Genomic DNA, 144,179 nt, shown 5'->3' with positions numbered 1-144,179 from the left:
TGAGTTTCTCTTCTCCCACAGCGTCTTGTGCCCTGGCTTGCCTTTCATCACATTCTCATGCAAAGGCTGTATTTGTCTACTTCTCTGTCTCCTCGACTAGACTCAGCTCTTCTAGGGTAACGTTGTGTCTCTTATTTCCAGTGCCTGGCACAGAGGCAGTACCCAGTAGCTGTACATTTGTGGAATCGATGAATTGGAGTTTACCATCCATATCTGTGCCCAGCCCTTCTGCCAGAGTCTGCTCCTTCGGTTGCCCTGGCTTGGGGGTCCTCAGCAGCCCCTCCCTTCCAGCTTCTCTGGCCACTGGCGCTGCTAAACAAGCCCCAGAAGGGCAAGGCTCGGAATGGAAAGGAATGGGTGGGGGAAGAGAGACGATTGGCCCATGTCCTGTCCAGAGAATGTGATTGGCTCTCTGTCTGAATGGGATCCTGTGATTGGCTTCTCGAGCAGTGTGGCTAATGAAGCTCTTCCCTTTAGGCGTTTCCTGGTAGCTTTCCGGCTGCGGCTGCGGGAGGGGGCTGGCTGTCTCTGAGCTGGCTCTGGTCTAGTACCTGTTTGCTGCAGCCTGAAGGTGCAAATGGTGCTCACAGACTCAGCAAACAGCTTTTTCCTAGGCCTTTGGGGGTGGGATTAGCTGTGGGTCAGCAGGGGTCTAACACAATCTCCTTTTGTTGGGCAAACAAAACAACTGTTGATATACCTCCTCTCTGGTCCTGACACCTTTAACTCAACACAGAAAATCAAATCACTTCCCTGCAATTGGATTCTAGCAACTTCCCTAGATCCTCTTTTCCTTTGGTTTCCCTCCTGGGGTTCGACCTGCATTTTCCTTTTTCTGCAAGTTGAAAATGTAGGTTATGGCTGGGCTGTCAAATCAGGAAGGACTGGCGGCTCTCCCATCCTCCACAGCCTAGAAATGTTCCTTATAGTTCCCGAAGCCCGAGTGATATTTGGAAGTCTACAGTGATAATAATAAGTATTATTGTTTACATGTTGCAGTTGCTAACAGTTTACACATTATAATTCCTCATACAGTTTTGATCTTACATGAATAGGCATTATTACATTTGTCCTCAAACCCCTGGTGCAATTTGCAATTTTTTGCTTCACAATTTACATTTTGAGGATAAAGTACATGTTGGCTGCAAGGTGAAGTGACTGGGTCTGACAGGGTGCTGCGTTGCAGCAGACCCATTAGGGGAAGAAGAGGTGTCACCGTGGGTGGGGGGATGATTTTGCCAGAGGAGGAGGCCGTTTTGCAAAATTTAAATCTGCATTGGAACATCACCCATCCTCCTTTTCTGGCCCCCTTTCTGAGAAATATCATCTCTACTCAGCCCCAGAGCAGGCTTGTCTCTGCTCCCTGAGTGGTTCCTGCCCTGGACAGGCCTTGGCAGGGTGACAACCTCAGTATGTGGTAGGTGTGGGCAATGGCTGGCAAGCTGGTGTTTCTCTCTCTTCTCCTGCCCCCACCTCCTCAGTCTCTTCTGCTCCATGTTCATGGAGACACAGAAGAAGGTGGGGATATGGGTTTGCCATTTATTCCCAAGGATTTCCTGTCCTACCTGCTCCTCCCCCTCCACTTGAGCAGGGGTCCCGAGAGAGGAGTCCTCAGATCACCTGTTTTTAATGGGATGTGAACGGTATCTTGTGTAACTTTCTAGTTCTTTCTGGACCTTCTCTCATCAAAGGTAGCTTTTCTGTTTGTTTCAAGCTGATGAAAGCAGCACCAACTTAAAAAATAGTAATAACTCAAAAACTACTTTGTAGAAAGTGGAAACTAGGGTGAGTCACTGGCTGTATGTGAAGGGAATGGTGGTGGGATAAGTTTTAATAACAGGGCACTGTGTGAAACTTTGAAAAGTAACCATCCCTCCCTCATTTTCCTCAATTTTGACAAACTGGGTTGGTGCAAAAGAAAGACATCTTCTTTTGTGAGCCCTCAGGAGCTGCAGAGCTAACTTCAGGGGCAGCCACGCATGAGAACATCCTTACATAGTTCATAACGCCTGGTGCATGGCAAATGCTCAGTACACGGTAAGTGTTACTATTATCATTAAAAATACAGATGAGACAATAGAAGAAAATGTTGGTTTCTTTTTCTCCAAACTCCTGAGATGGTCTCTCTCTTGTTCAGGGTTCACCTGGTCCTTCTCAGGACATACTGACTGTCCAAGTAGGCAGCGAGACATCCTGAGGGTTGGGGGACAGCAGGGGGCTGGCTCTTGAACCTTCCATGGTACAATTCCTTGCGTGCTCACTCTGAGACCTGCTTATTTTCTCCCAGGTATTTGATTTGAGATTTCATTCTCAGACTGAACTGAGGTCTTACTAGTCAGTGAGTCAGGGTGGCTGCTAAGAGCTATACGTTAGTTTCCTGGAGCTATTGTAACCAAGCACTACAAACTTGGTAACTTAAAATAGCAGAAATTTATTCTCTCAGAGTCCTGGAGGCCAGAATAAGGTGTTGGGAGGAGCATGCTTCCTCAAAAGTCTAGGGGAAGCTCCTTCCTTGCTTCCTGTGGCTTCTACCAAACCTAGGCATCCCTGGGCATGTGCAGCATCACAGCAGCGTCCGCCTCCACTGCCACAGGGTCATCTTTTCTGCGTCTCTTTTTTTTTTTTTTTTTTTTAAGTATGTCTATTTATTTTGGGCAGGGGGTGGGAGAGAGAGAGAGAGACAGGAAGAGAGAGAAAATCCCAAGCAGGCTCCGAGCCACCAATGTAGAGCCCCAATGAGGGGCTCAAACTCATGAGCTATGAGATCATGACCTGAGCCGAAATCAAGAGTTGGGTGCTTAATCGACTGAGCCACCCAGGCGCCCCTGTCTCCTCTTTTTCCAAGGACACCAATCATATCAGATTAAGGATCGACTCTACTTCAGTGTGACCTCGTCTTAACTGACTACATATGCAGTGACTTTATTTCCAAATAAGGTCACATCCCAAGGTACTGGGAGTTAGGACCCCAACATACCTTTTTGGAAGACAAAACTGAAACCACATCAGGGCTTTTCAATCATCCATCTCAACAGGCCTTGAAGGCAGCAGGGCTTTGGGGCAGAGCCCTGGGCCTTCACTTCCAGAAATGCTGCACCCGAACAAACAGGAACTGACTCTGATGGCTAGGTTTCCCTCTGTCCTGCCCAGCTTTGGGCCTCACCCTGCCAGGGCTGATTAAACACATATCCCCCTTCCACTGCATCCCACATGTCCTCTGCTCAGTGAGTGGAAGTCAGAGCTCAGCTGAAAGTTCTGACCCAGGGCCACTCCTCCAGGCCAGCCAGAGCATGTCTCGCCCGAGAAGGCTAGCCTGCTGGAATGGACGTGACTTGTGTGCTAGCCTGTCACCCCACTCCTGCTACCCTACCCCCCCCCCCCCCCCCACTCTGCTGCCAGTAAATGTTGTCAAGGCACAGACACTTTCTGAAATCCCACTGTCTGGAGGACGGAGAGGTTGACTCAGGCTGAGTGACAGTCACAGCTGAGCAGAAAAGGGCACAGAGAGAGAAAGAGACAGAGACAGAGACAGAGACCAACAGAAAAAGCAGGGTGACAGCCTGAGTTCAGAGAGACAGGGTGGGGGAGGGTAGCCCTGGCCCTGACTCCCCCAATGCCTACAGCAGCTGTTCTGCCTCCCTGGAGGGAGCCCTGGCCGTGCTTTCCAGAATCCTCCTCCAGTCTGGCCCCATTACCCAGCTACTCATAGAAATCATGGAGCCCTGAAGAAGGGACAGAGTAATCTGTAAACTCTTCTACACAGGGTTTTTTTACAATAAATACTCCTGGTTTGCCTCAGGAGACAGTCATTGGGTTTTATAATTTTTTTTCTAGAAAGATCTAAATGTTCTCTAATTAACCTATTAGTATTAATTATACACTTGTAGTCATTTATTTGCTAATCTGAAAAACGAACCTCCTGGATTCAAAGAAAAGGTTCCCCACCAACTCCCACCCTCTTTTGTCTTTTCTCCTGTGAAGTGTTTAAATCACTTGTCAACACAGAAGGAATAATAATAACAAAAAGAGTGACACCGGATCAGAGACCAGGGGCATGGTGGAGAGATACAAAGCCCCCCAGCAGTCAGCAGGAAGTGAAGATTCCTCCATATTCATCAGGGGCGAGGAGAGGACAGCCGCAGGGTCCTCAGACCTGCCCAAGGAGCAAGACCCCGAGGCTGGCCTGCTGGGGCACAGTTTCCTGCCCTGTGCTTTTAGGACCTTATGGCTCAGATTTTGCACAGGGATCCCCGGGATCATGTGGGTGCTGCTGTCGTCAGCTTCTGTCTGTCTGCCCCGACCTCCTTGACAGATGAGGCTCACACACCTGAGACACTCTCTCTCAATGTAGCCAAAAGGAGGAGGCAAAGACACATAAACACACACGCATTTATGTTTACTGTGTGGGGATACAAGGCATTATAATAACTTGTAACCACCACACAGATTATGAGCACATCAGTGATGATAACTCACTCACAGATGTGACAAAAAATAAGATAAGCTGCTATCACATACAACTGGTGGGTAGAGCCTCCAATGCCACTTTTTCCTCTCCCTGCTGCAGGAGAGCCTGTCAGAACACAAGAGAGGGAATAAGCCTCAAGAGCCTCAAGAAGGGTGAAACTGAATGCAAATTTTATAAGCTTGCACATTTAGGTCCCATCTCAGCAGCCCCGATTAGACTCCCACTGGATGGGACTATAAATGAAGAAGAAGCAGTGTCACAAAGTGTCCCCAGCAAAGGACAAATGTTTGGCTAGTGGGTATGCCATTGTCCTGGAGCCTGTGGAAGCCTGAATTTCTCCCTCTGTGCCCCACCAAGGCTAGGAGAAAGCTTTTGGGTTTCCCCGCCTTAGGCTACAAGGCTCCTGGGTGGTGCTGTGTTCAGGTATGTTGGCCCCAGTCTCCCAGCTCCTCGGGAAGTCTGAGAACACAATTGGACTTGAACGCCCTCAGCATTTCTCACAGATTGACCATTGTCCCGAAGCTCTTGCTCAGTGGGGATTTCACACCTGTGGATAAATGATATGCTGTGCTGCAACCATGTAAGACCTATGAAGAGAGAGTTTTCAAAAATAATTAAATGGGTAATTGGATGCTTGTTCCTTTCTTCCATCTCTGTTCACTGAAGGTACATAAAACCTAAGGAAGCGCACCTTGCTCTGGACCTAACCATCTGCCATTTCAAGCTTGAATGTCTTCCCTCCTCTCCTTCCCCCATGCTTGGTTCCAGTCCCTGGACTTTGCCGGAGGGCTTCACCAAGAAGCCTGGCATCTTCCCCTTGGACTGAGATCCATCAACAGTCTTGTCCCCATTCTCCCCCCTTGCTCAAAACAGACCCACAAGTCTAGGGACTGGGTTTCAGTAGGGTAATGCCTCATTGATCTGGGCACTGTTCGACCTTACACAAACTAGCCAGGTAACTGAAACCTATCCTATCAAGAGCCAAAATCATTTCTTAAAAAAATTAATCACCTTTAGTAGACATTTCTCAAAAATGCATTACACACCTTCTTTCCTCCTTTAACAGAGACTACTGATCATAATTTCCTGGAGCTGTAATCTGTGTCTGCACCTGCCTTCTAGTTGCTCTGATTCCTTTTTCAATGTCAGAAGATAGGCTTTCACTCTGGTCCCTGCAGGGTGTCCATCTCTAGCAGCCACACTGCCTTCCTTCTGCTCGGATCTTTCTATGCGTGCTGCCGCAGACTTTGGGGGGCCATCAGACCCACCTCCTCAGCTGGCTACTTCTTAGAGAAGAGTCAGGGAGGCCCTCAACAACACGCCCAAGAGGCAGGTTCTAGGCTTAGCAGAGACAGGGCTCTGGAATGGCTGTTTAGGGTGGTCAAGGACTCGTTGGCTTATTACACTGAATGTTCTACCTTATAGGACTAGAGATGCCAAAGAAACATGGTATCTTTAGGGGCAGCCACCCCACATTAAAACCCTAAGTCACTTTTGCTGTGATTAGACAGCAAGATGTCAAGGAGGAGACAAGGAAGAAAAGTGGAGTTTACTAAACATTTCCTGAACATTCTGTGACAAGAGCTCTGCTAGGAATTCTCACCTGCTATTTCACTCACTGCTCCCTAGATCCTAGAGATGTAGACACTATTGTCCCTATTTTACTGAGGGAAAAATGAAGGCTTAATGCCGCTAATTAGTAAGTGCAGAATCAAGATGCCAAACCATGCCTGTCTCACTTTGAAACCTGTTGTCTTTTGGGGCACATGGATGGCTCAGTTTGTTAAGCATCTTATTTCAGCTCAGGTCATGATCTCGTGGTTCATGAGTTCAAGTCCCACATCAGGCTCTGTGCTGATAGCTGAGAGCCTAGAGCCTGCTTCAGATTCTGTGCCTCCTTCTCCCTGCCCTCCCCCTCACTCACACTCTGTGTATGTGTGTCTCTCTCTCAAAAATAAATAAACATTAAAAAGAAATTTAAAAAAAGATCTGTCGTCTTTTATACTTTTTATCCTTTTAAAAAGCATAGAATTCCTTCTTTTTAACTCTTTTCTCATTTCTCTATTTTTAATCTTCTTTATTTTTCTTTTTTTTTTTTAGTTCATTTATTTTGAGAAAGAGAGAGAGAGATGGAGAGGGAGAGGGGGAAGAGGGAGAGGGGGGAGAGGGACAGGGGAAGAGAGAGAGGAGAACACACAGGGGAGGGGCAGAGATGGAGGGGGAGAGAGAATCCCAAGCAGGCTCCGCACTCTCAGTACAGAGCCCAACGTGGGGCTTGATCCCATGAAAGGTGAGATCATGACCTGAGCTGAAATCAAGAGTCAGAGGCTTAGCCAATGGAGAAACCCAGGCTCCCATTAATTTTTCATTTTTAATGAATGAATGAAATCCATGAAACCCCAACATAAGAGATAACAAGATGCTCCTGTGGACGGCTTGGGCTTTTCTAGGCGCCAAGACTCTATTGGAACCCTAGGGCCCCACAGAACCCAGACTGAAAACCATGATAACTAGGCTCAGAGATGTGCTAGGATAATATCTTATGGTTTAGGAATTCTCAAATAGGGCCTAAATACAATTTTCCCTAATCATGCCCAAGAAAGGGGAGGGATAGACAGACAGACTTCTGGAGAAATCTGTAAATGATATACCATCTCATTCCAAGTCCTCTGTCCTCACTGGGTTTGCATGCACTCAGAAGAAAGACTTCTTTGACATCTGATTACATTTGGTGGTGCTGATGCTGCAGACCTGGGCAGACTTCTCCCTGGGCAAAGCATTGCTGGTGGACTAGGGTTGAGACCCCCTGGGACCTCTACTGTCTCCTTGTAAATCCTCCACCCTTCTCTTCTGCACCATTTGTGCTTGATTTTTCAGGGAGCAAAAATTATGTTGTTGGACTGTGGGGCACCTATGATGCCTGAGACACATCCAGGAACTCCCATATGAAACTCCCAGGTGAAAGGCCATGGCAGGCCTAGAAGCAGAGGGATGAGTGACATCAACAAGAAGATTCTGGCACAAAGCTGTGGTATGAGTTAATGAGAAGAGGCAGTGAGCAACAGGAGTGAGAGTTTGGGCTCTGGAGTAAAGCAAACCAGGGTTTTTCATTCTGCCTCTGCTGTTGCTTTAATCTCCCTAAACCTGAGTGTTCTGAGCTGCAAAATGAGAATAAAAATATCTCTTTCACTGGTATGCTATCGTGTTAGATGGAGTGATGCATGAAAGGTGGTTGGCACAGTGCCTGGCACATAGTAAGAAATCAGTAACCATTAGTTGCTCTTATTATTATCCTCATTTATCATTATATACTCACACAAGTAATCCAAGGACTGAGAAGTCAATATAAAGAGCAGAAAGTTACTTAGGGTCTGGTCATAATGTTTAAAATCATCTAATTAGTACAGTGGTCTGTATTTTATTAGGAGACCCCAGGCCTGGGGTTTGCTTTCCAAGCAGAGATACTAAGTTGTTGGCATTTGAGTTTGGAGCACACTGGGGCACTGGGTAGCTCAGTTGGTTAAGTGTCTCACTCTTGATTTCAGCTCAGCTCACGATCTCACGGTTTTTTAGTTTGAGCCCTGCATTGGGCTATGTGCTGACAGTGCAGAACCTGCTTGGGATTCTCTCTCTCTCTGCCCCTCCCTTGCTTGTGCTCTTTCTCTCAAAATAAATAAATAGATGAATTTGGAGCACAGGTGAGGGACCCTCAGCATACAGACAGTATTAAGCTATGGGGCTAATAACTCACTTCATTAGAGAGTGGGACAGAGACGAGAAGGGATCTGGCATGGAGTGGGAGCCAGCAAAGGAGACCGAGAAGGAATAGCTACCAGGGGAGAAGGAAAGCCAGGTGTCCCACAAGCCATGAGAGAACAATTCAAGAAAGGGGAGGCCAGCTACAATGAATGGTAGGGAGGCTAGGAAGGGACACTGAATGTGGACCTTGAGGTTGTTGGGACCTTGGCAGGGGCAGTTTTATGGAGGAAGAGAGGCTGAAGGCTGATGTGGTGCTGGAGGGGACAAAGGGAGGTGAAGAAGTTGCAATTATGAGCACAGACAACTCTTTGGAGATGTTCCGCTAAGATTTCTCCCTGGGACGTGGAGCCATATGAGTTCTATCGGGAAATGTGGTGGTGTGAAGGAAGAAGGGGGAGCCACTCCTTGGATACATCAGCTGGTGGAGAATCCTCTGGGAAACTCATCACTGACACATTCTCTTCACAGAAAATGCATTTCAGTTGGAGGGGAGAAATGAAGTCAAAGTCGCCAAGGCTGTCGGAATGGCTTTCCCTCCAATTACTCGTGTGTGGATGGTGTACCAGAAAGGAGGCAGAGGGGACAGGCCCTGCTGAAGCAGACTATTCCTTCCTTCCCACCCATGACACTGCAGGATCCATGGCCAGACGTCAGATGGGGGATTGTCCCAGCCCCTGGGACATTCACTGCCCCTGGAGAGTTTGGGGCCACACCCAGTCTGGCCTCAATGCCAAGAGCCCTGGGACAGGTGGCCTGGGATGAATCAGAGGGCTAATTAGCACTCTCTCCCCATCTAAAAGGAGCCAGAGACATATAAATTGCTCCCAAGAGGGAGGGAAGGAGGCAGAGAAAAAGGAGGTGGAGAAACAGACAGGGGTTACATCAGAAAAACAACATCATCCAAACAGCCTCATGTCCCAAATGGGTGTTCCTTCTCTAGTAGGAGTGGCAGAGGCAGCTGGGACCCAGGGGACCCTTGATGTAAAGCACCCGTGTTGGCGTCTCATTATCTGCATGATGGATGCCACCTCCCTACCCCAGTGAGGCCCCAGGTGATGTCTACATGGCTAGCTGGTGTCTAATATCTCTGCTTCTTCCCATTACACAGCCCTGAAAATTCACTGCTGGGTGCCAGCATCTAGCTTGGCCCTTGGTAAACTGGGGTTTCTGCTGGGTAAAAGTCACATCAGGGCAGTGGCCAGGTCTGTGCTCATCCAGAGCATGGAAGAATCAGTGGGCTTGACCAGCATAATGTTTTAGGGAACAGTGCAAGTGAGAGGATTCTGGAGAGTTAGGGTCTAATCATGGCTGCGTGACCCTGAGGGCCTTGGAAACATGCAAGTTTGGGCCACATAATATCTCTAACATTTGGGAGTTCTGTGAATTCAGCATCCTCCCAGACAAATTACTTCTGGATTATTTATAGAGCCATGCCTCTTTATTATTATTATTTTTTTTATATTCTTTCCAGCCTAACTTTTGAGGGCCTAGCATTCCTGTTGATCTCAGTTCTGTGTGGGCAGAAATGGAGACAAAGAAACTGGAGGTGGGCAGAGGAGCAAAACCATTGTTCATTTGAGAGATAGGGAAGGAAGTCTTAAGTCTGTAATTAAAGACAATTGCCCACAATGAGCACATCTAATGGCCAGATCTTGGTTTTTAATACCATTCTCCAACAAAAGGAGTTAGGGCTCCTTGGAGAAATGGTTGTTTCCTGCTGGGGCAGGAAATGTATGAGATGAGGCTAGGGCATCTTGTAGCACCAGAAAGTAAGGAAGTGACACATACACACACACACACACACACACGCACATGCACAGGCGCACGCGCGTGGGGATACGTTAAGGTGACACAGGAGCCAATGAGAAGAGCTCCCAATGGCCAAAGCTGGAAGAATTTGAGCCAGGAAATAAATAAAGGAGTCTTGGATCATAATGCAAGGTGTAAAATGAAGATTCACGAACCTATGTTGATATAAATAAATGAATAAACTATAAAGAAATAAATAAGGAGAAGAGACAAATCCGTGGTGCACAGGAATTACAAATCATTTGGAAGATGCCTGTTTTCAAGGATGTGGAGCTTAACTCTCCACTCTGTAACTGTGGGCTGCACCTAGTGACTTCTTCCCCAAGAAAACAATATGAAAGGGGGAAAAAGCAAAACTTCAGAGTGGAATGCTGTCTTAGCCAAGTGATCAGGTCAACATCAGCAGTGATGAGTCATGGTGAGGTATGTACTTCTGACATGATGTGATAAGAAGGGCACTAGACCATGTGGTCTTCCCCCCAAAAGCTCATAATCCAAGTCTAAGCATTAAAACAAGTGTAAGACAAATCCCAGTTGGGAGCTACTCTATAAAATACCGGACCATTACTCCCCAAAACTTCAAAGTCGTCAAAAACAATTAAAGTCTAAGAAACTGTCACAGCAGAGAGGAGCCTAAGGAGACAACTAAATGTAATGCAGTGCCTTGGATGGGATCTTGGAACAGAAAAAGGACATCAGGTAAAAACTAAGGAGATCTGAATAAACTGCAGACTTTAGTTTAAAACAGTGTGCCAATATTGATTTTACGTTAATAAATGCACCATACTAATTTATTTTTATTTTTTGAAGAAAAAATTTTAAAGTTTTATTTATTTGCAGAGAGACAGAGACAGTGAAAGCAGGAAAGGGGCAGAGACAGAGGGAGAGAGAGAGAATCCAAAGTAGGCTGCATGCCAGCACAGAGCCAGATGCAGGGCTCAAATCTACAAACCGTGGGATCATCGCCTGAGCCGAAACCAAGTCAGACACTCAACCCACTGAGCCACCCAGGCTCTGGACCATACTAACTTAAAATGTTAATAATTGGGAAAACAAGGCACTGGGTAGATGAGAAAGTCTCTGTACCTTTTTTTGAAATTTTTCTGCAAATCTAGAAGTGTTCTAAAAAATAAAGTTTATAAAAAAAATAACCCAAACCCTGCCCAAATCATGTGTTTCTAATTAAATCATTTGAGTGGTTCAAACCTGAGTAGAGTTGCTTAGCAATTTTTAAACTGTATTTGTGTAAAGGATTGTGATGGTTACTGCTAATTCCTGATTTAATTTATATTTCCTTCTTCATGTACAAAAAAAAAAAAAAAAGGCAGTGTTTCCCCCAAAAAACAATGTGTCCAGCTAAACATATTCATTTCTCCTGATTCTCTTGCAGCAAGTGGTGGCCATGAACACAGTTCTGGTCAGTGAGATATAGGGGGATCTCTAGGAAGAGACTGGCTTCTTGAATAAAAGGAAAAATCACCATTAGCAGAAAGCCCTTTGCCCAATGATCTTCCCCTTCTTCCCACCTGTAGTTGAGATACGTGGCCTGAAGGCAGGACAGCTATGTTGTGATCATGAAGCAACCAGCATGATGATGAAACTCTACACATCATGGATGACAGAGCTGAAAGGTAAAGACACGGGTCCCTGGTGGCACTGCTCAGTGACTGTATAAGTCCTGGACTGCTCATCTCTAGATGTCTTACTTGGTGATTCAATTTTTTTAAAGGCTACATTGGTTGGGGTTTTAGTCATTTGCAACCAAATACAATCTTACCAATATAAGGACCAGTAGTAGAGAAGCTACAGAAGGTGAGGAATTTGGAGAGAGAAGACGGAGTTTTAGAACTAAGAGCAAGAGAAATTATATTAAATATTAAGGATCTATAGACTATTTATTACATACCTGAGGGTTTCAAAAATGAAGTAAGCTATTTAATCTACATGTCAAACTGGTATGAGTATGAATCCTTATCTTTGTTTGAGAGCCTGGACCATGCAGGCACACAAGTAAAGTAAAGTTGGTCAAGGTCACAAAATAAGTAAGAGGCAGAGCTAGGAATGGAATCAAGTCACCTCATGCCAAGGTGGACAGGTGTCCCTCTGTACCACTTTGGTCTCAAGGGAGCTCAGGTGCAAGCTATCTGAGGAAGGCAAGGGATGGAGAAGGCAGAGAGACCAGAGATTGAGGAGAAAAGCTAGCCCAGGTCTCAGCTCTGTCTGAGGGCTCTAGGAATGAGAGGAGCCTGGACATTCTACATGTGAACAAGTAATAACCTTGGGGTTCATGTAATCATGAAAAGAGGAGTGTAAGTGGAGGTTTCAGACAGAAAAGATATGTTAACCGCCTAAAGACCAGGGATTAGGAGATCAGCCAATACCCGCTGAGTGAAAAATTTTGGAATAGAAAGTCTAGAGTTTTTTAGATTTTTATGAAAAAAATTGAGCATAAGAATCTGTTGTTTAGAATTCAATAAGCACTTCTTAAACATATACTATGGGCAAAGCACCATATTAGGCAAGGTGAAGATCACAAAAGAAAAGAATGGTATGACCTGCTCTATAGTTAAGTGAGAGAATCCAAATGATGTGTCAAATAGCTGTGCATTTGGAATTGTGTTCAAATTAGGAGTCTTGCTTTTCTCCTGAAATAAGGGATGAATCCAGGTTGGTATGATGCCTCCAGACTGTCTTAAAAAACCCAGAATCTTTCTGTGCTTTTATTCTGGATGGGAGAAGCCTAGTAGATACAAGATGGCTAACAGACCTCAGTCTGCCACTTATGTCCCAGGGTGGTAAAAAGGCAAAGGACAAAGGGCAAAAAGTGCACCTGCTGGGTCAACCCCTCCTTTTTCAGGGAGTTTTCCTGAAGGTCTCACAGTAGAGCTTCCTCTTACATATCATTGGCATGAATCGAAATACATGGGTTTTTCTATTGTGATAGGCTGAATGTCTCTGTCTCCCCCAAATTAATACATTGAAGCCCTAAACTTCACTGTGATGGTGGTTGAAGATATGGCCTTCAGGAAGTAATTAGGGTTAGATTAGGTAACAACAGTGGGACCCTCATGAGATTAGCACCTGAAGAAGACGGGGGTGCTTGGGTGTCTCAGTTGGTTGGGCAGCCGACTTGGGCAACTCAGGTCATGATCTTGTGGTCCATGAGTTCCAGCCCCACGTCAGGCTCTTTGCTGACAACTCAGAGCCTGGAGACTGCTTCAGATTCTGTGTCTCCCCTCTCTCTGCCTGTCCCCCACTTGTGCTGTGTCTTGCTCTTTCTCTCAAAAATAAATGCTAAAAATTAAAAAGAAGAAGACAGATCTGTCTCTACACCCATGCACCAAGGAAAGGCCATGTGAGCACACAGTGAGAAGGAGGCAGTCTACAAGCTAGGAAGACAGTCCTCATGAGGAATCGAATGTTTTTGCACCTTGATCTTGGACTTTCCAGGCTCCAGAACTGTGAGAAAGAAATGTCTGTTGTTGTTTATGTCACCTAGTCTGTGGCATTTTGTTATAGCAGCCCAGGTTGACTAAGACACCTATCTATGAGGAAGCTGGGAAATGTGCTCGACTGACACCTGAAATAACGTCCATGTTTTATTAATACAACTGAGAGAAGAAGAACGGATTATGAAGCAGGTGGCTAGCACTTTCTGTCACAACCTCTATCATAAGGAGAGGCAGCCAATGTGCCTTACATCAGTGCATTTTTTTTTTTGGCAGGTTCATGTTTGACCAACTGAAGAGAGTAACAACAGGCTATATTAAGAACTATGATAAAGGTAATAAAAACTAACCAAAATATTATTGTGCCAAGTAGCCTTTCCCAACACCTTAAGTCAGTATTTACCACATATCCCTGTTTTATCCCTTCTCATCAGTAACTAAAATGATCTAATTGAATCAATTACATGCTTATTGTCAGTTCCTTGAGGGATGCTGCCTGTCTTATTCACACCTGGGCTGGAACAGAGTGTGGCATATGGTGAGCACTGAGTACAAATTTGTTGACTGACAAATTGTTATTCAACACGTATTATGTGCATGATGTTATTTTTTACAAAGATTATTTATTTAATCCTCACCATAATCCTGTGAGGAGGATATCATTATTCCTTCCATTTTACAGAGAAGGAAACACTGAGCCATTAAAGATTCAATTCCTTGTTTAAGGTCACAGAGCAAGTACATGGGTGAGCCGGGTCTAAATCCACAGCTGGGCTTTCAACCAGCACATGATGCACTAGGGAGTGTAACTCTCCTCCCAGAGTGCCCGAAATGCAGACGATCTCCTTTTCTGACTAGACCTTAAAAAATGGGTAGGAATTTTACAGGTGGCTGTAGCAGGAAGTGGGGGGTGAGTCTGGAGATAGAGAAAAGAACCCCATTCTAATTAGAGGAGCTTGAACCACAGAAACTAATAATGGTTTGGGAATAGAGAGTAGTCAGATGCCTCAGAAAATGTGTACTGTGGTACATAAAACTAGAAGTAAGAGGTGGGGTCCAGGTGTGAAAACCAAACCAAGGAATTTCACTGTTATCCTTTAATAGACACATTGGGGGAAACTTCAAAGGTTTCTAAGTGGCAGGGAACAAGATTACATCTGTGTTTGAGAAAGATCACTGGTAGCAGTAGGGAGCCCAGGTATGAAAGGGTAATGGCTGGAGGCAGGGAGAACAATTCAAAGTGTCAGAAAATATTCAGGAGAGAGTCAACCAAAGCCTGAACCTGGATAGGTGTAGCTGGAATGGGAAGAGAAGGGTGGATCCAAACATGTCATAGATATGGAATCACAAACCTCTGGGCACTGACAGAATGAGATGGAGTGAGCACAGATGAGGCCAGGCCTTGACAGGCAGACAGAAGAGGGGAGAGGGGGCAGGCTCTTGCAGACGCCAATGAGACAGGGTCCCGTGATTTACTTGTGTGATGTCTGCTGACCTGACAGGAGGCAAATTCAAGGAGACTCCGTTCTTAGAGAATGCTAGATCCCTCTTCTAACCTTTGAGTGGCAACCCCTGGTCCCCTGCCTGAAAGACCTGGGTCAAAAATCTGGAGAAATGAGCCACAACTCCAGACTTCAGAGTAGAGTAATGGTCAGGGGAACTGGTACCAAGCAGAGACTCCCTCTCTTCCACACGGGAGCCGGTGGTGGGGCATACTGCTCTCCATCACCCCCAGGACTGGAGGAAACTTCACTCTCCTGGCATTTTTTAGGGTCTATGCAAAGGCATGGGGTTGAAACTGTGTGGGCTCTCATGGCAGTAAAAGTGGACAGAACAGGAAGAAGCAGGCTTTACCCATCATAGAATATATTAGTTTTGACCCTGAAGAATGTCCTAAGAGGATTTAGAATGCACATGCCCGGAAATGCTTTGAAATCTCTATCCTTGCAGGTATAACAAACGAGAAGTGCAACAATTTCTTTCCATGGCCTGGGACCTCTACCTGTTCTCTGGCATTACTGACCACACTCCCTTTGCCCACTCTACTCCAGTCATGGTGGCTTCCTCCCTGTTCCCAGTCTCCAAGAGTATTGAAAGGCTTGTCCCTGCCTGGTTACTGCCTTCCCCCAAACCTATCCGTCCTGTTCTGCAGGTCTTGGCTCCAATATCATCCCTCAGAAAGGCCTTTCTGACCACGCAAGCTAACATTGCTCTCCACAAACCCCCAACCCCAGTCATGCTGAATGTGGTTCCCTAATGTATTTAATTTGACATTCATTTATTTCTTAAAGGTGTATCTCACTCAGGAGAGTAAGCTCTAGGAGCATGGGGACACTGCTGTTTAATTTGCAACATTTCTGCAGTACCAAGAACATTTCTTGGCCCATTGTAGGTGCTCAGTAAACATGGACTGAAGGACATGAACTGCCATATAAGGGAGCATCCACCACTCCTCCCCCGACCCTTTTCTTACCTTGCACCTGCCATCACACCCTCTTTCCAAACAGGGCCACAATTAGAACATACACTCTTCTGAGGATGGAGAAATATGAATTACCATCCCCTGGCCCACTCCTCCCTAGCAACACACTTCCCCTCTGCCTGGTGATCAAACAAGGAAGTACAGGTGAGTTCTGGAATCCAAGTACCCCTTAGAAAAAACGTGTTTGCAGGGGCCGCCTCAGCAGACAGGACGACATGGCCTGGCAAGTAGTGGGTGCCTTAGAGAATTAGAGTGAGCTAAGTCTGTGTGCATTTCAGCATGAACCCGTTGGCATGTAATCGCGTGCACATTAAGGGCCAACTCACATCGGTCCATGATCAGGCCACTGAGGCCCCAGAGCCTCTGTCTCCAGCCAAGACGACAGCCCTTCCTCACTCGGCTGCAGCAGAGCAGAGGTGGAGAGCTGGCATGGCAGGTGCATGCCGGGAGTCTGATCAGCATTCAGCCTAGGCAGCATTGGGGCCTCATTAGTTTTAATGAATTAGCACTTTGGAAAAGGAGGGGATGATGTTACAGCGAGTGAGTGCACATCAGCAGCCTTCATTTATGCCTGAGTGAAGAGCCATCTTCTTCCTTCATTTTTCTTGCTCCTCCCAGGTGTGGAAGCCTGAAACTTCTCTAAATGCTAGAATCAAAGACCTCTGCTTTTTCTGTACTAACTCATTCTCCAAGCTGTCTATAGACTGGAATCACAGCAATTTTTGAATCAATGAAAGATAGAATTACCACAGCTGGAAACCCTGATGTCTGTGTGGGACCCAGAGATGCTTAGTGACCCCAACACCCTGTGCGGTCCCTTCTGTCCTGCTTCCCCAAATCCTGCTCCTAAAAGCTGGAGAGCTGCCCCTGGGGTGGGGGTGGCTGTATCCCCACCCTCACCAGCGACGTGGACAAAGAAATTCCTTTGCGGCAGAACTGGCTGAGGGGGAGGAAACCAAGAATTGGTTAGGACAGGAAAGGATTTTTTGTCTGTAAACTCACATCCTTTTCAAAATGGGTGGTTCTAGCTGCAGGTGGGAAGTTGTCACTGCACTGTAAAGGCAATTTTGCTAAGGAAGAAAAGGAGAGTGACAGAAACAGACAGAGATGGTCAAAGGGAAGGCGAGCCAGAGACAGAGCCACAACAGACAGGAAGGAACAAAGAGGCCGAAAATACTCCCAGACAGGCAGCCAGTGGCTGCGTGAGACATTCATCCAGACAGTGGCACATCTCCACCAGGGAAATGTCCTGAGGATCCACTAATTCTGCCTGAGGGGACTGTTCTTCCTCGTTTCCTGGAGAACTGATGCTGCTTTTTGATGGAAACAGAGCCTGGGTAGAATCCACTGAAATGGAATGAAAATGTGATCTGATAGCTGTGAATAATCAGAGCTGCAAATAAAGAGGGTGAGACCCAGATCACTGACTGAGGAGGAGATTATTCTTCATTCTTTGGATTCCTTGTAGGTTAATTGCCTGGTCACACTGCCTGGTTCAAATCCTGGTTCTTCAGCTTAATAGCTGGGTGAACCCAGATGGGTTACTTAACTCTTCTGTAACTAATTTCCTCATCTGTAAAACAGAGATAATAGTAACTGCCTCATAAGGTCTTGTGAAGATTAAATAAGAGATCACATGTCAAGTGCATGGAACAGTGCCTGGCACATATTAGCTTTATTATTATCATAATCAATGATATTGTTGTTATCCCTATCCTTTTCCTGGTCTAGGGGTCTCATGTGCAGCAAGGCTATCAGCATTCATCCTTCTGAGAGTGTGTATAAGGTGCTGTCACCAGTGACTCTATTCCTCCAGCTACTGGAGTAACGGGGATGGGACTCATTCTCTACAACTGGGGAGGGATCTCTTAATATTTCTGTTTAAGAATATTACCATGTTTTGGGGCGCCTGGGTGGTGCAGTCGGTTAAGCATCCGACTTCAGCCAGGTCACGATCTCGCGGTCCGTGAGTTCGAGCCCCGCGTCGGGCTCTGGGCTGATGGCTCAGAGCCTGGAGCCTGTTTCCAATTCTGTGTCTCCCTCTCTCTCTGCCCCTCGCCCGTTCATGCTCTGTCTCTCTCTTCCCAAAAATAAATAAACGTTGAAAAAAAAATTAAAAAAAAAGAATATTACCATGTTCTGATGGATTGGAATTGTGACAAAAGGTGTTTGGATGAGAAGGAAATTGGTAAGTGAACTGGAAAATGGTAGCCTAAGTTTTAACCATGTTTAAATTAAATGTAACACAAGTTCTAGATTTAAGAAGGGAAAACAACCATTGAGAACCAGTTATGAGCCAGGCGTGATGCAAGGTTATTTTACTTATGACATTGGATTTAGTGCTCACATTAAAACCTGCAGGTAGTTATCATTACTCTCTTATAGATGAATTAGCTGAGGTTCAGAGGGGTCAAGCTGCTTGCCCAAGATTGCAAAGCATGGTGAAATGTATGTGATACACGAACGTGGCTAATGTTTTGGTCATCTGATCAGACAGTGTATAATGAGTACTGTAGTGTTGTGGTCATGGAACCCAGAGAGCGTAGATTATACTTCTGGACTTCCTTAAAGAGGTGTCTCTGTAAATCCAAGTTTTAGCACACCTCCTGGCCCAAAACGCAGAAATAACAAGACATGAGAAGAGAAAGCCAATGAGAAATCAGTTGGCTCAAAAATAAGATAGCATTTCTTGGAAACTGCAGGAGCCCTAGTTGAAACACGGATTGCTCACCCGTACCCCAGTGTCGGGTTCAGTAGGTCTGGGGTAAGGAACTGCATATCTTACTAGTTTCCAGAGATGCTGCTGCTGCTGCCCCCAGGAGCACACTTTAAGAACCACTGTCTAATATGAAGCTGTGGGCTAGGGAAGTTGTAAGCAGGGACTGTGTCAAGCCACCCACTGACTTCGTCTGGATCTGCAATATCCTTAGTATCACTACAGATCCAGCAATACCATTATACAACCCTGGTTCTATGCTTGGACTCTAGGGCATCCAGGGGAGGCAAACATTAAATTATTAGATAGGAAAGCAGAGAAGAAAAATACAAAATAAAACAACAAAAAAAAATCCCATTCAAAATGATCCCTACAAACCAAAATTTGAAGACACATGAAGAAATCTGATAGTGAGGAAAACTAGCTAACAAAATAAGCCATCAGAACATGAATTAAATCCAAATGAAATTAATTATACGATTCCAACAAAGTTTTTAAAAGAAGTGTGTTTATAATCTTCACAGAAATAAAAAGAAATATCCATTAAAATGAACAAAAATTATGGAAAAAAACCCGGCAGAAATAAAAAAGAATACAAGGCTATGAAACAGAAATAGTTAGAAAACCTTGCAAATGAGGAATGGAGTAAATGGCAGAGAAGCAATACTTAAAGAATAAATTAGCAAAACATCGAAAAAATAGATTTTCCCCCCTGAATTGAAGAAGGACATGAATCCTCCAGTTAAAAATACATCTGGAGTGGGGTGCCTGGGTGGCTCAGTCGGTTAAGTGTCTGACTTTGGCTCAGGTCATGATCTGATCAGGGTTCCTGGGTTCGAGCCCTGCATCAGGCTTTGCTGTGACAGCTGGGAGCCTGGAGTCTGCTTAGGATTCTGTGTCTCCCTCTCTTTCTGCCCCTCCCCTGCTCACACTCTGTCTCTGTCTCTCTCTCTCTCTCAAAAGTAAACAAACATTAAAAAAAAAAATACATCGGACTACTCAGCAGAAAAAGATAAACACATGCTTAGACTTGTAGCTGAACTACAGAAATGAAGGATAAAGAGAAGAAATAAAGCTATTATAGAGACAACATCCTGTTCTACAAGGAATAATGATTTCACTAACAGCTATTACTCTTTTAGCAGTAACAGAGGAAGTCAAACAGTGAAGAAATATCTTCAAAGTGCTAAGGAAAATTAATCATCAGCGTAAAATTTTATAGTCAGCTAAACTATCATTCTCAAAGCAAAAACAAAGAAAACGTACAACCACACAGAGAAATTATTCCAGAAGAAGTACGGGAATCCAGAGAGATCTGGAATACAAGGGATGGTGAGCACAGAAATGAATCAAACACAAATAAATTCAATTAACCATTTTAAAACAAAACACCTTGTTTTGAATGGAAAAAAAGGGCAAAATTAAAAATCTAGACCAGGGGTCTGCAAACACTTTCTATAAATGGCTAGATAGCCAATATGTTAGGCTTTGCAGGCTATACAAGTTTCTGTCACAACCACTGAATCCTGCCATTGTGGGGTCAGAGCATCCACTCACAATAAATAAATAAATGAATGTGGCTGTGTTTCAAAAAAAAACAACAACTTTTTTTTTACAAGAACAGGTGGTCAGCTAGATTTGGCCTGGGAATAGTACTGTGCCCATCCCCACTCTGGATGTCAAGAACAAGATGTAAAGAGGGGTACTGTTCAGTAGGTAGGTAGGCATTTTCCTATCCTTGACATACTTAGGAAGAGAATAGAAATATTAAATAATTTAGATATTTTTAAATATCATGCATAATTAAGCATGCCTGTTTACAAAAATTGAGGGTAGCCACTAAAAATTAAAAGTATGCAGCCTAAATTACCAAAAGGAAAAAAGGAATATAAATAAAGCAGATTCTGGTAAAGGTAAACAATATGAGGCCATACACATGATCACTGTGTCCTACCTGCCCCAGGTGATCTGAGGGTAAAATATACTAGGAGGAAGATCAGCTATATGGCACCCACCTCTGGCTTGCCAAGGAGCCTGGTGAGACCAAAAGAAGCAATCATTAATTGGTGAGTAGATCTCTTGAGAGTTTTTGTTTGTTTGTTTGTTTGTTTTTAATAAGAGGTATCCTAGCCCATAGTAAGAGACAGGATATTGTAGAGAGCAGCTCAGACCATGGGTCAGTCATTCAGTACTTATTCAGTACCTATATCACATAATACTAGATACTTATCATGCTAAGAACCAAGAATACAAAACTAAAAATCATAGTCCCTTCCCTTAAGAAGTTCACACATAGATAGTGGAAACAGTTCAAGGGAGTTAAGTGCTGCTAATTCCCAGGATATAAGCTACCAAGCCAGAGAGGCTCTTATGGACATAGGACCTTCACTCTGAGAATAAAACTCGGTAGCTGCTGGATAACATGGACCCTCTTCTTCCAAATCCTGGGTGTCCCACTCTTCTCCCATAGAGAATCTGTTCTTTTCCTTTTTTCCCCGGGGTTTTTTGGCCTACTGACCATAGCTTGGCTGTGAACATGGGGTAAGCAGAGCTAGAGAAACACCAGAGACTTGAATCAGAAGAGACCAGAAGAAAATAGGAAATACTGATACTCACAGAGTATCCGGGATGTTAAATACACAGTTTCCTTTGCTCAGAATGTGCTTCCTTGTCTTTGCTGGTTACTCACCCTTGACGTTTTGGCTGAGAAGGGACCTCCTGGGGAAACCTTCCCTAGTCATCCACTCCACCAAGCTAGGTTATACGGCTGTCCAGCCTGCCCACATCACATTGCCTGTGTTCTGGTCTGTCTCTTCTCCTGGACCAGACCATGAGTGCCTCAGGGTTGGGTCTCATTGCCCTGTTTCTCACCTTTCACCTGTACAGACCCACAGATGCTGTGGACCATAATGGCCCAGAATGAACCAACTTAAGGTGTTTTGAACACTAAACATTCTCCTTCCCATAGGACCCTCTACCCCTGTCCAGACCAGACATAATGACGTAGACAATTCCTATTCCACTTCCAGGAGTCACCTGGATGCCACTTCCTAGATGAAGCCCCCACCCAACCCATGTTGATGGAACAAACTGAAACGGGACTGGATGCTATTCCTCCATGCTCCTAGAGCACCTGGCATTTCCCTGCCTTGGTACCTAATACATTTTACTTAAAATAGCCTATTTCCTTGTCTATCCTTCACATTAAGCTCCCCAAGGGCAGGACTTTCTGGTTTGCTGTTGCATTTCTAGTACCCAGAATAGTTGATTGCTCAAAAAACATCAAATGAATGAGTTAGACAGAGAAGCATTAAGTCATAATGGGTGGGTGGGTGGGCGGCCGCTTAGCCTTTCAGAAGTTTAAATTGCTTTAAAGATTTAAGACTTAGGGAATTAAGGAGTCAGAAAACATCATGCAATTAGATGTACACATGTTTTAGCAGATTGGCAGGTAGAATTCATGTGAGCTAGACAGGAGTAATCATTGGAGGCTTCATGGAGGAGGCGGGCTCTAGAGGAGAGGCAGGATTGTGACAGAGAAAGTGGGATGAATAGGTCATAGCTATTATTTGGAAATGCCAGAGAAGGCAGAGCTGGGGCTAAGATGCAGCCAGCCCTCCAGAATTAGCATGGCAATACTCACTGCTCAGCAGGCATTTTGAATATAAGCTGTCATGGGAATTAAATATCAGTTCTGACAAATCCACGTGTATTTTTGCCTTTGCTTTTGTATCTGATTGGCTCTTGTGTGAGATAATTGTGGTAACTTCTGGGCAACAAGAAAAACCAATAAGAGAGAAGGTTTGTGTGGTAAGAGTACTTGGAAGCTAGGCATAGAGAGTTGCAGAGAGGGCTGGCGGTGGGGCCCAGTCTTCAGCATAACTATGGTGTGGGCTGCACTCACTGATTTATTTTTGGCAGCCTCTCTGCCTGCCATGGGTATTTCCTTATTATTAGCTGATTCATCCACTTCATACAATGTGTCTTCTGATATTTTAAGCAGCCAGTAATGATGATGGACCATTATTATATGGGCTGGTCCTATAAGGTAGATCTCAGGGAAAGAAAAGCCCCTCCCAGGTTCCAGATTCTGTCCAGGGGGAAGTTGAGTGCTCACTGGCCAGCTGCCCATGTAACTAGAAATAAGCCCTGGGGACCCCTGTGGGAGGAGGCTGAGCCCTAGATTATAAATCCTTAAACCAGACTGTAAAGCTGAGGAGAGTGTCTCATTTGCCACCTTCTCCCACCTTCTCTAAAAGTACCTAGTCCTGCAATGACACCCTGAGGAACTGGATAATCTTTGATGGATTGAACTGGCAGGTTGGGGGCCACAGGCATTTAGGCTGCTGACTCAGTGGCTTTCTGTTTTGGGGCTGAAAGGCTCTGCGAAGACCTTTGTTGTTAGAAGGGCAGAAGCTTTGACTCCCTCACTCCCATGCCCCTTCCCCACCAGTAGAGCTTACTTGGCGGTGAGGAAGAAGGGCCCATTGTCCCTGGAAAGTTGTAAATTTCTCGTGTTATTCGTAAATGGGCCTTTTGCACTTTTTCTTTTTGTCTGTGTCGCCAATTTCATGTAAGGATTTGGACCGATCTCTCGTAATCCTTAAGTCTTACTTCCTCGTTTCAGTTGATTTTCTACAGCCTTTGATTCTATTGCTAACATCAGTCTAATTATAAGCTAGTCCCCGCTGTGGCTTAGTAGACGCTTTAACTTATGTCTCAATGGCTCCCTAATGTGTCCCCCCTGGCACAGCGGCCAGCTTCAAGTCTTTCCCAGCTCTCTGCTACCCTACAACGAAGGTGACTTTAGTTCCTCTCCTGAGAAGGTTGGGGCCACCATGCCCTTCTCTTCCATTTCTACACACACCCATCACTATCTTCATGCTCTCACATCATCCAAAAAGAGCTGCTCTTCCACCCTTCAAGACGAAATCTCCTGAGTCATGTTATGATGCCTTCTTCTCCGTTCATCAGCTCTCACCCTTCCCACAGAATTTCCCCGCTCTACTTTCTCCTTCCGGTGTGTCTGTGAGATGTGGAGGTCAGGCCTACTGGAGAGTGAAGCAGAAGAAGCACTCAAACAAGCTCCCTGGACCCTAGTCCCCCCTTTGTCTCTCATTCTATTTTTTTCATGCTCTTCTATCTCAGAGTAACAGCTCATTAAGACTCTGTACACTTACCACTGGCAAACATTTTCCCCTTGCAATATGATTTCCGTTTCCACTACTCCAAAGTGTTCTCTGCAAAGCCATTGTGCTTTTATATTTATCCTTTCTCTTTTTTTAATGTTTATTTACTTTGAGAAGGGGCAGAGAGAGAGAGAGAGAGAGAGAGAGACACGGAGAGAGAGAGAGCAAGCGAGCACGTGGTGGAGGGCGGAGAGAGAATCCCAAGCAGGGTCTGCACTGTCAGCTCAGAGCCCGACTTGGGGCTCCATCCCACAAACCATGAGATCATGACTTGAGCCAAAATTAAGAGTCGGCAACTTAGCTGACTGAGCCACCCAGGTGCCCCTTATATTTACCATTTCTAAGTAACCACTTTCCACTCGGCTTCCTCTTGGGTGCTTGGACGTCATGGTCATAAATGTTAATGTGGGTGGTCATGTTCTTCCCTACACACTAAAGACCTCCACCAACTCCTTAATCCACTGTCCCCTGTTTTTCCCATCACTTATTCATGGATACTAGTCTCCATATGATTACCAGTGACATGGTAGTTGCCAAATCCAAAGAATAAACTTTACTTCTGACCTTACTGGGTTTTTCTGCTACCTCTGACCCTTGTTCTCTCCTGCCCTTGTGAAACTCTCTACTCTACCCCTTTTGTTTGCTGGTCTCTTATTCTCTGGTTATTCTGCCTTTGCCTCCTTTTGCTCCTTTCCCTCAACCTCCTCTTATGATGCTGGTGGTCTTCTTTGGAATTCAATTCTTGACGCTTTTCTCGAGCCTTGTTTCTTCTCACTTGATAGGCCCTCCAGGGGTGATCTCACCTGACAGGTAACTCCCAAATCTATATCTGTGAACCCAGCTCTGTCCTGATTCCTTCTAGGCATCTTCTTCTGCCTCATAAGCTCCTCGACACTCAGCATTTCCTCCCCTAAACATGCCCCTCCTCATATCCTCTCTTAGTGACTGCATGCCCGTTGAGGCAAGGCTCTGAGTCAGAATGTTCAGGATCCTACTTGTCGCCTCCTTTCCGTTGCTTCTATTCACTATCAATTACTGGTCCTGTTGATTTAACCTACAAAGTATTTCTCAAAGTTCTTCCCTCCATTCTCCCCAGAACTTGTGCCCCAGTTCAAGTCCTCATCATTTCTTGCCTGGATTCCCAATAGGTCCCATGCCCCTAGGCCTTCCTTCTCAAATCAGTCCTCAGAGCAGGATGATCTATTTTTAAAACATGAATCTGACCCTGTTATTCTCCTGCTTTAATCACTTGGATGAAGTCCAAGCTGCTTAACGTGGCGTTAAAGGCCCTTCATGATCTGCTGCTGCCAATTCCTCCACACTCGCCCCCCCCCCCACCGCAGCCTCCCCCAGTCTTTATTCTCAGTTAACACTGAACTTCTTGTGTCTATTGCTTCCCCAATTAACACATAGCCTTTGCTGCTGTTTTCGTCCAAGGGGTCCCCCCTTCCTGAACTGTGAAGCCCTCCCCGCCCCCACCATTGGCTGGATGAGTCCTAAGGGGTTAAATACCCTCAGGGTATTTTCTGCCATAATATCTACCATACATCTCAATTACATAGCGTTTGGTGGTTTTTGTTTTGTTTTGTTAATTATTACTGAAGTATAGTTAACATAAAATGTTACATTAGTTTCAGGTGTACAACATATTGATTGGACAATTCCATACATTACACAACACTCATCAGGGTAAGTGTAGTTACCCTCTGTCACCTTTTAAAGTTATTGCAATAATACGGACTATGTTCCGAGTTGTGCTTTTCATCCTGTGACCAGAAGTGTGTACCTCTTAACCTCCTTCATCTGTTTTGCCCATCCCCCCACCCTTCCATCCCCTTCCCCTCCGGCAACTACCAGTTTGTTCTCCAAAGTTATGAGTATGTTTCTGTTTTTCTTTCTTTATAGATTCCTCATATAAGTGAAATCATAGGGTATTTGTCTTTCTCTGGCCTATTTCATCTAGCGTATTACCCTTTGGCTCATCCATGTTGTTACAAATGGCAAGATTTCATTCTTTTTTTATTGCTGAGTAATATTCCTGTGTGTGTATGTGTGTGTGTGTGTGTGTGTGTGTGTGTGTGTGTGTGTATCACATCTTCTTTGATGGTTGTCCATTATTTTTCTGTTTCCCAACTATAATTTGAGCTTCTTCTTCAATAAAAACTTAAGATTCATAGATTGATTTTACCCAGCCCAGAAATCTATCTCTTGGTAACAGACACCTTAAGGGATATATTGTTAGAAGGCATTGTTATCCTCCCTGATACCTGTATTTTTTTCCCTCTCAATAAAAATTGACTATATGCTTACTACGTGCTTTGCTGGAAACTGGGAATCAATGGTAGAATTAAGAGCAAGGTCTTTGATCTTTGGTGTGTACAGATAGGCGGGTTCCCTTGGTAGTCCTAGCCCATTGGCTATTCTGTAAGTCCATGTCATCCTAATAGATTTCTATTTTGTGCCTCTGTCATCGTTCAAGATGACAAATTCCACAAAGTATTACCCATCACATGAAGTAAACAGCAGACTGGTATGGAAGTTAAGGGGTTTAGATTTGCAGATATTAGAATTCAAACCTGGCTCTCCCACATGCTGGATGCTTGACTTTGGTCTCATTAGTTATTTAATTTTACTAAGCATCAGTCTCCTTATAAGTTAAAGGAAAGAATAAGAATACATGACTCCTAAAACATATATGAATGTTACATGTGATAACATTGTTAAAAAGCAAAACAAGACACTCAGTGCCTAGCATGTGTAAGAACTCAGTAGGTGGACTGTAGTTATTGTTATTCAAATATCAAAGGGTGTGACATAGGAAACACCACAGGAATTAAGACCTTAGGCAAATCACTGAAGCTCCCTAAGTTTTTGTTAAGTAAGGGGGTGGTAGATGAGATCACCATTGCCTCCTCAACTATCACCCTTCTTAGAGAACCCAAGCCACCTCCCAACTCTTGGAGCAGACTTTTATGCTATGCCTGGCCACAGCTGACAAGAATAGAGGAGGACACTTGACTCCAGCTGGACCAATCAGATTGTCTTCCCAGGAATTTGAGATTTGGGTACTGAGACACTAATTCAAATGATAAGGGCAACATGAGGAGAGAGGCAGGTAGTTGTGACAAAAGTCAGAAAGCCAAAGTCATGAGCATAAATGTGGGTTATGGGAAAGCCCATGGAGTTACAGAGAGAGTGTGCAAACAGAGGACAGAGCAGAGGGGAAAAAAGCTGGGAGGGGGGTCATTCTGCCCTGAGGGATGGAGAAAGAAATGTCAACACCATAGATCCAGTTTCAGGTCTCTCATTTTGACGAAGGCTTGTTTCCTGTCTTTGTACATCAAGGAAATTGCCTGTAGCATCTTCATATGCTGTCCCTTTCCTGAAACTAGCTGGAATTGAACTCTGTTTCTAGCAATTAAATGATCCCTGATTTCGAAGATTGCTTTCCAATTCAGAAACCATGCACTATGGTTTTACACCTTCCTTTAAGTCTCCTGTCTCAAGATTTGGCAGAATAAGATTGTGGCAACATTGTTTAGGTTATTCTTAATTATATGGCCTTTGGTCATGGCTTTATATGCACAGAGTGAAGAATCTTGAATTTTTAAAGTTTTTCCTCAAATAGAAGCTTCTCTGTCCTCCTTCTGGGCCTCTTTTTGGTAGATGTCCCCTTCCATGTGTTTTTTTTCCCCCCAAAGGTGGGAAAAAAATCTGAATTCTCACAGAATTTTAAATTTAAGAGAAATTTAAATTTAAAAGAGGTTTAAGCTTAAAGGAAGACTAATGCTTGGTGTGATTTCAGATACCTAATATTTTGCTGATCTTTTGGGCTATAATAAGCAGACACTGAGCTCAGACATAATCTTTGATGAATCCAAGCTCCCTCCCCTGGATTTGGCTCTAAATCCTTCCATTTATTTAAATGTTCTAGAATTTTTATCCCTCAACATTGCCCCTATTAAAACAGATCTGTCACTTTTTTAAACACTGTGTCATCAGTTGGTTGCATTGGGAAGCATTAGCAACAGTGTGTAAGAATGCACAAAAGCTAAATACATGCAGCCCTGGGGTGTGCAGTGCTCTGGGTGTGTTTATTCTATACTATCCAAATGGTGGCCACATGTGGCTATTAAAATTTAAATTTATTTAAAAAATAAAATTAAACATTCAGTTGTTCATTTTCACATAACCACAAGGCTGATGGCTACTGTACTGGATAGCACAGATACATCACATTATCCCAATTCACCACTGCAGTAAGTTCTATTGGGCAATACTGCAAAGAGGGACATAGTATCCAGTTCAAAGAAACCCACAGTAGGAGGCATTCAGATTTAGAGAGTGAGTCCTGAATGAAAGAGAGGCAAGACACTGGCTCTTGTAGCAGGTGATACTTGAAGATAATGTCTATAGGTAGCAGTGGCCCAATCAGCCAGCTGGACTATAAGGAAAGGATTCTAGCTCCCAGGGAAAAATAATATGTTAGTTAGTATAGACTGGGCTTGGTTGTGGAAAAGACAACTCCCCATCCCAAACTCAGTAGCTTAACATACTGAAGTTTTATTTCTCTACCATGAAGTCCAATGAAGGCTGGATAGCCTTTTCTAAGGCTGCAAGAGAACTGAGAGATGAAGGATACTTTCCTGACTCAGAAGTGAAAGCTAATCACATGGCTCCAACTCATCTTTAAGAGAGGCTTGGAAATGGAGGGGATCACATGTGTATTGAGTTAGAACTATCTCTACTACAAATGGAAAGAGCAAGGTGGGTCCTCAGCCCCATCAGTAATGGTATTCTGGAAGGCAACAAAGGCAGGGACTTACATCTGTGAGCTCAATGGAAGTAGAGACTCTGCTGGCACTTTTTCGGTACCTAACAAACAGCAGATACTTAATAAACAATTTCTGGATTGCTTATTTACATATTAGAATGGGGCCCAGGATGGCCAAAGGGTCTTGGAAAGAGGGAAGACCTGATGTTGAGGCCCAGGAGGTTGGGCTAGACTCTTTAAAGACCCTCTGATTACAGATGGATGGGCCCCAAAGCGAGGCTTGAGCTTGAGGTTCAGGCCTCAGCTCTGAGGAGAGGGAGGCTGAAGGGATTGAGCAGCCAGTGTGATTGCTGTGTTTTGTCTGTCCACACAGGTTCCTAAAGTCTCTCTCCAATCTAATCTCTTCAGCTTGGTGCTTTACTTCTAGAAGTAATTTAATGCCAACCGCAAACATGAAGATCTTATTGGAAATATCCTTATCAAGATCATTGGTAAAGACCTAGTACTGATCCTTTATGCTTATCTTCCCAGCGAAGTGACCATCCATTTATCCTTAGCCTTTATTTTCTGTTTCTGAACCCATTCTTTGCTTCTAACAAAACCGCTTCCCTCAGGTACCCATCATGCCCGGATTTCTTATGGTCTCTGAAATGGAATCTTGCCAAAGGCTTATTGAAAGTCTGAGTAGATTACATCCACCAGCTCCCTTATCTACATGTCTATTTATTCACTTTTAGAACACCCATAAATAAACATTGGCTCTGTCCCAAGGTTCAATCCTTGGGGCTCTGTTCCTGTCTCTTTATTTTCTCACTGAGGGATGACATCTACTGTTAAAGCTTTAACTACCTCCTCTCCAGGGATGATTTCTACAACACTGCCCTTTTTCCAAGCTCCAGTTCCATATCTGCAACTGATGGCTCCCTCCCTATATGTCTAAAATGGAGTATAACACCTCCCCTCCAAAACTCACTCCTTGTCTTGGCTCTCCTATTTCTGTCAATGTATCCTCAGCCTCTAGTCACCCAGGCTGAGCTCCATGACTCAGCCCTCCCTCCCTACACTCCCATTTCATATTCAGTTAGTCATCATGTCCTGTGCTGCCTTTGTCATGCCTCTCAGATTCTTTCCCTTTTGCACTGTCACCGTTCAAATTTAGGCTGCTGTGGCTTTATTCTCGGAGAATTGCAAGAATCACTTTGCTATGCTGCCTCTTCTACCAACTCATCTTACATTCATTCATATTAAGCCACTGGATTTGGAGACATCTAGACCTTATCCAAATCCTAGGGCTATCATTTATAAGCTGCGCGACTTTGGGCAAGTTACTTTACCTCTTTGAATCCCAATTTTCTTATATACAAAATAAAATCCATAGTAATATGAAATCTGTAGGTTTTAGCTATTTTTCTGTGTTCTAGGCATCATCGCAGGTGTAGTGGATATTACCTTAATTAATATCCCACAATAAACTTATGAGGTAAGTATTATTATCCTTCTTTTACAAATGAGGAAGCCCAGAAAAGTGAAATAATTTGTCCAAGGTCACATAGCCAGTAAGTATCAGAGCTTTCGCTCAAACCTAAGCAGTTTAGAGGGGCCTGGGTGGCTCGGTCAATTGAGCCTCTCACTTTGGCTCAGGTCATGATCTCACAGTTCTTGCAGTTCATGGGTTCAAGGCCCCCATCAGGCTTGCTGCTGTCAGCATGGAGCCCACTTTGGATCCTCTGTCCACCCTCTCCCTCTGCCCCACCCCTGCTCATGCTCTCTCAAAAATAAAAAAGATATATATAAAACATTTAAAAAATTTTTTTTTCAACGTTTATTTATTTTGGGGACAGAGAGAGACAGAGCATGAACGGGGGAGGGGCAGAGAGAGAGGGAGACACAGAATCGGAAACAGGCTCCAGGCTCCGAGCCATCAGCCCAGAGCCCGACGCGGGGCTCGAACTCACGGACCGCGAGATCGTGACCTGGCTGAAGTCGGATGCTTAACCGACTGCGCCACCCAGGCGCCCCTAAAACATTTAAAAAAAAAACCCCAAAAACCTAGGCAGTTTGATTCTGTGATTAAAACCTAACAACTCTGCTACCTTGCCTCCTAACACAATAAGTACTCATTAAATGTTAGTTACATTAATAATCAATATCCAAAATGCATCGGTGATCCTCCTGCTACAAAGTCTCCAGTTGTCTGACTTTATAAAGTACAATAAGTTTAAAATGGTATGATGGTACCCACTACTTAAAACACATTAAGTGTGTTCTCATTGTGATCTTAAAAATCTATAACATACTGATGCTTCTGCTTATGATAGAGACTTAAGTATTAGAATAACACTCCCATTAAGAAGCACAAAATCTGGATGCAATTATATAATGGCTACTTGGAAGTATTAAGAGACCATCCAAGGTAGCCAGGACATGAAGAGTTAAAACCCTCAAAGACAAATGAGTATATTAGAAAAGAAAGGCTTAAAGTCAATTATCTAAGTATCCCTTCCAAAAAGTTCAAAAAAGAACAATGATTAATCTAAAGACAGTTAAAGGAAGAAGCAAATTAAAAAGCAGAAATCAATGTATAGAAAATAATTATACAATCAAGAAAATCAACAGTCAAACTTTGGTTATTTAAAAATTTGAATAACATGGATAAAGTTCTAGCAAAACTTATTGGGAAAATAGGAGAGAAGAAAGAAATAACCTATACAAGGAATAAAAAAAGAGTCAATACTACAAACCCTACAGATATTACAAAGATAATAAATCATGTTATGAATGACTTTAGGCCAATAAATTTAAAAATTTAGATGAAATGGACAAATTCCTAGATAAACAATTAATTTAACAAAGCCAACCTAAAAACAAAGAATCTAAACAGTTATATACTATTAAAGAAATTAATCTTTACTTGAAATGGTCCATAAAGAAAATTCTAGGCCCAAATGATTTCACTGGTAACTTTCAAAATTTTAGGAAATCAAATCTGCCAATTTGCCAAGCTCTTTCAGAAAAGAGAAAAGGAAGAGACACTTCTCAATTCATTTTCTGAGGACAGGATAACTTTGAGGGAAGGGAAGTGAAGAAGGGAAGAAAGGAAAGAAGGAAGAAAGGAAGAGACAGACACACTTCTTTCCCAATGGGCAAGAGCTTGAACATGCACTTCACAAAAGAGAATATCCAAATGGCCAATATGAAAAAGTGCTCAATTAATTGGTCATCAAGAATACATAAATTAAAACCACAATGAAACATCACTATATGTACAAGATTAGTTTAAAAAAAAAAAGACAGTATCAAATGTTGGCTTGGCATAGATAGGCAATAATCTCACATACTTCTGATGAGAGTATTATTGGTACAACCACTCTGTAAAACTTTTGAGCAGAATCAACTGTAGCTTACTATATACATGCCTGTGACTCAGGAATTCCAATTCTGGGTGTATAACCAAAATAAACAAGCAAATAAATAAAATGAAATTAAATTAAATTAAAAAAATTATTTCATATAGAAACAAAGACTACTATGGTGTTGCTAGAACCTAGCTATTTCCAAATTTTTTTATCATTCCAAAAAAGAAACCCTGCATCCGTTAAGCAATAACTTCCCTTCCTTCTCTTTCTAGCCTCTCTCATCTGCTTTCTGCCAAGGATAGGGACTCTTTCTATATCTGTGAATGTCCCTATTCTTGATATTTCATAGAAGTGGAATGTCACAACATTTGTCCTTTTTTGTCTGGCTGATTTAACTAAGCATAATGTTTTCAAGGCTCATCCATGTTGGTACATGGAGCTGTTGGTACATGGAGCTGGCCTTTCATGTTTTCACTGCTGTAGAGTATTCTAACATATGGATATACTACATTTTACTTATCCATTCTATTGCTGATGGACAGTTTTTCTCCCAATCTGGGACTATTACAAATAACGTTACTAGGAACATTCTTACAGTCTTTTGGTGTTTATGTGTGAGAGTGTGCTAACTTTGTGAATAATAATTGAATACTTAGGATTTGTGTCTTTTCCTCCAAGTTCTACCTCAATAAAAAGTTTATTTAAAAAAAAAAAAGCAGGGGGTAGGGTAAAGAGGAGAAAAGAAGACAAAAAGAAAATTCATGGCATGTCTGTAAAGCCTTGTGAAGTCTGACCTTAAACACGGTGGCGATCTTGGAGTGCTGGTTCAGCAAGGCCATTTTGGTTTCCTAGTTCTTGGACCAAGAGATCGTGGGGAAGACATAAAGTACCTTCCTCAGGACCCTCCTGAGCAAGAAGGTGAATGGTGGAGTTGGAGGAAGAAACTACCAGGCTAACCTGGTTCTCTGCACTAGGAGCCACCATGGTGTGGCTTCACCCCTACCTTGTTGCATCTCCCAAGAGAGTACTGGGAAACAAGACCAGCACAGCATACTTCTAGGGGACCTTTCAAAACTCCCTGGAGATGTTTGTCCAGGACTCTCAGTGCATCCCTGGAAACCCAGGAGGCTAGCAGGGTCTTATTGTTCTCAGTCAGTGGTTAGCTGCACTACACTGGCCTCATCTTGGGGTGCAGTATGTGGATGGGAACTGGGAGGGCTCCATTTGTTTCTGTCTTCCCAAGACTCTCCTGAGCCAGGAAGAGACCCAGCCTCATCATTACCCTCTTTCACTTTCTGTTTCACCCACACTGGCCTTTATTTCATTCCATCCCTTACATATTTCATGTCCCTTCCCAGCTTGGGTCTTTGCACATATTATTCTTGCTGCATAGAATATCATTTCTTCTCCTTTGTTCACCTAACACCCCTCTCCTCTTTCAGACATCAGTTCAATCCCCAAGTCTTCAGGAAAGCTTGCTCTGACTGGTTTCTCTCAAACACTCTCATCATGCTGTTCTTATCCTAGCCCTCCAATTAGTTTCCATTTGTGAATACTTGATTCATTTCTGAGTCTCCCTGTAGACTACAAGCTCCATGATGGCAGGACAGCGTGGCTTTGTTCACCATTTAAATCTGATGGCCACATAGGGCCTGGTAAGGAGTGGGTGCTCATATATACTGAGTGATCGCATGGATGGATGATGGATGGATGGATGGATGGATGGATGGATGGATGAATGGATGGGTGAATCAAAGGTTGTTTAAAAGCAGCCTACAGGCACATATCCAACTGTCTGATATAAGCCCTTATTCTTATCTGTTCCTTTAACTTACCTCTGTGTGGGCCACCCATCCCTCCCCTGTTCCACACAGGTGTGTGTACACACACATACACACACACACACACACAAGCACGCACAGATTTCAGGTAGGTCACTGTGCTCTCCTCCTGGCCACCTCCCCCATCCCTCATTTTCTGTGGTGGTTGTTGGCATGGGCTAATACCACAATTCTGTAGATGGGATCCCATGAAATTGTGAAGTCGTCCTTCCTGCATGTCCATCAGGATGAGCTGGGAAGGGCAAGGGCAGCTGATTTTGTTTCCCGGAGACTCGCTGCTTGATTGATCTCTTCTGAGCTCGCTGGCCTGGGTGGTTATTCCTGTCACCCTGGAAGAGGCAGGATGCACCGGAGACCTTTTCAAGCTGCTATTAGGACAGCTTAAGTGAACTTCAGTCCAGTCATGACTGATTGGTGCTTCCCTCAGCTCCGCCCTGCCATCAAGCTCCAGTCTTTCCAGGGAATGAGTTTGCTGTTCTGGGTCATGGTTTTAGCATTCCAGTCAATTTCCCACTCATCACATGGCCCAGTGGACCGGGACACAGAGCCCAGGATCCCAGCTCCTGATCCTGCCCGTCCCATCCCCCTAAAAAACTGACGGGGTTTCTGACAGCAGAAGGAATCAGATGTGCTAACCAAAGAGGCGATTTATTAACTGCTATGCAAGATGGGGGCGATGGGCGTGGGGTAACACCAGGGGCCCTTCTTCCTTGGGCGGGGGTGGGGAACCTTTCAGAAACATTTTGTGGCTTGAGGCTCCTGCTCCTCCTTCACCCCGAATGATAGATGTGTATGTGGTCACAGTGTTTACTCATCCCCTCCAGAGGTTCTCTAGAAAGTTCACCTCTTGTAGGTAAACTAAATTTCTTCTGCTTCATGCCAATGTTTACTGTGGTTCTTCCATCCCAGAGATGGAGAACAGCTTCTTTGGGGGCATTCATTCATTCACACTTTCATTCATTCCACACGTATGTGCCCTGTAGATGCTATGTGCCAGGCCCTGTGTGGAGCGGGCAGGGGCAACACAACACACATGATGCCTCCGGGAGGTTCAAATCAATTGACAATAAATGGGCAAATCATTACAAATTATAGTGTGTGAGAAGACAAGAAATCAGCTGTTTTCCTAAAGAGCAGTAGGTCGGGGTGGAGGAGGTGGTGGGGGGGGGGGGTTGCTGCTTTAGATTTGAGGGCCAAGAAGACCTCTCTGCAGAGGGCCACTGAAAGTGAGAAGGAGCCAGATGCCAAGGGTGAACCTCGTGGAGAAGCACATCTCTGGGGAAAGGAATAGCATGTGTGAAGCCATCAGGCTGCAGAGGCAGTGCCCAACCCAGGGCCTAGCCCTTCTGCAGAGGACACGGTGTACCCTGCGGCCTCTGGCTCTTTGACTCCTCACCACTGTGGGGTAGGAATCCCTCCTCCACACAAATGCCTCTTTCTCCTCCAGCAGACGCCTCATGCCAGCCCACCCAGCCCTGCCAGCAGCATCAGCTGATCGCTGCGCAGTCACAATCAACAAAGAGGGAGCGAATTAGGGGCAGGAAAAATTCCCACTGAAGTCATAGAGGTCATCTGGCTGGGAGGACAGGCAGTGGAGAGGGCATTCTTTCTGCTCCCATTTCTCCCCACCTCCCTTGGGACTAGGAGTGGTACCAACTGCTGCTCACACCACAACTGCTTACATTCCTGTGGCATTTTACTGTTTTAAATGCTTTTCCGTGCCTTCCCCCATGTGGTCCCCCAACACTTATATGAATAAGATACATAGGAACGGACACATCCTTTCTCTGATGAACATATTAATGACTGCACGGTGCTAGCATCTTCCCTTCGGACCCACTCTGCTGAAAGAAGGGCAAAGGGGGTTAGAGGCCCCGCAGTGGGTTATGGGATGGTTCGTACCTGACCATGTAACTGCTGTGGGTTGCCTGCTTTTAGGTCATCCCCCCCACCCCACTCTTTTTTTTTTTTTTTTTTTCTAATAGAGTTCTGGTATTTATTCAGGTGGAAATTTCCCCAGCCCCAGAGGGTGAATCATACTTGGTTTAAGCCAATCATGGAATTCTGATCTCCACTGATAGTAATTGGCCCAGGATGGGCATGACATTCTGAGATATAAATAAACATCTTGAAAATTCTGAGAAAGATTTCACTACCTGATGACAGGAGAGCTAAAGAAAATATATCATTTTACGCCTACACTCTTTCTTCTAGATTGGGACATTGATTGGTGAGGATGTGATACCTGGAGCTTTGGCAGCCATCTTGCAATGATGAGGGTTGTAGAGCAAAGGACTGGACAAAGCGTGGGGAAGATATCTGCAAGCAGAGAGTCAACCCTGAAGTCACCTATCTCTAGGCTTCTGATAAACAAACAATGCTTGTTGTTGCAATTTAAACTTATAAATCCTTCTTACTCAAAGTGTGAGTGCTAGACCAGGAATATCAGCATTATCTGGGAACTTGCTAGATGTGAAGAATCTCAGGTTTCACTCAGACCTATTGCATCAGAAAGTGCATTTCAGAAAGATCCCCCGGGTGACTTGTGGGCACACTTAAGTCTGAACAGCACTGGTTTAAGACAGTTTGAGTTAATCAGATTTTTCTGAAACCTGCAGTCCCAAGCATGCTGACTGTTAGCACACCCCATGCTCAGGCTGACTTAGGGTTCCAGGAGCATTCTTCTGATTCCCAGATTCCAGAAGGCAGATGCTCACCCCTATATCTCCATGGAGAGTCTGAGCTCCAGGATGTGCAGGTAAGAGAGCCCAGTACAACCCTTGCTGCTGCCCTGGGGATAACCAGGGATGTCCCAGGTGAGGGTGAGTGGTTGCAGATGAGAGGAAACCTGAGGTCTAAAAGGAAAGTTCCCAGGCTTACAGACAGGTCGCAGCTTAGAAGCCAGCATACAGACAGCTACACAAAAGGCAGTGGTCCAGGAGGTCTTAGGGGCACCTGAAGGAAGGTACTTAACTTGTGAGGATTGACGAAGGAGCCAAGGTTAAGAGGAGTGACTCTGGGGGGCCACCTTGCCCCAGTTTTGGAGATCCAGTTGGGAACCTGGTAACCTTTCCAGCCCTTGGGGATACATTTGCACCCCAATAGTTTTGCCTGTCTTTGTGGGAAGAGTAAAGGAAAGTCTACTGGCTATCAGGTGCCAGAAGGCTTTCTCATGCCCCAAGTGACAGCAGGGTCTGCCCTTGGGAGAAGGAAGTTGGTCCAGCTCCTAAGGGCAGGGGAGGCAGCCTCTAATAGTGTTTTTATGACTGGGTGTGTCAGTGTGACACTCAGGGCACTTTCCTTCCTGCAGAATGTACCATCCATTTGCCCTCTGCTGAGGGGATTGTGGGTCAGGTCCCATTCCCCTCTCCAACTGCTGTAGGCAGTAAGTAGTGATCAGTTTATCCATGAAATTAATATAAGCAGTTTAGAGCATGAAATTTGCTGTCAGACATAGCTGGCTGGAATCCTGGCTTTGTTGCTCATTAGCTGTAAAGCATCAAATTAAGCTTTCTGAATCCCAGTTTCTTCATCTGTGATATGGGAATAACAGTACCCACCTCCCAAGGTTGGCATTAAGATCAATTGAGAGTGTCTGTGTCTAGCTGCAAGGACACACACAATAAAGGGAAGCTACTGACGGTAATAACGACATGTGTCTTAGAAAGCAATCGTCTTGGTGAGCCCATGTACCCGGGGAGGCTGAGGCATGAGCTGGGAGCCAGGGTGCCTGAGGAGGTGCAGACTGTAGGTGTGGCCAGTGGAGCCTGGATTCTCAGGCTGGACTCATCCTGAGTGGATGAACCAGATAGAAAGACAGAGAAGTTGGAGCTTCTTTGCTGTCCCAGAAACTAACTCCCTGGGCATGGCCCCAACCCACCCAGCTGTGAAATTGAGATCATTACCTGCTTCCGCACAGCTCCCTTGACTGGCTCTCTCAGCATTCTTGAAGCAGGTGCATGGGGGTGGGGGAGGTGCATGGGGGAGCCCTGTGTCCTGCCTGGGACCTCTCTGGAATTGCCCTCTGTTTCCTGCAGTGAGCTCTCTCGGGGTGGGCCCCTCTCTCTCCCCTATGGCTCTCATTTTTTAGGCAGGGACTTCCACACCCTCCTCAACCCACATCCAACGGCTCTTCAGGAGCACAGCCTGCTCAGTGTTGCTCCATTCACTCAGTTTGTCATCATGTGCCATGTACCTGGTATGGGGCAAGTGCAGGGCTAGTTACTGGGGGCATAAGATGCAGCTCCTTTAACTATTCAGTAGTCTGACAGACCCTTGACATACTCAGACATACTCAGAGTATGACTGGGTCTGATGAACTACAGTCCCTTCCCTGATGGCAGCAAGCACACGGAGAAGAGAACGAAGGACCTTCTCAATTGTGATGGAGCCCATTATGGTGTCTGGGGGTCAGGAGCAGCTCTGAGAGCATGGGTCCTGAGCAGAGAGGCATGGAAGGCACTGGAAGGAGGGAGCTGCTCCCTTGTGAGGTCTGGAAGGCTGTGAGAGGCAGAATGGGAAGAGACTGTTTATGAGCACAGTTGGGGTTCATATCTCCCCCAGGCCTCACCTCCACGTACGGGTTAGGGCTTCAACACCTGAGTTCTGAGGGGACGCAAGCCTTCAGGGAAAATATGGGTTGCCCTGTAACAGAGATTCACCTTCCTCCTTCCATTTTCCCCATTCCAGACTGGTCACGTGTTGACGGCATAAGGGGCTTGAGGCCACCTGCCTCCCAGGAATACTCCCCCAGGGAGAAGTCTGCATACAATAGAACCCTGCTGCTCTCTAGGATGGGGACCCCAGTCTAGCTCACACCTGCACACGAGTTCAGGACGCAGCTCCTCAATTTCCTTCACGTGTGAACCCCCAGCCCCCTTGCCTCGACTCCGCACCCTGATCCCCTATTTGGGTGATTCTGTCCTGGCAAACAAAATATGTATCCTGAAAGGGCTGATGCTTTTGGAAGATCATTCTCCCAGGGCTCAGTGTTCCCCATCCCCATGCTTTTTCTGACTACCCGTTCTCCCTGCTGGTCTCATCCGGGCCAAGACCCCCTAATCCAACCGCTCACACTTGACATCTTCACTTGGATGTGAATGTGCATTTTATCCAGCTTCACAGAGTCTCCATTGCCCCTCCTGGGCTTCCCCAAAATGATCAGTACCCCCATCAACCCAGCAGCTCAAAACACGCACTTGGGATAAATCTGATCCCTCACCTCTCATCCCTCATGTCCAGTTAGCCAGAAAGTGTCACTGTCTCCACCTCCAAGATCCTTCCTGCATGTGGTACCTACTCTTCGCATCTGCTCTACCTCCCTACAAACCCACCATTCTCTTCCCCTGACCTCCGCAGGGACCTTCCAGCTCATCTCATTCCTTCCCTGCTCCTGTCCTGCCTCCATCCAGTCTCCAAATCGCATGCTGAGTGAGCTTCCTTAAGTGTGTTATCAGACCACCGTTGCTTTCAGTGGCTTCCAGTAACATCTAGACTAAAGCCCCAGGTCCTGGTGTGTCTCCTCCATTCCACCCACCTCTCTGTGCTGTTCCTCTCTGCGGTCCCTGTCAACCCTCCACATTCTCACTGCCCAGAAGGTCCTCCTTCCAGACTGCTGTGTGGCCAAGTCCTTTATGCCATTTGGGGTTCTACTCAGCTACCCTTGTTCACTACCCTCATTCTTTGGCCCATTTGTTATTATTTGTGATGGTTTTATTTGATTATAGGCTCTCCGACTCCTTGCGTGTACACCATCTCTCCAGCATTTACAATAGATGCAGAACAACTGATGGTCAATAAATATTTCCTAAGTGAATAAAAGAATGAAGGAATGAATCACACAAACACATTTTAGAAGTTGTTTCTGGTGGGAAGACGGGAGAAGAAGGTTCAGTGCCAGAAGGGAACTTTGTCTAGAGTTTTCACCTCTTAAGTGCTTTCTGCCAGTACCTCACATGCAGAGTCTCACTGAATCCTCGACGGTCCTGAGACATAGCCACTATTACGATTTCCATCATATATAAGAGAAAAGTGACATGTACAGAAGTTTAGGAACCAGCTGAGGCACACACAGCTAGTGAACAGTATAGATGGGACCCGTGCCTCTCCATCATCTGGCTCTCCAGGAACTCTCTGCTGTCCCACTCATACACCTCCTTTGACGCTGGGGGAGTCATGGTTGCCATAAAGCCAGTCCTGGAAGAGGCTGGCTTCTGACCCAGGAACAAAGAGGATGACAAGTCTTGCCTGTCTTGCGGGAGGTCCCAAGATCAGGGGAGCTCCACAGAGGCCACTCTGCTTTTCCTGACCTCTGTACAGAAGAGAACTGCTAAGGTGCTATTGTTTCCCTTTCCTACAGATGCGAGGCAGCCACACAGGTTTGAGGACAGCAGGAGCGAGAAGTGACAGTGATTCCTGAGGTTTAAGAGGGGATGAAATGACTTTTGCAAGGCCATGCCACTCAGCTAAGTATTGATCCTGTGAACATTAAGCATATACAAATCTGCACTGAGGCTCTAGAAACTTCTCCTGCCTGGCTGTAGAGAGACTGACCACCCGCACTTGGGCTGCTGCTAGGGGGTTTGGCTGGTGCCCGTGACCTTGGGAGGGGTCCCCTGGGTGCATTCAGGAAACACTACATTGAGTAATGGAAGCTTCCATCAGAGGCCATGATAGATCTGTTTTCAGCTGCTCCCTGTTGCGGTGTGATTGATTCCCGGGGAGCCTGTATCCCTTTTCTGACTTATTGAGTGTGGGTGATGGATTTTTGACAAGATTGATTTTGACCTGAATACTGCTGAGCTAAATGAATCAACACTGTCAATTTCTTTGCCTGGTTCTGAAGAATAGTTAGGTGGATAAGGACATTTTTCTTTCAATTGAAGTACTTTCAGCTACCCTGGCTGCTCAGCAAAGGTTTCCCTCTGCCAGCACCCACGAGCTGCCCCTGCCCCTGCCCCTTCTTGGAGGCACAGACGGACAGGTCGGTTCCCCCCTTCCTCTTTGTTCTGGCAAGGCTGGTTCCGAGATCAGGCCCACTGTCTGTGCCTGCCGGGCCCCATGTCTCTCATGGGGCTCCGGCCAGAAATACGAGCCATGGTTGGGGTTGGCTGTGTGATTAGGACAGAGATTTCTGTCTCACCTCTTGCTCTCATAGCTGCAATTCCCGAATCGGCACACTACTTACTTTTTCCCGAACCTATGATAAATACCCAATCTTTAAGGCATTGCTGATGTATGGCTACTCTCTTCCTGGGATGAGATCTTCACATTAATCTTTTTGCCCTCAGCATCTAAGCAGATACTCATGGGAATGGTCCTGACACATCCCTCTGCTCCTGCCTGTCTGCCTTCCCCTGATTCTCACTGCTGGCCTCACCTGTGGGTTCAGACTTCCTGGGTCCAGAAAGGAAGGGGTGAGGTATATGCACAGAGAGCTAGCCGGGCTTGGGGGTGCGGGAATTTGGGATTGGGATGGAGCATTGTTCTATGCCTCCTCTACATCTGCAGAATGGTGACCCTGAGAAGTGGGCACTGTTCTCATTACGTTATTCACAATATTTAGGATATTACATAAAATCTGTATAGTGATAATTTTTTTAATGTTTATCTCTGAGAGAGAGAGAGACAGAGACAGAGACAGAGCAGGAGCTGGGGAAGGGCAAAGAGAGAAAGAGACAAAGAATCTGAAGCAGCTTCAGGCTCAGAGCCATCAGCACAGAGCCCAGCGCGGGGCTCAAACCCACGAGCTGCGAGATATTGACCTGAGCCAAAGTCAGATGCTTAACCGACTGAGTCACCCAGGTGTCCCCCTTTTCTTTTTTTCTTTTTTTTAATGTTTATTTATTTTTGAAGGAGAAACAGAGTGTGAGTGGGGGGCAGGGGGCAGAGAGAGAGAGGGAGACAAGAATCTAAAGCAGGCTCCAGGCTCTGAGCGGTAAGCACAGAGCCCAACACAGGGCTCGAACCCACAAACTGTGAGATCATGACCTAGCCGAAGTCCAATGCTCAACCGACTGAGCCATCCAGGCGCCCCGTAGGTAGTCCCTTTTCTAATTCACTTAACTAATCTCTACATCCAACAATGGGCTCAGACACAACCTTGCATGCTCTACTGACTGAACCACCCGGGCGCCCCACTACAGTGATAATTTTTACAAGAGAACTACCATTTTGTGCTAAAGACTATTTGAGGACCACATCATCTGTTGCTCTGAGGATCAGAGGCCAAGTTCCATTAGAGATATTTTGCACAGAAGTCGGGTGAAGCTCAAGGAACTTTATCAACCTTCTCAAAAATGCCCAGCCATTCAGAGGATCCAGGGACCATTGTGCTCCTTCTGAGATGCCCCACTCCTCTGCCTCCCATGGAGCCTAGAGCTAAATCACACACTGAGGTCAGACAGCCCAGGCAGGATACAGCCAGACTCTACTGGGAGGAGCCTGAGCACCTGTTGGGCTCCCTGGTCTGTGACCTTGCTCTGGTTCATCAACTGCTGAGCTTTCTCCCAGGACCCACCACCTTCTTGCCAGACATCAGGGAAAGGGTGCTGGCTGAACCCCTTGAGCCTCTGGGCCTTGTGGGTGCACCACTGCTTCCTGGCCCACCTTATGGCTCTCTCATTCCCTAGCCCATTCTCACCTTGCCTTCTCAACCCATTATTCTTCAACAATTATTGGAAGGATGCCTCTTAGCTTCCAAGGGAGCTAATTCATCCTTTGAGACCTCAGCAGCCAGTGGCATAATCTGGCATTCACCTAGCGCAGGAGAAGTGTGCCTCTGGCCCAACATCCATACCTAGTTAATGATTCAAGAACCAGGACGCAAGGGCCAGAAGTGTAAGTCTGAAGCTTTTTTCATGACACCACATTTCCACCTAAGCCACTGTCCCTCTCCACACAAACAACTCATTGATATCTCCACAACTTTATTAGACTTCGCTCATGATGTCCCTGGACACTTGCTAAATCCATGTGGGGAGGTGGGGTTTCCTGAGTGCAGGCCCAGCCTGAGGACTATTACAGGGCAGAATATTCTAGAAAGACAGCTGAGGACTGGAATGAAATGGACATTTCTGTGTTTTTCTCACGGACAGGCCCCTCTGAGCGACTAACAGGTCATAAGCATGGCCCCAGGAAGGCTGCACTCAGGCCTGAAGAAGGAGTCAGACACTCCTGGGTGTGGCCGGGAAAGAGGGATTCGGAAGGGCAGTTCATGGGCTGCTATGAGGTGGGAGGGCAGGGTTAGGGCCTGCAGCTGAGGTCTATAAATCTGCAGGCCTTTCAAGAGCACAAAGCCTCAGGCAGCAGACCCTGTAGGGTGTTGGGGGAGGCTCACCGAGCAGGAGCTGGGGGCAGGGAGAGGAGACGCCAAGGCCAGCCAAGCGGGTCCTTCTGTGGGGTGGAGAGCCAGAAGGTCTCTGGCTCCTGCCAGACTCCACACCAGTATGTGTTCAGCATTTATTTTTTTATTTTTATTATTATTATTTTTTTTTTTTTATTATTTTTTTTTTTTGGTGCACTGTCAATCGTTACCTTCCTCCTAGCTAACTCATCTCCCCTGGGACAGCTAAGGTAACTAGGCTCCTCCTTGTCTTACTAAGCTTCTGAAAGCCAAGTTACAACTTTTCTGAAAAGGTAACAAATTCTCAAGGTAAAATTGCAGAGATTCTAGCCCAACTGGGGCCAGGTGGGTCAGAGCACTCTCTTCTACAGAACTCCTTAGTCTCAGGCCTCTGGGGTGGGGGGTTCTGCCCTGGGCTAGTCCCTGCCCAGCCTATGAAGGGTTGGAAGCTGGCTCCCCATCCCCCCCTCCGGACTCCTGCCTCAGCCCCACCCTCACTCGGAGTGATCTGATTTGTGCTAAGAGGAGTACAACCCCCCCTGGGATCAGAGTGGATAATTCTGGACTTCTTCCATTGGGGTCATCTTACTGACTGGTTATTCATCTGGGCCCAGGGGAAGGAGGGGGGGAGGGCTAACAGCGCACTCCGTCCATTAACTCCTTCATTGCTGGCCTGTCTGCCGCCAAGTTAATGCAGGAGCTACAAGGAGGCAGCTGTTCCCTAGAGTGGGGTACAGCCTTCCTGCAGCTGTTCTGGCATTTCTGATGGGTTGGCGTCTAAGATGTGGGTGGGTGCTTGCCCTGTCGTCCAGTCTACAAATCTAGCCTAACGCATCTGAGGAACTCTGGGGGTCTGGCCTCAGCTTCTTCCCTGTCCTGCATTCACCTGACATAGAATAGGCACATTATAAAAAAGACAAATTATTTGCAAAGAAAAATTTCCCCATGCCATGAGAAGAGGCAGACAGAGATAAATGAAGTGAGTTGCTTTCTGAGATTCTTAGTCCCTTCCTTTCCTTTCCAGAGGCCAGCAGGTCTATAGTCTGCTTTCTGTGGTGTCTCTCTCCAAAGAGGCAGGGGCATGAAAGGAAGACTACACGGGCTCTTCCAGGGAGATGAGGATGTGAGAAAAGCAGAGAAGGAGACCCAGGTCCTAGCTGGGAGGAAGGAAGATGGCACCTAGGACAATGCCCAGGGGGTGCTGGTTCTCAGGTGTGAAGGAGAAGGAGGGGAAGTGGTCCCCAGGCCTCTGACCTTGACCGGTAGCACCCCTGCAGGCCCCACAGCAGTCTTGCTGCCAGCTTTCACAGATGACAGTTCACACTGAAATAACTCGTTCCAAGGGTAGTTGGTGATCGATGACTCAAATTAAGCCTCAGAAAAGGTTTTTTCCCTCCCTGACACTATATAGGTTTCTCAGCTTATCTCCTCCCTGGATGGTTGTATAAGCCAGGTGGTGGCTACCTGAACTCTCTAGAAAAAAAGTGAGTTCACAGAGGATTTAAGGACTGAGTGAGCCCCAGGATGGATTGAAGGTCCAACACCCAAACACCAGCCATCATCTTTCCCAGGCAGCTGTCTACCACTTCTCTACCCATCACCCCCTTTCTCTGTTTGCTGCTCCTGCCTTCCTGCACCCCAGCCTCCCTCCACAGCTCAGAGGGTTTCAGCTTCTAAATCAGGTTATCTCTCCAGTCTGCATTCCTGGTAACTGAATTATCTCTGCAGGATGACACAGAGGTCTGGGCAGAGTGGGAGGGGCTGTCTGGGCTGGGGACTGTCTTCCTGACTGCTCCCCAAGCGTGGTCCTTGTGCCACCTCCCCCCAGCTGATGTCTCAGCCCCCTTCTCTCCCTCCTCATCACAGCCTCTCAGTCCTGGAGGAAAGAGGGCAAAGCGGTCTTCAAGGATGCTGCTGATTGCCCGGTAGGGCAGAGAGCCAGTGGGCCACAGAGGTCAGCTCTGTTCTTGGCAGGAAATGAGGGGCCGACATGGAAATGCCACCCAGGCTGCAACCAAGATCAGTGGAGTGGCAGCTCTGAGTGGGCAAGGCAGAGGGAAGTGAAGGGCAGGCCTGGCCCCCTCCCTGGCAGTCTCAGTCCCTGGGACCTGCAGGGGTCAGCATTCCAACATTCTGGGCTGGGCTGCCTGGGAACCCTGTTCTTTGTTAGTGTCTCTAGAATGTCAGGGAACCTGTGGACCACCTAAGACAGAAGTAGTGGAAAGGCTGAGCCCAAGAATTGTGAGCAGATGGCAGCTGTGGTGTGAGAATGAGTCTTTTAGCAAGGCATCCCAGGAAGGAGCGAACTTGGAGAAATAAGGATCTAGGGATTCATATAAGAGGGCTCAGCTTTGCGCAGTGGCGGTATCGTAGCCAATGAGGTTTATCCGAGGCGCGATTATTGCTAATTGAAAACTTTTCCCATATAAGAGGGCTCATGGGGTCATTGAGGCCTTTTTACAGACCACAGTGCAGTTAATGCACACTTCCTCAACCTTGAAAGCTAAGTTTCTCTAAATACGGTCTTAGATCACTCTCCCCCTTCACCCACCTCCCCCCCCCCCCCCCCCCCACACACAAAGGCACCTACTAAAAGTGTTGGCTGAAATGCAGGTTACTGGTTCTCAATAAGGATATACTGAATCAGATTCTCTAGGGACGGGGCCTGGAATATGCATTTATAATAGATACTCCAAAGGTAACAATAAGAGCCTAGGTTCATACAGCACTTACTCTGTACTGGTTTCTTTCACCTATATTAACTCCGAATTTGCATAACAATGTGTGAGGTAGGTTGTATTACCCTTTCCTGAGGCAGATGATGAAACCTAGGCCCTGAGAGGTTGTCTAATTCCTTAGTCATTGAACTGGGATTCAGACCTGGGTGGGCAGCTGCCAGAGCTGGGTTCCTAGCCATCACATGACACAGCACTGCTGCTGCCCACGGAGGCCAGTGTTTGAAACCCCTCTCATCAGTGTCCCAGCTTCTGCAGCAGAGGGAGGATTCTGAGCAGGAGCTGGTGCTGCCATTACTGGCGGTGTAGGGTGGGGCGCAGGTGATGGTCTAGGAAGACCACTGACCTAGGATTCAGGAGGTCAGGCCATGATGCTGACAACTGGACAACTTTAGGCAGGGTTATCCTCCTCTTGAGATCTCAGTTCTAGCCATCTGTCAGGAGAATGCTCAGCTAGATGGCTTTTAGATTCCTTCCTGGCTCTGACATTTGAAAAATATGTGCATTTCCTTTTTCTGAGCAGCTGGGGCATCTTCCTGGGAGGCCATGCATGCATGTGCGTGTGTGTGCATGTGTGGGGCAATTATATGTTGGAGAACCAACTGTCTCCAGATCAAGACTGGCCAGGCATACATGTTTGGCGGCCATAAGTCTGGATCTATAGCAGGCTGGGCCAGAGGGGATAGGTTGGGACTTATTGGGGAAGAATTTGCATTGGTGCTAAGGCTGTCTCTGTCTTGACTGTCTAGTTTTGTCCTGAAACAGGGCCCTCAGGCTCACCTGGGAGGGTGAATGAGAGAAGAGACAGAAAATTGTTGGAGTGACATGGGAGCAGCTTCAGTAAAGCAGAATCCCAGAAGCACCCCCAGCTTGGAGCTGGCCGCTTAGAAATCAGTTCAATGGGGCTGCCTGTTCTTCTGTACTCCAACTCAACTCTGCAGGCAAGCTCCGCCTTTGAACACTCTGTCAGAATGCTCCGCCAGGGACAAGCCAGCTCCCCTTCCCTCCCATCCTGTATGGTCCCTGCATAGATTCAGCTACACAGAGACACAGAAGCAGCAGCCAACTCTGAGTCCTTCCCTGATGCCATGGCTTATTCTGCAATCCTTTAGCCCCAAGAGAATAGACATCAGGGAGCCCATGCACAGGGCCTTGCTGGACAAGCCTTCCCACACAGCTGAAAGGTGCTCTTCTGTGAAGGGGCTAGTATGTGTGCATGTGTGTGTGTCGGGATGGGTGAGTAGCTGCTGAGGTCTGATAAGAGGCCACCTCCAAGCAAGAGGCCCTCTTCCAGTCTCAGCTCCTACCACCAAGTACACGCCATCCAGCCCTCCTGGGGGCAGGCAGTGGGCTCAGGCTCTCTCCTGGTGCTCTGCATGGACCACAGCTACCTTATGCTTGCACATGGCTGGTGGCAGGGCAGGGATGCCCATGCATTTAGGGGCTGGGCATTGGCCAAGTAATCATTTCGTGGAGTTGAAGGGTTTGTTTTGGGCCAGCATCTTGCCTTAGTTCAGGCTGCTAAAACAAAGTACCACAGACTGAGGGGCTTATAAACAACAGAAATGTATTTATCATAGTTGCAAACTGTAAATCTGAGGTCAGGGCACCAGGAGGGCTAGGTTCTGGTGAGGGCCCTTTTCTGGGTTGCAGGCTGTTACCTTCTCTTGCATCCTCACTCGGTTGGAAGAGGTTGGGGAGATCTCTGGGGTCCCTTTTATAAGGGCACTAATCCCACTCACTAGGGCTCCACCCTCATGACTTAACCACCTGCCAAAGGTCCAGTTTCCTAATAATATCACAGTGGAGATTGAGTTTCAACACGTGAATTGGCGAGGGGGGTGCAACATTCAGTCAGGGCACATCTCTTGGGGTTTGCTGAGAGGTCACTGGCCTGCAGTCATCTAAGCAGTTAGCATTCACTGTGGAACAAGGTGGCAAGTTGGGGGATAGCCCATGGTCTGTAAGGACAGCAGCCCTGGTCCCTGCTAACTGAGCCATTATGAACCTCCATCTCCAAAACATAGTGTCCAGGGGTAGCATCTCTGCCTGCATCACTTGCTACAGGACCAGGGCTCAGAACTGTGATGCTTCCTTGGATTCCAAGTCCATTGCTCCAGAGGAGAGGAAGAGGGTCTAAAAGAGCCTAACTTCTCTAGTGGAGATGGGTCTGTTGCTCAGGGTTCCTGGTGCTTGGACAGCTGGGTGATTCCTCCTCTGTGGAGCCCTTCTTGACTCCCTTGGTCCAGCCTGAGAGTTCCCTCCCTTACACTCAGCTCTGTGCTCCTCCATTATCATGGGGTGGCACAATGGCTGCAGGTTAGTGTCCTTGTTCATCTTTGTGCTGCCAGCACATAGCAGTTCTGGAGTGGACGCTTGGGGCTGACAGCTGCTTGCCTGAATCATGAAAATGGCGTCCTTGTGGGTGAGGATTCCAGCTGCTTAACGCTCCACCCAGGATTGGAATGAGAATCAGGAGCGCCCTTTTGACCCCCTGCCCAGGCCCCCGGATGGTGGCCCCCTCAGCTATCCTTCGGCCTGCACACAGAGGCAGAGATGAAGTGCTGTCTAGCATCTGGGCTTTTCCTGCCATGAGTCAGGTAAAGAAACAGCTTGCTTCCCAAGGAGAAACTGGAACTTTGTAGGCATACAAGGGTAAATATTGAGTGTGATGTGGTGCTAATTAGCTGCACAAAGGCCATTAGCATTAATGAGATCTGTCTCTGTGGCCGGTTCCCGCTGCAGTGAGCAGGCAGCAGCATTTCTCTGGTCCAGGCTCCCTGGCTCAGTGCTCTAGCTGCTGCTGCTGTGAGTCTTTGTGATGCTCTCCTCTTGCCACCCCCCCCCAAAAAAAAAAACAAAGAAGAAGAAGACAGCAAGAATCACAAAGAAGCCCCTTTTATTTTCATGTTTCCTTGGATCAAAAGCAAAAACTTCAGGTTAAAGATACGCTAAAAAGATTTAATTTGTTTCTCATTTCCTGCCTTAATCACATCCCCTCCTCTCAACTTGGGAATACCTTACAGTTAGCTGGAAGAGAAGAAAAGAAGGCTGAGGAAAGATCTAGGTTTTTTTTGTGGTTTTTGCTTTGTTGTTTTGAGCACTTACTATGTACCATGCACTGAGCTATATGTTATGTCACGTAAGCCTCACAGTAACCACGTGCAGGTAGGTTCTATCATGACCTTCATTTTGCAGATAAAGGACAGTGAGCCTCAGAGAGGTTAAATAACTTGCCCAAGTTCCCATACTTAATACACAGATCCTTCCTGAGCCAGATTCTTTCATTTCCTCCACTCCTCAGTCTAGACCCTGTGGGATGACATTGGTAAGATCCGCTGATGGCACATAACTCTAGAATTTCTCCTCCATGTCTCATGGCTTGGAAATAACATGGAATTGCTGGACCTGGGAGTGACACTGGAAGGCTGCCTCCTGACTTGCCTGTGTCCACCCTTGCTTGGTGTTTCAGTTTTTTCTCACTGGAACCAGGTCACTTCTTACTGGATCTGAGCTGTGGTGCAGGTTGAGTCCTGGAGAGGTTGCTCTCATGTGGGGAATCTTGCTGGTGAGTCTGGGTTAGGCACAGCCTGCCCTGGGCACTGAAGTCCACTTTCATGGTTCTTCCTGTTTCTACCACTAGCCCTTCTCTCCCATTCCACTAGATACCATCCATCTGGTCAAGAGCGGCCATGGCTGTCCCTCAGCCAGACTCACATTCCCTTTCATCAATGATGAAACTGCCTTTCCTCAAAACATCCCTGTCCTTTGTTTCATTTTCTTCTATCCCTTCTCCCTGCTTTCTAGACAGCTCCCTAATGTGACAAAAATCCTCACAATTATATCTGGTCCAGCAGTACCAGGCCAGGTGGAAGAGAAGAACAGCAGAAAGTTGTGGAGAGGTACTGAGGAAGCAGGTACAAAAGCAGTGCCATGAGGTTAAGTCTGAAAGTCAAGCTAAGGGCAGAAACAGAGAAGTGAATGGCAAGGTTAGTTTGGGAGAATCAACAGCAGGGTGGACCAGAGTTACAAAAAAAAAAAAAAAAAAAAAAAAAAAAAAGCGTGGTGACAAACTGAGACCAAGCCCTGCCTGCTTCTATCAGGAAAGAGATTTGAAGATTGGCAGAAATCAAATAGGACCTGGTTTCTGCCATCCCAGGTGGCTCAGGCATAGCCACTCAGGGGCTGAGGGGATGGCTCTTTTAAAGTAAGCCAGGCTAAGGAAGGGGTCAAAAGCTGCTTAGCACAGGAATTCACAGGTGATTTTTTTTTTTTTTTTTTTAGGAAACAAAGGCCAAGGCTCCTCCGGAGGGAAGGGTTTTCTTTTTTTAGGGGGGGGGCGAAGGGGGGGGGGGGGGGGGGGACGGGAATAGCACTCACTTTAGGGTGTTTCTAAGTAATTTCTAAGGAAATTAGTCTAGAACAATGAACTGAAATTAGAGCACTGTCTCCATTCCTCTTACAACTAGAGAAAAACCTTCATTAGCATTCTATTAAAGAAAAGGCTCTAAGTTTGCAAGACACAAGAAGCAAAGGGGGAGCAAGCAGGCTTCCTTCAGTGGGAAAGGGGTAGTTTTCACAGGGAGGGATTTGGCATACAGATTGCGGAATTTAAAAGAGGGGGATGAAAGGGATCATCCAAGTGGGGCCAACTTCTTCTGAAGACCTAAGCTTCCTTACTTTGGGTGATAAAAAAAGAAAAAGATAGGAAGAGTCATAGACTGGGGTCTTCCTACATCATGCTGGGTTGAGTTCTACCTGACCCATCAGCAAAATAATTGACGCTACATCAACTGGAGTCCTATATGTGTTCTATCTGGAAAGACTCGTAAGGCAGGAAGTATGTGGGGAAGAGAGATGTCTTCTGCACTGCACAACTCCAGGGGGAGCCATATACATGGAATTCAATGTGCATGATTGCTACTGGTGTTTGGTAACATGGCCATACTGAGTAGGGGAGAACACTTGCTTCCTATTAAGCTTGTGGGGTGACGTGGACACCTGATGGTTGTGTTTGCATCACAATCTTGTCTCTTATTTTGATGAAGGGCTCTCCCTCCCCATACTTCACCCTGTGACTCCTGATTCCAGGAAGTCTTCATGAGAATGTCTACCAGGGGCTCAAGCTAGCCAATCTCTCTCTAAATAAAATGTATTTGAGTAAACTTAAACTTAAGTTAACAATAGATTTTAATTAAAATTGTGATTATTATTTACTTGAAAAATGAAGTAAAAGTAGAGATGCTATGGATTTTTTGTTTTTGTTTTTGGGTATTCTCAACAATGTGTCTTGTGCACAGCCCAGAGGCATGTACTGGGCACCACTGGCCTCCAGTGTAGCTTCTACAAGAGGCTCTTCCAGTGCAGCACCTAGCCACTGACCCACTGGGGGACTGACTGCAGTTGCCTAGCAGCCTCTGAGAACATGCAGATCCCCGTCCCTCAGCACTTGCTTACTGTCTCCCCACGTTCCTTCTACACCCTCACCACCCTATTGCCCACCTTATGCCATCTGTTCACATTCTTTTTCCGTGAAGCCTCTGGACCCTGTGGTGGCACCAAATTGTTTTGAAAGGCAGACAAACCCACTGGTGTCCCAGAGCGTGGAAGTAGGCACTCTGTCAATGCTGGAAAGAAGGAAGGTAAAACTAGATGGAACCTGACCCTGGGCTTTTGCCACCAGCAGCCCCCTGGGATCCAGCCCTGCTAATGGCAAAGCCTGTATCCCACTGGCCCCAGAGGCTGCAGTGAGTTTGGGCACAACCAGGACCGCCACTGGGAACGAGTGGCCCTGGCAGCAACTACAGAAGACTTGGACACAGGGATGGAAGATAACCCGGCACAGATGAACCTCTCAGGGGCTACCCAATCTCTCAGAGTCTCCACTGTGAGTAGAATTATACAAGGTCAGAAATGGTTGGAGCTGATGTAATTCTGATGGCAGCAATCTGATTGTTACTTCCAGGGCCACCACTAGCCTTTGTGATACCTATAAAAGGAACACAACTAAAAGAATTGAGGTATCTTTGAGCAAAGAAAAAGTCACCTTTCTCTAGGTAGACAAAACCTAGAGAGGCGAGGCTTGAAGAGCAGAGAGCAGGTTAAATCCACTCTAATTTGCCTGCTCAGCTAGGTGCCCAACTTTTAACCTCTTCTATCCCTGGAGTGGTCTCGCTTTCTCTCATTCCAGAAGCCTACTTGCTCAGATTTTCTGTCTATTCTGTAACTACCCCAGACCCTTCAACTTAAGTTAGCCCAGAGGAGGTTTCTGTTGCTTGCAGTCAAAGAATCCTATGGAATGCAAGGGGGAGTGCGGCAGAGACAGGGTTGAAAGAGCGCCAGCTCCCACTGTGAATTACTCCACTAAGGCAGCACCAGGCACTAACCATACTGGGGATATTATGGGCAATTTGTGGCCAAGACAATTACAGAGACACAAAAGATTATAAAAGTCGATACCCTGATTTTTTTTTTCTTATAGATTAACACACACATACACACACACACACAGAGGCATCTCTTGGGTAATGCCACACCCAGGTAACACATGGCCTTTGGAATCCATTGAGGGGCGTGTAAGGGAAGGATGAAAAGGAACTGTGCCAGGTGGTTCATGTCAGTGCAGATGATCTGAAATCTCATGAGATCCCTTCTTGCTCTAGAATATAAGATGATTTCCATCATGACATAGTCATTTCCAATAGATTAATGGGTTTCCTCTTCTCCCATGACGTATTTGCACTGTGTCAGGGCATTTTGGAATCTCAATCCACATTACGTCAGCATGGTTTTTTCTGTCGTACACATTTCTCTGCTTCTGACACCTCTCCCTTCTCTCTTGAAACTCAGTGTAGGAGGAAGGAGGACGTGCAGCATGTGGCTTGGAGATAATCGACTCTAGATTTGAATACCAGCAGTTTACTAGCTATGTGACCCTAGGAAAATGATGTACTTTCTGAGTATTTTTCTTCCTCTGTAAAGGGGCATGGTATCTGCAGGGGATATTTATTGTTTTTGATACCCAGTGTCTACTCCTCTTTCTTCTGTAACAGAAGCCAAATTTTCTCATGAGAATTCCCTGCCTTCATACACAGGCCTGCCATTTTGAAAGGGTAGGGGGCACTGACTGATGCACCCCCTTCCCCACCCCGGTTCTCTCCAGACATGCATTTGTGATCCAGACTAATGGGCACTGTGTCTCCACTACAGTGATTGGTTCACGGGAGGTCATGTGACTCAACCTATGCCAATAAAAATCTGGCGTCGGCCCTGAATTCAAATCACTGAGAAAGAGACCTTTTTTCATTTCCTCCTTGACTTAAGTCCAGAGCTGCTGGGAGCTATCAAATTGAGGAACACTGCCTCAGAATGATTCCAGACCAGATGGGGAAAGCAGAGCTGAGAAACGGTCAGAGGCAAGTACAGATGATATCATTTGAGCTGTTCAATCTAGAAGGGTCTGACACCTAAAACCCTGAATGTGGATCTTTTCATTTACATAAATCAACATTCCCCACTCCACCCCTCCATTAGACTAAACTTTTCAGATACTTGCACTTGAAAGAGTCCCAACAATACAATACTGTTAATCTTTAAAGATTTTGATAAGTGTTGGAATTAAAATGGAAGGTCAATAAATGGTAGCTGTGATTATTTTTGTTATTCTTATTGTTGTGGTATCTTCACAGATGCTGCAGGGCCCTTAACTTCCTCCTTTCTCTCCCCTCAACCAAATCTTCCACAGAAATCAATGGCAGGCATTTCCAGCACTGTGACAGACCTGGGTGAAGGCCAGAGGCAGCTGCCTCAAAGGTGCCTCCCTGCCTCCTGCAAGCAGACAGCAGAGCTCAGGGGCTACTGCTGAGCACCCAAGCTCTCAAGACCACTGTCCTGAGGGACCACCTGTAGTATATACACTACTTGGGGAGGTTCCCATCCTCCCCCAAGGCAGACACCCTTACCACCTCCTGAGGACCTGGGACTATGGTGGGCCAGTTGCTAGAACTGAACTTTAAAAGAGCAACATGCTAATTCCATGCAAATGAGTATCTATTTTGAATCAACAGCTTGGACACTTTTCCTGAGAGGGCCAAGGCAGCAGGAATCCAAAAGGAAGACAGGAGGGGAGGGGTGTCTCTTGGAGGTGTCAGAGAGCACACTGGGGCTCCAAGCAGAGCAGAGCTGCCTCATGCCCACAGCCCCTGATGCTATTTGATCTGCTCACTAGCAAGCATGAAACATGGGGAGTCCAAAAAAGGAAAAAAAGAAAAAACAAAACAAAACAAAACAAAAATCGGCAATGAATAAACTAACAGATGGAGACTTAATTCAATCTGCATGCAATCCACCCTAGAACCAAGGACTTTGTTTGCCTAACAATGGAGACTGAGTAAGGGGAAGGGTCCCTGCTGCAGGGGCTAATAGGGAGAATCCCAGATCCCCACCCCCACTCCAAGCCTATCTCTTTATGGGGACCAGATGGGTATTCTTGTAAAGCTCCTCTCCCTCGGGCTGGTCCTGAATTCATCCTCTGGTCCAGAGAGAAGGTTCTTGGGAGAAGTGAGGCTGGCACTGCGGGAGGGGAGGGTCTGTGGGCAGCAGCAGAGGGAGATGAAAAGCCCAGTGGGGGCTGAGGGACAAGGTCAAGGTGACTCTCCCCACACCCCCTACATATGCACAGAGTGAATCAGAAGGCAGTGAAGCTGGGTAGCTGGTACTCAAAAGCAGTCTGCCTGACTCCAAAGTCTACATCCTTTCCAATGTATATCCTGCTTTTAGAGCCTGGACCCCAAGGCTTGCTCTGCCACTGACTAGCTGCTTTGGCCTCCATCAGTGGACTTTGAATCTTTTAGCATGGGATACCTCATTTGATAAATGTGAATAATAGCTAAATGGACCTGGGCGCAGGTGCTGGGTAGCACACATCAAGTGTGAGTGTGGAAGCTTTGTGTGATCTCTGCAGTTCTGCCCAGGTTCTCCTGTTAGTGATGATCATTGTTGGGGTCCAGGGTGTCACTCACCTCCTCCCCGCTAGGAAGCTGACTCATGGGGTATATGCACAAAGAACAATAGTCAATGAGAAGAGAAGTACCACTTAATTAAATAGCATCGTGGTGGCAAAAACCTATTGGAGACTGTGGCTTGAGCCAAATCCCCAAACCTAATCCCAGACACAAATCCCGCTTGCCCTGGCCTGCAGGGAAAAAGGAAGAGAGAGATACTGGGCTGGCCTCTATGTGGACACATGTGACCAGCTGTGGGACACAGGGTATATATCTGCCTCAGCCTCCTGGATGCAAAAAGGAAGAGGAAGCACTAGGGTGGTTAAGCCTGGTTCTAGAAGGATCCAGATGTGTGTGGAAGAAGAAATTCTTTCTCCAGTACTCTCCTAGGTTCTGTGGCTGGCCTGAGATTTAAGCTGACATAAGGCAGATTAATAGGAGAACAACATAGCACATTTCAATATTCTTACAATTTATAGGAAAAATTTAATATTTTGTAGGAAAAATGAAGACCCAGAGCTTATATGTCTTTTTAACAAAGAATCATACTTTTGTGGAGAAGTGACAAGGAATTTAAGTTTCTAGGGGTGGTAAGCTATGGGAGGGTGACGAGGAAATATGTGGAGAAGTTAATGGAAGATCAAGGTTATTTTGTAGGTCAGTTCGTGCAGACCCATTTCAGAATCAACTCCCAGTCTCTGGTGATAAGAATGTTCTTCCCTTCCTGGTGCAGGGAGGCATTTTCTCAGGGGAAATGTCATGTCTTTCTTTTAGGTAGAAGGAGGGAGATCAGAGCCGTTCCTGCACCTGCTGTTTCTCAAGCGCCTTCAGCTCGAAATAACCAACATGCTAGGGGCACCTGGGTGGCTCAGTCAGTTAAGCATCTAACTTCAGCTCAGGTCATGATCTTGGGGTTTGTGAGTTCAAGCCCTGCCTCAGGCTCTGTGCTGACAGCCCAGAATCTGGAGCCTGCTTCAGATTCTGTGTCTCCCTCTCTCTCTGACCCTCCCCACTCATGCTCTGTCTCTTTCTCTCAAAAATAAACATTACAAAAAATCAATTAAAATCAACGTGCTAAAGTGATGTATTTTGGGGTGTCAGGTTCTCAACCCCTTCCATGTGCTTTATCTGGGGATTAAAAGGAGAGCCTTCTCCCTCTGCACAAAAGAAATGAAAAGAGAAGGGAACTATGTGAAAAACAGAAGCGAAAATGGACCTTGTTTTGAAAGCCTGGGATTTGCATTAATACTGAACGTGTCTTGTGTCATGTGAGACTTGACCTGAGGTCAATAAGACCACCTGAGGTTCTTATTGAGGGTACGTTGGTTCTTCTGGCTTTTCTTTTGCTTGCTGTACGACAGAAGACCAGGGACAGGCATGAGACCTTGTTGCCTCAACCATATTTAACCCCGATCCTGAGAGTTTGGCCCTGGGTCCCAATCTGCCCTGAGAGTCAGAAATCTTAACTTAGCCTTGACTAAGGCCCAGGTGCTACTGGCAATATCTTCAGGAATAGCTCATAATTGCCTATGCCAAAAGTGTAGGGAATAAGAAGGACAAGGGAGGGCATGGGGGAGGAAGTCAGGCTTGGGAATTCAGGTCTACCTCCCAAATGTCCAATAAATCAGTGCTGTTCAAGTTGAAGGGTTGCCCTGTTGGACAACTTCCTTTGTCATTTCTTTTCAATAGAAAGAAAATGAATATTGATTCTGTTCTTGGCTCCATGCTGGGCCCCTTCAAATGAGTATGATTGGGTTTTCCCAATTTAGTGGGTGACATTCAGACATTTAGGGGCAATTATATCTTCTCAGAACTCAGCCTGTCAGTCAAAAATTTGGTGAGGTGTGTGTTGGGAGTATCCTGGGGTCACTGTAGGCAAGAAAAGAGGAGCTTCAGGTCTCAGGTGTTATCAGGGCCCTCTTCAGCATCCTGGACAGCAGGCTTTGAACCACAATTGTCCTAGAAGTGGCTCAAAATTAGGTATGCCAACATGCTGAAGAATGGTTCCAATGGATCCTTGGAAAAGGTTAACCTTAACACCAAAGGCCAGGCTCCATGACAGTAGGAACTGTTGGGTAGAACCCCTCAATGTTTTAATGAAATAGTCCTAGTGGAGAATGAAAGTGTATTTATCTGTTGTCTGAAGGTGACTGCTATAGGCACAAAATTCCTCTTAACCTCATGGAGTATTATAAAAATGCTTGGGAATTTTGTATTTTTCTCATAATATATATTTGAGTATAAAAATAATTTTCTGAATCAAGTACCATCCAGTAAAGCTGGTAAGAGAAGAAAATGTATCACATTTAATGCTGTAGCATGGGGACCCCATGCCCTATCCCCTGGAGTATGTTATTTTGAGAAGCATGACAATGTTCAGATGCATAGACTACCTGATTCTAAGCTTTGTGGAGGTCACTACTACAGCATAATTATTTCCTGTCTGGGTCATCCTCTCACTGGGGATGAGAAAGGAGTGTTTTTACTCCCACACCTCATACCTCCCTGAATTCTGGAAAGTCATCCCCTTGGGTTTTCCTGAGCCATTGTATCTGGTGCCCCACCAGCAGACAGAAACCTCCCTCTCTCAATCCAAACAGACATGGTCACATACCCCAAGATGGTGGGTTCGCAGTGGATTTCGATGATGTGGCCTCTTCTCTGCTAAGCCATGAATGCCACCCATGTACACTAGGAAGCCAGTGGCTAGGGAAAGGTATAAGAGAAAGCAGAGTATGGGGCTAATGAGAATTTACTGTATTTTGTTACCCAAATTGTCCTCCTTGTGTATCTAAATGGACATTCATTATGAATTTTCATAGTTACACATAAAAGGGGTCGGGGTAGGAATGAGTGGAAAGTAGTTGAGAACATCAAGTTTGCTATCAAAACTTAAATCTGGATATTCCCAACCCACCTCCCTCTACTACCCTCCCTCGACATCCATGCACACTTGAGGAGAAGCAGAGATCTCCACCTAGGGGGTCAGGATAAAAGTAAAGAAAGAGGTTAGCTTTGAAACTCCAATCTTTTCTGTCCACAGGTTACTAAAAATGCACCAAGTGTTTGTTCAGACCCTGTGGCAGTAAGATGACTGTGTCCTCCTGAGGATCTACTGTCCAGGAAGAAGTGGGGTGAATGTGCCATGTCTGGGGTCGCTCAGAGGCCCCCAAAAATCCAGGGAGGAAGGCTGAAGCCCCCCTGAGATGGAGAGGACAGGCTGTGTGCAAATTCTCAGAGTCCACTCGTTTTATCAAGTTGTCATCACAGGGAATAATTTCAACTCTCCCTGCATGGCCAGCTGGGAATGCAGTGCCTCTGCACTGCTCCTGGGCAGATAGCATTTAATTTGCGTTGCACAAGGCTGGGGAATCTGGCATAATGAAGTATAGATCTGTTTGGCCTGCACTGCAGGGAGCCACTGGCACAGGAGGGATTCTGGTTGGAGGCAGGCTGGTCACCTGGACAGTAGCCCTGCCCTAAAGCTCTGAAGCTAATTACTGATGCTGTGGGAGGCCTTCGTCTTCCTCCTCACGCTCTGACGTGACATCTTTTCCAGGTAAGATGGACAGTGTGATGTGGTGAGAAGAATGTAGGATTTGGTCTCAGAGGCCTGGCTATAACTCACACAGAGGCAAGTGGTGGCCCTGAACCTCAAATGGTGGTTGGGAAGAATAATTGTACACACCCTGGAGCTTTTATGGATGTGTTCAGGTAGTCTCTGGGCAAGGAATACAGTCTGGGGAGGAGCTAAGGAAAGGTGTTACATGTCCAGTTGTGTTTAAGCCTTTCTCCATATACCTGTTTCCACCAGAACCTTGACTAATCACATGTCCCCAGGAAAGCTGATCCTGTGAGGCTGAGGAGAGCATGGGCCCCTTGTCTTAGGACTCTCTGTGTTTCTCTCTTCTCAGAGAGAGTTAGGGGTTCCTCCACACCCCCCACCCCAGCATCCAGCACTTACTCCTATTTTTCTTTTATCACACTGCTTGCAAATACCTGTTTACTCATCTGTTCCCACTGAAACACTGAGCTCCATAGGGGCAAAGCCTATGTCATACTGAGTAACTGAAAATAGTAGAAAATCAATGACTGTTTGGTAAATGAAGGAATAAGCAAGGTTGAAGGAAGCAGGTTGTGCTGATCTCTGGACCTGATGTTTCATCTTTGGCTTTTGGGCACTTGATTCCCTCAACATTTTCACAACTTTCCTCCATAGGAAGAACATGAATCTGACAAGTCACTATATGCTGAGGGACAGGAAGTCCATTGCTATTTTTATAATGATTCTTATATTTCTATAAAGCTCTTTACATTTAATAATCACTTCACACTCATGGTTTCATTTGATTCCCATTAACAATTCAGCCAGAGAGAAAGAGAGAAAAAACAAAACAAAACCTGAGATTCAGGTAAAAGTCAACAGACTCGTCCAAGACCACATAGGTAACTAGGGATAGAGCCAGAATTAGAAATCTGATCTTTTGTTTTCTGTCCACATGCTCTTGAGGGGGAATCTGTGTCATTTACCAAAAACACCTTTAAGAGTCTGTGGGGACAACCCACCAGGTAGGCAGGGGCAGCTATTCTGCTCATTCATTTTTCATGAGTATCCTCTGCATGACTTCCTGGGCCATGCACTGTGACAAGTCTGAGAACAAAGAGAAGAATAGGACCCAGCCCTGACTTCAGAGAGCTTAGGGTCCAGTAAGGGAGGCAGATACAAAGGTTGGACTTGAAGGATTAGAGGCCTATATGAGGTCTAACAACATCATGGTGGGAGAGGAGGGGAAAGAAAATTGGGCTGCTGGAATTTGCATATCCAAAGTAGAAGAGTCACGTGGTCGTGGTAGGGTCTAGAGTGTGGCCACAGGAGGGCTGGTTGAAGCTATTGTACATAAGTGTTGTTTACACTGAGGATGTCAAGGAGTTCTGAAACCAAGACTTTGAATGGATAGTTCGTATATATGTGAAACAGATGATGGCAGGAGCTGAAGAGGAAAAGACATTTTTGAGCCAGCCACAAAAATCTGTAATGAATGAGGGCAGGGGAAAGGAAGGCAGAGGATAATGGTGACAAAGATGAATAAAAGAATTAAGGAATGATGAACCCGATGACATATGTTCAAAGAAAGAGGTCTTTTTCCAAGAGGGTGAGAAAGCAGGGTTGGAATAAAACCACTGGATTGAACTGGTGTTATGAGCTGAATGTCTGTGTTTCCCCCAAATTCATATGGTGAAGCTCTAACCTCCGATTCATGAGGGTGTAACCCCCATAATGGGATTAGTGTCTTCATAAGAAGAGAAAGAGGCACCAGAGCTCTCTGTCTCTGAGTGCACACACCAGGGAAATGCCATGGGAGCACACAGCAAGAAGATAGCCACCTACAACCCGGGAAGCAGGTCCTCACCAGACACTACACCTACCAGCACCTTGATCTTGCACTTTTGAGCCTCCAGAACTGTGAGAAATAAATGTCTGTTGTTTAAGTCCACGGTTATAGAAGCCCAAGCTGACAAAGACAATGGTAAATCTAGTCTGTTATATTTATTCAGGATTAGCTAAGGAAAACAGAGGTTTGTGTCTCACTCATGTTACCTATCCAACACTGGTTAGGAGGGGAGGAAAGAGCTTTGTTCCACACTGGTATTAAAGAACACACAATGATAAAAGTCCTTACATCTTGAACCATATCATTTGAGACATGCGACCTCCACAGTCACCAATGCAAGGGGAGCAATGGCTGGAGAATTGTGCACCAATCTTAAAAGTCTTACATCACTTCTACTCATCGGCTTTTGGACTAGTCCAGTTACTGGACCCACTTAGCTGAAGGGGCTGGTGAGGTAAAGGAACTGGTAAATAGTGTTGTAGAGGTCTCTGCTATCCCTGTAGCAGAGTCGACAAACTTGTTTCATTCATTTACTCAATAAATATGAGTGCCCATTTGTGTCAAACAATGTGCTAGATGCTAAAGATACAATGATGAAGAAGTAGTTGTGGCCTGAACTGGGGAGTTCTTTGTCAAACATTGATGGCTTCTTCTGGTTCCTGATCCTGAGGACCTCTGTGATTATCTCCTTGCTGGTTAGACTCTTGGCTGTGACTTCTGTTATGATCTCCTGTCTCCTATTCTAGACTCTGCCTCTTGGACCAAATCTCTGCTAGGCTACCACATTATATTGGGCAGAGTATGTATAATTCAGGTTCTATGTGTCATATCTGTTCCAGATTTTTAGCTTCGGGGATGAGGGAATGAGTAGGTTGGGTCATTAGGATTCTATTGATGAAAAATGGGACTTGGACCCCCTCCAGCCAGACGTATCTCAGAATATGTCTGGGGTAGGAACTTCTCCCATCTTGCATAAACATCTACTTTGGAATGGTAGGTGGGATCTGGTGAGCTAGGACTGGCTACATTTCAGGTTTGCTGCCTCCAGGAGCATAATAATATCCCATAGGCCATAATTGAAAATCTATTAACTCTGGAAACCAGTATTGCATATAAACCTCCCCAGCCCTGGCCATCCTGCAGTGAGCACTCCCTCCCCGTTATTCCTATAAATCACAGGAGATAGGCTGGGAACCAATCGATGAGAAAAAATTATGCCACAGCATTAGATTTCATCATACACAACTTGAACTATTACTTTTCTGTCCTGTGGTATAAGGAATCATGAGAATTAATAGTCTTCCTCTTCTCGAACGATGGGTTTATGACGCAGCGCTACCTACACTCTATTTCTTCCTTAAAACCATTAATTAATTTTGGGTACTTACAACTACTCAGTTACTTCCTGAAATTAGCACCCTCCCCACCATAGAGTCTTAATGGGAGTTTTAAATAATGCTATGCTTTCCCAGTTTTGGCTTCCTTCTAATGCCTAATTCAGAACTAGTTTCAGGCTCACCAGACTCCTTCCTCTGACCTCTCCTCAGACTTGGCTCCGTATTTCTAGGGTAGTATCTGGTACTCAACCCCAGCCTTCCTCTTCTCTGCAGATAGTCAGGGTAAGAAAGCCTAAGGTCAAGGTGATCTCATTGTTACCCTTCTCCTCTTGTTCCAGCATCCCGTTTCCCTCACTGTGGCGAAGTCCTTTCTGAACTCTAACTCCTTCAAAAACAAGAAGGAAGAGGGAAGTCCTTTGAGCAAACAGCCCTGGTGATACCCCTCTGGGAAAATCCCAGTACCTGAGTGGCTACAGTATGCATAGGTTAGCTGGGAAAATGGGCTGGTGGAAGTCTAGGTGACCCAGCACAAGGACATGATGATGGAACAAGACGGAGATGGGTCCTTAGTGTCTGAGCCAATCAGCACACATTTGCTGAACATCTTTTGTTTGTAAAACATTGTGCTGGATGCTATTTTAAATTTTTACCTAATTTGTACATGAAACCCAGAATTCCTGGGAGGGAAGCAAGAAATTTTATCCAGGGTCTATGCAGGCTTTCCCTTAGTGATTCTCAGTTCAGTTTTTAATGGGCTCATGAGGACAGAATTCCTCTGGAATCATCCATTCATTTGTTCATACCTTCACTAAATATAGTTAATGTTGTATGTGAGGCACTGCTAGGATGATTTGTGCCATACAAACATGACAAGAACATAGCCCCAGACCTTAGGTATTTGCAATCTTGTGTGAAAGGTAACACTCTTGGTCAGATAGCTCACAATTCAAGACAGTATGAGACAAATGCCTTCCTTATGACGAAGAAGTATCTCTTGGTGGAAGAGGTAAGAAGAGAGAACTTCTCTAGCTGGCCTAGCGTCTATGGACTTTGGCACATACCAGAACCCTATCATCACCTTCCAATACTACTTGAGATGGAGTTTGAACCACCAAGCACATTAGCAGAAGTCCAAGTGACTCAACAGCTGAAAAAAATGCCTCGGGGCTCTTAGCACCTGCTGCATTCTGAGATGTTCCATCTCACCCACCATCCAGGGCTACAGGGGGAGCTGCCATGTTACAACAAGTCCCTGCTACCAAAGAGAGCTGATGAGTTGAAGTGAAACCAAGCTGATTCTGCATGTCTGCTTCCCTAGGAGTTTTGGTCTTGGACCTAAGAGAATGGAAAGTCTCTTTTTTTGTGGCTGGATTACAAGATGTGTATTTTGGGAGCTCCTAGCAGCCATGTTTCCCATGAGTAGACCAGAGGAATGAGGGAAGTAAGTTGGCTTGCAGAGAGAGGGAAGGGCTGAAGTGGAGGCCAGGAAAGAAGTAGTAATGTGAGAGGTAGAGAGACTCCTGGGGGAATTTGAGCCCCTGGTTGTAGTAATTCCTAAACCCCAGTTGAATTCAAGCTTTTGGGTTCCATGAGACACCCCAATATCCTTGCAATAAAGTCTCCATTTTTCTTCAACCAACCTGCGTTTGGCTGAGCATCTGTCACTTGTGCCATGGAATGTTAAACTGATTGAAGCACAATTGACTACATGCTGAAGTACGTAAGAATTATCTGGAAATCCATTACCACAACTCTCAAAATCTCTCACGCACAATGAGGGAATCCTCTATTGTCAAATTATTGGAAATCAAGAGAGGATTTTAAAAGACAATGCCTTTGGGGCGCCTGGGTGGCTCAGTCGGTTAAGTGGCCGACTTCAGCTCAGGTCATGATCTCGCGGTCTGTGAGTTCGAGCCCCAGGTCGGGCTCTGTGCTGACAGCTCAGAGCCTGGAGCCTGTTTCAGATTCTGTGTCTCCCTCTCTCTGACCCTTCCCCGTTCATGCTCTGTCTCTCTCTGTGTCAAAAATAAATAAACATTAAAAAAAAAATTAAAAAAATAAAAATAATAATAATAAAAAAAAGACAATGCCTTTGAGGTGAACCCTGCTTGGAGATTCCCTTCCCCATAAAAGGAAAGGGTAGAAGTAACTTTCCTGCACCTCAAGTCACAAGAAAGCATCACTTAGAGAAATTCATATTTTCCCCTGAAATTAGAGGGATCTAGGAGGCTGGTATCTGACTCCTGCCCTTGAAACTTCAAAGGTAAGTAGGCCTGAAAGCCAGCTGCTTTTGTTGAGAAGTTAAGGAGAGTTGCTGCTGTATTGGAACTGGGATTTGTCAGGCGAGAGTGTTTTCTATCGCCCCTATAGTTCTTGATGAGGGAGAGAACAAGCCTGAATCCATTTTAACTTTTGCCCAAGGGGGTGCAGTGGAAATCCAACAGGGAAAATCTGTGTGGAGTGGGCCATCTGAAAAGCAGGACCTGGGGTGGGGTGGCCAGTGGGAAGGTAATGCAGAGCGTGAGCCCCAGGAAATGCTGTCTGTTGTTGCCGATAGGGCCTCTGACAAGCCATGAAAGCACCCATGAGAGGAAAGACAGCTGCAGACATCTTCCAGACCCAGAGCTCTTGAAGCCATTTCACTACCATACATGTCTAGAGAAAATGTCCCTTTTCTTCTTATCTCCCCTTCCTCCCATTGCTTCAATGCCAGAGAGGAGGTCTTTGAGAAAGAAAGAAGCTCGTGGCACCTGCTCCTCTCCACCCTTTACCCCGGGGCAGAAGCCCGGTGAAGTGGAGGCAGGGGTGAGGAAGAAGGGTTATCTTTACTGACAGACAAGCTCATGTGTTCACCAGCTTCTCTGCACATTTCTTCCTTCAGAGGCTCCTCCTCAGCCTCCGTGAAGTTAGGTAAGACACCAACATTATTTCTGGGGAAGGAAATGTGGTTGGAATTGATGTGTGGCATATATCACTGAGCACAGAAATGCCCCTGGATGATTCTCCAAGCTCTCTTTCCCTGTGGAACATGGAACCACAAGACAAAGTGACAGAGTTACCACATGGAGGAAAGCTGGGACAGTCTCCTAACCTCCAATGGACTCTCAATGAGTGAGAAGTAACATTTACGCACGGATCACTGAGCTTTAAGGTCTTTTGTTAGCAAAGCAAAAACCTATGGTATCCTGATTAATCTAACTTTGTATAAAAACTGATGTGTTGAATATTCTATTGAAATGGACACTTTACATTATTGAACTCTAGATACTATGTTGGTGACATAAAGTAACTTTGCGTCTCTAAGAGTGAGCAGAGAAGTCAAAGATTTTACCCAATGTCAAGGGAAAGAACGCACTATAGAACCAGTTTAAAGGAATAGTAGCAAACAAACACAAATTTGCTTTATGAATATAACTCATGGGTCCCATTTATTCAACACAGTGGTTACACTTGCAGTGAGAATAATAACCCTGACTCAAAGAGTTGTTGTAAATTAAAAAGAACTTTGTTCATGTTAGGTGCTTAATAAAAAAAGTTAGTTTCTTTCTAGGGGAAAGAGTGGGAAAATGTGAAAATGAAGGTAAGAAATGTAGAGCAAAGAATGTAGGATATAGATTAAAAACTTCACCATCTATACTCCTCTGCCCAAGTTAGAACATTATCTCCAGGTCTGATCCCCTCTAGAGATGGTAAAAATTAAAGAATGGCATGGGATGGCCTGGGATGGGATGGCATGGCATGGCATGGCATGGCATGGCATGGAATGTCTGAAGCTTAGAAAAAGAAGACTTTCTCAAAAATTCCATGTAAGAAGAGATCCATGGAGACAGAATCACTGTAGGCTAGGTTATCGTAGGCTAAATATTCAACCTCTCCAGCCTCGGTTGTTTCATCTAGACTAGATAAACTACCAAGTCCTCTGAAGCTCTAACATCCATTCAAGGAGGAGACAACTCCTGGGAGGCCTGGGAAGAGGCATGGTCTAGTACCTGCTGTGTATTCTGAGGTGCTCAGGTTCAACCTATTTGGGAGGGGATGCTGGACTGGTGAGATGTATGGCTTCAGCCTCTGCCCATGCAGGCCCATAACTGTCTTAATCCTCAAGCCCAAACTGTTTTCTTGGAAAGCCACTAGGAAAGTACATCTCCCTGTAGCTGGCTCAGCACAACCCTGCAGGCTCCCCAGGCTTGGCCATAAAGTGGGCTCAGGCTCCATGCTGTGTGTGTGTGAATATAACACAAATATTTATCCTGCGCGTAAAACACCAGGACAAGCTGCCCACTGTCACTGGGCCCCTGCAGGTTTGTAAGATGAAGACTGGCTACTGCAGGCATCTCTGGGCCCTGGGGGCCCTGCCCTGGGGTAGCCATGTTGAAATAGGACCCAGCAAGTGAAGTGGTATTTGCTACAGCTGCAAAGGGCAGCTTCTATTTCAGGCCTGTGGTGTGTGTATTTCTTACTGACTCATTTTCAAAGCCCAATCGATATCAGGCCAACCAAGAGATTTCCAGGGATATAAGCCATGGGGCTGGGAGGGAGCAGGGAGGCCTTTGCCATGTGATCAGCAGAGTTGAGCCCTCTGGGAGGCCATATCTTGGCTGATGTTAGTGCTTGCCACTCTGGGGGTAGAAGCAGAAACGTTAGACTGTTCACCCCTGTTTTGATCACAGCCTCCCTGTAATAGGGATTCCTGTGAGAGCTCTGGCTCACCAGTGCTGGGTGGGCTGGAGGAGGCTCGATGGGTGTGAGTGGTGTGCAGAAGGGAGAAGAGGGTTTGGGTACTCACACAATGGGGACAACCCTACCCGGCCCACAAATAGGGGGAAGGGGCCTGTCTCCCTTCCCCAACAGGAAGCACTGCCAGGGCAGGATTTTCTATTGGCTTCTACTGATACCCTTCCGGAAGGACTTTCTGCCCAACACAGTGATAGAGGGGAATTTTGTCAGGAATAGTATGTCGATGAAATGGGCTCTAGCCAACTTGTCTGATTGCAGGGACCTCCCACCAAGCAAAAATATCCTATTTAGCCATTCTCCCAAAATGCCTAAAACCCCACCACTATAGACTCCTTTGGGGCAGAGGCTACACCTTATTCCCTGTGAATGATTTGTGAGAACATTTTCTGTCATTTATTCTTTGTGAGTGCCCATCATGGGCCATGCCCTAAGTGCCCAGGAGCGGGGAGTATTGCTGGACAAGAGGGAAGAGAGATCACCTGGGCCCTAGGTGCCAGCAGCAGGGTCAGGAAGTGCCACCACAGAGGACCTCAGAGAAGGGAGGCCGGTACCACTTCACTCCTCTGAGTGGCCAGAGCAGGGAGGGCTTCTGGTTTCAAGGGGTTCAAGGATCTGAGGCAGAGACCCCAGGTGGCACCGTGAGCCGCTCTTTGGGTCATTCCAGATCCCTGAGTGGTGCACATCTCATGGGGATTTAGGGCTCAGACTTGGAAGTCTCCAGAGACAGGGCCCTGTGGGGGAGGATGGAGGGTGAGGAGGTGCCTAGAGAGGAGTTTGGACCCTGTGTTCTCATTCTGAGCCCTCAAGTTACCCCCTCCTCTCTCCCAGTAACCCTATTCAAGGCAATAGACCGGGAGGTGTAGGGTGTGTCTGCTGTTTCTCTGCTCCCCGGTCCCTCTGCTACCAAGGCAAGGGAAGAACAGGCTCCCAGCCCTGATGCACTTGTCATTCTGCCGTGACTGGTCAGAGCCCCTTTCCTCTGGGGAAACAAGGTCAGGGACCTTTTCGAGCCAATGCCCCCTCCCAGGGCAGACTTTACCAAGAGTCGATTTGTTATTAACGATGTTCTAAAAGCAGCAAGTTTGTGGCCAGGGGAAATCAATTGGCCAGAAATGTGACAAAAGGGGAAATACTCTGCAGCATATGAATGTCTGAATTATTGATGCCTTCAGTTTGAGGCTTTCAGACACCAGCGCTTAGCTGATAAACAGCAAAGTGCACTCTCTTCCTACACTCCTCATGCTGCCCGCCCTGCCCTTTTGGGACCCATGCAAGGTTTGCCCTGAACACATGCAAGATCCCTGGGGCCCAGGCCAGGGAGGTGTCTGGACTAGGGGAAGGGGGGAACAGGGGGCGTCGAGGTCTCTGAGGCCCCCACCCTGAACGTGATGGAACCATCCTGTGTCTTGGGGCTCCATACCTTTCTGGCCCTGGAGCCACCCTCCAACCCTCTGATTTCTACTTGTGCTGCTCTGCTGGGCCTGGGCCAAATGCAGAGTCTGCATTCTTCCTCCTGTTTTGAGGGGCTTGAACTTTCAGTGTCACCTGATTTTCACATGGGAAAGGGCAGAAAAAAAAATCCTCAGCCACAAACAAAAAACAAAACTTGTTTCTTTCGCTCTAGAAATCGTTATCTCCTCAATTCAAACTGTAAGATTCAGAGCTTACATATGATGCTAGTAGCTCCTGAAGGATGTAAGTATCCAGCTGTGATGTCGGCTGTGGTCTAAAAATCATTTGTCCGAAGGCTCCAAGAACAACAAGGCCTCTGGAGGCCTCCAACCTCTGCTCCCTTCTCTTGCTTTTCAGGTCTCTATCTTTCACCAGCTACTGCTATTGCCCATTGCTCCGTAAATAATCTCATTGCCACGTAAATGCTGACTCCCCCTAAGAGGATCTGGTAAATCCCGATTATGAATTCGTGTCCCTACTTCCAACCAGCTTGCTCACCCCAGCCTTGTCCCTGCGGGATGCAAATGCATACAGGAAGCTCAGTTATGGGCTGACAAGTTCAGCAAATGAATGGACATGTTTCCTGTCCACAGCACAGGATTGCACTTGGAAAATACTGTAGTCCCTGCCTCTACCAGTGCCTCAGGTCCATGTCCCACTTCAGGACACTTCAAGGGAGCAGAAAGAGCTGCTGTTGGGCAGATGAAAGGCTACTTGCTGTCAGCACCTTCCCTCAAGGACCCAACCCCTTCCTTGCCAGGTCACTGCTCTGAGCTGCTGTCAGGCACCTGACTTGGAGTTGTTGGAATCCGAGCATTCGCTACAATGAGTGAATTCCTTATTTGGGCTCAGTGTTCACTGCTTTAGGATCTCCTGTTTCACCTTCCATGAAGAATTATCATAGTGAGGCTGGGCCAAGAGCCCTGAGAAAGAGGCCCACTGAGAGGTGACCCAATGGACAGGAACACTCCAGACATGGTAGGGGTGGGAGAAGCTAAGGAGGACCTGGGAGGTGAAGAAGAGACAGTCCCTGGGTAGTTTCCCTGCAGTGAAAGTCTTAGCAGGCCCAGATAGAAAAGTAAACCAAGGCAGGACTGGAGAAGCCAGGTCTCATAGCTGGGCTCTGGCAGCCTTCCCAGCCCCTACCCTGCTGCTCTCCCGGCCTGACACATCCGGCTGCTTCTCTGGACCTTCTGAGAATGGTAGGACTCTCTCTTTGCCACCTTAGGCTTCTCTCAATGAAGTAAGGAGCAAAGAGATCCATAAGTAGTAGCTTCCACAAGAGCCTGAGCCTAAACTGAGCCTAAACAGTTCAGCTCAGAGCTAACATTTGCATCTTTCCTGGTGTGCCTGTTTCCCCATAGGGTTAAAGCAGATGGAGAGAGAGAGAGCAAGGTCAACTTTAGGGAGAGCTGAGATCACTCCAGGCGGGAGCGCTGTTGACTGTACAAAGTCCTGTTTCTACCAGCAAAATGACCCAAGCCAGTAAGATGTCCCATGATGCAGCATGATCTGCAGGGGAGCTTGCTCCTGCTCTAACCCCTGTCCCTCCAGACTGTGCTGGTCCCCCTATCCCAGAACCAATCCCAGCCCCAGAGCACCATTTTCCCTGGTGATTTCCTACTAGGGGAGCTGCTGCACTGCCGCATTGCCAGGTCTCAGATCCCCCTGGGGATGCTTGGGCTGCCGTAAACAATACTACAATTTGCCTGTAAACTGCCAAAGTAGCAGCTTCCTTGACACCTGACATCACGCCTCTTACTGCGGCAGCAACAGTGAAAAGTACACAGGCTCTTGACAACCCTGCAAAGGTCCCACGCACCCGGCTTGGGTGAATACCTTTCCTTAATTGTCTTGGTGGGGGCGTTCCCCCCCCCCCCCCCCAGCCAGATCCTGCCTGATGAGGGGGCTTCAGCCACAGATTCTGGCTGGTCAGACAGGCCAGTGTACAGCCCACTCTCTATGGAAGAAAGAGGAGACTGGGGTTTCAGGAGGGAGGTCTAGGGAGGAGGCAATGTTGGCTTCTTCGGGGGAAGCTAGGCGTGGTGCAGCCGGATGGCCACAAGACATGGTCCCCATCCTGCTATGCTGCCTGCTTCCATAATGCTATTTGGGGCAAGGTTCTTAGCATCTCTGAAATCTTGTTTTTCTCATTGTAAAACAGGAATAATAAACTCTGCCTCATATACTTGTGAAGATTAAAGATAATGTGTCGAGGACGTAATGGATTTTCAATAAATGTTAATTTACCTTTCCATCCCTCCCCATGCGATGTGGTGATTCTAAGTGGGGTAACAATACTCAATCAATATTCTTCCCTCCAATCAGAAGCCTCTTGCAGGCACTATGTCTTCAAACAACCATCAGAAGTCAACCCACCAACCACCCGCTAGTGTTTGCCGATTATTCTATTTCTTGCAGGTGGCTTTGGAGCCTCTGCTTGAACACCTCTAGAGACAGTGATCTCATTAGCTCCCAAGATAGCCCATTATTTTTAGATAGAGCTGCCTGTTGGGAAGTTCATTCAATAGAGCCAATCTCCATTTACCTATAACTTTTACCTGTTGGTATCAATTCACCTGCCCTAGAAGCACTGGGACCAAATCTGATCCCTTCCCTGCCTGGCATGGAGGGGGAAATCATACAGAAAGCATGGACTTTGCCCATGAGATCACGGCTCAAGATGGCAGAGGGGAAAGTCTGAGAGGTGCTGCCTGCTGTGTGCATGTTCTGTATATGCAGGGTATGTATTCAGGGCTCTCCATGGAGCTCAGCTTCCAGCCTCCCCACCATAAGTCTCCCTCAGAATCTGGAGAGGAGGTGGACTGGTCAATTTGTGCTGATCCACCCCCCTCCCCCTGGCTAGTATAAGTATATAAAAGTAACCCAGATGGCCCGGCTGCCAGAGGAGGCATCTGCATTGGATGGTGCTTAACCTCCTGCTTGGGGGACCGATGGCCCCAAGAACCATGGGCACAGGATGGTCCTGCAGCAGCAGTCTGGTCGGTCCTGTCTCCTCTGTGGTAGCAGGGCTCCCTGCTGTCCCTGCCAACATGGCCAGCCGGCAGCTCTCAGAATTATTTTACGGAAGTGGAATTTATTTTGAGATGCAACCAGGCCTATGCACTCTGCGTGCCAGCCAAATGCTTGGCAGCAGTGGCCACTCCTCTGTGGGCACCTGCTTGTGTTGAATCCCCCAGAAACGAGAGCCTTCAGGGGTGGGAGGCCTGGGGTTAGTCAGGGTCGTGTCTGAGCCACAGGAGCCTGGGTCCTCCCTGTGAGCGAGGCAGAGGCGTGGGAGGGAAAGGGAAGGAGACACCATGGAGAAGCCAGACGGCGGGTCTTGCGAGGAGGCAAGAGGCGGCAGACGGGGTCCAGGCTAAGAGGCGGCATCCATGCACACATGACTGGTCTCTGGCCAGTTCTGCCCGACTGCGGAAGGCAGCAGGGCCCACTCCAGGGAGGTCAGGACAGAATCCTGCCAACCTTGCAAGTGGGGCCAGCTCTAAGGAAGAACACTCATGACCCTAAAGAAATTTCCGTGGCTTAGCAGTGGGCTCCCAGGACTCCGGCAACTCTGCAATCCTGTAGCACGTCTCTGCACCCCCCTACTGCTCCACCAACCCGCTACCCCACCCAAGGCAGCTGGCAAGCAGTCCCATGGCAACAGTCTGTTTAATGCAGTGTTACTCCTGGAAGCAGCCTCTTCTAGTGAGCATTCGCCAGTCTCCTGTGTGCAGGGGCGGGCACCTTCCCAGCCCAGAAATGTCGGTTCTCTTCTACTGGGGTTTCCTTTGTCCCACCCCCTTTCTATTTTGGGGAATTTGTGTCTCCAGTGGGGGGTGGGTGGGTGGATGTCTCTTCCTTCTCTCTGAGGTGAGCGTCACTTTCTGTCCCTAGGCCTGCATCTCAGGGCCTTTTTCCCAGAAGCCCCCTAACAAGCCTCTTGTTCTCTCTCTCTTACCGGGAACAGAGGTGTGATCAGAGGAATCAAAACCCCTCTTGTCACAAACATAACTCCTTAGGCTCATCAGAAGCAGGTGCTGAAACTCCCCCATCCCAGTCTTGTTGTTAAGAATGACTTTTCTTCAGAAAGACCCTGCAAAAATGCAAATGTTACCAAAGGCAGGTAACACATTAACTTACTATCATCTATTATCAAGTTAGCGCAGTTTACCAGCTTCCCAGCTGTGAGCAGGGCCTGGGGAGGGAGAGGTGAATGCACAACAGGCAAGGCCTGGAACTGGAACTGGAACGGGGAAGGGTATGGAAAGGACTGAGTGACAGAGTGGGTAGGGGCCAGTGGGACGAGGCCCTGACACGTGGGAAGCCAGGGAGGGAGACTGCAGGCACCAGACAGGCAAGAGGCAGGGAAGCCCAGCGTGGCCTGCCATGGTGCCAGCACAGAGCTGCTTCCCCAAGTGCTAAAGTCACCTCATTTTCAGGACGGGGCATCTTTGGATAAAGACAGTCCCTTCTTGATTATAAACGGACGAGAAAGAGCTCTGCACATTATCTGGAAATCATTACATCTTTTTTTGCCATACATTATCCTTATCATTTGCTACTTAAGCTAATATCAATATTAATCTATGTTCTCTGATGACACACTGACAGAAGGAAAAGAGAAGACACACACGAAATGCCAGGCAAAGTCAGACTGAGATTAAAACCGGGTGATCTCAATGAGGGTAACACATAGGTAACACACAGATGGCAGTGACTGCAGCCATAGGCAATCTTTCTACCGGTCCCCAGTGGGGATGGCAGCAAGTTTTCTCTCTTCTTGTTTCTAACAGCCATACCAGACGGGTATCATGCGTTTGTTTATTTTGCAAAGAAACGATAGTGCTCTACAATCATAATGTCCTCCTACGCAAAGTAGACCCTATACACACAAGGCCTGTAGCAGACGGTGTTGGGTACGGAGATGGAAAGGAGGAGTAAGGAGGTGTGATTAGCAGGATGGCCACAGACTGAACTAATTCAGAGAGAACACTGCTTTGAATCAGAAGTGACCAAGAAAGAGACCCCAAAAGGTAAGGAAGTCCTGGGTAAAGTTGGACTTCCACAGAGTGAAGACATGATGGGTGCACACCAGCTCAATGGGTTTGAGTTCAGGTCCAACGAGACAGCTGCAAACTTAGTGTAGCAGGATAATATTTAGGGATATTGGCTGATGTGTTTTTCCCAGGCATGTCTTACAGCTCGCCCTTCCCCTTGTGGGAGGTGGCAAGCAAGGCACTGAGGGAGAAACAATATATCCAGAAGGCAATTCTTACATTTGCATTTCAAAAGCCCAGCCCTCAAAGCAGGACAGAGAGAACCCAGGACACAGTCACAAGATGTGGAGTAATATGCAAGCCATCAGAGCCTGTGAAGCCTCACCCTATGGAATCAAGACGCATCCAGATGGGCTAGAGGAAAAAATAGTTCCTTGTGGGGGAACCAAAAGGAGTCTGTGCCATGCCCCAAACTCCAGGCTGAGCCCAGAGGTGGGGCTGTGCAACAGTTAAGGCTTCCAGATAAATGCAGGACTCCCAGAGCAGAGTAACTTGTGACCTCCTTCACAGTGAGAGCAAAGTAGCAATTTCTTGAATTCCAGAGTACCTAACCGAGCATGGGAGCAGAAGAACCTTCTGTGAAGTATCCGTATATTTAGAGAGGCTGCTTCCTTGGGTCCCCACAAAGCAGAATGTCTGCTGTCCAACTAGGGGCTGTGGGCATATGGCTCAGGAAAGCCTGGAAAGGCTGTGTGGTTGGGAAGAGGAAGACCCAGCAGTGACTAGTGTGCCCTGAGAGTTGTAGCCAAGATAGGACAAGGATGTGTGGGCAGCTGCCAGATTAGCTAGCAGACTCTGAGATCGGCATCAATACCCTTGTCTCCATTCCAGGCAAGGGCACCAGCTAGCCCCTCCCTGGAGGCAGCCTCCTATAAAGTAAAAAATGGGAGCCCTGGAATTAACTGGGGATGACTTCCTGTCACACGATGGAAGCTCAAAATAAAAAATGTCAGTTGCAGACAAAGTAGTTAGGTTTCTTGTATGAATGAGTCTGTGGACTGAGATTCTTATCCACAACACTTTACTTGCAGAGTTTCAGGTCTTGGCCAGGCTATGGGGTGCCAGCGAAGGTTCGGCAATAGTTTTAGTGGTGGTAGAGGTGTCACAGGGGACAGGATTTCCCTGGTTACACTTTTCCAAAGGGAAGGGGGCTGGGTGCAGGAAGGGAGCCTCTTCTTGAGGTTCACATCACAGCAATATGCTCAGACTCCAGCGAAGTGGGGTCCTGTCTTCTCTCTCTCACAGAAACTTCCCAGGTCAACTCCAGAGTCACACTATCTCCGCAGAAAGGATGAAACTGATAGGCACCTAGCACTAGGTTGTGGTTCCAACCTGAATGCCCCCAGCCGGCTGGAGGGGGAGTGACTCAACACTGAAAAGGCCCAACATAAAGCAAAGCCACCCAAATGTCAGCAGAAAGGAAAACTATCAAAGAATGAGCCCAGAATGGCCCTGCAGCAACCCCAAGGATGAGGTGTAACACCCAGCTCACCCCTCCCTTGACAGGCAGTGGAGTCAGCCCCCACCCATTGGTGGTGGGCAAGGGGACAAAGGGACATCCCCGCTGACATTCACAGCATGGGTCATTGCTTTGGCAGGCGGCCCACCCTTCTCCAGCCCCTCTTCTTGAGTCTGTAGAAAAGGCTTTTCTCTGGGCTCAAAGGAGGTAGATTCCCTGCCTTTTACTACCTGCTTCTTGCTTCACTGAATTCTTTTTGTACCTTTTCCCTTTGGGGAGTGGGTGCCATTTATTCAGCAAGCATGAACCAGTTTACAGGCTTGCACTCCTTCTTGTGGCTTCTTGTTTTCCTTTGTCTGCCCTTGAGTTTCCTCGGCTCCTCTGTCTTAGCTCAAGTCTGGAGCAAGATTTTCACAAGGTGTTTCTTGGGCTCACTTTTAGGATGTAAGGAGACAGGGGAAGGGGAGTTATAGCATCTGTACCCCAACTAGAAAATTCACCTCCCTCAACCTTCCAGTTGGCGGGGGGGTAAAGAAGTAGCTAGCTCAAGCCTTGCACCAGACTAAAAGAAATAGCCCCCCAATCTACACCCCCCCACCCCCCACCCAGTTCCCAGCCCCCAGAGGTCAGCCATTAATCACCTTCTGGAAGCCTGTTGCAGGGTTTGTAATGGAAATGATCTGTTGTCATGGTAACCGTGGCTGGCCAGGGGCTGCTCTAGACCTGCCTGGCTCTTGTGGGTTTCAGGTTTATTTAGAAGCTTCCAGCTCTAGCCAGGAAGATTTTAAGAGCCACTCCTTGAGATGAGGATCCTAAGGAAAAGGCGGGGAGTGTCCTAGGCCTAACTTAGTCCTTATTCAACAGTATGGCTTCAAATCTGGCTCGTCCATTGGAGGAAGATGAGACCTTTCCCTACACTACTAACATCCTGCCCATTGAATGGATGTGCCCGCACCTGGGCGGCAGGATTATATAATATGAACAAACCTGGGTTTTGGAGTGAGCGCACCTAAGTTTGATACAGACTCTGACAGTTACCAGTAAGCTACTTCCTGATCTTCAGCCTCTAAGCCAGGGTAATAATAGTCCACAGGGTAATCATTAGGCTTCAATAAGATAATTACATAACACAGGAGTGGCAGACTTTTATGATAAAGGGGCCAGACGGTAAATACCTTCGGTTTTGCAGGCCATATGGTCTTTGTAGCAGCTACTCCATTCTGTCCTAGCAAGAAAGAAGCCAGAGCCAATAGTAACTAAAGGGTGTGGCAGTGTTCCAGCAAAACTTGAGTCTGCAGCTTCCTGGTGGCCCTCGCTGGGTAGCCTGAGATGAGCTGGAATTCTGGGCAGGTGCTGTATCTGAATGAATGGTTAGCATCCCAGCTACAGGGAGAAGGGACTCCAGAGTGTGACCCCAGTGTGGGGACATCGTGGAGGGCAGGACAGGAAGCTCAGGATAGCTTCAGAGGCAGGCTGCTGTGGGCTCTGCAGGCCATTGGCAGGCCTCTACTGGGAGGTGTGCAAATGGCCCAGCAGACCTGTGTTCTGAGCTGTGAGCTATTAACGCTCAACTCAGGTCTTTCTCAGTGAGGTTTCTGGGAATGAGAGAAGGATCCGGGGCTACCTAATGCACTCAGAACACTGCTTCATGCCAGCTCCAGGCAATGGGGTTTTCCTAGACACTCCCCCACCCCAGTAGAGGGGATTAGGGCCCTGTTTTTTCATTCTGTGTTTGCTGGTTCCACAACTGGGGAGGGATCCCACGTGCAAAACTTGTTCTGATGTGTTTTGCTCTAGGTCCTTGTGGCCAGGAGTCCTTTCAAAATTCTGCTAGGGCAATGACCTGCTTTCCTGACTCAGGCCCATGAGTTTCCAAGCTGGATGCTGGCTGCGGTCAGGTCTGCATTGACCCCTGGTGTCGAGGGGACTGTGAGGGAGGCCAAGCTTGGCATCGCTCTGGGTGAGCCTCAGTGTGGCCATATAGAAGGGCTTTCCCCTTTAGGCCTCAGTTTACCTCTCTGTGAAACCGGTTTGTCCCCTTTGCCCCATTAGCGCTCTGAAAGGCCAAGTGGGTGCGGAGATGGTGCAGGCCTCCAAGGCAGTTCCATTTGTGTGTGATGCTGAGGACTGTCGTTTCTCCTCATGGGCTCCTCCAGCAGAGCCAGCAGCTGTTCCTTTCTGTCGCCCTTTGGAGTCACTGAGAGGGGGCTGTTTCCAGATCTCACAGCTTTCTCGGCCACAGGAGGCCTTACTCAGCTCCTTCATAGCAACACCTTGGTGCTTCACAGTTTACAAGCAACTTCAAAGACATCTCTGACTTTATCTCCACACAGCTTTCCCGGTGGGTGTTGTGGGCTGGTGCAGCCCCTGAGTTAGAGATGAGGAAACCTTCGGTAAGATGGCGCCAGCCTCAGCCCACCAGAGGGACTGGACAGGGCTGCCCATCACCGGTCTCAGCCTGGGCCTCGGCAAACCTACTCCAGAAACTTGCTCCCCTTGCAGAGATGATTGTTCCAGTTTACATCTAGCTTTTCACTAAAAAAAGTATCAAGGAAGAGTTTGTTTTTGGGGGGGTGGGGTGGGAAGTAATTAAAAAAAAAAAAAGATGAAGAGGATTTGTATTCTGGAAAGATGCCTTCTGTCCCCAGAACTGAGCCTCCTGACACTATCACTGGCTCAAAATAAATTCCATTTTCAAAAGTGACTTTCCTCCCTCAAGCCTTCCAGAGACTCAAACCAGAAGGGTTTGAGGGAGAGTGTGAGCTATTTTTACCACAGTTGGGGTTCTCCCTATTCATCGTTGGAGGGGGGAAAAAGTTGAAAATCCTGAAGAAGTTCCTCTGGTTGTGAATTTGCATCCAGCTGCCTCCATGTGCCCACACCCACCAGGCAGCCGGCTGTTCTGCTGTGAGGTCCTAAGGTCAACACTATTTTCCCATTAGGCTGGCTTGCTTCACCCACCACCTCTGAATGAAAGTAGCAGTGATGACCTAATAATGCTCTGGGTGCTTGATGCCCTAGGAGCCTGCCAGTCTCTGGAAGCCCAAACACAAGCCTCTATTTCTAGGTGTGCATGAGGGAGCCATGGCCCCACAGTCCTCACTTCTACAGGAGATTGTTCTCTGAACTCCTGCACCAAGGATGCTTTGGCCTTCCACCCTTGGCCTCTGTCTTTTCTAGGACACTCTTGAGTATAGCCAAGATTGTGAGCCATCGAAATTAAAAATAAACAGTGGGAAGGCAAACCCATAAGGCTCAGGCAAGCCTCTCTGACAATAAAAAGCCCCTCTGAAGGTCATGAAAAGCAACAGAAAAAATCCTTACGAAAAAGCCATCCTTTCCCAGTACCCACCCCGGCAATCTTTTCCCCCTTCTTCTCTATCCCTTCTTCCTGTACTCTCTTTCCCCTATGACACGCACCCTCCTTACTGAGCAGAGAGCCTATACCATAGCCCCTTAACAATATTCCCATCTACAACCAATGCAGTTCATGTTTGTTTCAATTCCAGGTTAAATTCTGTTACTGAACAATGAATCTTCAAAACATTGTCCAAATAATCTTGTTATCTTGGTAGTTTTTGTAGCAAATGTTGCTAGAAAAAAACATGTGACTGAATCTTAGATATCTTTGAGGCCACAGAAGTGTTTCCATTGTAAGAGTAGTTGACATCATGTGTCCAAGGGCTATCCTGGGTTATGGCATTCATACTAACTCTGACCCACAGAGCTTCACCTGAGACCCCACCAGACTCCTTGCAAGTCCTCACAGATACCTGTGTTCAAGAGATGGCCAGCTAGCTGTTCTTAACAGCTGTGTGATATTCTGGATTTAATTATCCCCCAAGGATTCCTTGGGGCCCTCCTGTGTGATCGGCACCTGGCTGAGTACTATGAAGAACTCCCCAGACATAAGGTAGATTCCTGCCTTTGAGCTGTTTACCATCTAGATGAGGAAAATGCATCTGATACATACACAAATAGAACAGAGCAAGGCTGCACCTGGTTAGCTGTGTGGATTACAAAGGCCCACCTCAGTCTATCTGCCACATGAAGAATAAACCAGCCTTCCCTTCCGTCCCTTCCTCCCAATGCCCAATAGTCTTCTACATACATTGTACAGATTCTAGAATAAAACTTACCATGTTGTGTTGTGTGCTGATTATTTGTATCTCGGTCTCTATAAGTGTTCTGAGCTTGAGGGCCCCATCTTGCAAAGGACTGATTTAAGCTCCTGGCACAAAGTGGGTTTATAAGAAATTTTTAAAATTTTTACTGGATGTGAGTTAAGGACTGGCGCTAGAGAACTATTGGCTGGCTGCCCTTCCATGAGGGATTCTGTAACATGGCTACACTGTACTTCATTGCCCTTCCAAGGTGCATAAGACAAGGAGCTGCTCCGAAGGACTGGATACAAAAATCACAGCAGTCTTGTCTTATGGAATTCCACTTGGAAGGAAATTCGAATTCTGAGGGTTGCTTCTTTATGCATAATTTTGGGATCAAGAAGTCTAGTTTGGAGCAGTCACAGGTGGGAACACGCTCCACTGGTCCGCTCTCAGATGCATCTTTGGGAGAACTGATGTCCACGTTTTAATTCTCTCCAACATGTCATTAACCCCCTTAGACCCCCTTCCCCTGAGATAAGACCTATGATGAGGGCTGGAGGAGGAGAGAGAACTCTCTCAGAGGGTCCTGTCCTTTGCTCAGTGAGAAATGATCTATTCGAGGCTGACAAATCAATAAAGGCAATTTAAGCCCCTTTCTTGGAGTCTGTGTGACTTACAGGAAGGCAATGGTGTAGCGCCTGGGTGGTGCCGTGGGCCCCTTGCTCCTTCCCCTCCGCAATTATAGCAAATTTGCCTAATGCACTAAAAGCCAATGAATCATGTTGACTGGTGATGTGATGGGGAAGGCAGAGGGAAGACATCGGCTGCTGGCAGATGCCCTGCTAACCTTGACTTTAATTAGGTTTGAGTGAATAACAAAACAATCCTTCATTTGCGACAACCAACCATGGTGGGGAAAAAAAGGCCCACAGTTGGTTGTTGCAAAGGAGCAATATCCTGGATCTTGAGGGAAGCCAATGTAGACCCTCCCTAAGAGATCACATATTCTGAAAGGGTTGAAGCTCTACTTAACCATTAGTGGATTTAGACACATTTGCCCCAAACTGGGGCCCAGGTTAATACCTCTTAAGTGTTCTACTTGTTCCTTGTAATGGGATGGGAATCCTCTGGTGATTGGACTCACTAGCATTAATCACAGAGCATTCCTCTCTCTCATGATAAGGACAGAATTTTTACATAGTCTTAAAATTATTCAGAAATTCTGCAAGGCAACTTGACTGCATTGATCAAAACTGCCGAGGTCAAGAAAGATAAAGGGAGACTTAGGAACTGTTCCAGATTTGAAGTGATAAAGAGACATCATGACAACTGAATGTAACCCACGATCCAGGATTTTCTTTACCCATAGAGACCACTATTAGCATAATGGGAGACTTTGAATAAAGTCTGTGAATTAGTTATGAGTATTGTTACAATGCTAATTTCCTAATTTTGATTATGTACTATGTTAACAGAACTTATTGTACTATGTTGTAAGGAAAAGCCCTTATTTTTAGAAGATACACATTGAAAGGTTAAAGTGGCATCATATCTGCAGCCCAAATCGTTGAGATAAAGAAAATGTATCTATCTAGCTATCGAAAGCAAATGTGGTTAAATGTCACTATGTGTAGAATCTGGATGAAGAGTAGATGGGAATTTCTTTGTGCTAATTATGCATCTTTTCGGTAAGTCTGAAATCAGGACAAAGTATAGAGCCAAAAAAAAAAAAAAAATCCAGTTGGTAAAGAGGCTGCCAATTGTGACCACTGGAGCAGTATGGTTCAGATCCCTTTCTATATCCCCTTCTCAAATTATCCTTTCCATCCAAATCATTGATGTCTAGGTTTGTGATTTAAATCTCTAAATACACAGGGAGTTGTGGACCCCACTGATTTCTCTCGACCATGAGGTATTTGACATGACAAGGTTACATGAAAAAATTTGTACAAGGAACCAATGAAAAGTGAAGGGGTCAGGCCAGATGACCATGAAGCTCTTTTTTAGCTCCAATATTCTGTGAACTTCTGATTCCACGAAGTAGGAGAAAAGACAATCATAATATGAAGTCTTTAAAATAACTGGAAACAACCCTCCTGCTTTGCTTGTGCTGCTATTCCCTGAGACCACATGCACTAGGGGGAAGTGGCTGTTGTAACTACTGCCCCATGCAAGGCTTCCCTTGATCTAGAACCCCAAGGTCATGGCATTCACCCCCTGGGTCTCAGCCCATCCCAGATCCTCCTCCCAGGATCATCCCTGCTCACTTCTGCTGAAATAATGGACTTCTTCAGGGGTTCCAGGACTAAGAGTGGGAGAAAACACTCAGTTAAGATGCAAAGGATTTGTACTGATACTTAATATATCCCCATATCCATAAGGATGTACACATACTTTCTCCAAAATTATAACTCTGGAACAATTTTTAAACTATGTGCTACATTACAAAATATTTTTTAGAAAGGACATTCTTTTAAAATATTTAACAACCAACTGTCATCAGTTCTGAGTTTCTTCGGACTTAAAGCAAGACCAATACCATCCTCCAAGAAGAGCTGTGGTACCTTCATAGATGCTGAATAAGGTGGCTTGTGGCCACCTTATGACCCCAGGGATGCTCAGTCCCAAGCCATCAACCAGGAGCTGATTATCGTTCTTGGAGGCAGGAACTAAAATGTAGATCCTTGGTTGGGAAAAGGGAACTGGCCATCGTGGCTGACAAATGATGTAGCGTTTAGATTTTTTTTTTTTTTTTTTTTTGACTAGGTAGCAGGTAACCATGGCTGACATTGTTAGTTGACAAGCCTAATACCCATTCTCCTCCTCTTCTCTATTATCAGAATTCCAAGCGTGTTTCTAAGTAAAAATACTTCCCCAGACTGTCCTGAAGCTAGCAGTGCTCATATGATCTAATTTTGGCAGATAGGATATAAAGAGAAATTCATGGAAGTTTGCTTTTCCTGATTAAAAAAAAAATAGACTGGCACTAGACTTTCTCCTTTACCCTCTCCCCTTCTTCATGCCTGGAATGTGATGCCTGGATTTTAAGAGCAGCCATTCTTGGAGCTGTGAGGATGAGAACTGCAAGCAGTATGGTGACGTAGGGGTCTAGAAGGAACCTGTGCTCTGGGCTGCTTCCTGGACTGTCTTTGGACATCTCATTATATGAGAAGAACAAACTTCTTGTGGTAGGGCTTTTACTACATGGCTCTGAACATAATCGCCAGCAGAGACTCCAATAAACCCCATCCCTGTCCCCAATCCTTGTTGTTTCCAAGGGCTCTGACTTCACACTCAGGGCCACCCATCTGCTCATCAGAGCATCACTTTCTGTGGTCTACAATATTTGATTTTGAGATGGGCCCACGACTTAAGCCGGAACAATCCAAATAAATCAGGGCTTTTGTATCAAAAAGACAGACTTCCTTTACCAGTAGATTTGGAGTTACAATGGTACAAAGTCTAGAATGGTGGCCGCCATGTGGTTGTGGTCAGAAGAAAACCTGCTGAGAACGAAGCTAACATTGAGAGTGTAAATCTAACTGAGAGATGAAGAGACTGAGTTCCTATGACATCATATGAGCCCCTATATCAAACTATGCTTGAGTCCTTTGTAAACTTGAACTTTCTCTCATTAGATGAGCTAATAAATTTCGTTCTTCCTTGAGCTAGTTGGGGTTTCCTTCTTTGGGCGAGGTAATACTGAAAAATCCATAACTGATTCAGAGACTCACTGAGGGTACACGCCGACTGAGGGAAAATTCATGGAGGTAGCTCTTTTGGGTATGTAGAAAGGGCCTCATGGCTGATGACCTGCAGTGTGCTTTTTAGGAGCAGGGAGCTTAGTTTAAGGAAAATTTGAGTCCATGTCAGTGTCATTCTTCATCCCAGCTGGACACACATTTTGATCTCCGGGCCCAGTGAGAACAGTTTTGTCAGCTCTGAAAATGAGACCTGTCTTGGAGAAAAACAGGGGTTTATTTTGTTTGGCTTGGGGGAGGGTAATGCCGGCTAATGGAATGTCCTGTGGTGAGTTATCCACTCATCTTTCAGGAAACACAATCACCAGGGACAACACTCGCTTTCATAAAATTGTCTCTGACACCATCTTAATTCCACAAATTACTGTCAACCGGAGCTGTAAGGAGTTATTTTTAAACTAAATCTACTTGGCAGGCCATAGGGCAGTCTTTCAGCATGTAGCTCATAAATGGTCCTAGAACTTTCCCAGTGAAATACCTGGTACCTTGTACAAACCTTCACCCAGAGGAGACAGGAAGGACCCTGCCTGGAGCAGGAGAGGAAAGAGAAAGTCTCAGAGGACAAGGGAAAAGCCCATGTCCTGTGAACCCAGATCTCTTCTGACTTAGTATCTCCTGGGATGAGCCAACTTTAGAGAACATGATGCATTTGTTGCAGGAAATATTAGGCCCACAATCCACGACAAGGTGTGGCAGGCAGCCCCTAACACACTGCTGCATGTCCCTTCTTTTGAAACCATCAGCTGAGAACAAAATGTACTTTAGACATGAGTATTGTCCCTCTTCTGAACCCACCATGCCTTAAGTTCACTATCTCCCAGGTCAGCTCTGAGCCTTAGAATTCACATGTCCTGTAATGTTACGGTTTTCATCACTTCATTTGGCCTTTGGGGACAGGAGAAGTGGTTGTCTAGGATGCAGAAGGCTGGGCCTTCCCTCTTTCTCCTTTAGCAGGGCTTCTGGATTCAGTCAAGGACCACCCACCCTCTCCAGATCAAGGCAGAAAAGTCCAGGCTTCCACAGTGATGCACATAGCCTTCCTCCTCCTGGGCCTTTCTTGGATCTTACCTGTCCGCACCCTCTGTTAGGCCACTTTCCTTCCCACCCACAGCCAAGTAGCCCAATGCTGGGGAAAGAAAGGGCTCGGGCACTCTGGTACCAAACAAATGAACCAATGAAATGAACCAACAAGCAGCCCAGGAGCTTACAAACTCCACCTCTAACCAAGCCCTGCTCTTCCCAGCTCTTCCCCCCACCTCCTTTCCCATGCTTCTCAGACTTTCTCATTTAAAAACAAATACATTGCTTAATTTAACCAGGTATTACATAAAACTGAGAGGAGAGGGCTGCAATAAAGCTGCTGTACCCTTACCCCAAACAGTGTAGGGATGGGCTGCGGGGCTGTCAATAAGAAACTAATCTTAGAGCAGCCTTGCACAGTGAATGTGGTGGCCCCGCTTCACAGATCAGGGACTGGGGCTCAAAGGAGACAGAACATTTGCCTGGACCACCCAGCTTGGGACAGAACTGGTCTCTGCCTCTGAAGTCAGCATTCCCAGATATTCCTCTCTTCTGCCAGCCCACGTTTCTCCAAAAACCATGTGGCCAGAGCAATCGAGTCTTTGGGGGCATGTGGTGGTGTGGATGGGGTGAGACACCCTGGCTTTCTTTGCACTTGACAACTGTGAAGGTACTTTGGGGGCAATGTTTCCCCTCCTCCTTCCCCCACATCCTATCTCTTAAAAAGAAAACAAAAAGAGCTTTAGTGCCTTTATCTCTGACCCAGGTCACAGCTGGAGAAGAACACGAGAGAAATAGAGTTCTTGTGGCTCTGAAAACCTCTGGCTGCTTTCCTGGAGTTGAGTCATGTCTCCGCTTCAGGAAGGTGTCATTAATTTGGTGCAAGAAATGAACAAACGCATGTAGAGTGTGGTGTAGAGCTCCCAAAAGGAACTGCGAACTTTCTGGTTGTATCACAAGCGTGGGCTGAAAGCAAAGATTACAGAAGGTGTTGATGGGTCTGGAGCTTGAAAACATTCCTTTGGAGCAATTAAGAGGCAGCTTAGCGCCTCACTGGGCTATATGTTCTCTTTGAAAATGCCTTTAGTTGGATCAGGAAGGTTTGCTACAAATATGTTGTTTTGAATCATAATAAGGTTTGTGTGGGTGAGACCAAGGTTGGACTGAGTTCCTGGGGCATTTGCCCTAGGAATATGGATGGAAGTAAGAAAAAAAAATAACACAAAAAGTCATGTTTGGACTTTCTGTGGCAGGACCCTGCAGGATGTAAAGTGATGTCATGAAGATGGCGATGCCTTTGCTCTTCCAGCCGAGAGTCTGGGGGGTGAAAGCAGCACCCCTCAGAGAGGACTTGGATTTTTAGTCTTCAGTTTAGAGTGGACCATCTGGGAAGTGCCTGCTTCTGAGGGGTGGCCCAGAGAGTCCCTCTGCATAATGTTTCCAGGATTTGTGCCAACACGTGCACAAGAAGACTGGCCACAGCTGATCAGACCAGGGACTTGTGGCTGAGCGGGAAGAGGACTGGTCTCGAGGGAGGGCAGGACATTGGTTTTGTTTTTGCTTTGTTTTCATTGTTGTCTTTTCATTTATTTTTAAGTTTTGTAAAAATAAAAATTGTATATACTTAAGGGGTACAATGTGATGTTTTGATAAACATGTATGGGTGTAATGACTCCCACAATCAAGCTAATTAACATATCCAGCACCTCAGAGTTACTCTTTTGTATGTGTGTGTGTGGTAGGAATACTTCAGATTTATTCTCTTGACAAACTCCAAGGATGTGACGCAGGACTGCTAACTATAGTCACTTTGCTACACCTTAGATGTCCAGAAAGCATTTCATCCTATATGACTGAAACTACTTTTTCATCAATGTGTCCTCATTTCCCCCTCACCCTGGTAACTACTACTCTACTCTCTGCTTCTATGAATTTGACTTTTTTAAGTTCCACATATCATAATAAGATTACATAAATAAGATCATGTAGCATTTGTATTTCACTTAGCATAATGTCCTCTAGGCTCATCTACAGTGATGCAAATGGCAACATTTTCTTCTTTTTAAAGGAATAATAATATTAAATGTTAAAATAACATTAACTGTTAAGGGAATAAATAATATTCCATTTTATATTCCATTGTCTATCTATATCTATCATCTATTTCACAATGTCTTTAACCATTCATCTATCAATGGTGGACATTTAGATTGCTTCCATATCTTGGCTATTGCCAAATAATGCTGCAGTAGGGCTGGGAGTATAGATATCTCCCTAAGATCCTGATTTCATTTCCTTTGGATATATACCCACAGTGGGATTGCTGGATTATATGGGACACTGGACAGTAATGAACGAACCCAGCTGAACCTCTCTTTTGCTGGATGTGTTCTAGGGGCACAGAGATTGAACACTTACCCCACATTCCAGAGGATGCTCACTTACACCAGCTCTGGATTTCCTGAGGTTGTTGCATGCCCTAACACTGACACACTGGGCTGCTGAGGTACTGTGGGGCTGAAACAGTGTCTTTGACCCCAGACCCATGGCCAGCTGGCTTTCAAGAAAGCCACGTGCTGACAGAGGGTGGTGTGACTCTTCCCTGAAGCCTTAGGAGGATGACATCCCCACACTCCATCAGGGACAAAAGGAAATGACTGGTCTTTTCTGGACTGGTCTTTTTACCTGCTGACTCAAGACTCATAAAAGCCATGTTCTCTTCTCTTACCTCCCAACTGTTTTCTCTAAATGGCCCAATGCCTCGCCTTTTTCTAACTTTGTACAGCCTGACAGCTGCAGAAGCCTTTTCATCTCCTAAGGGAGCCACCTCCAAACCATTCCTCTCCCTTGGCTGGCATTGGAAGGCTCCTGGGCCGCAGGTGCCTGGGCAAACCTTCCAAATACCTACCAGTAGGCTTCCAGCAAGAATCCATCTGAAGTGCTGTTGGGCTGAAAAAATCAGTCAGTGTACAAACTGCCTCGGAACTGTAGTTCACTGGCCCACACCCATAGACCCTGCTGGTAAGATCCACCCTTCTGAGCAGAAACTGCAGAGCAGGGCCAGGGCTGGACACTGGAGCTAGAGGGACATCTAGGGTCAGCGGTTGGCTCCAGCTGCCTGCCTCCCACTCCCCTCCCAGGGCTCTGAGGTCAGGCATGCATGCTGCCTTCCCCTCACTCAGCAGGCAGAGCTGGCCACTTTCCAAAGAGTCTCAGCCCTGGAATCCAGACCCTTCTCCTCCCCTTCCTCTCCTGTGCCCCAGAGGGCTTTGATCAAAGCGAGAGGAGCAGTTAACGGGTTTCATGGAAGGATGGTCATGCAGAAAGCCTGGGAGACATGGTTAGCTTATCTGTCAGCAATTTAAACTTAGAAGCTTTCCAGAAATGGCTGATATGGGGAATTGACCCCCAACTTCCTGCCCTTTTTCCAGTTTACAGGAGGACTAGGAAGAGAGGGGCTGCAGTCTATGCTCAGAGAGCTATCTTTCAGGAGAATCAGCTTCACAGTTCCAGGACCCATAATGCACAGGGCCTTTCTCCCAGCTTCAAGTATCCTGCAAGGGTCTGAGCCTACCTGAGGCAGGAGACATGCTCAGAGTTCTGCCCAGACTTTGCATCTACACCAGTGGCTTATCACCCTTGCCCTGCACACTAGCAAAGGGTGGCATGTGCTGTCTGGGTGAATAGGTGATAAAGGAAAGGATGTTGGTAGAGGCCTAGGAATCCTTAAGTGATGAAAAACATGGACTTGAAAGCCAGACTGACCTGTATATAGTTCTTGGCACCTGACAGTTTTGGTCAAGTTAACCACCCTGAGCCCCAGCTTTCTTGTTTGTTGAGTAGCAGCAATATCATCTGCCTTCAGGACCTTTGCTGTGAGGAACAAGTTAACTAGTCCATGTAAAATGCTTAACACTGTGCTTGCCACAAAATTAGAATTTGAAAAAACATAGCTAGTATTAATTAGTTAAAAGAACCCTGAATTTTAGAAGAAGGTTTCAAATGCCCATGAATTTCATTATTAAGGGTCTACTTACCTACTTGTAACATAGGAAAACCTGCTCCCTCCCCTGAAGCTGATGAAAGAAGATGGTACCTTCTTGCCCTTGGTGCCCCAGCCCCACCCTCCTTTCTGTGTCAAGACTAGAGTATCTGCTGGAATCCCACTGCCCCATGTATCAGGAAGCCTTGGGCTAGATGGAATCTTCCATTTTATCTCCCTTATTCTCCCAAATTGTTCTTAACCACTTCCGCAACATCTTCTCTACTGCCTCACCTAGTGTCATCACCTCTTCATGTGATATGCATCCATCCATCCATCCATCTAATAAATAGTAACTGATCACAAGCTAGGCCAAGCATATGTTAACATGCTAAGGACCTACCAATGAAAACAGGACACACATAATTTCTATTCTTTCGATTCCAATGAGGAGAAGCAAATACTTAGTTTGTGATAACACAAATGTTTAATTACAATCATCATTAATGTGATTGTAAGTCCCATGTCAGCTGGGAACACCCACAGTCTAGATAACATCAGTTCACATCCCCGTACCTTTCTCTGCTCTCTCCAGGATCCTGGGTCGTGAGTGTCTTAGGTTCTTATGTAACCTTTGGAGCCAAAGTCCTGCCTCCTTAGTTCATGGATCACCTAATTCTTTTAGGTATGCTGTTGTTGTTGTTCCATACTGTATTATTCATTTATGAAACTCAGCCTTATTCTCAATTTTTAAGAAAACCCTTCTTTTACTACAATAATTTGTTAATAGATATCTACTGTACAAAGGTGCAAATTATGATATGAAAAGCGTAAGATGTGCATAGAGGAAGTGTACACATTCGAATGTGCACAAAGTTAAGCTGTTGGCCTAAAAGAGACTGTTATAAATATAAAACGTCTTATGTAAACTTCATGGTAATTACAAAGCAAGAACACAGAGTACATACTACACTATAGAATAAGAGCCTGTACACAAAAGATAAAGAGAAAGGAACCAAGGCATACCACTACAGAAAACCATAAAAACACAAAGAGGGCAAGAGACGAAGAGAGGAATGAAGGAATTATAAAAAAAAAAAACCTACCAGAAAACAATGAATAAAAAGGCAATAGTAAGTCCATTCCTATCAATAATTACTTTTTTTTAAAGTTTATTTATTTATTTTGAGAGGAGGGGAGGAGCAGAGAGCAGGAGAGAGAGAATCCCAAGCAGGTCCACACTGTCAGCACAGAACCCAATGTGGAGCTCAAACTCAGGAACCATGAGATCATGACCTAAGCTGAAACAGAGTAGGATGCTTAACTGACTGAGGCACCCAGGTGCTCCTTAATGATTACTTTAAATGTAAATGGACTAAATTCTCCAATCAAAAGATACAGAGTGGCTGAATAGATTTTTTTTTTTTTTAAGAGATCCAATTCTATTCTGCCTACAAGAGACTCACTTCAGCTTTAAGGGCATACATAGATTGAAAGTGAAGGGATGGAGAAAGATATCCCATGCAAATAGAAACCAAAAGAAAGCAGGGATAGCTATACTCATATCAACAAAATAGACTAACCAAGGACTGTAACAAGAGACAGAGAAGGTCATTATACAATGAGAGAGGTCAATTCATCAAAAGGATGTAACGTTTATAAATATTTATGTGTCCAACATAGAAATACCTAAGTACAGAAAGTAAATATTAACAGATCTAAAGAGAGAAATAGATAGCAATACAATAACAGTAGGAGACTTCAGTACCCCACTTTCAACAATGAATAGATCATCCAGACAGAAAATCAATAGGGAAACATTGAACTTAAACTACATGTTAGACTAGATGGATCTAACAGATAAATACAAAACATTCCATCCAACAGCAGCAGAATATCAATTCTTCTCAAGCACACATGGAGCATTCTCCAGGACACATCATATGCTACACCATAAAACAAGTCTTAATAAATTTAAGAAGACTGAAATCATATCATCATTTCTGACCACAATGGTATGAAACTAGAAATCAATTACAAGAAGAAAAATGTAAAACTCACAAATATGAGGAGATCAAACCACATCCTCCTAAACAACCAATGTCAAAGAAGAAATCAAAAGATAAATTTAAAAAAATCTTGAAACAAATGAAAATGGAAACACAACATATCAAGACGTGTGGGATATGGCAAAAACAATTCTAAGAGAGAGGCTTATAGTCATAAATATCTACATAAAGAAAAAAGGAAGATCTCAAATAAACCACCTAGCTTTATACCTCAAGGGCCTGGAAAAAAGAACAAATTAAGCCCAAAGTTAACAGAAGGAAGGAAATAACAAATATTGCAGCAGAAATTAATCAAATAGAGACTAAAAGACAAAAGAAAAGATCAATGAAACTAAGAGCTGGTTTTTCAAAAAAAATAAACAAAATAGACAAAACTTCAGCTGGACTTACCAAGAAAAAATGAGAGAAGACTTAAATAATATTAGGAAGGAAAGAGGAGGGATCCGAACTGATATTACACAAATACAAAGGATCATTAATAGACTATTGGGACCACAAATTGGGCAAGCTAAAAGAAAAGGACAAATTCCTAGAAGGATCAACATACTGAAACTAAATCATAAAGAAATAAAAACTCTCAACAGATCAATTACTAGTAAAGAGATTGAATCAATCAAAAAACCTCCAAACAAAAAAGGCCAGGACCAGATAGATGGCTTTACCAGTGAATTCAACCCAACATTTAAAGAGGAACTAATGTCGATCCTTGTCAAACTGAAGAAAAGAATATTTTGCAAATCATTTTATGAGACCAGCATTACTCTTATACCAAAGCCAGATAAGGGACATTACAATTTTCTTTATGAAAATTACAGGCTAAAATCCCTAATGAACATAGATGTAAAAATTCTCAACAAAATATTAGCAAAACAAATTCAACAATACATTGAAAGAATTGGACACCATGATCAAGACGGATTTATTCCAGGGATGCAAGGATGGTCCAACATTCACAAATCCATCAATGTGATACACCACATTAACAAGATGAAGGATAAAAAATCATATGGTCGTTTCAATAGATATGGAAAAAGCATTTGACAAAATTGAACACCCTTCTGTGATAGACACTGTAAGCAACTGGGCATAGAGGAAATGTACTTCAACATAACAATGGTCATAAATGACAAGCCCAGGGCTAACATCATACTCATCAGCAAAAATCTGAAGGCTTTTCCATTAGGATCAGGAACAAAACAAGTATGCCTACTCTCCCACTTTTATTCAACATATTATTGGAAGTGCTACCCAGAACAGTGAGAAAAAGAAAGAAAGACATCCACATTGGTAAGGAAGAAGTAAAACTTTCGCTATTTGTAGATAACATGATAGTATATATAGAAAACCCTAAAGACTCCCCCAGAGGAAAAAAAAAAAATGCTGCTAGAATAAATGAATCCAGTAAAGTTGTAGGATACAAAATCAAAACACAAAAATCTGTTGCACTTCTATATACTAATGTTGAATGATCAGAAGGAGAAATTTTAAAAATAATCCATTTACAATTGCATCAAAAGAAATAAAATACTGAGGAATGAATTTACCAAGGAGGTGAAAGGCCCATAAAATGAAACTATTAGGCACTGGTGAAAGAAATTGAAGAAGGCACAAATGAAGTGACAGATACATTCCATGCTCATGAACTGAAAGAGTTAATATTGTTAAAATGTCCATACTACCTCCAAAGCAATCTACAGATTCAGTGTAATCCCTATAAAGATCCCAAAGGCACTTTTCACAGAAATAGAAAAAAAAATCCTACAATTTGTATGAGACTGCAAAGATTCTGAACAGTGAAAGCAATTCTGAGAAAGAACAAAGTTGGAGGCACCATATTTCCTGATTTACAATTATAATACAAAGCTATAAGTACCAAAAGAGTATATTGTTGGAATAAAAAACAAATACATAGATCAGTGAGAAAGAATAGAGAGCCTAGAAATTAACCTATTTGTCTATGGTCAATTAACTTTTGACAAATGAGCCAAAAATAACGGGGAAAGGATCATCTTTCAATAAATGACATTGGGAAAACAGTTTCTGAAAAAGAAGGAAACCACCTCCCTATCTTATCATCCACAAAAATCAACTAACAATGTGTTGTGATGAGCACTGGGTATAGTACATTAGTGGTGAATTACCAAATTCTACATCTGAAACTAGTATTACACGGTGTTAACCAACTGGAATTTAAATAAAAGCTTGAAACTAATAAAAAAAAAATCAACTCAAAATGGATTAAAGACTTGAACATAAAGACCTGAAACCATAAAACTCCTCAGAGAACACATAGGGGACAAGCTTTTCAACATCAGTCTGAACAACATTTCTGTACATTTGACACCAAAGGAAAGGAAACGGAAGCAAAAATAAACAAGTGGGACTACATCAAACTAAAAAGCTTCTACTCAGCAAAGGAAACCATTGACAAAATTAAAGGCAACCTGTGGAATGGAAGAAAATATTGTATATATGATGAGGAGTTAATATCCAAAAGAAATAAAGAACTCACGCAAGCCAGTAGTAAAAACACAACCCGATTTTAAAATGGGGAAAAAGATCTGAAAAGATATTTTTCTAAAGAAGACATAAATGCCCAAAAAGGACAAGAAACGGTGCTAGAAATTACTAATTGTCAGGGAAATGCAAATCAAAACCACCATGAGATATCACCTCATACCCGTTAAGATGGCTATTACAATCAAAAACATAAGAGATAACAAACGTTATCAAGAATACGGAGACAAGAGAACCCGGGTGCAGCCACTACAGAAAAGAATATGGAGGATCCTCAAAAAATTAAAAATAGTACTATCACATATTATCCAGCAATCCCACTTCTGGGTATACAGACAAAGGAAATGAAAACAAGATCTCAAAGAGCTATCTTTACTCCCATATTCACTGCAGCATTATTCACGAAAGCCAAGATCAGAAACAACCTGGGTCAGTTGGTAGATGAGTGGGTAATGAGGATGTGGTAAACATATGCAATGGAATATTATTCAGCCTTTAAAAGGAAGATAATCCAGTGCTTTGTGACAATATGATATCCTGGAGGATATCACAATAATGAAATAAACCAGACAGGGAAAGACAAATAGTGTATGGTATTACTATATGTGGAATCTAAAAAAAAAAAAAAAAAAGTTGAACTCATAAAAACAGAGTAGGTGGGGTGCCTGGGTGGCGCAGTCGGTTAAGCGTCCGACTTCAGCCAGGTCACGATCTCGCGGTCCGCGAGTTCGAGCCCCGCGTCGGGCTCTGGGCTGATGGCTCAGAGCCTGGAGCCTGTTTCCGATTCTGTGTCTCCCTCTCTCTCTCTGCCCCTCCCCTGTTCATGCTCTGTCTCTCTCTGTCCCAAAAATAAATAAATGTTGAAAAAAAAATTAAAAAAAAAATAAATAAAAAATAAAAACAGAGTAGGAGAATGGTTTTGAGGATTGGGAAGTAGAAGAAACAGGGAATGGTTGATAAAAGGATACAAACTTTCAGTTCTAAGATGAATAAGTTCTGGGGCGCCTGGGTGGGTCAGTCCGTTAGGCATCCAACTTCGGCTCAGGTCATGATCTCATGGTTTGTGATTTTGAGCTCCACGTCAGGCTCTGTGCTGACAGCTCGGAGCCTGGAGCCTGCCTTGGATTCTGTGTCTCCATCTCTCTCTGCCCCTTCCCCACTTGCAGTCACTCTCTCAAAAATAAATAAACGTTGAAAAAAAATTTTTTTAAAGATGAATAAATTCTGAGGATCTGGTGTATAACATAGTGGCTACAGATGGTAACACTGTATTGCATAACTGAAATTTTATAAGAAAGTGGAATTTAAACATTCTTACCCTTGCCCCCCCAAAAGGTAAATATGTGAGATAATGGATGTGTTAATTAACTCAATGGGGGAAATCTTTTCATAAGGTTTATGTATATCAAATCGTTATGTTGTACACTTTAAAGATCTTACCAGTTTGTCTCTTATATCCCAATAAAACTGAACAAAAAAAGAAAATTATACAAAGTAACTTGTGGGTTTTTAGACTTACCTACAGACTTTTACGGGAAGGAGGTATCAGACTAGGGGTTTAAATCATAGCATTCCAAACAGGTTCATATCCTATATCAAGCATCCCCCTTTTTAACATGTCCTCCAGCCCTGGCAACTGTCACTTACCACCCTACCCCATATCCTACTCAAAGTCAGCCCCAGCCTCATAGCATCTGGCTGACTCCTCCCCATATTCTCTTCTACTCTTAGAGAAATACAATTTTTTCTCATCTCTCACCGAACAGTTTTGCTCCTTTCTGTTGCATAGGCTCCTGTCAATGCCCAGAGGTCCTCACCTTTTGCCTGAAGCTCATCATTAAGTGTTTCCCTAAGCAGAGGACTTGCCACCTAAGAGGCATAGTGCTGTCAGCTGCCAAGACATTTTTGACCCTGGTCTTGCAGTGAAAAAGTACAGGTTTCCTGCACATGTATAATGGGGTGGGGTGCTTGCGTTAATTTAGGGGTTAAAGATAATAAAGGCTAAGTAAGAGTCAGCCAGAGTAGGTGGAAGGGGAGACAGAGGACCTGAAAAGCCAACATGGCTGGACCATAGGGAGTGAGTGGTGATGGATATGATGATGAAACTGAAGAAAGATGCAGGTGAGTCCACTGTACCCAGAAAACCGAGTTCACTTCAGACTGCTGCCTATCTGTCACCTCCACCACAGTTCTGCTCCCTGGGTTGGCCCAGAAAGGTATTTATGGCTGAACATCACACTTCTGACCCCCCCTAGCTGGCAGGTCAGATTCTTAATAATAAATGGCTTATTAAAACAATTATTGAGGGGCACCTGGGTAGCTCAGTCAGTTAAGTGTCTGACTCTTGATTTCAGCTCAGGTCATAATCTCATGGTCATGAGATCAAGCCCTGTGTTGGGGCTTTGTGCTGAGTGTGGAGCCTGCATAGGATTATTTCTCTTCCTCTCTCTCTCTCTGCCTCTTCCCATCCCTTCCTCCCTCCTCCTCTCTCTCTCTCTCAAAATAAATAAATAAACATTAAAAAAAACAATTATTGAAATGCAGTCTTCCAAGTAACATGTTAGCCAACACCTTCCTTCCTTGTCCCCATCCCTAAGTCCTTCATTCAATATGCAACACAGCAATGAGCCAGCCCCTGATGACTCCTGTTTTTCCTGCAGTTTCTTGCATCCAGATCAGGTGCACCTGGCTAGGAGCAGGAGCCCAACTAGAAACACTGGGGCCTCTGCTGGCTGCTTGGAGCCTCAGGCAGCTTTGACTGCATGCAGTCCGACTTTTCTCCCTGCAAGCTTTTCAAGGCATCTTAACTCTCCTTGTTTCTAAAAACTGGAACATCCCAGCCTCTACTGACCTTCTGTCTGCCTTAGAATGAGACACCCCCTCGGGGCCAACGCAGAGTCTGGCCAGAGCAGTCTGGACTGCAGTTCCTCACCCACTGCCTGGGCCCCTTTGTGCAGGCTACAAACCACACAAATGAATAAGCCGGCCCTGCTTATAACAGGCCTGGGAGGGCAGTCAGGAACCTAAGAGCCCAGCCTCCCTAATGAAGAAACTGAGGCTCAACTTGGCCTCATGCTGAATTAGTGCCTGTGTTTCACGGCTAATAATTTAGGCAGATCCAAACACCACTCCCTAGGAGAAACCATGGTTCAGCCTGACAGAATGCAAGGAGCCAGACAGATGTATGTTAGAATGTTGACTCTTATTAGCCACATGAACTTGGGCTTTCCAAAGCCTGGTTTTGGCATCTGTAAAATGGGGACTAAAATTCTTGTCACAGAGGTCTTCTGTGAGGTTAAACGAGGTGGCATGAGCCACCCGGCCTAAGCTGACACATGACCGACATCAGTTGGCCGTGTACCTCCAGAGTGAGCGGAGGGCACGATGCTGGGAGCGTGAGGAGGCGTGTGCTCAAGTGTGAGGAGAGGGAGGAGGCAGTGGAGGTTCCTTCTCTCTCTGGTGACTCACAGCCTGGTGACTAGCGAGGCTGGGAGGCAGCATGTCTTGGTGGGGAGGAAGCCCCCCCAGCTCCGTGCAGGCGACATATTGCAGAGAGGCGGAGGGTAGCCTGGTGAGCATGACATGGCTCCAGAGAAATCTGTCACAGAATTGGAGAAATAAAGAAAAACAGGAAATGCTCTGGGCAAATATCAGAACAGAACTCCCTGCAGTATGAGCATTTGGGGATGGGTGCTGCAGAGGGTGAAGGAGCAGGGATGCCAGCAGTGGTGGGGCCTTCATGGGCAGACACTCCTCTGCCAGCCAAGGTGTGGAGGAACACTGGGCTCCACCCAGACCAGGACCTCAACAGGGTCAGGGAAAAAGCCAGTCAGGACACTTTCCTGCCATCCCACCTGGAGTTTCGTGTTCTCTGTGGGGCAGCAGCTTGATTTCCTGGTCCCAGGGATTCTGCCTCAGGCTCTGGAGAACTGGGTGAGTTTCTCTAGCTACTCACGTGATTACACAGGAGGTCAGCTATGTGTCTCTTTTTCATTTGCTAAAAACAGATTCACTGAACACTTACTTTATTCCTGGTTCTGTGCTAGACACAGAAATTACACATATAAATAAGATAGGATGCAAATCCTCATTTGGTTTTGATTACTAATGTGTATGTATGTATGAAAGTGCGTGTGTATGTGCATTTTGCATCAATCTTTGCGGATTTATGTACGTACGTAGTTATGTTTACATATGTGTTTTCATGTGTGAATCCATATATGTAATTCTGGGTGTGCATGAATGTGTGTATATATGATCATGTATGTAAGTCTGTGTGGGTAAGATGAAGTGTTTAAGTGTTTCTGCGTGCATCTTCTTCTTCAGTAACTAAGAAGAAAGTGTAGGGAGGATTCTCTGCAGTGGGCCTGAGGTTTATGTTTACAGAAAGAGGGAGTTATTGTTGGAAGCATTTTGCTCCAAGGATTCTGGGAGCTGGGAGCTCACAGTGCCTCTCAACACACTTTCCTCATGCCAGGTAGGGTTAGGATCTAAAGAGTCAGACATAAGAGACTGACCCAAGCAAGCAGGAAGCCAGGACCCAGGATGGCAAGACCAGAATGAAAGAATGTGCCAAGGCCAGGGGCTAGAACCAAGCGATGAGAACCCCTAACAAGAGCTGAGGGCTTGGCGGTAGTCAGAGGATGGAGGAGTCAGAAGACCCGAAGCAGACAAGAAAACATCTGATACCCAGGTATCCTGGCAAATTGAGCCATGTTTCCTCCACCATCAGAGCGCAAGGTAATTTCTAAACAAAGGCTGCCTCAGGCAGAGCCTTGTTAAAATGTCCTGCAGGGTGACAACCAGTGCCTGGCTTGGGAACCAGTAAGAGATCAGTGTCTGAAGGTAAGGTGGCTCTTCCTGAGACACGAGCCATCAATGCCTCAAATGGAGATTGAGAATATAGAGTAGGATGGGGAAGAGGTGGCTCAGAAGACCCACAGGAGCTCTGAACAGGAAGAGGGGACAGATTGGACAGGACACTGAGGTCACCTAAAATATATGACCTTTGTCTGCTGTTGTCCTTGGCATGGCTTGTCACTTAGATGGGCTTCTTTGAGATTTATGCTCACGTAATATCATTTTTATTATGCAGTTAATCACAGGAGGGAAAAGAAAAAGGGAGTGTATCTGAATGCTTCTATTTCATTTGCTTAATGGAGCGCTCAGAGTAGGAGAGAGAAAGCTCCCTAATCATTTATTTTAGTAACCGGAGTTATATTCGAGAGTTCCTGACAGTGACATCCAGCGATTGAGGGCAGGGAGACTGTCTTTATCTTGGTGCCTGTGAACAGAACCAGACATGCCTTCAAAGGCGTGCTGTCTGCTGAGAGTGCAGATAACAGCACCAATAAAGCAGGGCTGAGGCAAACAGCAGAGGTGTACTATCCAATCCTATTACAGCCTGGATGAGAATTCAGTCTTCCTTCCCACAAGATTCCAGACTGTTGGTTTCTCGGCCGTGGGAGGGATTTTAGATGCTAATTCCAATGTCCTCTGCTTGTACTGGCATTTCCTTTCAACGCTGCACTTGTGAACTTGGGTTGGCTTGTGTGGCTGCTTGGTTCTATTCTCCACACTGGGCCTGGGGTGAGGAGGGCAGCAGGTGCTGGGATAGACCCAACAGTAACATGTTTCTTCTCAGGCCTGCTTGGCTTGATTTCTAGGCTGTGAGTTCGCATTTCTCATCCAAAGGAGAGGTAGTAATGTGCGTGCTGGTAATAGCAATGGCTGTGGAGTCAGACTAAGGAGGGTTCAAACACTGACCCTTGGACAGTGGGTGGGTGCGGACTTGGACAAGTTACCAGGAATTTCAGCTACTGGGTACAAGTGAGGAGCAATACGGCATGGTGGTAAAGAGGGTGAACTCCAGACCAGATACTTGCCATGTGGCCTTGGGCAAGTTACTAACTTTATGCCCAAGTCCCCTCATCCATGAATTGGAAATTACTATAGTATCAACCTCATAGGGTTGTTGTGGGGATACAGCGATAGTTTAGAATCGTGCACTAAGTCTCTGACATTATTAATTTGACTATATCTATAAAATGGACACCATGGTAGTATATACATCACTGAACTGTTATGAAGATTATGTGAAGCAGCGCTGATAAACTGCTTTGCTTAATACCTGACCAACAGTAAGCTCTCAATAAATATAAGCAGTTGTTGTTGCTAATGAAATCAGCTTGGATGCCAGGTCAGGGCCCAGACAGCAAGGCGGTCCTTGCTAGACAAGCCGTCCGCCTATTGCCCCTCCTGATGGGGAGGAGGTCCGGGCAGGCTTAGCCTAGTTACATCATGACGGCTGTTACAGAGAGACGCATCTCATCTCCTTGGCTGACTCCAGGCCTGGCTGAGCATCCCCTCTCTTATCGACCCGGGAGGCGGCAGACGGAGGGGGCTGTTTCCTTCATGAAGAAAAAAAAAAAAGAAAAAAAGAAAAAAAGCCTGTGCCTCTGAATTGCCGCTGGGTGCGAGACAGAGGAGGAGTGGGCAAGAATGGGCACAGGGCCAGGGGAAGTAGGAGTGGGTGTGTGGGAGGAGCGGAGAGATGGCTGGGCTCCCACCACTGGAGACAAACACACCCTGTCTGGAGGTTTGCTGGGTGCTGGATCCCTGACTGGCACTCATAAAGGCAGAGTGAGTGTGCACCGGGACCTTCCCTCATCCAGAGAAGGCTCACTTTCAGAAAGGGCCCTGGCAGAGCACCAGGCCAGGCGAGGAGTCCCTGTAGGTCCCGGGGTTAAAAGTTGGGGCTGCCACCTGCCAGAGCTAAGAGATCCTTAACTCATCCTTCGAAAGATAATGAACATCACGAACTGAGTGAAGGACACAGGCCATGCTTTCGCTTTGGGGGATGGGACCCCTGATCCAGCGGAACTCAGCGCTCTGTAACTGGTACCAGCAAGCCTCCCAGCCCCAGGCTAGCACCTCCCCATTACCCATGATCCAGTTTTATTCTACAGTGCCTTGTCTAAGAGCAAAGCCAGGACTTCCTGCTGGAATAGCCAGTCACATTTGAGTATCATGCCATCTAATTATTTAGCAAATGATAATAATAATGAGCCACGATTTAGCCAACACGTATGGGAGACAGATTGTCCTGGGCGGTTTCTACAGTGCCTGACTCTACTGCTTATTAACTTCGAAAGCCTCCATTTTCTCACCAGTTAAATGGAAACATGCCATAGTGAGAGATTATTGTCCTGAGGACCAGTCAGTCACACATGGTTGATAGACACAGCACTCGGCCACCTGCAATCCCCCGTAAGGCAAACCTAGGGCCCATGTATGGCAGGCATGGCCAGCAATCACCCCCGTGCTGTCAGCAACTTTAGGGTCTGCTCAGCAGCACAGAGCTGCTTTGGCTAAGGTCATACCCTTCCCAAAGAATCCCTGGAGGTCTTGGCACAGCACACAGACCCTGGAGAGTGAGCAATAAACCCTGGGAAGACCTGCCAAATCCATAAAATTTTAGGCGCGCAGTGCAAGGATAACTCCTTCAAAGTAAAAGGCAAATGATCGAATCTTAAAACTCTGTGGTAATAATGGAAGCAAAACACCTGGTGAGCATCCTTGGGTTCTGGAAGCAGCATATTCCAAACCTAGGGTCACTGCTCTGGCCCATATACCAGGTGACACAAAAGGCTGCCAGCTTCAAGTGAGGCCTATAGCAGGAAAAGGGCTCTGGCACAGGTCTGGGCTGCAGGGCAAGCAGCCTAACCATTTAGACCACACAGTCAGGCAAACTTGCAGGAGGCATCAGCATAGGGAAAGATGCCACATGGGGTTCCTGGAAGTCTCAGTGGGAGAATCAAAAATCAGGCCCCTGTGCTTCTGAAGCAAGACCCTGCCCTCTGCAGCACATGCCTTTAGAAAAAATACCTCCTGGCGTGTGGTATGAGGTCTTTAGAATTGGAATGCCCAACCATGAGATACATCAGGGGTGAGGTGGCTGGAATTCACCTTTGTGAGCTTGTCTATCATCAGGTCAGGCAGGCCCAGCAACAACCCACTGTATGACAGAACTGGTTCATCCAGGACTGGGGGCAAGCAGGGCCAGGGACATGAGGAAGACGCCTAAATAGTGGCCCAAACCCCCATGGCACCCTCTACTTACACCAGAGCTCCTTCTTCATCTCATGCCTGTGGCTCTATGGAGGAATCTCATGAGACCAACTAAGGAGGAGGAAAAAGCCAGAGCGGGGCTTATGCATGGGTTAGCTCTGTAAGTGGGTATAAGTACCAGTGGCCTTAAAAGACAGTAGTGCCTTCTGCTTCTGGGAAGATGGAGTACACATATTTTTCCCTATTCTGTCCATCAAAGACAACCAAAAATTGCACACTGTATTTAAAACAAACCTAAGAAGGCTCTGAAAGGCAGAGAGAAGGCAGACTACATAGGGCCCTTGGGACCTGAGGAACAACACAGGAGCCAGTTGTCTAGGCCTTCCTTTGCCTCATCCATTCTAGGCTTGGGTCTGAAGACATGAGCAAGCTGGAAATGCCAATGAGTACTGGCAAAATACCCTCAATAAAGACCTGCTCCCTCGTCCAAAGGACCAGGAAAAGAACAGTCTAGCAAGACAGAAAACTTTTAGAAAATAACTACTCCACTCTGGCCAAACACCAGAGGAGAAACTGTGGTCCCACCCCCCAACCCCAAAGGCCAAGTAGGGAGCCTCTGCTCCAATCCCCTCATCAGAGTGGCACCAGAGAAGGCCCAATGGACAAAGAAAACGTTTATACCCTCCCCTACTCCCAGTGGAGGCCACATCCACTCTTCACTCACCCCCTAGTACATGTTTTTCTGGCTCAAGACGGGTATTTCTCTCAGTTTCCCAGGACACCACACTTGTGTGTGTGTCGGGAGAGGGGAAGAGGTATTTTCTGAGTCTGACGTAAACACTTTTGGCTTTGGGTTGAAATTGCTGTCTGCAAAGCCAGTGAAATTTACTCCATGGTATCCGTTTGGTTTTGCCCCAAACCCTGGACTCTCCCAAATCTTGTGTTCTGGGCGCCAGACAACTCTTGTAAATTTCTCTGGTCCTAGTTCACAGTGGGCATGCTTATTTAGCTCGGTTTGAATCCCTCCTCATCTACTGGCCAGCCAGGTGGCTGTAGTCAAATGACTAAGCCTTTCTATGCCCAGTGTTTCTAAAGCAGATATGATAACAGCACCCATCTTATGGGGCCTCAGTGGGGTCATACAGGCACAGGGTCCATCATATAGTAAACTCTCAATAAATGTTAACTTTTGCTCTCCTGAGCACCTCTTCCCACCTCTTCTCTTTTTCTCTGGGACCTAAAATCATGAGGCTTCAATCTCAGACTCAATTCTTCCATGTACTGGCTTTGCGACCTTGGATAAGTCTCTTAACCTTTCCGATTTTAGTTTTCTCATGAGGATGAAAGGCACAGACACACCACCTTGGAAGTTTTGTGAGGATGAGATGCTGGCTGTGCGAAAGAGCTTTCTCCATAGAATTTGCACAGTTGCTATGCAAATGGCATTCAGGCCATGGAAAAAGATCCAGAAAGTGCTCATTGTCCTCACAACAGCTGGAGCCAGCATCACAGACTGGCTTTATGGCGTAAAAGCTCACATCTGCCACACACACTAGCATGTTAAACTCTCACTCTTCTCCCGTCAGCTTCCCTGAGTGTGCTTCCATCGTTTCCTTACGATACTGATCCGCTTAACACCTCTCATCCCCCAGTCCACGCGCAAGTGCTCCTGTACACACCCAGGTCTGGGGGCCTCCATGAGTACACAGGGATGGAGGGGAGGGGGCTTGAGGGGCCTTTCTGAGAAGTTGGAATCTTGGTTGGACTTACTCTCTCTCAGTGGTCATATTTGGGCTGGGGTGACACCACCATCCTCATCTTATACCACAATGGAATTTTGAATCTTTGGAATTAGTAACTGAACTTTTTTGTAATACACGGGAGGAAAGAGAGACTCGCTGAAGGGAAATTTTTGTCAGAGACAACACACTTGGGTTTTCATAAGTCTGGGTGCATTTCTTAGGCTGGGTTCCTCAGTAGCAGATCCTGAGACGGGTTATTTTTCAAGTGATTTATTAAGGAAAGCCTCTCAGGAGAAAGTGAGGTGAGGGAAGCAGGACAAGGAAGACAGAAAAGCCACCAAGTGTGTGAATTCAGGCAGAGTCCCTGGACAGTGACTTTAGCCTGGTCCTAGAGAGCATCTCTGGGTGTAAATGATGCCTCAAAGTTTGTCAGGACCAGAGATAAGAAAGCTGAGAATAAGTACCCCCAGCCAAAGACTAAAGGGCAGGAGGTAGTGTGTGGGGGCTACTAACCTGCCACGCACTGCCAGCTGTCCACACCTATGGGTATGCAGCCACAAGGCCTGCCTCAGGGAGAGTCAGGGATGGCAAAAATAAAGCAGAAAGTCACAGGAGCAGGGGGAGGAATGCGTGTAAATGGTAGGAAGGATCCCTGGGCATCTGGGTAAGCCCAATACTGACAGTATCTACCTTACATTGATTCCCTTTATGGGTATTTTCCTTTATTTCCCCCCATAGTTCCTGGGCCATAAGCAAACACCCTAAAAATAATTCTCTCATTCATTACTGGTGGACATGTAAATTGCCAAAACCACTTTGGGAGACAGTTTGGCATCCTCTCCTAAATTCAAAAAGCCCATGTCCTACTAACTCCCCACCTAGTTACAAGCTCTTTCTCATTTAGGAGCAGTCATGTTCCAGGGCACAATATCCCGGATGTGGACACCAACCACATACCCATCAACAGTAACACAGATATATCTATATATCGATATCTACATATCGATATATCGATATATCGATATCTAGATATCTATCTATGTAGATATATAGATATACAGATAGATATCTGTATCTATCGATATATCGATATATCTATCTAGATATCGATAGATATCGATATCTAGATAGATATATAGATACATATATATAACATAATGTCCACACAATGCAATATTGTAGAGCAACAAAAATAAACTACAGATTTACACAAATGCATGTTTCAGTCTCGAATAAATGTCGAGTGCATAAGACACTACAACACAAAACCACATGAGATTTTGTTCCTATAAGGTTAAAAACAATAAGCAAAAATAAACTATAATACTTACAGTTGGATGTGTAGACCATAAAATCCTAAAACAAAACAAAGGAATGATTACCACAAAAGGCAAGATACTGGTTATCTTTTGGAAGTGGGGATTAGAGGGAGAAGTTACTGAGGGGGGTGGGATTCAGGGATTCTAGGGGGTCGGGGACCTTCCATATCTTGACCTGCAAATTGTTACAGTAAAGTTTGCTTTGTGATAAATCATCAAGATGCAAGCATCTCTTTTATATACTTTCCTGAATTGTGGTATACTCCATAATAAAAAAGAAACTACTGTTTAAAACAAGTTTTAATTTCCTTTCCTTTTCTGCTTTTTCTTCCACTTTGTAATTGTAGCAAAATAAACAACATAAAACTTTACTTTTAACAATTTTTAAATGTACATTTAAATCAGTGGCATTAAGTCCATTCAAAATGCTGTGCAACCATTGCAACCATCCATTTCCACAACTTTTTCATCATCCCAAATAGAAACTCTGCAGTCATGATGCTGTAATTCCCATTCTCCCCTCTTTCCAGCACTAGTACTCTCTACTCTACATTCTGTCTTTATGAATTTGCCAATTCATTGGTCTTTTTGTGTCTGAATTATTTCATTTTGCATAATGTCTTCAAAGCTTACCCATGTTATAGCATGTATCACAATGTCATTCCTTTTTATGAGTGAATAATGCTCCATTGAATGCATATACCACACTTTGTTTATCCATGCTGATGGACACTTGTGTGGTTCCCACCTTTTGGCAGTTGTGAACAGCACAGCCATCAACAAGGGCTTGCAAATACCTGTTTGGTTCCCTGCTTTCAATTCTTTTGAGGACAAGCCCAGGAGTGGAATGGTTGGATCTGCTTCTGTTTTGTTTTGAAGTTTTTGAGAGAGTGAGAGAGTACATGTGCAAGTGGGGTAGGGGCAGACAGGGGGAGAGAGAATTCCAAGCAGGTTCCACACTGTCAGTGCAGAGCTCGATGTGGGGTTCAAACTCACAAACCATGAGATCATGACCTGAGCTGAAATCAAGAGCCAGACGCTTAACTGACTGAGCCACCCAGGTGCACCATCCACCTTCTGCTTTTTAAACCAAAGGAATGGGTCTTTCCTCTTCCCAAGAATTTTTGCATGAATCCCAGCCAATGAGAGGGCTGACTATTGGAGGGCAGGGTGAAGCAAGGAAGTGAGAGATGCTCCTAGCTTCTGTCACTCACGACTGAGGCAAGAGGCGATGGAGGCCAGGATCCCTGGGTTCTGTGCCAGCTCTACCAGCCATGACCTAGCATGCCTCTTGCCCCCTGCGCCTAGTGACCCCATGACTCCGTGGGAACAATATCTCCCTTGTCGGTAGGAAGAGAATAAGCAAGGATGAGCAGGAGATGTCAGAGACTTTAAAGAAGCATCTTGACATTGATTAAAAACAAAACAGGGTGAGTTATGCAATGATAGACAAACTCCTACTGTGGTCCTCTCTGGCTAAATGGGGGTGAGGACAGCGGAAGGGAAAGGTGCAGGAAGACAGGGAAGGTGGATGCTGGAGAAATGGAAGAAAGGATTGAAGAGAAGAGAATGAAGGCAGTGGGGAAGGAAGGCGATTTTCCAGAGGCAAAGGCCTGGAGCTGGCATCCCTGAGCAGTGGCCTCTAGAGCTGCCACCGGAATTCCAGAGGAAAAATAACAGCCCGTCACTCTCGGTGACTGGCATGCCACTTTATGGGGCCTGAAAGCAAAAACGCGGCAACACTGACAGAAACAGGTGTCTGTAAACAGGGAGACAGAGCAGTCCTCAGCCTGATCCTCCTGAAGCACATCCCCACCTAATATATTATTGACAAGGCTGACTTTTATCAAGACCTTCTGGCCTCCTGTGTAATAAATGTGTATCTCCCACTCTTTATCACCCATTACCTTATTAAAATAATCATCTTAATTTCATTGTTAAAGTGATTAACAGGGCAAGTATTAAAGGAAATTAATCCTCAAAAGGAAGAATAACTATAGCCAAAAACTAACTCCTCTGAATTGGTCTGGTGGTAAAGTTCAGGATTTTGTAGTTAATGAGCCTTAGAGAGTTAAATATAGAAGAGTGCAGGAGAGTCTGGTGAGAGATGGAGAACAGAGAGCTGGCAGAAGCTGAGGTTGGAGGAGAGCATGGTTCACACCTCTGTGTCCATTCACTACGAGCTGAGAGGAGGCTGTACCTCCTGGCCTCTCGCACCTGCAGTGCTCACGGTGGTGCCTGCCCCTTGTGCGGTCCCCAGGGATTCAGAGCCCAGCCCAGCCCAGGGCTCAGTATGAACCAGTGGCAAGGAGATGTAGGGGCTGAGGGGAGTCCTAGACTGAGGCTGAGCTACTTGAAATAGAGTCAGAAACAGCCAGCAACAAGCTGCTGCCATATCCCCCCCTTCTGAGTTGGGTGAGAGAAGACCAGCATCCCATTCCTTTCCTCCTCTGTCCCACCTGCTCTTTCCACCCTGGGGTCCCTGCAGTCTTTAGCTCTCCTGTTCCACTGACCAGGCAGCTGGATCTCCAGGGAAGAACTGAGAGCAGGTGCCTAGGGGGCTGGAGAGGGGGAATTATGGTTCCCTTTGACAATTCCTTCACTTGTGCATTCAATCATTCATCTCATGTTTATTAAGCTGCTGTGATATAGCACTTCTACTTTAAAAGCTGGGCATAGAAAGAAAGGCTTGGCCCTTTAACTCAAAGTTTCCAGTCTGTTGGAGACAAAAGACATATGCAAACAGATAATTACCAGACATGCATTGCTTGTTTAATGCTCCCTTAGAGATGTGTGTGTGTGTGTGTGTGTGTGCGTGTGTGTATGAGTGTATATAGTAGCATTCCAATACTCAGCTGTTAAATATATAGATCTTTTATATTCTGAAAGAGTTCTCATAGGCTCTCAACCAATGAAAACTTCTCAAGAACTTTCTGTGGGTCTTGGCTGATCAGTACACCGCAAACACCCTCAGCTGATGACCTGCAGCGTGTGCTGGTGTACTTGGTTTTGATGTTCTCCCAGCCTGTTACTGCGTGTCCCTGGCAACAGCAGTGATACTGACTGGCTAACCAAAGGGGTACGAGATGGCGGTGGTTCTGCTGCAGTGAAACCAGAACATACAGGCAGGATGTTACAAATTGAGTTCTCCTGTCATGCAAGGTATGTTCCAGGAAGTGGGGGAGGAAGCACAGAGTAAAAAGCAGGCAATTAGGGAGCATAAAGACCTTTGACATTAATAATGACATCATAAATGCCACTGCAGCCTGGTCGGGGGAGGAGCAGTGGTCAACGATCGTATGCAAGCATTTGCAAGAAGCTTTGGTCCGAGACAGGGGACATGAGGAGAATGGAAGAGCACTGTGTCCCTGGATACCCCCTCCACAGAGACAATGCCAGGGAGGCACTTGCACTGCTGTCGGGCAGTCCGAGGCAACAAGGTTGGGCCCTGGCCACAGTCTGCCCTGCATGTCTGATACAGGCAGAGAGAGGCCTCTGGAAGTCTGGGAGTTCAGTGTCCACTCATTTCTGACATCCTTAGGCTTCTGTGTAACTAATCCCATAGATTACTAACATACAAAATCACCATTGTGATATCAATAATATAGAGCACTCTACTAAGGTTTGTCTGTATTTAAACATTCTCTTTGAAATATGGGTAAAGAAGTAATGAAACATGAGGATCAAAGTGGGAAAAAAATCTGTGTTTGATATGTTGAAATTCTATCAACATCAGTTCAAAATTAAATCTATATTCATCACCGAAAGACTGAAATGGCATAAAAATTCACGATCATTTTGAAAGTTGTTCGTTTTTATATGCAACAACATTATTCAGAGCCTTCAAAGGGTTAAATGAAAAGGAACTAGAAAGTGTCTTGGCTCAATAACTCCGGGAAGAATTTTTTATCCTTTTTGAACATAGAAATATTTGTAAAAATTTAAATAGTAATATAAGCTGAAGACAGAGATTAGATGATATCATAATTCCTATCTTTTGCAGAATTGTTTGGAGTATTAGCATTCATAACACTAAACAAAATAACCATTAGGGTCTGTATTTACTGCTTCGTTTGTAAATGCCATTTAGATCATGAGTCTTTCCTATTTGCAAATTCTTCATATTTGAGAGGTTGAATTAAGAGTAATATGTCAATCTCAGGATTCTGTGAAGAGAAAAACCTCAAAAATCATGTGCAACAACATCCATGATAAACTGTCTTATGTCAAGGCATAATAAAAAATATGTATATGAAAGAAACATGGATATGAAAATATGTATATGAAAGCACAACCCAAATATCCTGGTCTACTGATCTCTGTTGGAAATGAGCATCCATCCACCAGAGTTCAGGGCCTGTAACAGGATCATAGGGCTGATTGTTCTCAACTCTAACACCAAACTTCTGAAAATTTAACCACTAACATTTTTAATTAAGCAATTGTAATAATAATCATTTGGCATAATATTTCAGATTTATTCCTGAATTCTGGAAGGTCATCTTATGATGACTGATTTTAGCATTCGGTGTTTGGCCAAGATATGAATGCAGCTAGTGTTCACCTATTTGGTGTGATAGATGCTCTACTAGACGTGGTGATAACATGACTGAAGTCATGCCTGAGTGTCTATAAAAATTAGGGAAGGCTACACATAGAAGCCAAAACAGAGACTGGAAGGATGAATTCCAAGTTTGCCCAGAGAATGAGAACGAGATAAGATAGGGTATTCTAGGAAGAGGGAACAGTTAAAACATGTCTTGAATGTCTTTTGAATGCCAGGGGCCACTTTGGTGTTTTCTACACGTGTTATTTCCTTAACCAATAGGAGGAAGCAGGTACTCTTTGATCTTTTTTGCAAAGGAGCAGAGGCTCAGAGAGGGGAAGTAACTGCTCTCTGTAACCTGGAGAGTGGCTCCAGAAGAAACTCCCAACCTCATAAGGCTTCTCTGGAAAACTGTCCATATCCCTGTGTCCCCAGCTCTCTCACTGCTGCAGGTAGGGTGAGGGCTTGCCCTGGGCCTGCCCTGATTCTTTCCAGGCGGTACCCATGGCCTTATGCCTCATCAGTGACCTTATTCCTATCCCTGGCCTTATTTCTTACCTGTTGCCTTATTTCTAATGTCACACACATCCATTCTCCCCAATGATGCCATTTTCATATTCCAGACAGGCCTGGGCAGAGGTGTCTCGGGCACCAACCAGAGCCCTCGGTTTTCTTTGTGGCCCAGCAGGTCATCCTGTAGAGCCCTCTTCTAATGGCCTGATTCTCTTCAGACGCTTTTCTTTCTTCTTTGGTTTCCCTTTCTTCTCTTTCATCTCTTCTGGGGAAGGCCCGCTGCCTGGCATGGCTATTGTGCTTGGAAATGAGCCTCCTGGGCTGGTGAATAAATTGCATTTTATTCCTCCCTGTCACTTCTGGCTGGGGAAGCACTGGGAGATGAAAGCTGAGACGTCAAAAGCGCTTCCTTTGACCCAGGGAGGCATTTCTCATTTCCGAACCCTCGGGCTGCACTGAGCCCCCACATCGGTGGCACTGGCAGGAGCTGAGCCTCGTCCAAACCCAGGGGTCTTCTGGGCCTCCTGGGCTGAGCATCTGGATGTCACTGTCTTCACTAAATCAGCAGAGGGGGCAGGGCTCACTTCTCAGCAAAGCAGAAGCATCACTGACAGAGGTGGCTCCTCAAAGGGACAAGCAGGTCCCCTATGTGGAGTGACTGAAAGTTGGATTTGTACTGTCATATCAAACTGCATGCAGAGATGCTCTCCTGTGGGCCAGGTCCCACTTCTCTCCTCTCCTGCACTACTCAACACTTATCGCCTGGCTCCTTGTTGAGCAATCTCTCTTGTTAAGACTCATAATCTATCTCTTCATTCTCAGGTGAGCATGGACGAAGGTGGGAGATGGGAGAAATCAGTCACTGATCTAAGCACAGAAACTGGGCTCTGAAGGACAAGCAGGTCTCCACTGTCCCTGCAGGAGGAGTGACAAGTCGATGGAGGGGCTGAGACAACAGAGGGACTCCAAGGAGAAAGCTGGCTTCTAAAATAGGGAATGTTCAAACAAAACTGCCAATCCCAATCTGGCAAAGCCACCAGAATCCCTCCCTCAAGTCATCTTCCACCCCATCCAGGAAGAGCCTGTGCATGAGGAAATCCTTGATAACTGCACTTCTGAGTATTTCCAGAACATATTAGAGCATTGACTGCAGAGGAAGCCAGGATGTACAGAGGTACACAGTTTGAGGTCAGAAAATTCAAGGATCAAATTCTGGCTTTGCCACTCACAGGCTGAAGGTGGGCAGTCTGGAGGCTCTATCCCAGTCCCTAGGGCCATAAAACAGAGAGAATGGCCTCTACCCCACATGCTGAGAAGGCTGAATGGAATCATCTGTGTAGAGGGTCCACCCCAATAGCTAGCACTTGTTGATGGCCAACAAATGGTTATTTTTACTGCTGGCTGGCTATACACACTGAAGAAGGATGTCACCCAAGTGAAAGGGCACAGATTTTGGAAACTGAGCGACTGAGCTCAAATTCCACTTCTGTCTCTTGGTAACTGTATGATTCTGGGCAAGTTTCTAACTGCAAGCATAACCACCAGTTCCGACAGCTACCATTCACAAGGGGCTTATTATGTGCCCAGGGCTCTGGCTATGGTGCTGTCTTCTTATTTCTTACAAAGGGCCAAGTCACCCACTAAAACACTTACCCCTAGAAGCAGCAATGAGATTTGAAATCAGGTTCATGAACTTAGTCCACACTTGTGACTAGTATATCTCCTCACCAGACTGTTTCACCTAACCATCTGAGCCCCTGTCCCTGCTGTGTAAAATAGGGGTGATAACGCCCACCTCCTGGATTTAGGAAAAGAATGATAGAAGGTAATCCATGTATGACTCCCCCAAAACAGCAATCTTCTTACTATCATTGGGCTCAGGAGGCAACATGTAGTATGAATTCCAAGTTGTGGTCACAGTTTCTGGGGGTGGGAAGAGATTATAAGAGTCATCTGATTCCAGCCTCCTTCAATTCTCATTGCCACAAGTGAAGACCACCAACTGGCTGATTTCTGAGACCTACAAGGACAGAGTGCTCCAGATAATGATCAACATGTCCAACCGGGACTTGAAGATTATACTAGGAAAATTTATGGAGCTGAACATCGTGTCAAGTCCCATGGCTTCCAGTTTTTGTATTCCTTTGCACAGTTCATCGTGGTTGGGGAAAGCCCACATTGCATCTACAGAGATCCTATGGGTCCTCTTCCACTTAAAGATGTGCTCCCTGCCTGTCCTCATGACACAATGACTGTAGGGCTAATGTCTCCTGGGACATCCCCTCAGCTCCCCTCTCTCCTCAAGGGTCTTCTCTGGGCTGGGACCATTGTTTCTGTTTTGCATACGGGAAAGAGGGAGGAGGGGCCTTTTATCGATGGAACAGAAGGTTGAGGACAGGAGAGGCATGAAGGGTCCTATCCTCAATGTTGGTCCTGACTTCCCCTTTGCTCTCCCTGGGGAAGACTGGACATGTGTCCACTCTCAGTCCCCTGAAGTTCCGAGGCCTCTGCAGAAGCTGTGTGGAACCTGAGAGCCATCATACGTCACTTTACGTGATAAATTCAGAGAGATGGAAAGAAAAAGTACCCTGAATACTGATGGCTGTGCAGCTGTGAGAAGGAAAGTTTCCAGAATTGCAATGAGCAGCCTTGTGCTGAAGTTTTATGTCATTTGCTTTCAATTCCATTTACAGTTATTTCTTGTTTTTATATCATGTTTTATTGAAATCCATTTTTTACTTTAATGCTTTAGGCTCAGTCATGGATCTTTTCTTTCCCCCCTATCTTTTGCCTCTTGAGCACGTGAAGGTTCACATTATGCAAACAGCACAGAGAGGGGTTTTGAAGTATCATGGGTTTTTGTTCCTTTCTGTATTTCTCAGATTGAGTATTTTTTTGGAAGCAGGCTGGGAACACGGCCATGCAATCCGGGTGTAGTTCAGAACCTGCAGGCAGGCTGGCTTGCTCGGAGTGGGGCCTGCCCCCTCTTGCCTTTGTAACTGGAACTCAGTCCAGTACCATGCTCCAGTTCCATCCTCATGACCAGATGACTGGCTGACCTAAGGAGAGAGTACCCTACTTTGGACTGCAGGTGCTTTAGGTAGAAAGAGGGAAGAAACAAAAGTATGGTCTTGGAGGCTCTGAGGCAAACCAGAGCATGTCTGGAAATTAAACTGAACAAGGGATTGGGATCTGTTCCATTCCTGCTGCCCCCACGTCCGGGCACGTCATGGCCTCTCACTGGAGAGGCTGCAGAGCCTCCTACCAGGCTGCCTGCCTCCATCGGCTCTTCCAGCAGAGAAGGACAACCCTGAATGCCACCTCATAGAGCATCTCCCAGCTCTAAGCCTCTGGGTCTCCACCACACCTGACATCCTCAGTGGCATCCATCTCAGGACCTGCTAATGGTTGCCAGGCCAATCAGGACAGGCTCTTCGCTGCTCTTGCCCCTGCCAGGTTCGCTTCCAGCTCCACTCAGATGACCAGTTGTTCTACCATGGGGAAGGGCTTTCCATGTGAGTCTGCCCATCCAGGAAGCTTGTCTGGCCCACTCTGGCTGCTGGTGCTCTTTCTAAACTGTGGCTAGCCATTCACTTTGTCCAGTGTCTCGTGTTGATATTAACTTTGACCCGAGTGTCTTGTCTCTTGAAGTTTGCATAGGAGGGTTGTAAATCAATCAGGACTATGAATCCATTTTATGTAATTTGGCCTGCATAATCTGAAGCAACCCAGTCTCTCTGTGCCTCACTTTCCTCATCCAAAACCTGGAGATCATACCAGTACCTAACTCAGAAGGGCATTATGAAAATTAAGTGAGTTATTATATGTAGAGTACTTAGAACAGTGTTTAACACACAGTACATAATATATAAGTGTAAGTTTTTATTATGATTATTTCCAAATAACAGAAATAAACTCAAGGCAGCTTAGCTTTTTAAAGGGTAAATTAGTATTTTAGGGAAGGTTATACAAATCTCTGTAGAACCCAAGGGCACAGATGTATCTGGGCCTCAGGTGGGTGCTGATGCCAGATGGGAGATGGTTATGCCTGGTTATTCTGTGAGTTCATCTTTCTCTGTTTCTTGGTCCTCCAGCAGGAAACATGGCCACTTACAGTTCCCAAGTCACCTGTCCAGCCACACAGAGAAAGCGAGCTCTCCTTACTAATTTGTAGGGAGAGCCTCTGATAGGCTCAGTTTGGATCAGGGCTCAATCTTTATCCAGTCAGCTCTGTCCAAGAGAGTGTGACCAGGCCATGTCGCCATGTCTCATAAAATGGGTGCAGGGCTTGCAGTTAAGTGTGTGTGTGCACATGCAGGCTAGTCATGAACCCATCAGCCTCTTCAAACTGTATCTTCCACAGTGCAGGGGGCTCTTTATACCTCCCCGGCCTCAGTTTACTGTAGCACAGAGTGCTTCACACATAGCTGGTGCTGAGTACAGATTAACTCAAGTCTAAATGTAGACTCAAAGTACAAGGATTATAGCTCACTGTGTTTGCTCATCAAACTTTGGAATGAGTTAGACAGATTTGCAGAGCTCCCTTGGGCTTGAAATGACTCTCATTGCTGCTGCTTCTTGCCCGCCCCCATCTCCTGCCATGTGCCAAGATACTGGTCAGTGGGAATAGCATCCATGAGGAAAAAGTGCAAGCAGGACTTTGCAGAAATGTGCAGTTACCAACACTCTCTTTGTGTTGAGAGCCAGCAGAGGCTCGTACGGCCCACTCAGCTGGGCTTGACCTCCCTTTTCTCACAATGAATGGTCTATCAGGCCACAGGCACTGGAAACTTTCCTTGAGGCACTGACTGGGTGAGCGTCAGCCTGGGGGGTCTGAGCAACATGCTGACAGAGGTGATGGAAGGCTGCCTGAGCTTAGGTCACTCATAGAAGTGAAATCAGACTCTAGGCAAGAGTGAGGATGGGGTCACTTAGGAGAGTATCTCCTTCGTCCTTGACCCCAAACCTCTCAACTGTTCATACCCAGCTCATCCTCATCAACAGAGAAAATGCACAACAGCTGCCTGCTCCAGTCCTGCTTAGCCTCACCCTGTAGGGCAGTGGTTCCCAAACTTGTCACCCTAGGGCAGTGGTTCCCACACTTGTCACCCCGTAGGGCAGTGGTTCCCAAACTTGACTGCATATTAGAATCATGTGGGGAGCTTTTAAAGATCCTGATTCCCAGGCAGTGCTCTGGAACAATGAAACCAGATTCTCTGGGAGGGGAACCGGGCATGCTTCAATATTTTTAAACCTTCCAGGTGGTTCCAAAATGCAGGCAAGTTTGCAAACCACTATACTACAAGCTCATTTCTTCACATGGTTCTAATACTCAGGTGACTCGAAAACCTGTATCACCAGCCTACACACCTTCTCTCTGTGCCAAGCTTCTTGTTGCTTCAATGTGTTCTCTCTTGCACAACTAATTTACAAGTTCTGAACTTCTGTTTTTTGCCCTGGCATCATCTCCAGCTCTTGAATCCCTTGTCTTCAAACCTTGGTTAATTCACTCACCCCTCTTCTCAGCACCATCATGGCATCCAGACATTTCATTTCCACTGCATTAAATGTGCTTCTGTTGCTTTACAAAAAATATCATCTATTATAAGCTTCTTGAAGGTAGGAGGGACCATGTGTCCTATTTTTGTTTTTATATCTTCCTAGAGTACCTGGTAAAATGTCAACTGCCAGTAAATGTGGTTGCCCCAAGACGGAGGAGAGAGCTGGCCAAGGGTGGTTTAGGCAGAGCCAGTAGGGGCCTCTGAAGGTTGGAGAATCTCTTCCCAAACTTTCAGTCTACAAGGGTGATACACCAGTCATGGTAAAGAAAGGTCGTCCCATACTCTTCTGTTTAACAAGAGCCTCTTTGCTATATCCAAGGGTGGGAAGTATTAAAAGAAATCCAGGGAGGTCTCCTGGGAAGGTCTGTGGATGCTAGTTACCAAGGGAGGTGCTTAATACCAGTAGCCACCGATCATTAAGTCCTCAACTTTGTGTCTGGCGCTCTACATACAACTGTTCACAATAATATTATTTTAATGTTTCTGAGCCTCAAAAAGGCTATTTGTAATAAGCTATTTACAATAAGCTATTGTAAAAAGGCCCAAGGTAAATAACAGACCCTAAAGGACTATGTACTTCCCAGTGAGTCAGGTATGTTCCAAAAAAGACTTAGATATAGAGAGGAGAAGGAGACAGGTGTCTATCTCACTCCCAACCAACCTTCTTCCTCATATTTGAGGACAGTGGCCTAGGCAATGGTTTGCCCATTACTCCGGGGTCATGTGTATCACTATCCTTTTTTTTTTTTTTTAATGTTTTTTTAAATTTATTTTTGAGAGAGAGAGAGATAGAGAGCATGAGCAGGGGAGGGGCAGAGAGACAGAGGGAGACACAGAATCTGAAGCAGGCTCTGAGCTGTCAGCATGGCCTGAAAACTCACAAACTGTGAGATCATGACCTGAACTGGTCAGACCTTAACTGACTGAGCCACCCAGTCACCCCATCACTATCCTTTTAATGCCACATTCTTAAGGAGCTTTGAGGAAAGAGAAGTCAAAGATAAAATCTATCTTTATGTGCATATAATGATCATCAATCATTTTCTGATGAGGACTAACTGGTTGCAAGTAACAGAAACCTTGTTTCCTTAAGGAAACAAGGGAAATGTTAGACTGAGGGGTTGCTTCTGGCAGCCAGAGAAAGGAATATAGCTGGGTCCCAGGAAGGGGCTGGGTGCTGCTGGCACTCTCTTCCACCTCTGTATCTCTCTGCTTGCCCACCTAAGTCTCATCTTGGACCTGCAGACCTGCTTCTTATGCTCCCCGTAAATAGTGTACACCATGGTTGCCCTAACCCTGGGCATTTATGTTTGCATGCTATGGTCCTGGCCCCGTGGGAAGTTTAATTTCTCTCTTGACCCCATTTCTAGCTTTGTCGAGAAGAGCGTGCCCCTCCCTGCCCATATTAGGTCACATGCCTCTGGATGGGACCCTATCTCATCGGGTTGGTCAGTGGTGTTCTGGAGTGAAATGTGCCCATGTCTCTGGATAAGAATAAAATAATCCAAGAAAGGAGAAAGGAGAGCTGACAGTGATCAGTAAATGGTTAGCATAGCAAAAACTACACTTTATCGATGCAGACGCTAAATCAGGGGTTTTATATTTTTCTCCAATTCTCACAACAATCATCCAAGGTTAGGTATTGTTATTCCCATTTTCCACAGGAGGAAATTGAGGAGATTAGAGATTAGCAAACCCTGGAACACTGATTCTGGTGAATTCAAGCCCTTTTGGAATCTTTTTCTTCTGGAGACAGGTTGGGCTTTATGTCAGGTATGTTTATTCTTCAGTATTTGCTCCTACTGGCGAGGGATGTGTATGTGTGTGTGTGTGTGTGTGCGCGCGTGTGTGCAGGTCTCTGTGTATCTGCATGCACTTACTTTTTCCACGGTTGTGTGTGTCCTGAGATTCTGAGAATGCTCATTTCTCAGCAGGGAGAGAATGTTCAGCTGGAGCCTGCCAGCCTGAGTCAGCCTGGAGCCAGAGGCCTGGCAGGAGTGGACAAAGATGGTCTTTATCCACCAGGAATGCAGTGACCTCACTATGGCTTTCCTCTGCTGGCTTGGGTTTGTGTTAAGCAGAGGGAGGGAGATTTGGGTTGGGGCTCAGTGCTGCCTGTTCATGTACCCTCCAATCCCTTTTCCTTCCCTCATCAACCACTGTGGATAGAAGCCAGGAGCTCTGGTTTCATTGCTATTAGGCTAAAATGGAGACCGGGCTGGAGCTGAGGTTGTGGCAGACAGTGGAGCAGGGACCCTGGAGTAGAAAGATCAAGGATCAAAGACCAAGGATCAAGCGTTCAGGAATGAGGAGGCCTGGTTTCCACCTTTTTTTTTTTTTTTTTTTTTTTGATGGCTGTGATATTCTATTCAGATCATGCTACCACTTGAGATTTCAGTTTCCCTCATCAGGGACATGAAGGGCCAGATGATCTTTAGTGAGGCAGCCGGGTAAGTCAACCGTCTGATCTGTGACAGCTCTTGCCCTTTCTCCTTGTCCTTCAAGGGAAAGCATGGCTAGGCCTGGAAAGAGTAAAGCAGGTGGGAACCATAGTCTTCAGGCATGTGAAGGGCACAGGTATGAAGAATGACATCCTGAGTATGGCTTTAGACTGGCGATGGAGGGGTTTAGGTAGGCTGTGGGTGAGATCAAATTTTTTTGACAAGGAGAACTGGGAAGTCACAGATGGCCTATGTTGCTAATGTTCATCTTTGGATCTTAGCTTCCTCAGCTGTAAAAAGAAACTGCCCAACTAGATGGTTTCCAAGGATTCTCTTGGCTCTGACATGCTACAGATGACTCAAGGAGTCAGAGGACTCCCAAGCTTTAGAAATTCTCCCCCTGATTTTGCTCTATGTTTGTTTTGAACACACCTGTTTTCTAGCCCATAATGGCCCAATTGTTATGGCAAGGGAAAGAATACTTGTGTTTTGTGTGGGGGGTGATGGGGGTAGAGTGTGGGGGGCAGAGAGAAAAAGAGAGAGAGAGGGAGAGAGAATGGATAGGTGGTGGGAGGAAGACATGAGAATGAGTTCTCAGGGCCTCCAGGAATCTGTCATGCTTTCATTGGCTCTCATAAACCAAAGCCATCAACCCTTCCACACACAACACAAGTCTGGGTAATAAACTGGAAATGATGGTCTCAATTGTTTAAATCCTTCATATTTCAGGCCACAATCACCCCATTTGACCCCGGTTGTTTGACACAGCTGACAGCTTAGGGACCTGGTAGCCGGTTCCTGCTGAATCTCCTTGCTGGCTGGGGACACCCAGCCTCAGGGGTTCATACTGATAGTGACCCCCCCCCCCCCGGTGGTGTCATGGCGCTGCCAGTGCCTCCTCATCTTAATCCTTCTTTGTGCAGCTAATTTAAAAAGTGTCAGAGCTTTCGACACAGAACCAATGGTAAATTGCATTTGTCACAAATGACGGGGCAGATCTGTAAGGGGTGGCCTCTTCTCATGGGAGTAGTTACTATTTGGACACTACCCTGCAAGTGGACTAAAACCCTGACTTCTTTCATTGGGGATACCTTTTCTTCATACTTGGTAAAAGGTACTTTTATTAGGACACTCAAAGGGAATAGTTAAGAAGAATTGAACTCTTACATTTGAATAGAAACTGTGCACAGACACAGAGCTTCAACAGAGCCAATTACAGAGAATATTCAGATACAATGGCCCCATAGGGCTGGTGTTAATGACTAATGGCTCTAAGGATGGGGGTGTGGGGAGAAGAAGAGGTAGGGACTATCCCTGACCTGTCCTGATCTCTTCCCCTTCCCCTGATTCTGAGTCTGTTGCCCCATCATGTTCTCTGTACCTCAGTCTAGCATCCACCAGAAAGGCCTCTTTTGGGCATTAGGATGATGGCAGAGCATGGGGATTTCCCAGAGTCTGTCTGCAGCTGCTCAGTATTGAATACATATAAGATAACTGCTCTGGCCAAATAGAATCCATCAATCATATCACTTTCCTCTTTCACCTTCAATTTCCATCCCTAATTGTTAGTACACAGACCTCCACACCGCAGGCTCCTAGAACAGACAGCTCCAAAATGAAAGGCCTCTGAAAAACCTTTTTTGCTTACAATGTCCTCTTTGGTGGTGGGGGGGGGGCTTTCAGGGTCTCCCTAAGGGGTTGGTTTGGGCTCTGTCCACCTTCTGCGTTTAATGACGTACGTCAAAGATGTCCCGTGTATTCAGAAGCCCCTTCCTCCATGTTTTCTCTCTCTCCCCTTCAATCAGTTCTATTGTCTCCCCCCACCATCCCATCTGCCCCACCCCCATCTGCAGTGGTTGAATTATAAAGCTGCCCCTTATAGCAAATTCTACTTTACCAACACTTTACTGTTCATGTGTTCTTCATTTCAGTTGTGTGAAAGAGTTTACCATGAAATGCTGTGAGGCTCTACTTCACTTATTTATAAAACTAACTGTCGGGGCAAGACTAACTATACACAGGAAATTTAAAATTGTCTTAGGTTTGGTGAGACAGTTACATGGGTTAAGATTGCTTATTTCTGACTCTTACCAACATCCTAGAACTCCCAAATCAAACAAGTCTGGAGGGATGAGGCATCATGGCTCTGGCTAAGTTTACACAAGGCAAGGAGATATCTTGGCTGCTGTAATTATCCCCTCATCACCCACCTCCACCAGAAAGCCTCTGGCTTTCTCCACCAGATACTAACCACTGTGGCATCTGAGAGGACTCTCATTTCAGTTCTTCGTTACCACATAGCTGTGACCACCAGCTCCCTAGCCAGTTATGCCTCTTCCAGGAGAGCTTCACTGATCAATAATTCTGTTTGAAACCTACCAGGTCACTTCAGCAAATGGACCCTTTTCTCGTCATTGGTATTTCCATTTTCTTCTTGTTTTGCTATGGATGAGAATGTCGCATGGATGAAGGATGCCAGTGTGGGTTTGGAGAATGTTAACCTGACAATGGGTCAGAACATGAGCGACAGGGGATAATAGTAGGAAAAACATTTGGGAAATTTTTTGAGCACAATAAACATAAAAGCTAGACAAGAAAGAAAAGAAAAAGAAAGGTGACAAGTCATGTTAGAAAAAAAAAAATTATAGACAAGTATTGATCCAGCCAAGGCTAAGAAACCTCGGTGAGCAATTGACAGTGTCTGGTACTTGGAAAAGAGGTTTTGTTCTGACCACTTCTGGTCTTTGATAAAAGGAGATGCTAGTCACCCTGCAATTGGGGCTTGTGCTGGTTCTCTCTGGAAATAACTTTGCTTCCTGAGGATGGATGTGGGGAAGGCTTATTGAGAGATCATCTGATTGCAGGCAGGGGATGTCCTGGGAGAGGGGATGATGTTGGATAAATTAAAAGCAATTTCATGTCCAGTGGATGAAATGAAAAAATCTAGATTCTGAATCTATGATACATACTGACAATTTCCTTATCAATATGTATTATGGCAATTCTCACTGTAGTGAAGTTATTTCAAGTTAGCATGTAGGTCCCCTCTTCTAGGAAGCCTTCCCTCATCTCCTCTTGTCTTATTGTTTTTAAAATCCTATTTCTGTAACTAGGGTGGCCAGATGTCCCAGTTTGCCCAGAATGTTACCAGTTTGAACATGCAGCCCTCACATAATCATTAATAGCACATTCTCCTGAGTATCTTGGTTTGGACAATAAATGGTATGGGTCAGCTTCTCATATCTAACACTCTCAACTTCTCCATATCCTAGCACTAGTTCATCTGCATAATATCTGATTTTCCTAAATCCTTCATTAGACTTCACAGTCTTTGAGGGCAGGCTCCTTTCTTGTCTTGGTCACTGTTGGATCCTCAATATCTAGTACAGAGCCAGGCATACTGTTAATGCCCCCAAAATGTTTACTAGGTAAATGGATAAATGCCCGTAATCTAACTCAGATTCCCAGGGCTTGCCTAGCTGGAAATGCTTCATGAAATGTTCTGAGCAAGACAGAAGTCACACAGAGAAGAAAGGAACTGTCCCCATCCCCACTGTTAGGTAAACTGGTTTGTAGCCATTGGCCACGTCCAGTTCCTTCTGCCATCTGGCTGTGGTCTGGGTAGGCAGCCCAAGTTACTGTCCTGTGCAGTCCCTGTTGTGTCTCAGAGCCATTGTGGACTCCTGTCTGCATGGATTACTCCCTGGAAGTGATGCTGTCCTAGGAGGCAAGCAGCTGGAGAACAAGCAGGGGGGCAGTGATGACAGAATCCAGCTCTGCCACTCAATGGTGGCTCTGTGATCTTGGTCACAGCCCTTTACCTCTCTGGCCTTGCAAGAAAAATGTGCCTTCCAGCTATAGCCCTCTCTGATTCAGTGACTGTCCTGGGATTCACACATAAACAGGAACCATGGGCTGTGAGCCAGGACAATAATAAAATGGGCTGCTTGTCAGCATTTCCACAGAGAGGGGGAGATTGCCTCTGAGTTCTCCACCTTAGTTTCTCTCCCAGCCTAGCCCACCCAGGGCTTAGTGCTCAGACCCCTTAAACAGCCCCCAAAGCTCTGCCTGGCAGGCCTTCTTGCTCAGCAGGGCCCTTCCCACAGTCCTCCACTCTCCCCTCAGAGCCCCACTGGTTAATCCTTAGGCCTTGGCTCTCCTGCTCTGTGAAGGGCCTGGCAAATGTGGAAACATTCAGGAGTGCACGTTCCCAGGTAACCAGCTGGCCTAGAACGGAGCACCTGGGAGAAAATTCCGAACTGTGGTTGACAAAGAAGGCAAAGGGTGAATCAGAGATGTGAGGTAAAGCCAAGAATAGGGAAAGAGTGTCATGAGATCAGAAGCCAGGAGTATTCGGTACAGTCTGGGAAGCAGAAAGCAAAGCTGGTAAAGGTTGAGAGAGCAGCTTGAATGCTGTGAATCAGGGAAATACATGAGTGAGATGTTTCTATGGGGCTGTGGGCAAGTGGGAGCCGCAGCTGATGAGAAGGACTGGAACATGGCTAATAAGGCTTCCCATGGTACCACAGTTGGGGTTATTTACAATTTCACAGAAGATTCCCGGAGATGCAATACTTTCACTGAGAGTGCTAATTCTCAAATGATAGAATCTCAGATGATGTGGCAGGCCCAGAGAGGGAGATACTTGGAGCCATTGAAACTGGATCAGAAAGCTACCTTCTCCTAAGGTGTGAGCTCCTAAGATAAAGAGGTATCCGGGGGAACTGTTGAATAAGATGGGTGAAAGACTGAACAGCTTCTCCATCCTGCAATATTACTTGAATGCTGAGGACAAGCTCAGGGAAGCTGAGGGAAATGGAAGGTCTAGATTTATAATTGTGAAAGTACCCCTAGTAGCAGAGAAGGGGACAGAGGTGCCCCCAGATTCTGGGACATGCTTTGAAGTGGTTCTTTAAGGAATCAGAGATTCTGGTGGTATCTTCCTACTTGGAGTTGATGGGCTGCTACTCAGACACCGTGAAACTGAGGGTGGAGGATGCTTCTGAAAGAGGGACCCCGCTCTCTGCTTCTTGCACACCTTAGGAAACAACACAGTCCCTGGGAACTTGCTGAGGAGCCAGGGAAGCCGGGGGTGGCTTCCTCCCTCTACCTCTCAATCCTGGAGTTTTAGAGTCTCCCTGACAGTGTGGCACCATGTTAGATAATAGCGGCACAGCTAATTTGTTAATCTGCCAGAACCGCATCCAACACCCTTTTGTTCACTGACACCACGGTAATAGGAAGGCACTAGCCCGGCCACTGTTTGCCTGCTGAAACTAAGCCACAGCGCTCTCTGCATAATTCATTTGTGCATGAAATGGAAGCTTAATAGCATAAGTAAAGCACTAAGCAGAAATTGGCAGTAAATGTCTTTTTTAAGTCTTAAAGATAGACTCTACTTCACTCATAAAGCCCAATTTGGTATTACTTAATGGCATAAAACACTTTTCTCTGAAGCCATACTTACTGGGCGATTTTAGGTGCCCCCTACCTTTCCCAGCCGCTGCCTGCTATGATGGCCCATCAGCCTGTTGCTCCTGTCTGCCTACACAGATGTCTCCTTCTATGTGGCACTGAGCCAGGCATCCTATATCACAGGACCCCAGTGCCTCCTCCAGGGCTCACTCCAGCACCAAAGGCTAGAGTCACCCAAGGGCCAGGACAGCCAGGCCTGGAGCTTCGAGCATGCTGGTTACAGAGACAAGGGACTGGCGGCTCTGGGTGAGCATGCAGGAGTATTAATGGCCAGGGCAAGCAGGATATGAGTTGGAGGAGTTGGGCTCCTGTTCTTCCAGAACTGGGAATGGCTCTTGTGAAATCGCTTCTCAACAGGAGTCTCAGGCTGAACTGAGTCTGCTCAGAGCTTGCTAAGTGCTCATAGGAGTCAGGACTCTAGAAGAAAGGACCTCCTACTTTGTGGGTCTCTTTCTGGTTTTCTATTGCTACACAGCAAATTGCCCTAAACATACTGACTTGCAACAACCATTTTACTTAACCTGGCAATTGTATGGCTTGGGACTTCTGGAATTCTGCACCTTGTGGGTATCATGTGGGGCAGGACCCATGTCTAAGATGGCTTCCTTACTCCCGTGGCTGGTGCCTCCTGACAACCTGGCCTCTGTCTCTACATAGCGTGTTTCATCCTCCAAGACCTCTGCACATGGCTTTGGCTTTTCACTGCATGGCTTTCAAGACTGGTCCTCTTGAGGGGAGGTTCAAAAGTGATCATTCAGAGAGGCACAGCAGAGAGCTGCAAAGCAACTCTGACTCAGCTGAAGCCCCTGACATCATGTGTGTTCCATTCTATTGCTCAAGGAAGTCAGTGAGTCCAGCCAGGTCCAAGGGAGGAGGGGGTATAGACTGTACCTCTGGATGTGCACACAGAGAGGGAGGAAGGCAATCTCGGAGGAAACTACCCCAGTCTCCAAGTCACTCACGTAGGACAAGGCTCCAAGTTCTACTCACTGGTTCTTGCTCACGGAACCAACACATCTCCACATGTGCTAAGATGCATACCGGCACTCCCAAGTACATGTTGTTGAGTAGGTAAACAGTGTTCACTGTGGATGCACACTTCACATGTTTAATGGGTGCTCAGAGAGTAAAATCTTCTTTATATACGGAGAAATAGGTTTTGAAATATACTCGAGTACTTCTGTGTCAGCGCAATGGACCAAGACTGGAGCGCCATCCTGAAAACCCAAAGACTAGATCACGCAGTGATGCGGCGTCAGGCCCCAGGTGGCGATGCCCTTCCTGATGCTGAGAATCATCAGGTCCCAGGTTTCTCACTAGTTTCTGTCCTCACTAGTTTCTGTTGCTGGTGAGGTAGGGATGAGGGGGAGGAAATTTTGAGTTGTAAGGTGGGGGATGGGAACAGGAACATGCCCCTAGTTGATGACTCTGGGTGACAACAGGCTCTCCCCTCTGGTTACCCTTTTGTAGGTCACTCTGAGATATAAAAACAAGCAAACACGCAGACATGTCAGAGATCAAGTCCTGTGAGGGTTAACCAGCTAGAGGCCTTCCCGGGTCTACACACAAGTCACAGCCCTTCTGCCAACAAAACTTTTGAACCTTTTCATGCTAGAAGAATGTTCCTTTGTTCTGACCTTGAGCTAGTTCTCAAGCTCCCTGGTAATAACTTGGCCTTGCAAGACACTATGCCTAATTACCTCTAATTTTTCATTCTTCCCCCACTCCCCGCCCTTTTCCTTAGCCATAGTTGGTGGAGAAAGGCAAATCAACCACAGTGCAATGATTGTTTGAGTCATTTCCTCAATTCCTGATTCCTCTGCTGGACTGTAAGCTCCATGGAGGCAGTGGTTTTGTCTGTTATTTTTCGTTTTTACAAAGCAGTGCGTTAGAGAGCACAGTATCTGCCACATGGTAACACTCATTAAATTGTTTTGAATCAATGGGTGAGTGAATTTATTCAATAATATGCATTCAGCAGCTATCATATGCCAGGCACTGTGCTGGGTGCCAGGGATCTATTAATGAATAAGACAACATCCCTGCCTTCCAGGAGCTCAGATCACGCCTGTATGGGTCCATTGACATTTCTTGGCTATTTCTTCCTCAGCCCTCAGATCCACGCACTGCTCATAAACTATCTGGCCATATGGGGACCATCTCTCTGGCACAACAGCCCAGATGGTGGCTTTACCAGGCAGTATTATTTAGGGGTGATCTTCTCCCAACCTCCTCCCTTCCTAGCTCTCACTTAATTACCCAGCATGCCTCATAAATAAAGTGGGGGAGGGAGGGATTGCCTTCGCCTTGTGAGCATAAATGTTTTCTAAATGATATTGTTCCTGCAGCTTCTGAGAGCCTCATAAACATGCCTGGCCCTGGATTTATTATGCGACAATAATCCCGCTTAGCCAGCTGGTGAGATTCATAGTTCTGACCCCTTTCCCCAGTGCCCCCCTCTTCCTTGCCTCATGCAAGCGAACAGGAGGCCAAGGGGGAAAGGTTGCAGGGCCTCAGGGACTACAACTTGGGACAGCTTCCAGCAGACTGATGCTTTCAACCAGCTTCGAATACTCCTGCCTTTCCTCCTTATGTCCACTCCCAGAGCACTTCCAACCAGCTGGCACGGCCACCTCCCCTGGCAGTTCTGCAAGTTTCTCCAAGGAGTTCTGTGGCTGCAAGGCAGGCCCAGTGGGAGCGAGGGGGCCATGCACAGCCGTGCCGCTCTCCTCTGTGCGTCTGTCCCTGCAAAGCCTCTTTAAAGGAACCCAGCCCACATGTGTCCACGCTGGGACTGTTCAGAAGATCACCACAGGCATCAGCAGACAGCTCCAGAATCCTTCAAGTACTTCCTGCCCACCGGGTTTGCAGCATTTCTGCTTTCAAGACCCCCCAACCCCACACTCACTTTGGGTCTGTAATTCAGATTTTCTATCCTGGTATTAGCAGCCCAGTCTTGGCCCAGCTTTCCCAGTGGGCCTGAAAACTTCACTGTGACTTCTGTTTCCTATGATTTAGTTTCAGCAATGAAACGGTGGATAAGAGATCCTGTAAGACAGACCCAGAAGCACCCCCTTGCCCTATTGCCTCCCTGACGGAAGAGGGACCTTGGACTTTGGAGACTGATTACTATGACATTGAGGCCAAGCTGTCATCAGTCCTGGAGTGCACATCCTGTTCACTGTGTGCGCAAATGAGTGTCAGCCAAATATATCTGAGCCATACTGCTGCAGCCTTAAGGCCTGGTTTCATACAGTGTCACATTAAAAGGAAAAACAAATCTAACTCCAAACGCTGTGAAAAAGCAGTTTAAATTTTTCCCCCTAAAGGTTCTTGAGGAGATGGTAAAGGGGAACATATATCACATCACACAGAGAAAACCATTCTAAAATCCCTGTTTACTAATCCGTCTCTACAAGGTCCTACAATATTCAAAAGGAGTAGAGCTGCAATATACAGTTATGCAGGTCATGCACTGCACAACTCTAGGGGGCACCATTCACATTTGCAGCCATAAGAGATACAGATTTATTACAGCACATTTCTGGCAGATGGTTCTAACCTGTCTTGAACAAGGGATGGCTTTTTCTGTTTTTTGGTATCCCTCTTTTTCAACTCTTTCCCCTCAAATTTCCAATCTGGGTCGGCCCTCCTGCTTTACTTCCATCATTGCCCTCACTCAGTGCATCATCTCACCCCTCAGATCTTCTCTTTGGAGTGTGGTCCATGGCCTCCCTGGGTCTGAGTTTAATATCAGCCCCTTCTGGGTCTTGACTGTCGTCTATCATCACTATTGCCCAGGAGCAGGTCAGTGGAAACAAAGTTTCCCCCTTATGAAATGACAATGCTCTCTCTCCCTCACCAGAAAGACCCCAGGGGCTGATGTTTTCAAGAAGATTTAAGAATCTAGCAGAGACACAAGAAGACACCTCTCACTCCTCCAAGAGGGGACCATTTGGTCCCACCTTCTGCCGTCCCTGCAGCCCAGTGTGTACAGCCAGGTGTGCCTGGCTATTCTGAAAAGACCCCATGGAAGTGTTCCCAGGACCCCCCTCATCCCTCCCAGGATCTCACATCATCTCTCTGCAGTGATTTTCTTTTCTTCCACATGAACCTGAGTCCCTCCGCAGGTGACTTAAGACACAGCCTCTGTTTCAGACCCACAGTGGGGATGAAACAGGACACTCGTTTACCCTCACTGTCCTCTAGCAAGACTTTTGGGTCAGCTGCTTCTCTCCAGACAACAGTTCCCCAAGTATGGGTTGGGAGAGGAAGAAATACCCCTAATAAAACTCCTGATCTGGAGCGACACAGAGAATGGGTGTTGATAACCACCTGCCCCTTCCCTTCTTAGGCATCATTCTTCATTGTTGATTTGTTCTCTCTCTCCCTCCCCATCCTCCCTACTGGCTGAATCCTGACTGGAGCAGTTCCCAAAGGTTCTCGGACAGCCTGACGAAGAGGCTGCATCGTACCTTTGATCAGCTAGGGCTTCCAGGAAGACCTGACTCCCTGTTTCCCACCATGGTTCTCTACTCTGCACATGCTGCCCTGGTTGCAGGCACCTGCTTTCCTGGCTCGCAGAGAGTGGCTATTGCCCAGACCTCTGCCCCTCCAGGCCAGCCTCTTCTCAGTACACTTGATCTCCCCCTTGACCCTCACTCAATGCATCAATCTTTCACGGTAACAAGTTCCATAGAGAAAGCTCTCTCCACTGCAACTTCCCAGAACAATTACTACTACTCATGAAGGGAGTCAGGTACTCCCTGATCCCCCAAGGTCTCTTGGGACCTGCTGGTTGACCTCATCCCTACCCTCTTGATCAGTTGTAGGAGAGTGAACCCCAACACCACCAGAGCCTGCATCCACGTGAGGAGAGGGGGCTCCTCCCTCTACTTCTTTTCCCTGTTCTCTTTTCTTCCATTCTCCCTGTGCCTCTGTCTTCTCCCTAAACAACACATCACAATCTAACCAAATCAATCACCCTCACTCAACATCGTCCCCAGGGGACCTTTCTGGAGAATGTGGTACAATCTTCCTGTCACTTTATCATCTGCTGGAACCCAACAGTGCTGAGCTGCACTTCCTGCCAGCACAACATGATGGAACAATCTATTTGGGATGGGAGGCAGAGAGGGGAGAGGGCAAGGCAAACGCAAGCCCACAGGGATGAACTCAGCTTTCTAGTCTACCCTTTCTATGTAACACACATGCATATGTCCTACATTCCTTTCCCTAGAGGACTCCAGAACCAGAATTTAAGGTCTCATCCCCTGGGGTTGTTGGGTGTCTCTACTCATCTGTCTTAGGTTCAAAGATGAGATCATCATGGACCACAGAGACTGGGGTGGGACAGAAGGCTGGAGGTGCAGTTAGCTCGGAGCACAGAGGTGAGAAAGTACATGCTAGTTCTGAAGTGATGTCTGTTGAGGGAACTGTATTGCTGAAACACAAGCATAGAGGGAAGAAGTGGATGGTCAGTTGGAGATGATTGTAGGGGGCTCAGAGAACTGGCTAAGAGACAGACACTTTACACTGTAGGCAGCTGGGATCCTCCAGTTTTTGGAGATGGATGAACATTCTGGTAGCAGCCAAGACTGCCTGCCCTGGGCAGGATACCCAGTGTCCAGCCCCACACCCCGTGTCAGGCTGCCATGACCCCTTTTCTCCCTGCTTCTTCTCTCTTCCCCTTCAAGCCCTCCCAGACCCTCCCATCATGTAATCCCTCCCGAAAGCAAGCTCTACATTGGTCACTCATGTTTAGAATGCTTCAATACCTCCCCACTGCCCAGCAATAAATCCTTATCATGACTTAGCCAGGCATTCAGGGCCGCCAGGCCTTAATTTTCCTCATTCATTCTAGCCTTATTTCTCTTTTATGCAACCTAGGATCCATCCAAACCAAGCCACTCACTGGCCCACCCTATGATATGCTCAAGACCATGATGCCCAAACCATCCTCACCCTTCCAGGCCCCATTCAGAGGACACTGCCAGCAGGAAGCCTCTCTGCTTTTGTTCTTGCCTTTCTGATCACTTACTATCTTGACTCACGTGCATATCTTACCACCCGAAGGGGCCTACCTCTGGATCCTCCAACCCAGGACAGAGCCTCCCATGTTCAGACAATCGGTAAATGCCACGAGATCTATTGCCAGCCCAGGTCTCCCTTATGTCAGAGGTTAGTGGGTGTCAGTGGTCACTTCGGCTTCTGTCTTTGGGAAAAAAAATGAAAAAGAGTGGGGAAAAGAAAGATGCACACATGCACAGGTGCCTCTGAGAGACAGAAGAAAGCATGGGTGTTTATTTCTGGCTCCCTGAGTTGTTTATTATCAGCTTCTCTCAGGTACAGCAAGCCCTTCACATCCTCACCGACAATTACCGAGGAAGCATTCAACTAATTTTCTCAACTTCAACTGCCTTTAGTGTGCTCTAATTTTAACATTACTCTCAGCTGTTTTTTTTTTTTTTCAGATGCAATTAAGTTGAAATGACAGGTGCCTGCATGCCCACATGCGTGTCTGTCTGTCTGTCTGTCTTCCACAGGGTGGGCCAGGAGATGAGCATACCTCAGGGCCTCCTCTGCCTCTGTTCTCCAAAAGCTGGACGGACAGAGCCTAGGCTACTCCCTGGCTTAAACAGGAAGTGACCAAAAAATGACTTGTTTAAAGTTTTAAAGCCATGAACCATTTGGGTATTTCTCCACAGAGAGCCGAGAGCTCTGATGTCTACCCTGCGTCAAACACTGAGCTGTTTAATTACACTGGTCCTTGGAGAGGAGGGAGTTCGTGCACCAGAACAGTGAACCGGCAAGGAGGGAAGCTTGAACTAAGAAACTAGCTCCCACCATCAGCAGGGTGAATAGCCAGCCCTTTTGTGCGAGAAGCCTGAGGGTAAAGGGGCCCCTGAGGGGACCTCTGGTTCATTCTCCTGCACCCTGGCAGGACTCCTGGAAGTGAGGGAAGAAAGCCAGCAGGCTTCTTTGTCGCCTGCCCCAGGCTCTAGAACATTCATGTCAAGATTTTTTTTTTTTTTTTTTGCTCTACTTCAATCCTCCTTGCTCTAGCTTCAGCCAACTTGTGCTTTTTATTATTATTATTTTTTTGTCTCAGCGGAGACAAAGAATTGCTCTTTCATTCAATCTTGCTTTCTATGAAAGTAAGCTTCTGTTAAACAGTTATATATCAACATCCTTCTGCGCACCTCAAATAGCACATATGCTTTGGAAACAAAAGGCACACAGTAAGATACACATTTTTGAACAAGATTATATATGTGTGTGTGTGTGTGTGTGTGTGTGTATATACATACATATATATATATAGTGCCTTCCAATTACTAAGTATTTCTTCTACCTACATTGTTTCATTTCCTCTTCACAACCTCATGAGTCTGATATCTTTGAAATCTCCTTTTTCTCTATGGAAATAAAAGTTCTGTAAACTCAAGCAAATTCCTGGTGCTGTACAACTTGTAAACCAGCCTGTGAGGGGATTTCGGGGTCCAAAGCCAGCATTTCCAGCACACTAGACTATCTCTCATGAAATGTCCTCTAAAGTTTGTATTTCAGTAAGTAGCACTGGCCTCTCACCATTAAGTGCATCCCCCGATCTTTGGAAGTAACTGTTCCTTTGTTCACTGGACAAACACTCATGGAACACTACCATGTCCTGGGCACTGGATGGACATTAAATGTTGCCATAAGCTAGTTAATTAGTCAAATACAATTCTGATCAAAGCTGCATTAGAGCATCTCTACCTGCCACTAGTCACCCTCTGATTTCTCTATGCACTGTCTGTATAGTCCCACTCTACCCTCAGTCCCTGCCCCTCCAAGCCCTTAACCCAAGTCACAGCCATTTGTCCCTGAGAAATCACATGAACCTACAAATCCACACAGGAGGGTTCATGACTGACAGCTGAGCATCCTGTAAGAATTTCTACAGGGTTAGAGACTGCCAACTCTCCAAACTAGGGTATATATACAAGTATATGGAGATCTTCCAAAAGGACTTGGAACATGGGTACTTTGAAGGGAACCCATTTACACTTCTGTGACATATAACACCCTCTTTCCTGGAATGGCCTGCCATGGAACATAGCCCTATTAAGTTGCTGTTTCTACCTTCCCACATCCCCTTTCATAATTACCTTTCTCCCATTTTGCTAAAGAAAAGCATTCACCTCGGTTATTCTAAACCCTACTATAATGCATGATTTGTGCAAAACTAAAAAAAAAAAACAAACAAACAAACAAAAAAATCCACCAGATTACCAAGAAAAGACACAATTCAACATATCAATACAGAGTCAGGGTTTAGTGCAGGAAACAGACAAGAACCTAGAAAGGTATTTTAAGCAAGAAGGGATTTAGAGCAAGGAACAAGGAGACTTACAGCAAGGCTGCAAGCACAGATTCTAGGCTGGGTCCCTTGGAATGATTTCCAGAGCAGTGGAGAACTTTTCCTCAGGGAACTCCTCTGAGCTGCCCCTGGAGAAAGGCTCATCAAGGACAAGATTGTACCATCCCAGTCTGAGTAGACCTTGCACACTGGGAAATTGGACATGGGACCCCAAAGCTATGACCAAGAATTAGAGACAGTGAGGTCAAAAAGTGAGCCCACCAGCTAAGAGCAGTGAGATCATCAGTAAGAAATATTAAGGCAGCTTTATTTCATCCAGGTTAACAGACTCACGGCAAGGCACTAGAGGTTTAAAATGTGAATGTTGACAGTTGATAAAAAGCTGGAAGGGAAGCAGCAATCTCCTATGAAGCAGTCTGAATTTCCATACTTGTTAGTGGCGAGAGAGAGAAGTTGGGGAGTGATGCCTATTCACCCATGGCTCATCCATGTCAATTACATACTTTGTATGATTGCAAGAAGGTGAGGGTGAAAAGTCCCATGCTTACTCCAATGGCTCAGTTCTACACCTTGAAGTTATAGGAGCATATAGCAGACGTGTGTCCATACTCATTTTTCACTCGGGCACGATCTCCTTCCTGTAATCAGCCTCTTCTCTGCTCATTTATTCCTTCCGACCAAGAGCTTATGAGATTTATATTAATTTAATGAAAATATATTGGGGGTCTTATTGTAAATAATGCTCCTAACAACAGTCATTAATAAGTGTGCTATGGGTAAGTCTCCCACTTACTGGTGACCCAACACCTCTCCTTCTGTTATTAGTGTTGGATCATTAATTAGTATTCACCCATGGACACATAAATTAATTGTAAAAAGGATCCCTGTGTCTCTCATTAAGTGATAATTTTCTGAAATATTTTGCTTTGTATGTTTAATATATCACTAAAATTTTTATATATGTATGTTGATGGGTTACATAATAATTATTATAATACTATTCAATACAAAGAAAAATACTTTATGACCTAAAGCCTTCTGTCAAAACAAATTTTTAAAAATTAGTTTGAATGTACATGGGATAGGATAATCAATGAAGGTCTTTAAGGCATAAGAATATAATATTATGGTAAAATTCTATGAGGAAGCAAAACGGAATTTAAGGAGAAAGAAATAAAATAACATTCCTGGCTGTTAAAAAAAGGCTGGATTTTTTGTTGTTGCCGTTGTTTTTTCAGTGCATGCGGGTAGATTCAAAGCGCTATGGTGTTTAGTTTCCTTCTGACACACGACAGGGTGAACCAGCCATTTTATTAGAAAACGGCACTACTTGCAACAACCTGGAAATAGCGTCTTATGAAACTATAGAAACTTATAATAAAATTTTAAGATATGCAAGACAATACATGCTTCTTCTAATCTCTTTTAAGGAGTCCATGAGTAAAAATGTTTGAGGAGCCCTATTCCCAAACCAGCAATGGCCAAACCCAAGGGTTTGGCCATAGGGAAGGAAATTTGACAGGTGCTGGAGGGCAGAGGGGGAAATACTTTGATCAGGGGCAATTCAAGGAGGGGGTATTTGTTCACCAGGCCTCTTGCTTGCAGTGTCGTGTCTCAGTTCAGTCCTCCCTCACAAACCCCAACAGGGAAAGCACCCTGTGCTACGAGTGCAGGCTCTGGAGCCAGACGGTCTAGATTCCTATCCTGGCTCCTTCTGCTTGGCCAGCTAGGTGACACTAGACACATGCCTTAAACTCTATGAGACCTGGTCGCTCACAGAGTTTTGGGGAGGACAAGCTCCAAGTCCCAGGGCTGCTGTGAGAGCCCAGTGTGATCGCTCATGTAATATCCTTAGAGTGGCACCAGTCCTGGAAAGGACTCAATGAACACTTGCTGTTTGTATCATCACCTCTGTTTTCTGGGAAGGAAACTGAGGCCCAGGGAGGCTAAGTAGCTTGAGATGTGCCCCAGTGGTCCCCACCACACTGTGCTGCCTCCCTTCCCAGACCTGACAGTGAGGGCCACGAGGTGGCTGCCTGTTCCGGCCAGCCAGCAGGGTGCTCTTACTCCTCACACCTCCCTGCCTGCCTTGGTTTCTGTCCCACTTTCCCCTCTCCACTGAGGGAGGTGGCACAGGGGAGGGGGGTGGCCAGATGCAACGGGGAAGGGAGAAAGGAGGGCAGGTGCCTGACACTCTTAGTGTGCCTAGCAGATCTGTCTGCCCATCTGTCAGCTGGGTTCCGTTGTCAAAATTCACAAAACAGGTGCCTCTGATTTGGAAAAATTTTGCCCTTATGGGCACCTAAATATATGAGTTCTTCATATGTCACCAAAGAGGTGATAAGGTGAAGAGTGAAAAGACGGAGGCGTAAGAAGGTGTTTCTTTCTCACACAATTTATCCCCAGCCCCAGCCTCTGCTCCTCATAGACAAACAAGGGTAGCAGGAAGCCCACAAACTCTGGAAACCGCTGGCTGAGGTCAGGGGCCGCTGTACCTTCTGTCCACAGTATTCCCTACAAAAGGGGCCTGTCAGAGCCAGCTGAGGGGCTACTGCGAGCAGGAGGGAGATCACTGTTCCTCAAGGTACCTTCAACATGGCCCCCAAATGCCTCAGCCAGCAAGGCTCCAAGCCCCACACTCCTGAAACAACGTCCTTCAGCCCAGCATCCTATTTTTTTTCTTCGGCATGTTAACTCAAACCCTTGACAATTTTGTTTGCTTGTTCATTATCTGTACCCCTCCTCCAGAAATGAGAATGTAAACTTCAAAGGGCCAGGGACTTTGTGTGTTTCATCCCTGATTGAGGGACCACTGTCTAGTGCAGTCCCACACATATAGTTGGCACTCAATAAATGTTTAAGTACATGAATGGACTACTGCATAACTGAATGGTGACAGGTCTCTACCTCCTCCAAGTACCTGCACTGGTCAGGCCTCCGTCTCCCTAGTACCTGCGGGTCATGGCTAACTTGGCCTCTTCTCGTCACTACAGCTGAAACGATGTATCCATCCATCCATCCATCCATCCATCCATCCATCCATCATGTCCTTAGTGAATCCTGGGTATGTGCCAGACACCATCACAGATGTCAGGTAGACAGGGAGCTCACAGGACAGGGAAAGACTTTAAACAGGTAAATGGGCACATTTCTATTCTTCACCTCTCTGATGGCTTGTGAAGGGAAAGAACAGAGTACTAGGAGACAGAAAAAGGGGAATGGTGTCTAATTTAGAATGTGGGACCTTCAAAGGCCTAAAGGTGAGCCTAGCTGAGAGGGAAGGAGGCTATTTTGCAGGCAGACAGAATAGTATGTGCAAATGGCCAGAGGCAGGAAGGATGCCCCATGTGGTAGGTGCAAGGTGAGTGAGGGGGCGTGGCATGGCCCAAGACTGGAGACGCAGCTAGGGCTGGGGCATGCACAGCCTCATGTGCTTTGTTGAAGCGTTTTGTTTTTATCTTCAGGGCTGTGAAAAAGCCCTTAGAACAGAGTTCTAAGTAGGGGAGGCACGTGACTCCGTTTATATCTTTAAACGATCTCTCTGACTGTTGAGTAGAGAACAGATTACAGTCAGGCAGGAGTAGAGATGCAGAGACTAGTCAGGAAACTCTGGAAAAGGACAGGTAGAGATAGGATGGTGGTAGCTTTGACCTGATTTCTGTCCCTCGGAAATGTATACCCCATTGATAAGACCATTCATTCATTCACACATTCGTTCATTCAGAAACTCATTAGAAAGAACTTTATGTGACAGGTGATGGGGACACAACAGACAAGACAGACGTGGCCTTTGCCTGTGTGGAACTTACAGTCTGGTAAGGGAAACAGACCACTAAACGCAAACTTCCGGCCTTCTAGCTACATGGGATGGGGGAGGCGCTATGGCAGGGGAAGGAGGAAGGTGGGAGAACACCAGGAGAGGCACCTGACCCTGACCTGCTACGTCAGGGACTGTCAAGAAAGACCTGGACCAGAATTGCAGATTCGCAACTACACATGAACTGACTTGGTGTCCGTCTTCTGAAACAATAAGTGGTCTTGCCTTGTATTCATCTAACCACCCACTGACTAACTCCACCAGGCTGGCTACAGGCAGCTCAGTCTTAAGGTGGCCAGAAGTGAAATCATCTGTGACCCACAACCGTCCCCATGCCGAAACCTACCCCACACAATGGTTCTTAACTCAAAGAATGGCATTTCCATCTACAGTCATCCACATCATACACTTGGGCTTCTCTCTCTTACCCCTGATGTCTGGTCACTCACCAAGTCCTACTGGTCCAGCCTCCCGAGGCCTCTCACCTTCCTCTCCTATTGTGGTTCCCAGGCCGTCCACCTGCTTCAGGCCACCACCCTCTCTGGCCAGATTGTGGCCACAGTCCCTGTCTGCTCTCCCAGCCTCACAAGCCAAGCAACCCCACCCCCATGTGTTCAGGGGCTTTTTAAACATTCACTTCCACCTTCTCCTGGCTCCACCCTCCAGCCTCAGCGTGCTTGTCAATTCCTTCAGGCAAACTCCTGTGACCCCCCTGCCCTGGTTCAGGGCCCTCCACCCTGAGATGCCATAGCACCACGCCCTTCCCTTGGGCACATGTTGCTGTTTGTGCCTGCCTCCCCATCAGACTTTAAGCTCCTTGAAGGCTCATGTCTCTATATACAACTCCCTGCCTATCCAACAGAAATTTCTGTGATCCCGTGCCTGGAAAACCTGGGAGAGGGTCCTGATGCCCTGTGAACGAGGAGCCCACAACAGGCATGAGGTGGCCCCTCACCCAGCTCAGCCCTGCCGCGCCTGTCTGCCTTTCTCCTTTGCTTTCCGTCCTGACAGAGCTGGCTGCTGTGACCACAGATGGTGAGAGGAAACACAATTTGTATTTCGGTATATGGTTTGGAGTGTGCTGTGACAGACGGAGATAGATGATCTCTCTCCTGATCCCACCCCCGAATTTCTCCTCCCCTGGTTTGTGAATGTTAGAAGCCTACTATCTGAGCAGGGCTGACAGGCAGGTGTGGGAGAGACAGAGAGAGCTGGGGAGAGGGGATGTGACTGAGAGAGGGCCGCTAATGCATCTGTGGCTATTACTAACACGATGACAATGGCAGTTATGGAGACACTTTGATTGGGGAGGAAGAAGAAAGGAGGCAGAAGGGAAACCATCTTCTTATCTGTCAGAAGCAACAGCAAGGAGCTGAGGCCTCTCAATGCCTCTGAAAATCTTTAAGGACCAAAAAACCGCTCGAAAACCAGGTCTCTGCAAACCTGGGGAGCAGCCAATGGCGCTGGACAGTACGACCCAAGGTGCCCCACATTCCTTTCGTTGCTTCCCCGGAGACTGATACCTGCAGATCTCCTGATAGAAATTGCTAGCTGCTCGGCAGGGTTGGTCTGCTCTATGCCTCTGCCCAGGTGCTGGGGGGCTCCCAGGGTTCCTATTTCTACCCTTAAAGCTCAGGGAATGCATAGTGATCCCTGAACCCCACTCCCTAGTCACCTGAGCCTTTATGCAATGTTGATTTTTTTTTAACCTTCACTTCAGTGGAGAAAGAGAGAGAGATCTTAGAACTGAGAACAATCTGGGAATTAAAAGATACTGGTAGAGCCAGCAGTTCTGCAAGGAGAGAACAGCACAGGCATATCATAGAAAATATTGAGGCACATTTGTCAGGAGCAGCAAATGATGGGGGGGGAGGGGGGAGGGAGGGAGGGAAGGAAGAGGCAGGCAGGGACGGAGGGAGGGAGGGGAACAATGATTTAGTAGAAGTTCAGCACCAAGTCTTATTGAAAATGAAGCCAGAGCTGGAAAATGCCAGCTGGCTTTTGCTTTACCTGCCCAGACATGGGGGCAGCATGGAGTCAAGATGCCCTGTGCCCTCACCCCCTACTTTGCTTTCTGCCCCTCTTTGGTCCTTGGAGTTAGGCAGGGAGAGGGGCCCCAGACAAGCTAGACCATCTCTGTCAGATTCTGGGCAGAGGCAGGCAACATCTGTGTCCCCTCCTTTCCTCAATGGCTGAGTTGTTTTTATCTTATTTTTTTTAGTTTTTAAAATTAATTATTTTATTTTGAGAGAGAGAGAGAGAATATCTCAACCAGGCTCTGGACTGTTAGTGCAGAGTACGACGTGGGGCTCGAATTCATGAACCATGAGATCATGGCCTGAGCTGAAATCAAGAGTTGGATGCTTAACCTACTGAGCCACCCAGGAGCCCCAGGGGTCCTGATACTCCTACAACTGCTTGCTCCCCAACGTAAGTGCACACACACATACCCCTCATCACTACCAGCACCACCAGTTTTTGCCCAGCAGCTGTCTCAGATAGTCTACATCCTGCTCACGAACTAACCAAAGGGAAGATGCTAAAATCGAACCCCAAACCTGGTTGTGTCCCAGCCCCATAAAGGTTTCTCATCTCCACAGTTCTTGCCTACCCCAGAGAATAACAATAATGGAGTTTATATTTATTTGGTGCTAACTAGGGGCAGGCACTGTGCTAAGTACTTTGTAAGACTCATTGTGCATAATCCTCACAACCCTCTATGTCAATTTCAGTTATTAGCTCCACTTTTTGGATGAAGAGGCCAAGGTTAGACATTAAACAAACCAAGCTAACCCCAAATCACATGTGGTTACCAAGGGTCATAGCCTCTAACAGGGTTTCTCTGATTTCCCATATCTTACTTAGAGGCTCCTCTTCTGGGTTCAAGTAGGATCATAGCACTTTTCACATATTACTGTAATTGAAGGTTTATGTGCCATGACCAAATTCTCACCAACAAATGTCAGAGGAAGCTGCACATGTGTTTTTCAGGCTTGTGTGTACCTGTGATCCAGCTCGAACCAAGCAGACAAGAGCAAGGCCCTACAACAGCCATTTGCAAACTTGGATGTCACTGGACTTGATACACAGCCAAGTTTAGGAACTGCTGCTTTAGAAAATACTGGCAAAACAAGACAGAAGGAACCTGGGTCCCTGGATGACCGCACGGAGCAGAACCTCCCTCCCATGGGAACATTCACCTTGAAGAGTTACATGAGAGAGACATCAACCTCTACCTTATTTACCCTTACAAAGGCCATGAAAGAGACATTTAGGGAGTTAAAAGGAAACCCTGATTGCACTTGGATGCCTGTAATATCAGCAAATGCTCATGAAATTCAAGGTACCAGCAATCACTTGCTTGTACACACACACACACACACACACACACACACACACACACACACACACCACACACACCTCACATACTTTTCTGCATGGCTCTCTCTTTCCCAGTCACTATTAGGGTGGTAATCAGCTAGAACCACAACTTTCCCAGCTTCCCATCAAACTCTGATTAATGGGGAACTTTCTCCACCTGCCTTCCACCACTCCAAGGCAGGCCAAGCTCCAGCTTCCTCCTTTATATTCTCCTCCTGATACTATAAAACAATTAAATAAAATTTCCTATAGACTCTGCCTTTCCTATCTTCTGTTCTAGAACAGACTCAGATTCTGTCTGGTTCTTGATTCTCAACTTTCTCCTTTGACTTTAGGAGGTGAGGAGATCTCATGATGCCTATGACCAGCTGTGGGCCTGAGGCTCCAGCCAGGATCTCTGGTATAAAACCATGTAGAGTCCTGCCCCACCTGCTGCTTGCAAGTGTGAGGCCAGGCCAACTCAGGGACCTTGGAATAGAGCTCCCAGCAAGCAGGGGTCTGGGGGTGATGAATACTTCCTGAGCAGAGGAACAGTAGTAATCCCCTGGGGACCCAAGCTGGCAGAGCCTGAGTCCAGGACAATGTTCTGGCCTGAGGAACACAAGGACAGAAAGGAAGGCCACTCCCCGGGTACTGGGAAGAAGTTATGGCCCCTCTTGGGAAATCAGCACTAGGAAAGGACACCTCAGGCACCATATCCATTCACTGAGAAGAGATGGTACCCCTTGGAATCTGGGTCAAAACCAGAAATGTCATTGCAAACCATGTGTGCAATGATTATAAGCAACACAGGAAAAGGTCCTAGCCATAAAGTGGCTTTGATCCCATAGGACAAGATGCTATAGGGCTCCATGAAGGAGGGGCTATCACCCAAGTCCTAGTACTGAGTCCCTACGGCTCCCTACGTGACCTTGGGCAGGTCAGTGGGCCTCTCCGAACTTTAGTTTGTTCACCCACAAAATGAGTATAATAGTAGTGTCTTCCCTGCTGACTCTGGTGCAGTTGATAAGATTAAATAAGAAGATGTGTGCGAAAGTAAAGAGTAAAACTTAATTGTGATAAATATTCACATGGTCCGATTTTCTATCGGCTTCAGATTAAATTCCGGTGCTGAGAAGACAGACTTCACTATAGAAGCTACTCATTAAATATTTACTGGAGTATTGTTGATTCTGTTGTTAAAAAAGGAATTAAGTGAACCGAGTGGCTTATATTCAGAAGGGAATGGGAAGACCAGGAGAACAGAAAGCCAGGGGACAGGGTCAGAGATTTGGATCTGATGTGGACCACCAATACTCCCCAGGGGTCTCCTCATTGATACCCTGCTTGATACCTTCCTCTCACAGACAGACAGGCATGGGGAGCTGAGTGGGGGAGAAGAGAAGAATCTGCCTTAGAAACCTGTGCTCCCACAGCCACTAAGAAGTCATGGTCTCTAACTGACTATAGCTGAGTGATAGGGCATCTGACCCAAGGTAACCAATCTATAGACTGGTCAATGACCAACTCCTGATTAATTCTCCCCAAAGGTTAATGACTTGCAGCAATATGCAAAGAATTGGGCAGTTAGCAGTGAACACCAAAGCTGAGGGTCACGAGGTGAAGAGGCCAGCCAGGGGAGCGTGGTCAGCCATGGGTGGGCCAAACTTCTGAGCAAGCAGCAGCAGTGAAATAGAAGTGAAACACAGCAAAGAGAAGCCTGGCAGTAGCAGGAAAAGAAATGGATGGACATGGAGAGGGGCAAATTCACAGACAGGAGCTGGGACACCCTGGTAACTGTGCCCTGATGCCGCCGATAAGTTCCAGAACTGGTGGTCTCTGAAGGGCCTTCTAGCTTCAGCCTCCTGCAGGCCTAGCTCACCTTGGAGTCTGCTTTCTCCACAGCTTGGTTGTTTACCTTCACCAGAGAGAAGATTCTTGAAAGCACCTGGGAGGCCTGGCTCGCGGCTGAGGTTCTCATTTTCTTATTTCCATGGGCAATCTTACCATAAGCCCTATATTACTTCAGAAACCCTGATTGATTCTCTGCTTCTTGCAACCCAAAACACTCAATTAACAGGCTGCCTTTTGGGATCTGGAAGCTTGAGTTTCCAAGCCCAGGGTCACTGCCAGGTCCCTAAGTAAGGTGTATGTCGAACAAAGCTGGGGGAGCTGAGTCCAGCCCTGCAGTCTGGAGGAGCTAGCCTGGAGCACCTGTTCCTGGGGCCCAGGTGGGAGTCCTCACCAGCCAGAAGTGTTGAGAAGGGCACACAAGCTGGCTGCTCTGTGGGCCTGGTCCTTGCCTCTGTGTGCTAGTTAACTGGGAGCCTCATGCCAGTGCCTTTGTCCTGCCTTGACATGAGGACCATAGTCGGTCAGTTGGTAGACGGTAGGCAGCCTGCAGATAGATGCTCAGCCCTGTGTCTTTCTGCACTCCCTTCCCTAAAATGCAAAGCCTGAAGCAAAAGTACAGAGGCCCCCTGCCAGCCCCTTTCTCTTTACACCCCTGGCTCCATCTCAGACAAGCAAGAGTTTCATGCACCTAGGGATGGCCTCCCCGGCCAACAAGCTCAAACTCCATCCATGGGCATTCCCAGCCCCTCAATGGCCACCCTTTGATCAACCCTAGGGGTGTAGAGTCTAGTGATGAAGTCTACCTTTGGAAGGATGGACCCAGGAAAGAGGCTTCCTTTTCAGGTAAGCCTTGAAACATAGTTCACATCTCTTTGGTCTAGGGTCCCAAAACCTTGAATATGACCCAGAAGGGGATATGGATATAGGGTAGGCACTGTCTTTAGTCTCTCTCTACAGCACCCAACAACAGCAACTGCTTTGCTTCCCGGATCATGGATAAGAACAGCTCTTATTTACAGAGAGCTTGCTACATGCCAGGCACATTCTAAGCATGCTTCTCATATTAACTTATTAGATGGCTGAGCAACTCTGAATTATCATTATTCCTATCTTACAGATGACGAAACCGGGGCAGAGAGAGATTAAGTAACTTTCCCAGGAGGGCACAACAGACAAGTGACAGCAGCAAGGTCTAACCCGGGTGGCCTGATGCCTGAGTCTGCATCTCACTACACGGCTGATGGGGGCAGGGCTTCCACATCACACTCCAGGCTGGGCCTAGGTAAGGCCCAGAGACCACTCTCCTCACATCTCCCTTTCTGTCCATTGCTCTGAACACAACATCCCACTCTCAGCCTTGTCTGCCTGAGAGCCTCTGCAGGCAGCCCATGGGCATGGAGGACAGGCAGCCTGGGAATCCTCTCCCAATCCTCTCCTCAGAGGGGGGACAACGCTAAAGCTAACACCTGCCCTTCCGCACTCAGTAGTTGGCCTACACAGCATTTGAGCCCTGTTCTGTCCGGCTCTAAGTGAATGGCACCTGGCAAGTCCCAAGGTGTCGAGGGGGGCAGGGAGAGGGAGAGAGACAGAGAATGAGTGAGAGTGAGAGAGAGAGAGAGAGAGAGGGAGAGGGAGAGAGACAGAGAATGAATGAGAGAGAGAGAGAGAGAGAGGGAGGGAGAGGAAGAGAGACAGAGAATGACAGAGAGAGAGAGAGAGAGAGAGACAGAATGAGAACGAGAACAGACAACCCAGCCGTTGCTGAAGGGGCTTCAGACTGGCACCCTGGCTGTGGCCTCCCAGAACTATGGAGATCAGTTGTGGCTCTCCCTGATTATACCCCCTGCAACAGCTATTTAAGAAAAAAAAAATCTACAAATAAGTATTTGCAAAGCAGCTTAGATACAGCCTCCACTCACACAGACACGGCCACCCGGGTGCCCTCACGTGATTCGGAGCTTCAGTGACTCTCTCACCCCAAAATGCTGAGCCGGTAGAGACTGGGGAGTCACTGTGGAGCTAACTGGCCAGAGGCCCGGGAGCGTGAGAGAAAGACCCAGTGGTATTTCCAGGTCCCTCTGAGGGCTTTTTCTAGGGCTGCTGGCTCATTGGTCCCAGGATGGAAGGTGTGGGGCATTTTCTCAACCACATACTAGGAAGCAGCAGGCCACCTCCGAATGTCTGAGCTGAAGACTTTCGTGACTATTTCCTGTCACCCTGTATTTTACTAAACCTCCAGAGAGTCTAAAGCCACAGACAGTTCAGATCTCACCGAGGTTTGGCTGAGGGTAAAGGTCAGGGGGTGCTATGGCTCTGGCAAACCACCTCACACCCCCAGCAGCTTAACACAGTAAGGTACTTCTCCCTCTGGAGCAGTTCTCAGGGTCGGCGCTGGCAGGTGGGAGTGTGCAGGCCCCTGGCCCTCACCGTCCCCAGCAGGGTCATCACGAGATGGAACAGGAGGTGGAAGATCTCGGGGGAGGTTCCGACGTGTGCCCCGCTCCTGCCCGCACCCTGTTGGCCTGGACTCATCCCGTAGTTGCACTGAACTGCCAGGGAGGCCCCAGAGGAAGAGGGGACACAATGCTGGGGAGGAGTCTCCACTGCCCTCTGGAAGGAGGCCTGATTTTCTTTCGTTTCCTTTGGAAGTTCCTGCTCTTACTCTCTCAGACAGGTATTGACAATGAAAACAACAATAAATAAAAAAAAATAAACAATAAAAAATTAATAAAAATTAAAAAATAATAAATAAAAAAAATAGCAGGCTTAAGCCGTCACTGTGTGTCAGACTGTGTGCAGAGATTTTCACTGAGGCCTCGCAGTAAGTGAAAGCCGAGGAACTGGCATTATTTCTATGTTACAGGGAAGGACTAAGGCTAAAAGAGGTTTAGTGACTTCTCTGAGGTCACACAGCCTGTGAATGTTCTGCTGGGGTTTGGGCTCACTAGCTCGTCAGTTGCTGAGCACATCCAAGATGAGGGGCTAAAGATAGCGAGGCTGGTCCCAGCCACAGGTGGGTCACGTCACCCTCTTGTAGACAACAGAAGCTGGACCACTGTCACTGACAGTAGCCTCCTCGTGCCCACCCCAAAGCAGGGGTGGGGAAACACCGGGAAGCTCAATAGCACTCCCCCTACACATCGCAACTGCTTTTAAAAAGCACTTGCTTCTTAGGATCTACTTCAGTATGACATTCAGTGTTCTCCAGCAGATCCCCTGCCCTTTTCCCATCACCTCCTCCCCTTCTTTGCCCCCCTTCCCTGAAGCTGATGCTTTCCTTGTGGGTGCAAGGCCCCCGCTGGGCTCAGGATCTTCCCCATCACTGGGAGGAAGCTGGCCCCACAAGGGGGGCGGTCGGCCATGCCCGGGCTGTGCTCTGGCTGCCTACCCTTCCGTGTTGCCCCTAGTCCCACAGCCCTGAAGCCTGCCAGGGCCTCTGTTCCAGGCCACCACACACTCTCTGGGATCATGGATGAGGGGGTCAGAGAGGCCCGACTCCCAAGCTGGCACCACAACTTCTATGTTAGCTGTGGCACCTTGGGCAGTAATTAATCTGCCTTGCTTTTTCCATCTGTAAAACGTGGCTAACAACCATCCACAAGACTGTGGCAATGAGGAAGTAAAATAAAGCCAGTCAAATTCTCAGTCCAGCTCCTGGCATGCAGAAAGACTGAAAATGCTCATTGCTGTTGTTAGTCCTGGAATAAAATTTCATGGATGAGTAGATTCCCAGTAAATTCCTCCCTCATCACCTGAGTAAGAGGGTGGCCCCATTGCTCAGTTCCCCACTCCTTCTCCTCCCAGAGGGGTCTCCATGTGCCACACTAGTTCCTGAACCCTGGTGATATTTGCTGCTGGGAAAGCCCCAGGAAGGACTCAGCCCTTCCTCAACCCCAGGCGGAGTTGGTCTACAAGATAAATGAAGAAGGGACAGGAGGCTAGTCCAGGTCCTCTGAGAAGCAAACACCAGGGTGGCATTAAATGTGTGTGGATTTTATCAAGGGAATGCCTGTGGGGAAGGAAACAGGGAGGCCGCTGGATAAGCCAGGGAAAGCAGACTCCATGCAGGTCTGGCCCCAGTGAAAGAAAGGAAGAAAGCGGAAAGCACCTTACTCTAGCTGGCTTTGCTGTCCAAGGAAGGTGTAGCCAAGCCAGCAAGAGTTCTTGAGCTGCAGTGGGTTGACAAAGGGGTTCCCTGTCTTCCAGGCTGGAGTCTGCCTGACTATCCCAGCCATATGCAATCAGCAGTGGGGAGCAGCCCATGGAAGCATAGCCTTGATGCAAAGGTGGCCATGGATTTCAATGTGCAGCAGCCAGGACCCTTGGCCAATGACCGAGGCACGTTCTCCTGGCCACCACAGAAGGAAAGAGTGAGAAAGAGATCCATGGGCAGAGGCTAAGGCGTGAACAGGTGGAGGGCACTATGGTGTGAAAGACTGCAGAGTGCATGGGGATAAGAGCACTGAGAATATACAAACTGTTGGAAATCACAAATTAATCTCAAAGTTTCTTGGGAGTGAAAAGTTACACATGGGGAATTCTTTTTATTATTTTTGGCTACCTGGGCTGTGCTCTGCCAAAAGTGATGGAGTCTGAGACTAGTTCTAGGATTTACCAAATCATTTTATAAAATATGGTGCCTACGATGTAGAAGACTTGGTTCTCAGGGTTTTATAACTATTAGCTCATTTGATCCTCACAAACTGATGATGTGGTTGGGTGTGACTGTCATGTTCAGTTTATAGGTGAGGAGCTGGAGGCACAGAGTCTTCACAGCCAAGAAGGGGTCGAGCTGGGATTTGAACCCCAGAGTCTGTGCGCTTGCCTGGTACCAGCTAACCCACCCTGGTCACCCCTGTGTTCCTGGTCCCTTCTTCCCACTCCTCACCCATGTATTATAGCCTTGCCTTGGCACACAGCCCCTCCCTTCTCAGATCCCAGATGGGCCCCACTCCCTGGCGCCCTCTGAAGCACTCAGCACAGGCCAGCCCATACATCACTACTATCTGCAGTTCCTGGGTTTGGATCATCTTCTGGGGCATTTGCACTGCATAAGCCCCAAACTCTGCTTAGGTATTTGGGTTTTGCGTAGCTCAAATCTGGCTCTTTAAAAAAAAAAAAATGTTTATTTATTTTTGAGAGAGAGAGAAACAGAGTGTAAGCAGGGGAAGGGCAGAGAGGGAAGGAGACATGGAATCCGAAGCAGGCTCAAGGCTATGACCTGTGAGCACAGAGCCCAATGCAGGGCTCAAATCCACGAAACACAAAATCATGACCTGAGCTGAAGTTGGATGCTTAAC

The 144,179-nt window shown here is 46.3% G+C and overlaps 1 long non-coding RNA gene and 1 pseudogene across 1 annotated transcript; both read left to right on the top strand.

Moving 5' to 3' along the window:
- The first annotated feature begins 45,533 nt into the window (after window positions 1-45,533).
- On the top strand, window positions 45,534-45,688 carry LOC121035674 (uncharacterized; annotated as a pseudogene).
- Window positions 45,689-95,386: 49,698 nt separating this feature from the next.
- LOC121035395 (uncharacterized) lies at window positions 95,387-137,253 on the top strand. The gene is made up of 4 exons (XR_005792860.1): window positions 95,387-95,752; window positions 115,235-115,343; window positions 115,505-115,636; window positions 136,657-137,253. It is a non-coding gene; the product is annotated as an uncharacterized LOC121035395 (long non-coding RNA).
- Window positions 137,254-144,179: the final 6,926 nt, after the last annotated feature.

The sequence above is a fragment of the Herpailurus yagouaroundi genome, unplaced genomic scaffold (assembly GCF_014898765.1).
Source record: "Herpailurus yagouaroundi ecotype Mexico unplaced genomic scaffold, PumYag 161, whole genome shotgun sequence".
Classification (NCBI taxonomy): domain Eukaryota; kingdom Metazoa; phylum Chordata; class Mammalia; order Carnivora; family Felidae; genus Herpailurus; species Herpailurus yagouaroundi.
This window is presented reverse-complemented; position numbering and strand designations above follow the sequence as displayed.